The sequence below is a fragment of the Pristis pectinata genome, chromosome 1, assembly GCF_009764475.1.
Source record: "Pristis pectinata isolate sPriPec2 chromosome 1, sPriPec2.1.pri, whole genome shotgun sequence".
Lineage (NCBI taxonomy): Eukaryota > Metazoa > Chordata > Chondrichthyes > Rhinopristiformes > Pristidae > Pristis > Pristis pectinata.
This window is the reverse complement of record NC_067405.1, coordinates 95336258-95459777: the sequence shown is the minus strand read 5'-3', so window position 1 is coordinate 95459777 and position 123520 is coordinate 95336258. Positions and strand designations below refer to the sequence as shown.

Here is a 123520-nt window from a genome sequence, read left to right as displayed (position 1 = left end):
GGTGTATAGTAAAATTTGAAAAGCCAAAGAGTGTTTCCAGAAAGTTAAACTATTGGAGGCAAAAACATCATCTTCATCCACAATTATCTTGTGAACACTGAACTCCAGGACACCTAACTACACATTCACCAATGACGCTGGCATTAAACCTTATTTTCTATCCTTCAGTCTTCAGAGGCAAGATGGCAAGAGCAAATATGGCAGCATGAAACCCAAGTAAAATTTACCAATGGGATTCAGAATTTAAAGTCTCCATTGGCTGGAGTTATATCTTGTACAAAAATTGTTGGAAGCCATCACTACAGCAGCACCTTGGGACAGTGGCTTGGGCCTGAACATCTACAGCTTCTTCATCAATGATCATCGTTCCATCATAAGATCAGAAATCCTTAACCTCTACTACCAAGAAGGAAAGGACAGTAGGTGCATGAGACCACTGCCACCTGCAGGTTCTTCTCCAAGTTGTGTTTCAAGTCAGATGGCAGTTGCATCAGTGAAGTTGCGCAACAATCATCAAACCTCCAACCTTACCAAGCTTATTTTAATGGCACTTACCTTCTGGTCTGCCCTGATGTCTCCTAAAGGATGCTGGATTTTAGTATCACCAAAAGTAAAGTAAAATATTGAAACAATAAATGAAATTATCCTGACTTCTGCCCTTTCCAAGTCCCAGATTGAGCCAGAGACCTGTTCTTTCCCAGGGTCTCACTCACTCTGAGGCCTCTTGAGTGAGTCAAGAGGCCTCAGAGTGGTCGGCATGGAAGAGTTGGGCAGAAGGGCCTGTTTTCGTGCTGTGTAACTCTATGACTCTCACTGCTCAGCGATCTGGGTACGCTGAAAAATCTTGGTGGACCCTAGATCACTGCCTCTGAATGTCGCCCACTGACACAGAGGTTGGAAGCTTCTCCACCACAAGTGGCGCAGCAATGGACCAATGAGCGGTTAGTCAGAAGGTGGCTGGATTGGTGAGCAGTGAGCACCTCCACCAGTCTGGTCACCTTCTGACAAGAAAAGAAAGGCAGTCCTGTGGTATCTGCTAGGTATTGCTTTGGGTTTACCAGATAAACCGACTGAACTCCATTCAGAATTCAGCAAGGACAAAGAGAGCCAAAGGAACCATATGCATTCTGATGTAAGTGTGCTGAAAATATTCTTACTTTTCTAAGGCAGTCCCCAAGATCCAGGATGACTTGTTTCTGTTATGGTTTTGAGGTTCCTGATTAAGCCAATTTGGAACTCACAGACTCTACCACAGATGGAGCACGAAGTGTCTGATAGGGTGGGAGGGTTGATGATTTGTGAGATGTTGCACTTTTTCTTTCTTTTACATTAGGCTTCCATGTGCTGCCGATGCCTGGACTCGAAGCTTTCAGTGTCATTCCTGCTCTTGTCTACATCAAAAGTGCTGAGGTCGAGATGGTTGAGAGCTTCAAGTTCCGAGGAGTAAACATCACTAATAGCCTATCCTGGGCCAACCACATAGATGCCACAGCCAAGAAAGCTTACCAGTACCTCTACTTCCTCAGGAGGCTAAAGAAATTTGGCATGTCCCCCTTGACACTCACCAACTTTTACTGATACACCACAGAAAGCATCCTATCTGGATGCATCATAGCCTGGCATGGCAACTGCTCTGCCCAGGGCCACAAGAAACTGCAGAGAGTTGTGGATATAGCTCAGCACATCACGGAAAACAGCCTTCACTCTATGGACTCTGTCTATACTTCTCACTGCCTCGGTAAAGCAGCCAACATAATCAAAGACCCCATCCACCCTGACATTCTCTCTTCTCCCCTCTCTCATCGGCGAGAAGATACAAAATCCTGATAACATGTACCACCAGCCTCAGGGACAGCTTCTATCTCGCTGTTATAAGACTACTGAACCGACCTCCTGTATGATAAGATGGACTCTTGACCTCACAATCTACCTCATCATGGCCTTGCACATTATTTTCTGCCTGCACTGCACTCCACTCTCTGTAACTGTAACACTACATTCTGCATTGTTAGTTTTCCCTTGTACTATCTCATGTGATGCAATGATCTGTATGGATGACATGCAAAACAAAGTTTTTCATTATACCTCGTAACATATGATATTAATAAACCAATTTACCAATCTGAAGAGATTTGAGCACGGTACCTGAGAGCAGAGTCTGGGAGAATATGCATAAAGTCGAATTTCCATAAATCGGGTCTTTCGTAACCCTGTATTCCAAGTCTCAGAAGCATATGGAGGAAGGCTGCCTGGTATACCTTAAGTTTTGTGCTGGGTTTGATGTCTTGCATTCTTTTCCTCAGAGAGGCAAAAACTGTGCTGTTACACAGGTGAGGTCAATCTCACCATCCATGTCTGCTTTCACTAACTGGTGGCACCCAAGAAATGCAATATAGTCCATCTTTTACAGGGTGTCACTGTGAACACTTATTGTCAGGTAGAGGTGCTGTGCAATGCAGGTAGTTTGGTAGAGGATCTTTGTTCAACAGATATTTAATTTAAGTTATATCTTCTTTCTTCCTTCAGTGAATGAGTTGACAATGATTTAGAGCTCAGCCTCCGAATACACACAAATACAAACACTGTCTTCATCACAGCTTAACTACTGATGTTCTCGTGACCCCGCTTCTGAAGGGGAGGCATCATATGTTAAATATTTTCTGATTAGTCCTGTAGATTACTTCATCTCAAGCGGGAAGCTTGATTGGAGGTGAAGTGCAGCGAGAGTGATTGAAAAAACCATGGGGGTGATAACTGCCTTTCTTGACACTTATTATGTGTTATTATGTAGTTATAATAAACTACAGTTCCCAGCAGGCAATGTAAGGGGTCACATCAGGGAAACAGGAAGTGACGGTAAAAGCAGCCAGCCTGTCTGTTGCAGCCTGTTGTTGTTTTGTTGTTTTAATAAATGTTCAGATGTTAAACCTATGCCAAGTTTGTCTCGTGATGAAGAACAAACATACCAGACACCAGCCTTCATTTAGAGTAGTTCTGTTGTAGGTCCAATGGTTAGGATCACTGCTTGCATGCTATCATAAAGCAAACATGAAATGGAGATAAAGTTCTGCAGACAGCCAAGTTTGAGGAGGGTGCTCCACAGTCCCTCCCTGAAGACAACATCAACGCTTTAACAAGACCAAAGGTGCCACGTATAGTGGTTGGTGCTGCTCCCTTCGCGTCTGCTGTAACTATCACAAGGTGAAGATGGTATCCACTGTATCTCTCAGTGAATGCAATTCAGGGAACATCTCTTCGGCCACTGGTAGTAGGTAGTTAAGCCCCTCGTACTATTCTGATGAAGGAATTTTGACCTGAAACGGAAACTCTGTTTTCTCTTTCCACAGATGCTGCCTGACCTGCTGAGTGTGTCTGGCATTTTGTTTTTATTTCATGACTTTTCCTGTGGTAGACAAGAAATACCCACCCAGTGGGATTTGTCTCTTCTTTCCCGTAGATTTGTGACCTCTCTGGAGGGCTACTGGACCTTCCCTGGACTGGTGGCTGCAGCCAGGGTTTCGACCTTTGCCCCCATTATCTGCCCCGGTTGCCGTGGCCAAGTGCGTCTTGCCTCCGGGTTAGGTGGGCGCTGCGCATGCGCGGGGCGCTGACGGCTCTCTGACAGCAGGCTAGATGTTTGGCGCGGCGGCGGCGCGCTTGCTGCGGGTCTTCAGGGGGAGCCTGGGTCACCGAGCCGGGATGGCTGCGTGTGTGTGGGTGGAGCCCGGCCCCAAGTGCCTGTTCGACGAGCCGGTGCGGGTGCGGGTGGGCGGCCTGTCGCCGCTGCAACAGGTCACCCTGAGGGCCGGCCTCACCGACGAGAAGGGAGAGGCTTTCAGCTCGGTGGCTTTGTACCGGGCGGACGAGCGGGGCGAGCTGGACCTCAGCCGCTCGCCATCCCTGGGCGGCCACTACACCGGCATCGAGCCCATGGGGCTCTTCTGGTCGCTCACCCCCCACACCCCGTTCGGTCGGCTGGTGAAGAGGGACGTGGCCGCTTCGCCGCTGAGGGTCCGCATCGAGGTGTTTGATGGGCACGGGGGTGACCCGCGGGAGCTGCCGGAGAGACCCCTGGCCTCCTGTGTCAATGAGCGGTGGTTCATGAGAGAAGGGGTGACCAGGATCCCCGTGAGAGAGGGTAGGGTCCGCGGGGTGCTCTTCGTCCCACCTGGTAAGGCAGCAACACGGCACTTGTTCACTTGTAATTGAACCATGTTTTTGTTTGCTTTTACCTTGAACTAACTAATAACTAACCTTTGTCACGAACCAGCAACAAAAGAAACACACTGAGCATGATTCAGTGTTAAAAACTATTTTATTAATTACTACTTATGATAATACGTAAAATAAAAGTAAAAATGTTAGTATGTTAGAACCCCAAAACTAAACTCGTCGTGTGTGTGTGTGACAAAGTCCAAAACTCCTAGTTCCGGAATGGTTCTTAAAGTTCAGTTCCGCAAGCCATAAGGTGAAACATGAGCAAGGGCTTCTTCAACAACCACCGTTGTCTGAAGATAAGATGTAGATGTAGAAAAACATAGAGAGAGTACATACGAAATCCAAATGTTCCACGATGGAACTCAAACGACACTTCAGTGTTTACTCGGTAGTGACTTCCTCACCCCGCAAGCATCCGAACCGTGGTCGTCCACACACAAATACCTGTTTCCTTCTACAGGTCAGCAACAAAGTGAACTCCACCGGATTACTTCCAACTTCCATACATGGATTTCAGTGGCAAACACAGTTATTGTTTCTCATCCATCGATAGAGAAAACAAGCAGGCTGGTGTCTCTCTCCCTTCTCTCTCTCTCCTTCTTCTTCTTCTAACCTCTTCAACAACGTCATTACGTCCTTTATGTTCTATTGACGTAAGCACGCCCCACACACACATACACACACACTCTCTATCTTAAAGGGACTTTCACTGAGTCCGTAACACCTTCGAAAAGTTTAAAAATTAATACTGCATCTGGCAATCCGAAACAAAAGGTACTAGATAGATTTGCTGCGGCCGGCAGTTCGGTCTCTGCAGAAAGCTTTGGAAGATTTAATTCGGGTTGGGAAAGGGTGCAATCTCAATAGCAACCCTCTAGGGTTACCAAATGTTGAAATCGCCTTTGTCATGTTAAGGCATTGAATGCTTGTGCAGATAAACAGGTGAGTTTTGTTTTAAAACCTGCCCTCATACAAAGGCCTTGGGGAAAAGGTGGGAAGTTGATCACAAAGTTTTAGGTGTGGAATATTGCTGTTCCACTCTGAAGAGCTCTTTCTAGTCAAAGACCCCACCCACCCTAGGCACTCTCTCTTCTCCCCTCTCCCATCAGGAAAAAGATACAAAAGCCTAAAAGCGCATACCACCAGGCTCCAGGACAGCTTCTATCCTGCAGTTCTAAGATTATTGAATGGTTATCATCTTAGCAAGTATGATAAGATGGACTCTTTGACTTCACAATCTACCTCGTTATGGCCTTGCATCTTATTGTATGCCAGCACTGCACTTTCTCTGTAACTGTAACACTTTGTTTTGCATGCCATCCATACAGATCATTTCATCACATCAGTGCATTCTGTTATTGTTTTTCCTTGTACTACCTGAATGCACATGTGCAAAACAGTTTTTCACTGTACGTCAGTATGTGTGACAATAATAAACTAATTTACCAACTGTACTTAAGAGCCAATTTCCCAGCCTTCAGAAGCCACAAAGCATTCACAGCTTATGGGCTGCCTTGAAGTCCCCCATAATTGGCACCGGTGAAGAGACTCTTGGCTTCCCAATAAAGGTGTTTGGATTGGTTTGATAATGACCAGAGTATCAAGAAGCCAGTCCCAGAAATGTTAGGTGTTAAATGTCCACCTTTTATTCAAGAGGAAAAAAATTACAGCTCTACAATCACCAAAAGCAGATCAGGGCAGCCCTTAAACTGTGTGACACCCTGGAGAATGTGGACCACCTCGCATATCTCGAAAGTTACTGATCTGTGATGGCAAGGCATCAGTAATAAAACTCACCATTATATCAGCACAGCCTTTGGTCAGTTGAGGAAAAGGATATTTAAACATCATACCCAGTGCACGGTCTATGTGGTCCCTGTCTTCCTATATGTTTCTGATATCTGAGCTGCCTTAAGCAGACATCTCAAGGTACTGGGATAATACTCCTGACACTGTCTCTGCAAAATTCTCCAAATTCACTGCAAGGATCAGTGAACCAATGTTCGTGTCCTCTTGTAGGCGAAAGTCACCAGCACTGAGGCCACGGTTATTTGGAGATGGCTACACTGGGCAGGCCTCATAGTTAGCATGTCTAATACCTGACTCCCAAAACAGATATTCTATTCCAAGCTCTGACATGGGAGGAGATTACCAGGTGGGCAGAGAAAAAGATTCTAAGATGTGCTCACGGTTCCTTGAAGAAGATTCCAGGGAACCTCTGGCTCATAACTGTTCAAAGAGGAAAAGGTCCATTTGGAATAGTATTGAGGACCTCAAGACCATGTATTGGGATCCCGCAGAGGCCCTGCAAAAGGATCGTACCACTTAACAAACTACCCACGCACCAGTCCTGTCAGGCACCTGTGGAAGCATTTGTGCTTCCCATGTTGGCCTCTGTTGCTCCTGCTCTTTCTGAGCACTTTGATCAATATCCCTTTAAGTGTGTTTTGCCCCTGTGCTTTATACTATCGAGGCAAACAAAAGGATACAAGTTGGATTCCATTGCAAATGCAGCTTTATTTGCGCACTCACAAACCCAGTTAATCATGTAATACTTAACTTGGGCGCTAACTATCTGTCCCAAGTCCCAACACTATCTGTTACGCTTGGGGCGGTCACTGATGTCTTCTCTGGGCTCCTGGATTGCAGGGTTCCCTGCTCTTCATGAAGGTTGGTCTCTTGCTTCGGGTGGTGCTGACGCTGTCTTCACTCCCTTGGTTGGAGCCTTCAGAATTGGTCCTCACTGGCTGTGTCCTCTTTGGCTTTGCTGGTTGTGTTTTTAAAATGTATAAAAAAGAATAAACATTTTACATTCGTGGTCAATACATTCAGTGGTGTTAACTTTTTTAAAACCATATTACTGTTGCCACTCATGTGGCCCCCTGGGATGATGCACCATTTCAGTGTTTGAGGGGCTTCCCCACCCGACTCAGCCCCTCTGTGTACGGTAGCAGCTAGACTGTGGTCCTTCCCCACAGAGCCTTTGTATTGACTGCACCAAGCTTCAGTCCATCCCACAGTACATACTCCTGCAGCCTGGAATGGCCGCATTCCCTTACAGACATCTTGCTTTGCTGGAAGACCAACAAGTTTCGGGCAGACCAAAAAGTGTCTTTCACCGAGTTGATGATCTTCCAGCAGCACTTGATGTCTGCCTCGGTGCGTGTCCATGGAAACAGCCCATAGATCAGAGAGTCCTCTGTTACGTAGCTGCTTGGGATGAACCAAGACAAGGATCTTTGCGTCGTTCTTTGCTGTCTGCAAAGAGGTGGGTGACTGTCTCTTCTCCACCATAGCCGTCCTAAGGGCAGCATGCGTTGGGGGTGATATTTCATCTGTACAAGAAGGATCTGCCTGTGAGGGCCCTTCTCACTGCCAGCCAAGCGAGGTCTTGGTGGTGCTTATTGGTGAGTTCTGGTGTATGAGGCATTCAGTCAGATGAGGGAACCACCTCACAGTATCCATAGAGTCTCTGTCCCACAGTATCTGCAGGATGTTCTGTGCTGACCACTGGCTGATGGACTTGTGGTCAAAGGTGTTTGCTTGGAAGAACTCTTCCACAAAGGACAGGTAGTGTGTCAACGTCCAGCTAACATCAACGGGGCCAGACCTATCCTGCACAACATCAGGCTCAGGTAGAACCTCAGCACGTAGTGTTCCTTGGTGACCATGTACTTTGGTTCCACATACAAACATGCTGACACATACGAAGGTGGTCATCAGGATGAGGGCAACATTGGATACACTTGTGCTCCCGTCCTCTGGGGACTTGTGCTTCATGACCCATCGGACTCATTCCACCTTGAATCCTCGGATGAACTGGAAGATGGCCCAAGTGATAACCAAGGCAGAGGAGTGGGGGATGGGCCACATCTGCTCTAAGAACAGCAGCCCCAAGAGCGCATTGCACCTAATGACCAAGTTCTTCCCAGTTATTGAGAGAGAGTGCCATTTCCACAATCCCAATTTTTGTTTGACCTTTCCAATCCACTCCAGCCAATAGTTGTTACACACTTCAGCTCCTCTGAACCAGGTTCTGCACTGCTCACCATCAGGCAGAGTTATCGCTGTTTTTGCTTGCTGTCGGGGGTTAGTTATACCCCTGCTGTGGCCTTCCAGAAACTTCTCTTGGCTTGACCGATTGGGTGGCAAGATGGAAGGGCCACTGCTGGTCACTTCAAAGTATAATGAGTTTGAGGAGAGGGCTTTGAATGCAACCCTCCAAATAAGGTAGAGGCAGGAAACTCAGGCTCCGTTCCATCTGTTTCTCTATTGTTTCTCTTTCCCTGGACTGAGACTATCACTATCAATGGACCTGCATGTGCTCACTAACCTGTGAGCTCAGACTGAATGTCTGGCCCAGCTAGTTTTTGTGGATTTGGAACTTTCAAATGTCTAACATCAGCTTGGCCAATCTCCTCATGAGTCCCAGCTCCCTGTTACAGGGAATTGCTTAGCCATAGTTTTTCCTCTTGGTCAGATCTAGTATTTGCAGATTGGACAAAACTCCACATACTGCGTCTTTCCTGGGGATAGAGTTGGTATTTTGCACTTGCATTCTAACTAGCTAGACCTATCATTTTAAACAATAATCTACAGTTTAAATTACAACAAAAATTAACAGCATATTATTGTACACTATGTACAGAGGCAGTGACAAGATAACGCAACCATACATCATCATACACAAGCTGTGTATCGTGTTTGGGGCTGGGCAATGCATTCAGTAATAGAAGTAATCGCAGGTCCCTGTTTTTGTTGTGCTCTGGGAGTTCTGTCTCCTGCCCGTGACCCTAAAGTAAATTACTTTTATCTGTTGGGTCAATTATCTCTTCCATCTGACAATTTTGACTTCCAGAATAGTGAGGTACACCAGCGTTACAACAATGATTACAGTAGCTAAGTGTTAGAGGAGGTGGACTCATGGGTGAATTTGTATGTTCAAGCCCCAGTTCCATAAATCATCCCACTGATTGGTAACTTTGATTTCTTTTCATCTTATCCTTCAGATTTTTGGTGTGCTGGATGACTCAGGTAAAAGTTTTATGGGCGCTCACTAACTGTGTCCAGACCTGATTTAACATCTGGCAGAAATTCTATCTCGGTGTCATATTGTTCAAAGTATTCCCCCAGGGTCTGCTTGAGTTCCTCACTCGCATTGATAAATGTTACCTCCCTCCTGTGGATTCCACCAGTTCGACTATCCTGGCAGGGATGCAAGGCCGAAAACAGAAGGTGGTGTTGATAACTTTGTACACTGACATTCCATATTGGTTGTGCTTAAGTGAGGTTCCTATGCAGTATTCCTCCTCTCTCTTGTATGCAATCCTACTGATATCAGTAATTAGGCATCAGGCCTCTATAATGCAAATTTAAGTCAGTACCCATCTGGAAACCACACAAGGCATGTTCATTCAGGTTAACAGTATGGACATTTGACAGTTCTGTCTGTCTGCTGGCAGTTGTCCCCACAGTCTTCCCCTCTTTCTCAACTGCGTGGTGGAGGGTGCCATCATATCTTATTCGTCCAGATTCACCAAATCAAGCATATTAACCGTGGACGCCCCTGCCCCATACAGTACAGCCAGATCATTAATCAAGTCCCTCCCCTTGTGACTCCTTAGTGTTGGCCTGGCCTTGCCCTCATACCACCCTGTTCCCTGTCCCAGTACCCTACGCGTCAGATGTAGGTGTAACTACTTTAGTCAGGGAGGGTACCACTCCGGTAACTGGATTTCTGTATGTCCACTACCACAGGTACTGGTTCATGATGGATGTTCTCATACAGGATCTTGCCTGTGTGTTTTTCCAGATCCAGTCCATTTCATGGTCCTGGGGTCCTTTTGGGACAGGTTGGGAGGGGTGCGCTCATTGCTGGATTTGGTCCATTTCTGATCTCATAATTTAGGAATTCTCCATGCTTTAGTCTTCCTGGGCACCTTTGCCCTATCTCCAACCCCTTCTCTGGGCCAGTGGCTAGACACCCTACTTCTGAAAACCCATTTGTGGAGAATCCCCACCAATCATCCATGACTCCCATGCTCATGTAACAAGGAGTGGAACTCCCATTGGGATTTTTGTACACAAAGAGTTGGTTGTATAACCAAAAATTACCACTTTCTCTGGATGAACCCAGAGGATTCCATTATTGCACTCCACCACATCAGGCGGGTCAAACCACAGATATCCAAGGCATCCATGCATTTCACACTGGGTAAGGACGGTAAATGTAAGCAACAAAAAAACGAATTTGACACCTTGCCCCTGATCATTCCCATCCACGGATCTTGGAGAAAGATCAAGATAGTTTTTGTTAACCTATTAGCTTAATGGCTGATTTTACCTCTCAATCAGCTTTTTTTTAATAAGTCCCTTTCCTCCCCTTTTTTTTGTTATTATTATCAGATGTGACCCAATTCACCTGACGCTGCTCTTTTTAAAGCAACAAACAATCCGCTTGAGGAACTTAGCGGGTCGAGCAGCATCTGTGGGAGGAAAGAAATTATCGATGTTTTGGGTCGAAACCCTGCTATTTCTTTTCTCCCACTGATGCTGCTCAACACGCTGAGTTCCTCCAGCAGGTTGTTTGTTGATCCAGATTCCAGCATCTGCAGTCTCTTGTGTCTCTCTCCTTTTAAGGTGGGCTCCAACATGGTCAATTTGCAAAGCAGTTCACAGGCTTTCATTTGCTTTTTACCAGGGATGTTGCTGAACTTCAAGCACATTCCACACTTGCATTCCAGCAGACAGAATGACCTGAATCCTGGCTCTCATTTCCATTCACAGGACAAGATTACTCCCCACTTGTTCCGATCTATCTCTCAAACACCAATTTCAAATTTCCAATTTAAGTATACACTTATCACCAATTTGCCAAAGTGCCACTTTCTCTCTACAATGTGGAAATCTCTTATCGGGGATAGAGACACTTATATTTCTAACACCTTGACCTGGATTCCGCGTGGCCACTGTGGAATCCAGGCTTTTCTCTCTCTCATATCAATTTCAAACGAAAGAAATAAAAGAACACAAACTTAAAAACAATGGTGAGACAAAACAAAAGTCCATGCTTGTTTCAATGTCTTCCTCCAAAAGTCTTGCAAGTAACTGGAAAACTTAGAATAAACAATTTCTATGTTGAAAACTCTATTGAATTGGAATTAAATAGGTTTATTATTGTCATTTGTACCGAGGTACGGTGAAAATCTTGTCTTACATACTGTTCACACAGATCAATTCATTACACAGTGCATTGAGGTAGTACGAGGTAAAACAATACCGAATGCAGAATAAAGCGTTACAGCTACAAAGAAAGTGCAGGTAGACAATAAGGTGCAAGGTCATAACAAGGCAGATTGTGAGGTCAAGAATCCATCTTATCGTACTAGGGAACTGTTCAGTTGTCTTATAACAGCAGGATAGAAGCTGTCCTTGAGCTTGGTGGTATGTGCTTTCAGGCTTTTGTATCTTCTGCCTGATGGGAGAGGGGAAAAGAGAGAATGTCCTGGGTGGGTGGGGTCTTTAATTATGCTGGTTGCTTTACCAAGGCAGCAAGAAGTATATTACAGAGTTCATGGAGGGGAGGCTGTTTTCCGTAATGTGCTGAGCTGCGTTCACAACTCTCTGTAGTTTCTTGCGGTCACGGGCAGAGCAGTTGGTATGCCAAGCTGTGATGCATCCGGATAGGATGCTTTCTATGGTGTATCAATAAAAGTTGGTGAGTGTCAAAGGGGACATGCCAGATTTCTTTAGCCTCCTGAGGAAGTAGAGGCACTGATGAGCTTTCTTGGCCATGGCATCAATGTGGTTGAACCAGGGTATTGGCGATGTTCACTCCTAGGAACTTGAAGCTCTCAACCCTCTTGACCTCAGCACCATTGATGTAGACAGGTGCATGTACACTGCCTCCTTTCCTGAAGTTAATGACCAGCTCTTTTGTTTTGCTGTCATTGAAGGAAAAGTTGTTGTCATGTTGCTAAGCTCTATTTCCCCTTCCTGTACTCTGACTCATTGTTATTTGTGATATGACCAACTACGGTGGTATCATCTGCAAACTTGTAGATGGAGTTTGAGCAGAATCTGGCCATGCAGTCATGAATGTACAGGCGGTAGAGTAGGGGGCTGAGGACGCAGCCTTGCGGGGCACCAGTGTTGAGAATAATTGTGCCGGAGGTGTTGCTGCCTATCCTTACTGATTGCGGTCTTTTGGTCAGGAAGTCAAGGATCCAGTTGCAAAGGGAGGTGTTGAGTCCCAGGTCTCAGAGTTTGGTGATGAGTTTGCTTGGAATTATAGTATTGAAGGTGGAGCTGTAGTCAATAAACAATAGTCGAACGTAGGTGTCTTTACTGTCCAGATGCTCCAGAGCTGAGTGTAGGGCCAGGGAGATACATACACTGTAGACCTGTTACGGCGATAGGCGAATTGCAGTGGGTCAAGGTTGTCTGGGAGGCTGGAGTTGATGCGTGCCATGACCAGCCTCTCAAAGCACTTCATGATGGTGGATGTTAGAGCCACTAGTCGGTAGTCATTAAGGCATGTCACCTTGCTTTTCTTCAGTACTGGGATGATAGTGGTCTTCTTAAAACAGGTGGGAACCTGGGATTGAAGCAGGGAGAGGTTAAATATGTCTGCAGATGCCCTGGCCAGCTGATCAGCACAAGATCTGAGCCAGGTGCTTTCCAAATTATACACAATTTTTACAAGAACCCAATTAGAACAAAAAGACAAAGTCCATTTTAGTTCAAAGTGGTCATAGTGTTGTTAAACTGTAGTGATTAGGGTTTTGCTGGTTGGTTCTAGAATCGAATGGTTGAAGGGAAGTTGCTGTTGAACCTGGTAGTGTGGGACTTCAGGCTTCTTTTCTTTCAATCTTTTTATTAATTTTCAAATTAATACAGATTAATACATATAACATTGGTAATTATACACGTAATACAAAGAGATCGGGAAGACAATCATGACATATATAGTCATACAGAATAAAAAATATATTCTAGCCCCCACGGTTTCTTGGTAAACGAATATATTACAAAAATAATCAAAAGGAGAAAGAAAAAGATTATTATATAAAAAAAAACCCAAATCCGAAAAAAAATTGTAAGTAATAAAACGAAACAAACTAAAAAAAAATTTCAAAAGAAAGAAAAACTGGACTGATATTTCTCGATGAACAAAGAGCATTATTATGTCATCAGCTCCGTTGGGATCTATATCGTATGAAAATATTGGATGAATGGACTCCAAACTTCCTCAAATTTAAGTGAAGAATCAACAGTCCCACTCCTAATTTTTTTTAAGTTTAAACATGATATAGTTTGAGAAAACCATTGAAAAGTGGTGGGAGGTATTGGATCCTTCCATTTAAACAAAATGGATCGCTTGGCCATTAATGTAACAAAGACAATCATATGACAAGCAGCAGCAGATAAGTGGCCAAATTCCATCACTGGTAGCCCAAAAATTGCAGTGATTGGGTGAGGTTGTAAATTAATATTCAATACAGTTGAAATAATGTTAAAAATGTCTTTCCAATATTTTTCCAAAAGAGGACAGGACCAAAACATGTGTCAGGGAAGCCACCTCCAAATTATATCTATCACATATAGGATTTATATAGTGATTAAACGGGCTAACTTATCCTTCGACATATGGGTCCTGTGAACCACCTTAAATTGTATCAAAGAGTGTCTGGCACACATTGAAGATGTATTAATTAATTGAAGAATTTTCTTCCATGTCTCTATAGGTAAAAGTATCTGAAGTCCTCTTTCCCATTCATTCTTAATTTTATCAAGTGTCTCTGGATGTATTTTCATAATTAGATCATAAATTATTGCTATCAAGCCCTTCTGATAGGGATTAAAGCCTAAAATTTTTTCCGTAATTTCAATTTTATATGGAGTTGGAAAAAAAGGCATAGTAACTTTTAAAAAAAAGTTCTAATTTGTAAGTATTGAAAAAAGTGTGATCTAGGCAAATTGTATTTATGAGACAACTGTTCAAAAGATAAAACAGTTATCAATGAATAAATCACGGAAACATGTTATTCCCTTCATTTTCCATAGAGGAAAAGCTAAGTCGATTCTGGATGGTTGAAAGAAAAAATTAGATTGAATGGGGCTTGATAAATTAAATTTATTCAATCCAAAGAATTTACGGAATTGAAACCATATTCATATTGTATGTTTAACTATTTGGGTTAGTCATATGTTTACTCAATTTAGTCAGTGCAAAAGGTAGTAAGGCTCCTAAAATAGAAACTAATGAAAATCCTTGCACTGACTCATACTCAAGGTATACCCATTTGGGACATTGAATTACATCTAAATCTTGTGCCCAAAAAATGAAATATCTGATATTAATTGCCCAGTAATATAATCTAAGGTTAGGCAAAGCCACGCCACCATCCTTTTTTTTAATTTTTGTAAATATTTCTTACTTAACCTTGGGTTTTTATTCTGCCATATATATGAAAGAATTTTAGAATCAATAGTGTCAAAAAAAGATTTTGGGATGAAAGTTGGAATCGCCTGAAATAGATATAGAAATTTTGGTAAAATATTCATCTTAACCACATTAATTCGGCCTATCAATGATAGAGATAATGGGGACCATTTCGTAAATAATTGTTTAACGTGATCAGTTAAAGGTAACAGGTTAACTTTAAACAGGTCCTTATGCTTCTTGGTAATGTTAACACCCAAATACATAAAATGGTCTGTTACTAATCTAAATGGTAATTGCCTATAAATTGGGGTTTGCATATTTAATGGAAAGAGTTCACTCTTATTAAGATTTAATCTATAACCAGAAAAAACACTAAACTGAGCAAGCAGTGATAATACTGCAGGGATGGATTCCTCAGGGTTAGAAATATAAAGTAACAAGTCATCTGCGTATAGAGATACCTTATGAATCCCCTCTCCACGAGTGACACCAAATATGTTAAAAGAATCCCGAAGGGCAATTGCCAAGGGTTCCAAAGCAATATCAAATAATAAAGGACTTAGAGGGCAACCCTGTCTAGTACCTCAAAAAAGCCTGAACAGAGGGGATCTCTGATTATTAGTAAGTATTGAAGCCATAGGTGTATGATAAATCAATTTGATCGCAGATATAAAATTGGGACTAAAATTAAATTTCTCAAGTGTATTAAATAAATATTCCCATTCGACTCTGTAAAACGCCTTTTCAGCATCTAATGAAATAACACATTCTGGAATTTTAGATGAGGGGGTATATATAATATTCATAAACCTTCTAATGTTAAAATGCAAATAACGATTCTGGATAAATCCTGTCTGGTCATCAGAGATAATTTGTGGAAGAACCTTTTCCAATCAAGAAGCCAATATTTTGGAAAATATTTTGGAATCCACATTTAATAAAGAAATGGGTCTATAAGATGCACATTCAGTGGGATCTTCATCCTTTTTAAGAATTATAAGCAAACTTGTTAAAAAATTTAAACAAGAGCAAAGGATATTAGCAGTCAACATTTAGAAAATACAGTTTTATAATTATTTCAAAGAAAAAAAAATCAATCACTTTGTCAATTTCTTGATTATTATTAAAACATAGCATTAAAAAAATTGAACTAAAAGAGATAATAGAAAAAGGAAAAGAAGAATCATTAAGTATGGTAGGTGCCCATGTTCCAGAACCAAGCAGGAGAACGACAAAAGAGAAAAAAGTATCTCCAAAGTTAGGAAGAGTCAAATCTGAAAGTTAATTATTATTTAATAGATCAAATAAGTATTAAATCAAGGAAAAACACATTTCTTAATCCTCTAAAATTGAAGGCTAGTCCATGAGAAAATCTTTGGCATCCTTGACGGAGTTAAACCATTTATGAGATTTATCGGGTAATGTAATTCGCAGCCGTGCTGGAAATAATAATGCTGGATGGTAATTGCTTTGATAGAGATGCAACATAACTGGTTTGTAACTCAGTCTCTCTTTCATAACTTCTGGGGTATAATCTTCAACCAAACGAAACTTCCACTGTTTGTATTGAATCGTTCCACCACAACGAGCAATTCGAATCGAATGTTCTTTCATTCTTGCGTAGTGAAATCTCAATATTACTGGCCGTGGTTTTTGCTCTGGCGGAGGCTTTGGTCTTATTGCTCGATGAGCACGATCAAGAATAGTCTGAACAGAAAACACTTCAGAGCCAAACACATCGACCAGAAGTTTAGAAAAGAATTCAATGGGGTTTCCAGTTTTGGCATTTTCTGGAAATCCGATGATTCTTACATTCTGTCTCCGACTGCGACTCTCTAAATCAATAATCCTCTGTTTTTGCTGTTGCAGCTTTTGTATGGTCATACTGAAATCTTTTTCAAGTGAGTTCAGTCTGGAATCTCTCTTTCTACCAGCTTGATCCAGCTCATCAATTAATTGCTGCTGTTTAGCGTTTTCCTGAATTAGTGTATTTTGTCTGTCTTTCATGTCCTTTAAAAGTGCTTCCAAATCGGCAAATCTTCGATCAAGCTTTTTATCCAGTTTAGAAATAGCTTCCAAAGTAGGTTGAAGGTCTCCATTATCCTTGCCATTAGCTCCAGCTTTGGATCTGGTATTCATTTCGACAGTTAAAAATCAAAATTAATCTTATAACAGTATTATAAAAGTCTTATTGAAAAGTTAGATGGAGCAGAGCCAATATATGTCTCACGCCATGCAGCACCACCAATAGACTCCTCAACTTCAGGCTTCTGTACCTCCTGCTCGATGGTAGCTGCGAAAAGATGGCATGGCCCAGATGGTGGGGATCTTTGATGATAGATGTTGCCTTCTTGAGGCAGCGCCTCATGTAGATACTACCAATGGTGAGGAGGGATCACCCAAGCAACTGTGGCCTCACACTATCAGAGATAGTCCGTTTTGTCTTGTCCATCCCTCCGTCACCATCCCTGCAACTTAAAACCAACTTGCTTTCTCTTTTTCCAGTTCTGACGAAGAATCTTCAGCCTGAAGTGTTAACTCTGATTTTCTTTCTGCAAATGCTCTCTGACCATCTGTGTGTTTCTAGCATTTCCTGTTTTTATTTCAGATTTCTACCATCTGCAACTTTTTGATTTTCTTCTGACATTGAATCAAGGTTGGGTGTTGTGAAACTAACATGAGTAAAAATGCAAAGGGACAAATTTTCAGGATCTGATAGTGTCCATCTCAGTGCTTTGAAGTAACATAGAAAGAAAATGCTGGAAATAAATGACAGTTCTGGGCAGCATATGTTAAGAGAGAACAGTTAGAATTTTAGATCAGTGACCTTTCATCAGGACTGGGAAAAGTAGGAAATAAAACAAGTTTTCAGTTGCATAGAAAAAGTGGAGGGGTTGGAGAGAACAAAGGGGAAGGTCTGTGATAGATAGAGACCCAGAGAGATTGAATTTCGCATGTAGTGGTGATGTCATGTGGAAGGGTGACAAAGGGTATTTCTGAAAGAGATATAAACAGGAGATGAATAAAGGAAAGAAGCAAAAATACAAGAAATGTGAAGTTGATTACCTGAAATTACTTCATGCAGTGTTGTCCTGAAACGTGCAATGTACTGAGACTCTCTCAACTTTTTAAAACTCATGAATTGTCCTTTTAAAGGATTTGAGTGATAATATGGCATGTCCTCTGATAATTTTGCAAAATCCTTATTATTCTAACCATGGTCCATCACGAAAACTGCCTACTCTCACCCCAATAATGTAACTATCGCATGCCCTTTGCCTTAGCTGATCTGCTAAAATTCTTATATTAGCATTGCATTATTTGATTTTCTCCTGGCTAGGCACCCATCTTCCACATTCTATAAACTTGATTCATCAAGAATTCTCTGCATTCTAATCCATACCAAATCCCATTCACCCATCATACCTGTCCTTGATTTGTATTCTCTGCTGTTTCCCAATGCCTTCACCTTGAAAATTTAATCCTCATTTGCAAATCTCTCCCATGGCATCAGCTGTATGTCTGTAACTTATTTCAGCCCTATAGCACTTGAGAACTCTATCCTTCCAAATCTTGTCTATTCCCTGCATTGGCTCCCTGAACCTCTTGTCTAAAATCCCCTCCATAAATTTGCATTCCTCTCTGATTTTAAGAGACTTCTTTTAAAACATATAAAAAAGAGCAAGAGCAGGCCATTCGCTCTTAAAGCCGACTGTGTCATTCAGTATAATTATGGCTGATCCTCTATCTCACCACTATATTCTCACTGTCTCTCCTTTTTCATGCCTTTGTGTCTAGAAATCTTCTACCTCCCTTAATATAATCTTACCCTGTATCCTGAGAGTGTGACCCTTGTTCAAATACCCGGCCAGGAGTAACAGTCTCCCTGCATCCAGTCTCTCTCGCCCTGTCAGAAACTTGTATGTTTCAATGAAATCCTCTCATTCTTCTGAATGTGAGTGAATACAAGCTGAGTTAACCCAGTCTTTCCTCGTACAACAATCCTGCCATCGCAGGAAAATGCTTGGTGCAGAAGTGTGCTTATTTTCAGTGACTGATACACATGGGCAAATTATTGCCTTGACCAGTGGTGTGCCGCAGGGATCGGTGCTGGGTCCACTGTTGTTTGACATCAATATTAGTGATTTGGATGACAATGTTGTTAACATGATTAGTAAGTTTGTGGATGACACCAAAATTGGTGGCGTAGTGGACAGTGAAGTAATGCAGTTACAATGTTTGAAAGACATTTGAACAGCTACATGGATAAGAAAGGCTTATAAAGATATGGGCTAGATACGGGCAAATAGCTCAGATAGACTTCTTGGTCAGCATGGATGAGTTGGGCCAAAGGGCCTGTTTCCATGCTGTATGACTCTATGGCCCAGTTATGTGTCCTCATAAAACTTAGAAGTAACCAGGAAGGTTGATGAGGTGGTAGGTGTAGTCCATCTGGACTTGATTCAGTAAGGCCTTTGATAAGATTCCACATGGTTGGCTGCTATGGAAAGTTAGATTGTATGAGATCCATGGAGAGTTAACTAATTGGATACACTATTGGCTTGATGGTAGGAAGCAGAGGGTGATGGGGGAAGGTTGTTTTTCAGACTGGAGTCTTAAGACTAGTGGTTTCCCCAGGGGTCGGTGTCCATTACTATTTGTCATCTATATCAATGATTTGGATGAAAATGTACAAGGCATGATTAGTAAACTTGCAGGTGACACAAAAATAGGTGGTGTTGTTGACAGTGAAGATGGTTATCAGGATTTAGAGGCACCTTGATCAGCTGGGAAAGTGGGCCAAGGAATGGCAAATGGAGTTTAACTTGGATAAGTGCAGAGTGTTGCATTTTGGGAAGGCAAATGAGGGTAGGACTTTCACAGTGAATGATAGGGCTTTGGGCAGTGTTGTAGGACAGAGGGACCTAGGAGTATAAGTATGTGGTTTCCTGGAAGTGGTGTCGCAGGTAGACAGGGTGGTGAAGAAGGCTTTTGGCACATTGCTCTTCATCAGTCAGGGCACTGAGTATAGAAGTTGAGATGCTACGTTGCAGTTGTACAAAACATTGGTGAGGCTGCATTTGGAATATTGTGTTCAGTCTTGGTCACCCTGCTATAGGAAAGATGCCATTAAGCTGGAAAGACTGCAGAGGAGATTTACAAGGATGTTTCCAGGATTTGAGGGACTAAGTTATGGAGAGCGGTTGAGCAGGTTGGGACTTTGTACGTTGGAGTATAGGAGAGTAAGGAGTGATATTTTAGAGGTGTATAAAATCATGGGGCATAGATAGGGTGAATGCACACGGTCTTTTTCCCAGGGTTGGGGAATCCAGAACTAGAGGATAAAGGTTTAAGGTGAGAATGGAGAGATTTAATAGGAACCTGAGAGGCAACTTTTTCACCTAGAGGGTAGTCAGTGTATGGAATGAGCTGCCAGGGGAAGTAGTTGAGGCAGGTACATTAACAACATTTAAAAGGTACTTGGACAGGTACATGGATAGGTTTAGAGGGATATGGGCCAAATGTGAGCAAATGGGACTAGCTTAGATGGGAATCTTGGTCAGCATGAACCAGTTAGGGTGAATAGCCCATTTCCATGCTGTATTACTCTATGACTCTACTACCTTTAGTTTCTGTGCCAAAATTATTGATATATTTTGTGAATAGCAAGGATCTAAATACTGATACTTGTAATTTCCCACTAGTCACTACCAGCATCCCAAGAAAGCCCTATTTATACCTAGTCTCTGTTTCCTGCTTAATACTTAATATGCAGACAGTCTTAATTATATCGTAAATTTCAGTGATGAATCACTTGTAATGTTTGCATTTGACAGGTGATGGACCATTTCCCGGGATTATTGACCTGTATGGGTCAGTTGGTGGGGTGGTTGAGCACAGAGCTAGTCTCTTGGCAAGCCACGGATTTCTGACACTGACTTTAGGATATTTTGGATTCGATGACCTTCCAAAGGATTTTCTCAACCTTGATCTTGAATATTTTGAAGAAGCTGTGAACTTTCTGAGGCACCATTCGAAGGTAAGATGCCTTGTGTTCCATTTAAAAAATAGTTTTGAATATGATTCTTTGAAAAAGTAAAGGGCCAACTTGTTCAATGCAAAAGAGTGCAATTAATTCACACCATTTTCCCTTGCCACCTTGTGATGTCAAGTTACATCCTGTAAGAGAGGAAAAAAAGGCCAATTCTGGAAAATCTCTGGAATATGATTTCAAGACATTGAAAGCAGTGAAGGAAATACGCGTGGACATCAGTGCTTGCTACCACTGGGCAGCAATTAACCCAACTGGCGGGAACTCCTCCACCCCCTTTCCTGAGATGACAATACACATGTCAGCAAATTATTAGAGATTGAAAATTGGAAAGAAGTACTTCTAAGCATGTAATTTCTCTGCTGCTTTTGTCATAAATATTTTTGCCTCTTTTTAAAGAGTTCTATTAGTTGTTCAATCTTAAAGCATGCAAGCCTGAACATTTGACCCATCCCATAAAAACTGTTCACTTTGGGTAATATTTGAGAGGAGATCAGGGAGGGATGAAAGAATGGAGGGAACAATAGAAGTAGATGGAAGGAGTAGAGATGCCAAAATTCCATATTGGATGGGATATTTCCTTTTTAAAAATTAGGAAATTGCCTGTCCTATCCATTTTTCTAGATCATTTTCACAATCTGACATCCATCCCACAAAGATTAAGACCCCAGTTGAATAACCCCAGACTCTTTGTTCCAGAGGCACTTGGCAGACACAACCACCCAGGATATTGTGGTTCATTGCAAGCACTCTAATTGGCCAAGACCATCCTTGGCCTTTGAAACCTGAGGGGGGGGGGGGGGGGGGGGGGATAAAAAACAGGCCATTGATTTAAAATCTCATCTGAAAGGCTAATCTAAAGCATGTTTAATTTGTGTTAAAACCGCAGGCCTAAAAGAGTATAAAGATAAAACCTAAAGATAAAAGAATCAAGCTGGGCTGCTTTTTTTTAGAAAAAGAAATACTACAAATACTGAAGATCTGAAATAAAATCAGAAAATCCAGCAGAATCTGTGGAGAAAGTTCCAGAGTTAACATTTTGGGTTGATGATATTTCATTAGAACTGGGAAATGTTAATTATGCCATTTATACCCAAGGAAAATATTAAATGCCATCCAGAAGTTACTCTGGCTTAATTTACTAGAAGCATATACAATAAATTGATGCTTTTAACATGTGTGTAAATTACTTTTTAAGGTAAAGGGTCCTGGAGTTGGAGCAATAGGAATATCAAAGGGAGGAGACCTAGTTCTTTCAATGACCACATTTATACCGCACGTGACAGCAGCTGTCAGTATTGGTGGATGCAATGCAAACACTTTAGGTAATTTGCATTACAAAAACATGACTCTTCCAGGCCTGGGTGTTTCATTGGACCGAATCAGATTTCTGGAATCAAATCTGGTTGATATCTCTGAGGTGACAGATAACCCAAAGGATGAAGCAAATAAAGATTCCATCATTCCATTAGAAAAAGCTGAAGGTCATTTTTTGTTTGTGGTTGGGGAGGATGACAAGAATTGGAACACTCCACTCTTTGCTCAGCAAGCTGTTGAACGACTGAAAGAAAATGGAAAAGAGAACTATGAAATTCTCACTTATCCAGAGGCTGGACACCTGCTGGAGCCCTGCTATTTCCCATTCTGCTCTGCCTCTTTTCATCGGTTGGTGGGGCTTCCTGTGATCTGGGGAGGGAAAATAAAACCGCATTCATTAGCCCAGATAGACCTTTGGCCAAGGATCCAAATATTTCTGAGAAAGCATCTTGAAAAACAAAGCAAATTGTGAAAATATCTCATGCCTTCTTGTCATATTCATGAAATAGATTGGATTATCTCATGTATAATTGTCAGGTTTTTTTAATACATTATCATGCATTGGATTCCACCCGCATTTACATGTAATTTTGTGCACTGAGAATGATTGTAAAGCTTTACCACATTGAAACTAGAAATTTTATTGCTTACCTTTTCCATATCCATGATTAATGTTTGCCTGTCAATTTCAATAAATGACTTGAAAATTTTCTGCATGAATACTTTTGGTTTACTTCTGTTCAACTGAAATTCATTATCCTGTGACTAGGGGTGTGCAGTAGAGGTCGGTGCTGGGTCCATTGTTTATCATCTATATTAATGATTTAGATAATGTGGTAAACTGGATCGTCAAATTTGTGGATGACACCAAGATTGGGGGTATGGCGGACAGCGAGGAAGTCTATCAAAGCTTGCAAAGTGCTCTGAACCAGCTGGGAAAATGAGCTGAAAAATGACAGATAGAATTTAATGCAGACAAGTGTGAGGTGATGCACTTTGGGAAGACAAACCAGGGTAAGACTTGCACAGTGAATGTCAGGGCACTGAGGTGTGCGGTAGAACAAAGGGACCTGGGAAGAGAGATCCATAATTCCTTGAAAGTGGCTTCACAGGTAGATAGGGTCATAAAGAGAGCTTTTGGCACATTGGTCTCCATAAATCAGGGCATTGAGTACAGGAGTTGGGATGTTATGTTGAAGTTGTATAAGATGTTGGTGAGACCAAATTTAGAGTATTTTGTGCAGTTCTGGTCACCTACCTACAGGAAAGATATCAATAAGCTTGGAAGAGCGCAGAGAAAATTTACACGGATGTTGCTGGGACTTAAGGATCTGAGTTACGGGTAGGTTGAATAGGTTAGGGCTTTTATTCCCTGGAGTGCGAGAGAATGAGGGGAGATCTTAGAGGTATACAAAATTATGAGGGGCATAGATTGGGTAAATGCATGCAGGCTTTATCCCCTCAGGTTGGGTGAGACTAGAACTGGAGGTCATAGGTTTAGGGTGAAAGGTAAAATATTTGAGGGGGAACTACTTCACTCAAAGGGCAGTGCAAGTGTGAAACAAGCTGCCAGCGGAAGTGGTAGATGCGGGTTCAATTGTAACATTTAAGCGAGGTTTGGATAGGTACATGAGTGAGAGAGGTATGGAGGGCTATGGTCTGGGTGCAAGGTAGATGGGACTAGGCAGAAGATCAGGCCACATAGACTAGATGGGCCGAAGGGCCTGTTTTTATGCTGTAGTGCTCTATGACTATTATTGAGAATAAGAGCTAAGGAAGAGGATTGAGATTGACAAAGGCCTGAGGCTATTAGTTTTAAAGCAAACAAGTGAAAAAATCATCAGCTATTATCGGTCAGAACGGATTAGATTGCATCAGTAGGTCTAGAATGCCAGCGTCTAAGTGGTGGTAGGACAAGGATATTTTCACATCTAAGGGTATTTGATCCTCATATGCCATACTATTAACCCATAAGAGAAAACACCAAAAATGTTGTTATTTTGACAACAAATTCTGGCCCCTACCATTGCTTATAACTGGACAGCCCATTCCTTCTAAAATGGAGACTGGTTTTACCAGTGTGCTTTCCTGGGTTTTAACTTGAGTGACTGAGCCACTGTCTTTTACAGTTATTAACAAACGGCTCACTGTTTTTTCAAGAATTAATTTTTTAAAAAGTGTAAAACGCCAGATGAAGTTTTTAATTATCTGTTCTCCAGCTATTATGCAAACATCCCGTGAATTACTATGGGATATGGAATCGCTGGCAAAACAAGCATTTATCGTCCATTCCTAATATCCCCAGAGAAGGTAGTAGTAATATAGCTAGGAGAGTCTTTACGTCCAGCTAAATGCCACTGTTGAATCATATATCACAAAATAGATTTTGAATATATGGTGAACACCAACTTTTAAATTATTTTCTTTTACTATTTTCCTATAAAGGATTTTAACTTCGCATTTCCCCAAGATTCAATCCATAGAGTGTTAAGATATCCTTGAAGAAAAGTTGTTTGTATAACCACAAAATGAAATATTGGTAATGGTTTATAAGTTTGTACATTTATGGCCTTATGTGATCTTTGTACTGTAATTGTATTAATAACTACCAAATATTTTGCACTAGCTTTTCTGGAGTCCACGAATCAAAGAACAGTCTAAATGAGTCAACCACAAGATGAGAGCAGTGTCTCCAGGTTAAGCTCCCTCTTGTGATCATTTTTGATACGTGCAAAACAGTCAATCTTTCGGAGCCGCGATTCACGCTGTTCGTGCATATTAAGTATTTATCCCGAGGTCTTGGGAGCAAGAAATGAGGGAAAATTGAGATATGAAAAAATATTTATCTCAATAATATGAAATAAAAACAGTAAATGTTGAGCAGGTTAGGAAGCATCTGTGGAAAGAGAAATATCAACATCTTCGGGCCTGCGTCCCTTCGTCGGGTTTAGCAAAGGGTCGCAGACCTGAGACGTTGACTGTTGAATTTTTCCAGTTCAGATATTCAATATTTGCAGTTTTGATGTTCACAGAATAGTTCGAATCAGATTGAGAGACTGGATGTGGGTCAATTGGCGGTGTTGAGAAATGTTTAATATGAAACACTCAACTCGGTCCAATGCCAATTAACGTCTGAGCTCAGACTCAATTGAAATTACTGCAAAGGATGCCAGTTTGGACATTGCGGTTGCCCTCTCTTGTAAGCCCAACATCTGATATCGAATCCCTTTTGGATAGTTATCTCCTTCCCTTTAGAATGTCCTAGTATTATATTAAACAGAGACGGTAAAATATTCCGGAGTTTCAAAGCGTTCAGGTCGAGAAATAACCCCGCAGCTGCATTCTCGTTCTCACCCAACCCACTTTTCCAAGCTCCCCGCCCCAAATGTCATTGTGTCTCGAACTTCCCCAACTGGAATCCCTTAATTTTTAAGCAAAAAAAAATGCAAGTTTCTTTCGCCACGGGCATGAGTAGATGTTTACATCATTTTGCAGATGCGTTAACACACCAAAAGTTTGGTCGGTGAAAAACAAATCTAATTGGAGCGCGTCTGTGCTGTAGCCTGCTTCAGCGATTGAGTCTGCGTTTGATTGATTCCCGTCTGGAGTTGCTACTTTATGTTGGTTTGGGGGTGGGTGAACGTGAGGTGTAAAGGTCACCGTCGCTTTATTCGGTTGTGGCCGCAAAGATGTTGGGGCGAGCGGCCTCTTGGCTGCTGCGGGGTGGCTGCGGACCTTGGCGGTGCCCGGGCAGCAAGAGCTGCAGCCCAGGGTGGCGCGGTGCAGCCACGCTCTCGGTCACGCCGCAGCGGAGCCTGGCCGACGAGCCGGTGTGCATCCGTGCGGCGGGGCTGTCCCCGCACCAGGAGGTCACGCTGCGAGCCCAGGTGCTCACCGACAGCGAACAAATGTTCGACTCCAGCGCCCAGTACCGCGCCGACGACCGCGGGCTGCTCGACGTCAGCCGCTCACCCTCGTTGGGCGGCGACTACCTGGGCGTGGTGCCCATGGGGCTCTTCTGGACCCTCTCTCCCGCCAGCATGGAGATGCCCTACCAGAAACTGAGGCCCTGCACCAATCTGACCGGCAGGCCCATGCGAGTCGACCTGTCCTTGCACTCGGGCCACACGCAGGCTGGCATGATCCCTGGACAGATCCTGGCCAAGCAGGTCGTCGAGAGGTGGTACAGCAAACCCGGAGTCCGCTGGATAAGGCTAAGGGAAGGCAAGATAAGGGGCAGCTTGTTTCTGCCTCCAGGTAAGCGAAGGGGCTTCAGCTGCTCCGGGAGTCGTGGTGGTGATGAGGAGGGTGTTACATAGAACAGTACAACGCAGGAACAGGCCCTTCGGCCCACCATGTCTGTGCCAACCATGATGCCAGTCTATTAATCCCATCTACCTGCACGTGGTCGGTATCTCTCTTTTCCTCGCCTGTTCATGTGCCTGTCTAAATGCCCCTTAAATGTTGCTATTGTATCTGCTTCTTGCCCCTCCCCTAGCAGGGCGTTCCAGGCACCTATCACTCTCTGCAAAACAGAACACTTGCCTCCTACATCTCCTTTAATTTAACCCTTTCACCTTAAAGCTATGTCCTTTAGTATTTGACATTTCCACCCTGGGAAAAAGACTATCTAATCTACATATGCCTCTCATAATTTTATATACTGTACTTCTAGCAGTTTGCCCTTCAGCATCTGATGCTCCAGAGAAAACAATACAAGTTTGACCAACCTCTTCTTGTAGCTGATGCTCTCCAGTCCAGGCAACATCCTGATAAACCACTTCTGCACTCTCTCCTAAGTCTCCACATCCCTCCTGTAATGTGGCAAACAGAACTGCACACAAGACTCCAAATGTGGCTTTACTAAAGTTTTGTACAGTATTTGACCTCCCACAATGCAACAGTTCACACTTGTCCAGTCTAATCTCCATCTGCCATTTCTCCACCCAAATTTCCAGCTGATTTATATCCTGCTGTTTCTACTTCCTCCTTAATATTGACATGCCCTAGAATATCAACATATTCTTCCCGTTTCTTTCCCCTCCTCCATCTTCCAATCACCCACACTCTCCTTCCCCTGGGTCCCCTCACCCTACTGTTTCCATCTGCCCACCCCACCTCCCTTATCTGATTCCATGTTCCACCTTCCCTTTCTGTCAGATTCCATCAGCCTTTTGTCACCACCCTCCCCCCCCATCACCTCCCAGCCTCTTGCTGGTTCCACTCTTCCCTCCTCCATCTGCCCATCACCCCACCTATCACTTACTAGCTCTTGCTCCACCCCTTCCCTTCACCTCTTTGTACTGGCTCTCACCCCTCCATCTTTCAGTCCAGATGAAGGGTCTTGACCTGAAATACCAACTGTCCATTTCCCTCTACAGATGTTGCATGACCTGCTGAGTTCCTCCAGTATCTTCTTTGTTGCTCGAGATTCCAGTATCTGCAGTCTCTTGTGCCTCCAGAACTTTTTTTTCTTCTTATCCCAATTACCTATTTTACTAGGAGCCATAGTGCTGAACTCAGTCCAGTCCTGCTTCTGGAATACTGCTTTACCTTGTCAGAAGCAAGGCTATGATGAGATCAGGAACTGGAGTGCCAGCACTGCCCTTACTGAATGTCAACAAGATAGTAGTATGTGTGGCTGTCACTTGAAACCATTATTGATGAATCCTTCTGTTGCTTTGCTGATGATTGGGAGAAGTTTATAAGTGGCTGATTTCTGAGGACAGGTTGTGGATAATACTGAGAAATTTTTGAATGTTGCTCTGAATCCTTATCTGTGGTTTGTCCAGACACTGGTGTATTGTTGGGTTCTGAGGCACCCTAGTACTGAAAAAGACTGATGCACTTAAAGCCTGATCAACAGATCATAATTCGCCATGGACTTAGGAATACTCTGTGACCCGTGGAAGAATAATTTTGAAATTGTGTAGTATGAAATGTGCTTTCACATAAAGAAGTTAAAGTGAAGAGCAGAGACATATTTAAGGGATTTGCTGTATTCCACATGAGGATGAAAGGAAAAGAATGGTATACTGATGGTCCTCGTGAGCCTCCTAATCTTGCACCATAAACACCAATCTAAAACCGTGGGCAGAATTTTTTCTTCCAGTGATGTATTTGAAACAGTTACCAGAATTTAATTTTAATTGGAACTTGGTGTCTGCACAATTCTGTTAAAAGTGCTGCATTTTTTTTTATTCCAGTACTGAACAACTGTGATGATGTTAAAACTCGGGACAAAATTCGTGACTGTATTTCAAAGCAAATGGCTGCAGGTTTCAGAAAAAATATATATAAGTAATCATTTTTTTAATAAGCACTTTTGTTCTTGTTGTTTCTTCAGGAAATGGTCCTTTCCCTGGAGTAATCGACCTGTTTGGAGATGAAGGTGGTTTGACTGAGTTCCGTGCCTGTCTCCTTGCAAATCGAGGCTTTGCTGCCTTTGCTCTTCCCTACTTTGGGTTTGAGGATCTACCAATGATCCTGACAGATTTTCATTTAGAATATTTTGAAGAGGCTGCAAATTACTTATGGAAGCATCCTAAGGTAAGATCTGCCTGTGGTTTCCTCCAGTTATTTGTTGAGACCCAAGTTCCTTTGTTCACGTTTAATCACAACCATATAGTGATTATTATACCCTAAGCATAATTACGTGTGACCTATGTCTTCCAATTCAAAAGTTGCGCATCATGGATGAGCATTTTCATGACCAACCCAAGATGAAACCTCTGCCTTGGTCAGTGAAACATCCCTATGATTCAATCAATCAATGTCACCTTCCTCCAAAGGTTATTTATACTCAACAGGTCTGTTTTTGTGGCCATATTTCCTCTGAGGACCAACTGGGTTTACTCCTCTCCCAGCATTCTCAGAATAAAGGAACATCCCTTTAGAATTGAGATGGGGAGGAATTTCTTCAGCCAGAGGGTGGTGAATCTGTGGAATTCGTTGCTACAGAGGGCTGTGGAGGCTGAGTCATTGGCTGTATTTAAGGCAGAGATTGATAGGTTCTTGATATGTTTGAGAGTTAAGATTTACTAGGAGAAGGCGGGAAATGGATTGAGGGGAATTGAATGGCAGAGTAGACTCAATGGGCTGAGTGGCCTAATTCTCCTCTTATCTTATGGTCTTAATGGCCATTCTTGGGAATAAGCTTGTGGCTTAGGTATTTAGGTATTGTCAACCCCTAAATCTCTATCACTTTGAACCCCCAAACTTTGATTTGTACCAGTGGTATGAGTAGTTAATTGTATCAAAATCAGTTTCTCAGTTGGGTTTATGCCAGTGCTTTGGTTTAAGTGATTATCTTTCTATGAGCTACATTATCTGATTCACGCTTTGCTGTTAAGTATCTGTGTGTGTCCTGAGATCTCCCCAAAGCCAGTTCTTGGATCTCAAAAACTTACTGATTATGTTAATGATCCAGAGGAGAAAGCAGAGTGTAAGGTATCCAACATTGCCAGTAACACCAGAGGTAGATGGGAGGACATGTTGTGATGAAGATTTTTGGATTGTGCAACAAAATGACACGTGGGTGAACACTTGGCAAATGGAGTTTCATGTGGGGAAAGGTCTGAGGTCATGCACTTTGGGAAGAGGAATCAAAAGGTAGATTACCATCCAAATGGAGAGAAATTGCAAATGAGTGAAGTGCAAAGATATACTAGTATCTTTAAAAGATATACTAGTACTGAAGGCAGTCTAAAAGAGATTCATTAAACTAATTTGGGATGAAAGGATTTTGCTATCATGAGCTGCTGAAGAAGTTGGATCTGCTTTTAAGGGTTTAGAAGAATTAAGATTGATCTTATTGAAACCTAAGATCCTAAGGGGGCAGGAGAGGGTAGATGTTGAGATGTTTCCATTATTAGGAGAGCTTGAACAAGGGGACACGATTACAAGATGAGGGGGTGGTCATTTAAAACAGGTGTGTCATAATTTCTTACCACAGAGGGTGTTGAATCTCTGGAATTTGCTATTATAGAAGGTTGTGGAGACTTGATAATTGTAGACTAGAAGAGGAGATTGATAAATTTTAGAAAAGTCAGGGAATTTAGGGCTATGCGGAACTGGCATCGAGGTTACGGCTCAGCTATGGCCCTACTGAATGATGGGGCAAGCTTAAGAGGCTTGGTGGCCGCCTCCTGCTGCTATTTTTTTGTGTTCTTCCGTGCAAAGTCACCGAACATTTCCAGAGTAAGTTGCCTCAGTTGCACTTGCACAAACACACTGTGGTAGCCCAGCACCATGCCAGTGTCATCAAGTGTGAGTCAATCTTTAGCTTTCAGGTAATGTTAAAAGAACACCGGCTCTGGAAATTTAGGCTTATCTGTCCATGTCTCGGGCAGACGTCAAGTTATCAGACACATTTCTTTTTAAGTGTTCATATACGAGGTCACAAACTTTTCCAAGAAGGTAATAATTATATCCATTGCATCTTCCATGACTTCAACTTCAAAATCAAACTAATATGTCTTTTTGATTTGTACCCAGGTCATTTAATTCACTCAAAAACCATTGGCTCTTCCCAGTCGGTGGAGTAACTTCTCATTTGTGATCTAGAATGTGTGATTGAAAGTACCATTTCATCCTATTCAGGAGCTCTGGAAGACCTTCAATACAATGTCACACAGTCCAATAAGTTAACATTCCATGACCCTTCATCAGTTCTGAGCTTTTCCAGTATTTTCTACCATTATTAGTGTCACACATCACAGAACCAGGCCCTTCAGCCCCCCATGTCTATGTAAGCTATCATGTACTCATGTCATTTACTAACACTTGGTCTTAGCCTACTTTGCCAAGTGCTCATCCAGATACTGTGACATGGGGAAAAGTGTCTGAGTATTTACCTATGCCTCTCAATTTTGTAAGCTCCATCAGGTACCCTCTCGACCTCCTCTGCTCCAAGGAAAACAAACCCAGCCTTTTCCAGTGTCTGGATTGAAAAGACCATACCAGCCTTAGTTTATCCACTATCTTATCTTGAGGGCTGGGTAAGTTTGGTGGCCTTATATTCAATTCCCCCGGGATAGCATTTATTTCTTTTTGGGTCTGCTCCTTATCACTTCCTCACATACAGGATCTAATTTTCACTGTTACTTGTTTGGTATTCACTCTCAACTTACGACTAGTCTGTGGCACAATGCACAAATATGTTACAATACCACTTTACTACATTATATCAGTGTGAATGATCTTCCTTCAGGTATATAATCTCTTGGGACTGCCTCAAATAATAAATAAAATTTATGTCACATTCTGAGAATGAATGTTATGTTTTGTGATGCGTGTCTTTGACATGTCATCTTTGAAAATTACTTTCTGCCTTTCATGTATGTGTGGGAAAGGTTGAAATGGAATTAAAATGTCAATCATTTATTGAACAATATAGATTGCACTGTTGTGAATGCTTATTATATTTTTGAACTAGTTATGTATGAATGCTAAGATTTATGTTACTTAGAGTGAGTGTCTATAATGGATTTTGAATTTTTGTAGGTGAAAGGGCCTGGTATTGGAGTGATAGGTTCTTCAAAAGGTGCGGATTTGGCTCTATCAATGATCACGTTTATACCAAAAGTGAAGGCATCTGTTTGTATCTCTGGCTGTAATGCAAACACTCTAACGGATTTGTATTACAAGGATATGCATCTCTCCAGTGTGACTTGCAATATAGATAAAATCATTCGTTTGGACTCGGGGGTTCTAGATATGTCTGGATCACTTAGCAACCCCAACGAAAATCAAAAAAGCATCATCCCTTTAGAAAAAGCTGAAGGACACATCTTGTTTGTGGTAGGAGAAGATGACAAGATCTGGAACAGTAAATTGTTTGCTGAGGAAGCAATAAAAAGACTGAATGCACATGGGAAAGATAACTATGAACTCCTCAGTTACCCAGGAGCTGGGCATCATATTGAACCTCCATGTTCTCCATATTGTTTTGCTCTGATTGACCGGTTCCTTGGTCATCCAGTACTGTCAGGAGGAGAACCAATAAAACACTGCTACGCCCAAGAAGATTCCTGGCAAAAGATTCAAGAGTTCTTGCATTTACATTTACATTGAAATGCGTTACAGATTTAAGAAGATTCCTCTTTAACAAAAGTGTTACTTGGTCTAAGAAATTCTTCTGTACTTCATGCGGAAAAACTGTACAAAGAGCACAGTCCAAGAACATCTGAAATTCATAACTGCCAATAACATTACGGTTGGAATGCTTTTTGTTCAAAAATACTCCATTAATCAAGAGTTCTGCTAAAGTAGCAATATCCAGTACTGTAGTGGTTTATTTCACCTTTGCACTAAGACTTGAAAGCTGTTGATTGTAATTGTTAGTTGTATTTTGTTGTCTTGGTGACAATTTAATTTCCTTCAACCATAATTAAATTGATCTTTTCCCCCTCTGCTTCTAAGATTGTAACACAGGTTAGGTTTAAAGTCATGGCTTCAAAATTAAGAATTTCATATGTAACCCTCAACGTCTTGATTTTTTTGATCCATCATTTTATTTTCTCCATCTCTCTTTCGCTGTTAACTTGATGGTGTTTTGGGACAAATTGCACTGTGAGTTCACCGTTGGAATCTGGTTTTGGACCTTCTATACATCCACGCAATGGGGGTTTTAGCTTGGGTAGCTGACAGATAAACAGGTATAACAACCATGGTTATTTTTGTTTACTCTTCTTTCTTGAGCCATGCACTATCAAGGTCCCTTGTATGTTTCATTTCTCTTTGGGCAGCTTTGAATATGAAAATTCCAGGTACCTAATGTAACAATTCCTTCCCCTCCCACCCCCACCCCCACCCCACAAGTAAACTAAACCTAACAACAAATCAAAACTTTTGTTCATCTGGAGTTCTCCACCATAGTTATTGTGGCCTTTGAACATGCACTTCTACAGTGTATTAATCGATAAGCAGTATTAGTGGAGTGGCCGACTTTCAAAGTACCTCGTGTTAGTCACTTGGTGCTTGCGAGTGGGACAAAGTAATGGTGCATACGAAGGCAGTGATGACATTGAATTAGTACATTCAAATACATATGAGATAACCAGAATTGTACCAGGGATGAATTCGGTTCCAGATTTATTCTAACACGAAAATTAGACTTAATTGTAGTGTTTTTCTATGGAATGTGTGTAATTAAAACATATGCTTATTTTGATTGGATGATTCAGTTGTCAGTAGTTTTTTATTGGAAGCTCTTCCTTGTTGGGGGGGAGGAGAAGTGTGAAGAGGCAGTATTTTGTTGTACTATTTAATTATTAGTGGGCAATATTGCAAAGAATGAAAACTGGAAATTTGTAACCAACTTCCAACCAATTGGAAAGACGCCCTTACTGAATCAGAAGAAACAATCACTTGATTGTAGTTGGGAGTCTATAAATTTAAAAACAAACTACAAGCATTTAATAAGCCTATTTAATGATCAGTTGTGAGGGAGATTCACTTCTTTCAAATAAATGCTCAAACATTTTGCTATGAAAAGAAATTCTGCATGCATGTTGATAATGGGAGTACTTCATGTTTTAAAATTGTGTGCTTCTTTGTTGCAAAACATGCTACAGTTGTGACACATTTCTCAGTTGTCACCATAATATTCATCACATTTAAAATGGACATTGCATAAATAAGGATTGACAATGGTGCTTGAGGATATCACATTTATTATTAGACAGGAGACCATTCAGCTTGAGAAACAAAGGACTGCAGATGCTGGAATCCAGATGAAAAACACAATGGTGCTGGAGGAACTCAGCAGGCCAGGCAGCATCTGTGGAGAAAAGCAGGTGGTCAACATTTTGGGTCAGGACCTTCTTCAGGACTGAAGATAGAAAAGGGGGAAGCCCAATATTTAGGAGGTAAAAGCAGAGCAGTGATAAGTGTACAAAAGAGGGGAGGCAGGGTGGGCACAGGGAGGTGATAGGTAGATGTAGGTAAGAGATAGCGATAGGCAGGTGCAGGAGAACCTGCCTATCACTCACCTAAAGTGGGAGAATTCAATATTCATGCCATTAGGCTGCAAGGTTCCAAGACAGAAAATGAGGTGGTGGAGGGGCAGTGGAAATTTCCTGGGGTGGGAGCAGGATGGGTGGGGTGGGGGGGGAGGAGGAGTGAACTAGGGAGTCGTGGAGAGAGCAGTCCCTGCGAAAGACAAAGGAGTGGGGAGTGAAAGATGTGCTTGGTGGTGGGGTCCCGTTGGAGATGGCGGAAGTGACAGAGAATGATGTGTTGGATACGTAGGCTGGTCGGATGAAATGTGAGGACAAGGAGGACCCTATCCCTGTTGGGTCTGGGAGGGGTGGGGGTGAGATCAGAGGTGTGGGAAATGGCAGAGATACGGGTGCAGCTTCTCGACCACAGTAGGGGGGAAGCCACGGTTAGTAAAGAAGTTGGACATCTTGGATGTCCTGGAGTGGAAAGCCTCATCATGGGGGCAGAGGCGGAGAAATTGAGAAAAAGGGATAGCGTCCTTGCAAGGGACAGGATGGGAGGCACCTGCTCCCATGATGAGGCTTTCCTCATCAGACTCATCAACACACACTAGGTGACCGTTTCGCAGAACACCTGCACTCTGTCCGTAACCGTGACCTGCATCTCCCCGTTGCCAGCCACTTCAACTCCCCCTCCCACACTATCACAGATAAGTCAGTTCTCGGCCTCCTCCACTGCCAAGAGAATTCCAAGTGCAAACTTGAAGAACAGCGCCTCATTTTCTGTCTTGGAACCTTGCAGCCTAACAGCATGAATGTTGAATTCTCCCACCTTAGGTAATCCCCACCCCCTAGCCCACAACCTCCCTCCTCCCCACCCACCCACCACCATGCTGCTGCTTCCCTTTCCTAGGCCTTTTTTCCCTCTTTCTCCTCACCTTTGACCCATCCCCGGTGGATCAGCTCTCCCCTCCCCCCGCACCTGCCTATCGCTATCTCTTAACTGCCTCTACCTATCACCTCCCTATGCCCACTCTGCCTCCCCTCTTTTGCCCACCTATCACTGCTCTGCTTTTCCCTTCTATAAATTGAGCTTCCCCCTTATCTATCTTTAGTCCTGAAGAAGGGTCCTGACCTGAAACGTTGACCGCCTGCTTTTCTCCACGGATGCTGTCTGGCCTGCTGAGTTCCTCCAGCATCATCATGCTTTTCATTAAGACCAGTCAGCTCACTGGGTCCGTGTTGGCTTCCAGTAGATCAGTCCCATCAGTCCCATTCTCCCCTTCATTTACCACTTAAAGCTAATTACAGAGACTGATTAACCTTCCAGTACAACATCTGAGAGACGGGAGGAAACTTGGGCACGGTGGTGGTGAGGGGAACACACCTAGCCACATGAAGAACATGTAAACTCTATACAAATGGTAACTGAGGTCAGGTTCGAATCCAGGTTCCTGGAGCTGTGAAGCAGCACATTAAATGTTGTGCCGCTTCTGAGATTCTCAATGTATATGGTCGCAAAACACTGATATGCCACTTTTTAGAAAAGTAGAGCTCAGGAAGAGATGTTTCAAGATTACACCGGTTTTATCCAGTTTCCTATTAAAGGCTATCTAGGCAGTACAGAAATCCTAAATACAATACTTAGAGTCACAGAGCAATACAGCACAGATACAGGCCCTTCAGCCCAATGGGTTCACGCCGACCACGGTGCTAGTCCCAATTTCCTGTGTTTGGCCCATATCCCTCTAAGCCACACCCCTCCATGTAATTATCCAAGTGTTTCTTAAGTAATACTATTGTACCTGCCTCAAATACTTCCTCTGGCAGCTCGTTCCATATACTCACTGCCGTCTGCATGAAAAAGTTGCCTCTTGGGTCCCTTTTAAATCTTTCTCCTCTCGCCCTAAATCTATGCCCACTAGTTATGGACTCCCCTACCCTAGGGAAAAGACTGTTACCATCCACCCTAGCTATGCCTCTCATAATTTTAAACATTTCTATAAGGTCACCCCTTATTCTCCTACGTTCCAAGGAATAAAGGCCTAGCCTGGCCAACCTTTCCCTATAACTCAGGCCCTCTAGTCCTGGCAACACCCTCGTAAATCTTTTCTGCATACTTTCCAGTTTAACCACATCTTTCCTATAACGGGTGACCAAAACTGTACACAGTACTCCAAGTGCGGCCTCACCAACCACTTATACAACGGCAACATAAAGTCCCAACTCCTGTACTCAATGCCCTGACTGATGAAGGCCAGCATTGCTAAATGCCTTTTTCACCACCCTGTCTATGTGTGACAGCACTTTCACCAAACTATGCACTTGTACTCCTAGGTCCCTTTGTTCACTCCCTAGTGCCCTACCATTCATAGTACAAGTCCTATGCTGGTTTGACTTTCCAAAATGCATCACCTCACACTTATCTGCATTGAAATTCATTTGCCACCCCTTAGCTCACTTCCCTAATTGATCAAGATCGCCCTATAATCTGTATTAACCACCTTCACTATCAACAATAACGCCTAATTTTGTGTCATCCACAAACTTGCTGATCAAGCCTTGTGCAGTCGCATCTAAATCATTTATAAAAATAATGAATAACGAGGATCCCAACATAGCCCCCTGCGGCACACCACTAGTCACTGGCCCCCATTCCAAGAAACAACCTTCAACCACCACCCTCTGCTTCCTACCTTTTGATTTTGAATCCAACTAACCAGCTCTCCCTGGATTCCATGGAACCTAACCTTCCAGACCAGCCTACCATGCAGGACCTTGTCAAAGGCCTTGCTGAGTCCAAATAGATAACATCCACTGCCCTACCCTCATCTACCTTTTTGGTTACCTCCTCGAAAAGGTTCATCAAACATGACTTTCCATGCACATAACCATGCTGACTCCTCCCAATCAGACTCTGTCTATCCAAATGCTGGTAGATTCTGTCCCTTGGAATTCCCTCCAGTAACTTCCAAACCACTGATGTCAGGCTGACCAACCTTATCTCTTGAGCAACCATGATTTTCTGCTCAGTAAACACCGAAGAGCAATATTCGTTAAAAATCCCACCCATCTTCTGTGGCTCAAGATATAAGCAACCCTGATGATCTCTACAGGGACCTACTCTCTCCCTAGCCACTCTTATACTCTTAATATAGCTACAGAACCTCTTGGGGCTTTCGTTAACCCTACCTGCCAGATCCATCCAATACCCTCTCTTTGCCCTTCTGATTACCCTCTTAAGAGTATTCTTAACCTTTTCATAGTCATCAATGGATTCATTCGTCCTCAACCTCCTAAACCCAATGTATGCTTCCTCCATTTTCTTGACCAGAGCCTCAATACCTCTCGTCAGCCAAGGTTCCCTAAACTTGCCAGGTTTACCCTTCACCCTAACAGGAACATGCTGCCCCGGACTCTTGATATCTCACTCTTAAAAGCCTCCCACCTGCCATTTGTTCCTTTCTCTTCAAACCGACTCACCCAATTGACCTCTGCTAGATCCTGCCTAATTTCCCCAAAATTAGTCCTGTTCCAGTTCAGGACCCTAACCTGTGGACCTGTCCTATCCTTTTCCATAACTATCTTAAAACTAGTAGAATTATGGTCTCTAGAGCCAAAGTGCTCCCTGACTGCCACTTCAGTTACCTGCCCTGCCTCATTCCCTCAGAGAAGGTCCAGTATTGCACCCTCCTGAGTAGGGCCCTCTATATATTGACTCAGGAAACTTTCCTGGACACATTTCATAAATTCCACCCCGTCCAGGCCCTTAACACTCTGGGTAGTCCAGTCAATACCGAGGAAATTAAAATCTCCCACAAATACTGTACAACCCCATTATTCTTACAACTATGAGCAATTTCTCTACACACCTGCTCCTCAAGATCCTGCTGACTATTTGGGGTCTATAATACAGCCCCACTAGAGTGACCCTCCCCTTCTTGTTTCCAAGTTCCACCCACATGGCCTCACTGGACAATTCCCCCAAGAATGTCATCGCTAAGTACTGCTGTTACATCCTCCCTTATCAAAAAGGCAACACCCCCTCCTCGTTTACCTGTACCTCTGTCATGCCTGAAGTATCTGTATTCTGGAATATTGACCTACCAGTCCTGCCCTTCTCTCAGCCATGTTTCTGTTATGGCTATAACATCCCAGTCCACAGAGCCAATCCATGCTCCGAGTTCGTCTGCGTTACCTGTTAAACCTCATGCATTGTAATAAATGCAGTTTAACTGAGTATTCCTTTCCCTGCCTTTACTGTGCCCCTGGCTATCCTGATTACTAAACTTGCTCTCGCTGGCTACTGCTTTATCCCATGACTTGCGCCTGCTCAGAGTCCCACTCCACTGCCAGTCTGGTTTAAAGCCTCCCGTGTAGCACCAGCAAATTTCCCTGCAAAGGATATTGGTCCCTCTCTGGTTCAAATGCAACCCATCCCTCTTGTACAGGTCACCTCTACCCCAGAAGTGATCCCAATGGTTAAAGAACCTGAATCCCTGCCCCCTGCACCAGCTCCTCACCCACAAGTTCATCTGGGGTATCCTTCCATCCTATCGATCAGTCATTCTTATTTAATCTTAACCTTCAAGATTTCTAGTACCTCTGTTGAATCTTAGACTAATGTGAGCCAGGGCGAAGTACACTGGCTTTGTCCCAAATCCGTTTTTGTTATAGATGTAAAGAAAAAAAGTCACTTCAACTAAAGGTTTTCCCATATTCTCGAATTGAAATGAAATGCAGTCAACCTGCAAACAAGTCTTTCCTTGAGAATTCAGTTCCTTTTTCCTTCATTCCAAGAGCACTTGGGTATCGTGTGAGGGCAACAACACAGTGAGATGAGTGTTAAATGAACGCCCCAATGTGCAATGTTATTTTCACGAAGATGGATATTGTCTGAATATAACTTGGATTCAGGGCTATCCAGTCCTGGACAACTCTACATCATTGTACCACGAAGCTATTTAGTTGGCCATGGGCGGATGAATCATCTGATGTGTATTTTTTGTACTTCTCAATTGAGGATTTAGCTGTTTGAATGTTCCCTGTTGTTTAAATACTCGTTATTATTACTTGAACTCCCTCCAACTTGCAACCCTGTGACCAGTCGGGGAGGTGGCGCCCAACCAGATGAACGGGAACGTCAGCTCACTGCGCGACACAGACAGAGCACAGAGCCCAGGGCTGTGACTGGGACACACCGTGTACCAGGTAGCCAGAGTTTGTCGGGGTTAGGGGGGGTGGGGCCAGTGTTACCAAGCCTGAATGACCGTGTGTGCATGGACGGAGCTCAGCGGCCACTACACCGGCACCAAGCCCATGGGGCTCTTCTGGTTGCTCACCCCCGCCACCCCATTCAGACGGCTGGTGAAGAGGGACGTGGCCGCTTCGCCGCTGTGGGTCCGCATCAAGGTGTTTGACGGGCACGGGGGTGACCCTCAGGAGCTGCCAGAGTGGCCTCTGGCCTCCTGTGTCAATGAGCGATGGTTCATGAGAGAAGGGGTCGCCAGGATCCCCGTGGGAGAGGGCAGGGTCCGCGGGGTGCTCTTCGTCCCACCTGGTAAGACAGAGTTATGAAGTAGACAATAAAATAATCATAGAGTCATACAACACGGAAACAGGTCCTGAGACCCAACTGGTCCATGACTACCATGATACCCATCTAAGTTGGACCCATTTGCCTGCATTTGGCCCATATCCCTCTAAACCTTTTCTATCCATGTGCTTGTCCAAATGTCTCTTAAATGTTGTTATTGTATCTGCCTCAACCACTTTCTCTGGCAGCTCATTCCTTTACGCACCACCCTCTGCTTGAAGAGGTTGCCCCTCAGATCCCTTTTAAATTTTTCCCCTCTCACCTCAAACCTATGCTGTCTAGTTTCTGATTCCCTTTCCCTGGGAAAAAGACTGTATGCATTCACACTGCACCCTTAATGATTTTATACACCTCTGTAAGATCACCGTTCAGTCTCCTACATTCCAAGGGATAAAATCCTAGCCTGCCCAACCTTTTGCTATAACTCCTCGTGTCATGGCAACATTTGTACATTATTACTATTATGTATATTATAAGTAACCAATATACCATCAATAGAATGCTTAAGATCTTTTATTTTGCTTTTCTGCTTCAAGAAGTTTTACTAATTGTTTTCATTCCCATACCCTTGCCACCACATGCACATGACATTTGATGCATGGAGCCATCTACTATGATTTTTTTTCAACAGCTCAATGTGATTGATTTCTTGAAAAGCTTTCCAATAAAAAACAAGCTATTTTTCGTTTTGAGAATGAAAAAGCAGCAATAATTCTGAGTTTGTGGCTTTTAGGAGTTAACACGATTTAATACGATTGCATTTCATAAAATCTGATCAGTTTGTCCAATATGTTTTGCATTCTGTATTCATGCACCTTTATTTGTGTCGCCAAGTTCAAGTCAGTAGCATAATTGGAATTCGGAATCGGCATAGATGGGCAATTGAGGAAAACTGGTTTGTTTGCAGTGGTGATTGGTGCCCTGACACCTTTTGAATGCAGACTCAATTTGATTGAATCCAAGTTGTGATTGGACTTTGTTTTTGGTTTTATATAGAAACAATTTTAGTTGAATTGCACTTGTTTAATGATTGTGATATTGAATTTCATTTTGGGGTCTAGGATTGCAACTAGCTAACTTGGATTGCAAAAGGGAGAAATTACTAATATTGTTTTACTAATTTTGTATAATAGTGCACAGCACCCCTTTCCAGTGTTAAAACAAAGGAGCATGCTGCCAATCAAGTTGCACCTCCTGAAAGAGAAAATTATTGTTCTAGATCCTTGTCTTGCCCCTTTTAAAATTTCCATTGCACCATCACCTAGCACTTTCCTTTTTTAAGGCTTGGTTAATTTTCTTTTTACCAATATTTCTAATTGCATTGTTTGTACAACATACTGTGCAAACAATATCACCTTCAAAGTCTTAGTAACAATCATTAATTTATATAAATGAGTTACCAACCAAGGAAATACCACTTTGAATTGTGATGCAATTTTTTTCAACATCTGACCCTTGGGATCTTGAATATTTCAACAAAATCACCCCTCATTCTTCTAAACTCCAAAGAGTACAGATCCAACTTCTTTAGCTGCTCATCTAGGACAACACCCCCATCCCAGGAATTTGTCTACTGAATCTCTTTGGACTGATTCCAATGCTAGTAAATCCCTTCTTAAAAAGGGAAACTATGCACAATACTCCAGGTGTTATCTTATCAATTGTACAATTGCATCAATACTTCCCCATTTCTAAATTCTGGCCCTCATGGAACGAAGGCTAATATGCCATTGGCAGTCCAAACTACTTGCTGCACCTGCCTGCTATCTTTTTGTGGTTCATGCACACGATTCCTCCATACTTCACTCATCTGCAATTTCTTTCCATGTAATTTGTCTTTTGATCCCTCTTACTGAAGTGTGTTACCTCACACTTTCCCACATTAAACTCCATTTCCCAAGTTTTTGCTCACTCACTCAATCTATGTATATCCCATGGAAGAGTCCAAGTATCCACTGCAGCATTGCCTCCCACCTATTTTCGGGTCATCGGCAATCTGCTCTCTCCTCCATGTCATTAATATTATATAAATGAGGGCCAACAAATGATCCTCAGGACACCATACCAGTTATACTTCCAGCCTGAAAAAGACCCATTTATTCGGACTCTGCCTTCTGTGTGATAATCAATCTTCAACACACTTTACCAATACCATGAGCTCTTACCTTGTGCACCAGCCTTTTAGATGGCTGTTAAGGATTTAGGAATGATAGAATTATGTGAATATAGCAGGCATTAATTCAGACAAAAATCAGTCTTCAGTTCTAATATAAAATTGCAAGCAGTAATAGGTAAAAGGACAACTTTGTAAACAAACAGTGCTGTCTACGGAGCACAGGCTACTCAGAGATATGGTTTGCAAACTGATATGACTGTGAGATGTTCTCATATGCATAAGCCAAATGTAATACAATGGGGTATGTTAATTGATCAATTAATCAAACTAGGCAACAGACAACTTCAGCTAAATTATTTTCCATCATCGTGATAGCGGTCAAGGAAACATCAAACATTGTCAGAGGCATATTTGCTCTGTTTATCAATAATTGGAATATTTGTGTACTTGGCTCTCACAACACTAATTTTGAGTGTCTGGGTTCTTTGTCCTTGGAGGCTTTTAGACTATCCATGTGAATTACATTGCCCAAGCAAAGGTGTTTGAACATTGAGAGGTGTCTTGTCAGTTACAGTGTGCTCCCATTGGTAAATGTGTAATTCATTGGAACCATTCGTTAAACACAAAATATTGAAGTAAACAACGTCATTGTCGTTATTGAAATTGTATTGAATTACCTGCTGTTATCCTAAGAGTGTAAAAAGTTGACGTACTTTAAGTTCAGGAGACTCTACAGAGAGGGTCTCCAAGAGAATGCCTGCTTGTCGTGATGAATGAAGAGCTTTTCTATCAACTGGCTTCCATCTACGAGTGACTCAGTTCACAGTCACAACAGTGGCACCTTGTCAAATGCCTTCTGGAAATCCAAATACATGACACCTACAGGTTCCCTTCTATTGACCCTGCTTGTTACATTCACAAAGAACCCCACCAAATTTGTCAAACATGAGTTACCTTTCACAAAACCATGTATGTTAAGCTTTTCTACATGACTATCTATTTCTTTCTTGATTATAGACTCCAGTATTTTGCCAACAACAGACATTAGGCTAACAGGCCCATGGTTTCCAACTTGTTATCTCCCTCCCTTCTTGAACAAGGGAGTCACATTTGTGGTTTTACAATTGTTGGTATCCTACCGGAACATGATTAGTTTTGAAAAGCTTCAACCAACGGTTCCACTAGTTCTGCAGCCACTTCCTTTAAAACCTTGACAGCAGGCCATCAGGTCCGGGAGACTTGTCTGCCTTTAGTACTATTAGCTTTTCCACCATTTTGTTCCTCTGATAGAGATTGTTGCAAGCTATTTTGATGCTAATAAGGAGAGAGAAAACTGATTATGGAATAAAACTGGCTAGCAATATCAAAACAAATAGCAGTAGTTTCTATGGGTATATAAAAAGGAAGTGGGTGGCTAAGGTAAATGTGGGATTCCTGGAGGGTGAGACAAAGGAATTAATAACAAGAAACAAGAAAATGATAGACAAGAAAATGATAGACAGGTTAAACTAATCCTTTGCATCCGTGTTCACAGTGGAGAAGTCTGCCAATATCCCAGAGATAACAGTTGGACCAGCTACAGGCGCCATCTATTGGTTGAGCAGAGATCCTCAGCAACGGCTTGGCACCAGTGGGTTTGCTGAAGGTTTGGAAGAAGTACAAGCACGTTTTCACTGACTTGTACAGAGGCATTGTTGGGTACATGATCCACATTCACAAGTCTGGGGCCCAAGCCCATTTTTTTGTCATCCATGACCAGCTCCCTATACCTTTATGCCACAAGTGGAGGAAGAGTTACACAAGAGAAAAGAATGGGGTGCAGTGCACATTCAACGTGGTTACTGGGCAACACTTTTAGTGGTGGTTCTCAAAGCACACAAGATGGTGAGAATATGTTGGGACTATAAAGCCAATCAGAACAGGACTGTTGAGGATGAACAGTATCCATTATCTACGTAACAAGCTTTGTTCATGGAGTTAGCAGGCTCTTGATATTTTTCAAGGCTGCACCTCTCTCATGGCTAAATGTGGATCTGGGAGTCAAATCTACCTAACCATTAATACACACAAGGAGTTGTATGCTTACACCGTTGCCATATAAGGTTGAGCTGACCCTGAAGATCTTTCTGTCTGTAATGGGCAAAATGCTGCAGAGGATTCTGAAGGGCTTGTGTGATGCAGATGATATTCTCATTGTTACAGAGGCCGAACAGTAGCATTGAAAGTGTTTGGCAGATTGCACAATAACAATGTATGATTGTAGTGGAAAAAATATGCATTAATGATGAATAAAGGTTGATCTTGTGGATTAGGCATTCCTATCTAGTTCAGCACACCTGGATACATTACTGTTTCCACCCAGCACCCACCAGTCTCTGTCCCTAAACTCCCCCCTCCCCCACTGGGCTCCACCAGCCCATTATCCTCCACTTAACCTGTTTCCACCTATCACCTACCAGTCCCAGTCTCAACCCTCCCTCTCGCCTCTTTATACTGGCTATTTCCCCTCCAATTCTCAGTCCTGAAGCAGTGTCTCGACTGGAAATGTTGACCATTCCTTTGTCTCCACAGATTCTGCTTGACCCACTGATTTCCTCCAGCAGATTTTTTTTGCTGGATGCACTACTCTCCTTTCATCTGTGATTAACAGAGATTCTAAATAGCTGAAGCCACCTTCCTGATCCTTGTCACTCCTCAATAGTAAGTGCCAACATGAAAAGGAAATTCATTCTCATAGCCCTTCTAACCAATCCTCGATCCAGCTAAAATAAAACCACAACCCAATAAGCCCTTACTTTACATAATAGCTCTTGTGTGTCACCTTATCAAACATCTAGATATACTATATGTATCCACTAGGTCCCATCATTCACCTGCAGAAATGTTTCAGGACAAGGGGCATCTGTGCTGCCAACTACATCCTCAGAAAACTTTACTTGTCAAATTAAAGGTTGATTCCACAAAAGCATTTTTTAAAAATTCATTGTATGTGGGCTTTGCTGGCCAGGACAGCATTTATTGCTCAAATTAACTCAGCCATATTATATTTATCTTTTTCACTGCCCAGTACCACATCATTAACCAACAAATTCTGACAACTGATGTCACAAGCATAGTTACCCATCTCCTTCCTCCTCCCCCCACCCCCACCCCCATGGTGTTACAGCCTAGAAAATGAGATTCGCCTTTTTTTTGATGCACTAAACCATTGTTTGATTTGGGACCTTGCAAAACATTGTGAAACAGGTCAGAAAGACATCGGACACGTCATCCATGCAGTCTGCACCCACAAAAATGCACTAAAATAGTTTCCTGCCAAAATACATAATATGGATTGCTGCTTCTGAAAATTTGCTGTGCAGCAAACTGAGAAGGGCTCCAGCCCTTAAAGACACAGTTATTATCACAGCCACATACTGCATGACTGTGGGATACAGAGGAGAAAAAAATGACCAAGTCACATTCTCTCATTCTCTGCAGTAAGATAAATGCCAGAAGGGATGTTTGTTGTGGCACAACTGCTAGGGCAATATAAAAACCAAGCAGGTGGTGGCTACAAGTATCTCCTCCAAATGTAAAAGACCATTTAATTGTGCAGTGCACAAATAAATTTCATGTTATTTTATAGGCTAGTTGTGAAAAACGGCTATTAAAAAGAATAGCTGGCACTGGACATTGCCTGCCTCCTTTACTAAGCTGGGAAACAAGGCCATGCACAGGGGAGGATGTTATGCCTCAGCTGTCTAAAGCCTTGGTGAGACCCCAGCTGGAGCACTACATATCCTTCCGCTTGTTCCTCCCATTTCTCTTGCTCCTACTGCCGTTCAGGCACTGTCTCATGGCCCTCAGGCACCATGTCTCCTCACTGCTCTTGTTCTGACAGTGGCTGCTGTCTTCTATTTGCCAGCAGCCAATCAATCTGCCAACCAGCACATCTTTGGGATGTCAGAGGAAACCAGGGCACCTGGAGGAAACCCACACGATCACAGGGAGAACATGCAAACCCCACAGAGGCAGGACCTGAGGTCAAGATTGAACCCATGTCTCTGGCACTATCAGGCAGCAGCTGCATCACTGTGTCTTGCAAGATGGGCACTGCTGTACAGGCATCAGTGGTTAATTAGATTCAGGAGCAGCTTTCAATTAATCAGTAATCTAGGCATTGTCAGGAACTTATTACTTCATCTGGTTACAGTTCAATAGAGCAAAGTTTTTTTTAATGGTTTAGCAAGAGATTGCAGAGTACAAATGGAATGAACAGGCTGCTGATAAAGGTCTTGTAACAACTGAAAAATCCAACTGATTTTAGTCTTTCAACCCTGCAGTTCCTAAATTGTAGGCAGCAGTTTTCCCAGGGATGTAGGTACCAGCTTTTATTGGGATGCAGGTTTCATCTTTCTCTGGGATTAATTTGTCCTCAGTACAATAGTTAGTAATCATTCTTAATATGCCGAGAGGATGCTCAATAAGAAATTCCCACACAATGTCTTTGTCTTATCCATAGATGTGAACTCATGCCATTGACATAATTGGTTAGCAATGGGGAGCTGAAATAGATCAGCCATGATCTAGCTGAATGGCTTGACAGATTTCCACTTGACCTCTCCCATGGGATTTCTTCACTGAGATATAGTCCTTTACAATGAAATGTTAAATCAGAGCTCCTATTGGCATATAAGATAGAAATTACTGCACCCGGCCAGCACATTATCATTCAGATTTGGGCTGGTGGTTCCAATTGGTACATCTGGTCCAAAAGGTTTGCCTGTGAGCAGTGGAAAAACTCGAGGGAAGGCAAAGAGGGTATTGAAAATTTCAAATGCACTTTCCCATCACTTTGGAGCCACTAAAAGTCAATCGTTATGGCAACATGTGCAGTCCAAATTGACACAGCAGGAGTCCAAGTTGTTGTTCAAAAAAGTTTGTTTCTGGAAATAAAAAGTATCAGCACAACTTGTTGCTGTCACTGTAGCATTGGCGAAGGGTTGATGTAAAAAACAGATACAATATCCTCTTAGCGTTCTAGATAGTTGTACCTATTTCATTGTACATTTCACAATGAAGTTTTTAATTTCACTTTGGGACTTGGGGCTGTAGCTTGTCCCATTACTGTATGTGACACTTCATGGGTAACAAACAATCTGCTGGAGGCGCTCAGCAGGTCGAGCAGCAGCTGTGGGGGTGGGTTTGGATGTTTCGGGTCAAAACCCTGCAACACAGGACTTCATGGGTTTAAAGATGAAACGTGACATTGATGCGTTGTTGGCACAATGAATGTAAAGAGAGACATGCACCCATTGCATTGTATTTCTGGTTATATTTTTATGGAAAAAGAGTTTGTTTTTGGAAATAAAAAGTATCAGCGCTACTTGTGCTTCAGATTTTTCCGTCGCGCCAGGTGCTGCAGGAAACAGAGGCTGTAGTGGATCTGCAGCAGGTCGCAGAGCTTGGACAAGAAGTGCCCGGACAGCGGCCCGGACAGGAGGCCGAGCCCGGGGTCCAGGCGGCCCAGCGGCAGGTCCAGCAGCTTCAGAACTACGAAGCCGACGCAGGAGGCCACTGCCTGCAGCAGGTGCCGCCGAGACACCGCATCGCCCAGGCGGCGCTGAGCCGCCAGCCCGGCCAACACGGCGGCGGCGATGTGGCAGCCCAGGGCCAGCTCGAAGCCGCGGCGGTGGGCCAGCGCCAGGCCGTAGCTGGCGATCGAGGCCGCCTCGACTGCCAGCGCCCTGGGGAGGCGGCGGATCCTCCCGTCCTCCTCTCCCGCCAGCAGGTAGGCGGCCCACACCGGCACCCAGGCGAAGATGGGCAGCGTGAGCCACTGGTCGAGCACGGCCGGGCGCTGGGCCTGCCAGGCGATCCGGGCCCATTGCACCGGCCCGTAGGCCAGCACCATCCAGGCGAACGCGTCCTTGTAGTAGCCGTCGCCGGCCGCCTCCTGCCGCAGCCAGCGCGCCCCCAGCGCCGAGTAGCCCAGGTTGACCAGCGAGTTGGCCGGCATGGCCAGGGAGCGCGGAAGCCAGGCCACCGGCCGCTCGGCGTAGTGCTCGTAGCCCAGCTCGGTCCACACGCCGTCCAGGACGCCGCTGCAGGTGACGGCGATGCACAGGCCGAAGAGCAGCAGGACGTGCAGGAAGGCGCTCCTCTCCGGCGCCCACATCTCTGGCTCTCCTCCCGGCCCTGGGCCCGCTTCCTTCCAGCGGGGGGGGGGGGAGCTGCGATCGGTGCTCCGGGTCAGTTCCCTCCTCCTTCCCGCACCCGGAGCGGCGGCTTCCTGCTCTCTCTCACACACACACACACAAAGTGCTGGAGGAACTCAGCAGGTCAGGCAGTATCTATGGAGGGAAATAAACAGTCAACGTTTCCAGTCCGACACCCTTCATCAGTCCAATAATCGTTGACTGTTTCCCTCCATAGATGCTGCCTGACCTGCTGAGTTCCTCCAGCATTTTAAGATGATATTTATTTATTAGTCACATGTACATCGAAACACACAGTGAAAAGCATCTTTTCGTGTTACTGAGAATGTGCTGGGGGCAGCCCGCAAGTGTCGCCACTCTTCCGGCGCCAACCTAGCATGCCCACAGCTCCTAACCTGTACGTCTTTGGAATGTGGGAGGAAACCAGAGCACCCGGAGGAAACCCACACAGACATGGAGAGAACGTACAAACTCCTTACAGACAGCATGGGAATTGAACCCAGGTCGCTGGCACTGTAATAGTGTTATGCTGACCCCACTACACTACCGTACCGTGTGTGTGTGTTGCTCCAGATTCCAGCATCTGCGGAATCTCTTGTGTCTCCTTCCTGCTGCCAACTGTGTCAGAGTCTTGCTAAGGTGGCCAAGTTTAGCAAGACACAGTTCTGACACTGTCCTGTGGTGCAAGCAGCTTTTAGATTGATGGAGTTATACAGCACGGAAACAGGCCCTTCTGCTCAACTCCTCCATGCTGACCAAGATGCCTGTGGGGACACATGAGACTGCAGATGCTGGAACCTGGAGCAAAAAACAAGGTGCTGGAGGAACTCAGTGGGTCAGGCAGCATCCGTAGAGGGAAATGGACAGTCAACGTTTCAGGTTGAGACCCTATGTTTGGACTTCCAAATGAAGGGTCTTGACCCACAATGTCAGCTGTCCATTTCCCTCTACAGATGCTGCTTGGCCCACTGAGTTCCTCCAACATCTCGTCTTTTTTTGCTTCAGATGCCTATCTACACTAATCCAATTTGTCTGCATTTGACCCACATCCTTCTGGTCTGATGATTCCTTTCCCTCTACAGATGCTGCTTGACCCGCTGAGTTCCTCCAGCATATTGTTTGTTGCTCCAGCTTCCAGCATCTGCAGTCTCGTGTATCTCCCTTGAAACCTTTCCCATCCATGCACCTGTCCAAATATCTTCCAATGTCTCTTTTGCCACAGTCATAGAGCACAGAAGCAAGCCCTTCAGCCCAGCATGTCCATGGCAACTCACAATTGCCCATCATACTAATTCCATTTTCCTGCATTTGGCCTGCAGCCTTCTATGCCTTGATGAAGATGTGCTCATGAAGTTGTTGTGAGAGTCTCTCCCTCCACCATCCCTCATGCAATGTGTTCCAGATTCCATCTCCCAATGTCCAATTCCAGAGAATTGAGCACAGAATTCAAGGCTGGCACTTCCCTGCAACACCAAATGAGTGCTGAAGAGTTGGAAGTGGTGTCTCATGAATGAGCTGTTAAACTGAGTCCCTGTCTACTTTTGTAGATGAAGTACTAAAAAATCCTCCCTACCAGCACACTTGGGTTTTCCACTGATGCCCCAGAGGAGCAAACACTAGTATTTTGAAAAAAGAAAACTAAATTAAATCAAATACAATATTTTTTATTACAAATTGCAGACTATTGGTTTAAAACAAACCATGCTTTATTTTAAAGAAGAACAAGGAAGTTGGTTTCTCATTGAGTGTTCTCTCTCAATCAACATTGCAAATAATCAAATATCAGATCACCATCAATTATTATTTGTGCAAATTTCAGAGCACAATTGGCATGTTTCCTACATTGCAAATGACAATGCTTCAAAAGATACCTTATAGCCACAGGGTGTTTTGGGATGGAATGTGTTGTAGCAGAGCAGGTCATCTGTCTTTCTCTCTTATTTTCCTCTCTCTCACTGACGTAACTTCTCTATCGTTAAAAAGGAGGCATTGAAGAAAGTACAGCAATCTCCTCCCTTGCCTCCCACAACAGCGTGGGAGGCAAGAGAGGAGACTGCTAAGGCTTTGATAGGAATCTTCTCTGGCCACTGAAGAGTTGCCAGATGACTGGAGGAACAACAAATGAGATACCTTTATCTAGGAATGGCAGTAGGGATAAGCTAGATAATTGCAGCCAGGGAATTTTTAGAAAAGAATTTGAGCGATAAGATTAGCCTCTAGATGGAGAGGGAGGGCTTGATCAGGGTGAGTGAATTAAGGTGAGATCCCGTCTGACTAACTTGACTGAATTTTTTGAAGAGGTGACTAAGCATGCTAATGAGGGGAAGTGTAGTTGATGTATTCATGCATGAACTATGTTGGCAAGGTCCCACATGGGATACTGGTCCAAAAGGTAAAAACCCATGGGGATTGAGGGCAATTAAACAAATGGGATCCAACATTGGTTTGGTGATAGTGGAGGGTTGATTTTGCAACACCTGCTTCAAAAGGGCATCTATAGTACCAATGCCCAAGAAGAGTATGGTGACCTGCCACAATGATTACCATCCAGTAGCACTTAGATCCAACAGAATGAAGTGCTTCGAGAGATTGGTTATGGTGCGAATCAACTTCAGCCTCAGAAATGACCTGGATCCCCTTCAATTTGCCTATCGCCACAACAGGTCAGCAGCAGATGCTATCCCACTGGTGCTGAACTCTGTTATGGACAATCTGGACAAGAGTAATGCATATGTCAGGCTGCTGTTCATTGACTAAAGTTTGGCATTCAACACAGACATCCCCTCCAAACTTATCACCAGGCTGCAAGACCTGGGTCTCTGTAATTCCCTTTGCAACCGGATCCGTGAGTTCCTCATCAGCAGACCTCAATCAGTACGGATCGGTAACAACATCTCTGTTGACCGTCAACGCAAGTGCACCTCAAGGATGAATGCAACCAAAGAGCTAGTCGTTGACTTCAGAAAGGGGAAGTTGGGAGACCACGTGCCAGTTCTCATTGGCAGGTCGGAGGTGGAGAGAGTAAGCAGCTTCAAATTCCTGGGCGTTAACATCTTGGATGACCTGTCCTGGGCCCAGCACATAGATGCAATCACAAAGAAGGTGCACCAGCACCTTCACTTTCTTCGAAGCCAAAGGAGATTTGGCATGTCACCAAATACTCCAACAAGCTTCTACAGATGTACTGTTGAAAGTATCCTGACTCGTTGCGTCACAGCCTGGTACGGTAGCGTAGTAGTTAGCATGACGCTATTATAGCGCCAGCGATCGGGGGTCAATTCCTGTCACTGTCTTTAAGGAGTTTGTACATTCTCCTGGTGTCTGTGTGGGTTTCCTCCGGGTGTATCGGTTTCCTCCCACATTCCAAAGACATATGGGTAGTATAACATGGGTTTAAATGGGTGGCGCGGACTTGTTGGGCCGGAAGAGCCTATTACCATGCTGGATAAATAAAGTTTTTATACAGGAATGCAAGAGGCCGCAGAGAGCAGTGGACACAGCCCTCCCCACCATTGACAGCATCTATAGGACGCGCTGCCTCAAGAAGGCAGCATCTATCATCAATCTATGCCCAGATTCCACGTCATGCCCTCTTCTCGCTGCTACCATCAGGCAGGAGGTACAGAAGCCTGAAATCCCACAATGCCAGGTTCAAAAACAGCTACTTTCCTATAACCATCAGGTTCTTGAATCAAACTGCACAACCCTAATCCTACCTCAGCAACGGACCACTACAGACCACCTATTGCAATTCCACCTATTGACTTGTCTCTGATTGTTTTCTTTGCACTAATGTCTTGGTTTGCACAATCTTTATTTTCTTTTCACTGTCTTGTATAACTTATGTTTAATTTATGTATAATTTATGTTTTGTTTGTTGTCTGAATCTACATGCTTGTTATTGCTGCTGCGAGTTTTTCAATGTACCTGTACCTCACCATGCTTGTGCACATGACAATAAACTTGATTTGACTTGACTTGAACAGCAAAGAGAGTCTGTGAAAGATTAAGAAAGAAGGAAGAATTAGAATGTGAGATAAAGATGGCTACAAATGTAAAAACAGATGAAAAGAATTTCTACAGGTATTTTTAAAAGAAAATAATTAACAAAGTGAGTTTTGGTCCATGGAAAGTGTGTCGGGGATTTAATTACACAAAATAACGAAATGGCAGATGAATTAAATAGGTATTTTATATTGGTCTACCCTATAGAGGATACAGCATCCCAGAAATAATGATAAATTGGGAATTCAGAGGAAGAAGCTCAGGAAACTTCTAATCATCAGAGAAGCAATACTGAGCAAATTGTTGGAGCTGCAGGCCATCAAGTTCCTGAGTTCTGATGAACTTTATCCTTGGATCTCAAAAATGTAGCTGGTGAAACACTTGATTTATAGTCTTCCAAAATTTCCCAGGTTTGGTGAAGATACCAATAGTTTGGAAAATTGCAAATGCAACTCCTATTTTCAAAAAGGAAGCCAGAAAGTAGAAAAATACAGCCATTTTTCTTAACATCTGTCAAAGGGAAAATGTTAGAAGTTATCATCACAGGCATTAGAATGGCACAGGGCATTTAGAAAAATTCAAGGTAATCAGGCAAAGTCAAGATGGTTTTGTGGAAGAGAAATCATGTTTAACTGATTTATTGAAGTTCTTTGGAGAAGTAATATGTGCTCTGGATAAAGTGGATCTACATTATTTAGAAGGTATTGATAAGGTGCCACATCAAAGCAACTGCAGAAAAGAAAAGTTCAAAATGCAGTAGGTAACATAAACAGAAGATTGGCTGGTTAACAAGAAATGAAGAGTAGACATAAATGTGTCTTTTTCTGGAAGACAAGTATGATACAGAATTTTGACTCGATAATTGTGCCATGGAGTCATAGAGACATACAGCCCAACAAGTCCACACTGACCATCAACTGTTTACGTAACCCTACATTAATCCCATTTTTACTTTCCCCACATTGTCATCAACTCCCCCCCTCCCCCCCACCCCAACAAAAGTCTATCATTCACCACATGGAGGTCACCTACACGGTCACAGGGAGAATGTGCAAACTACATACAGATAGCATGAGAGGTCAGGATTGTACCCGGGTATCTAGTGCTATGAGGCAGTGGCTCCACTAGCGGTGCCACAGTGCTGTTTTTTAATTTTTAAAAAATTAACCATAACCATTTTATTCTCCCCACATTCCCATCACCTCTCTCTCAGATATTACAATCACCTACACACAAGGGACAATTTTAACCTACCAACCACCACATTTTTGGGATGGGAGGAAACCAGAGCAACCCGGGGAAACCTAAAGGAAAGGTTCCATACAGACAGCACCAGAGGTCACGATTGAACCAAGGTCACTGGAAATGTATGCCATTTGTGCTCTGTCACACTGGCCAATCAAGTACTATCACAGGAAATCCTGGAGTAACGTTAATCATTAATAAGAAAGTAGTGAATACAGATCCTGCCCAGACCCAAGAGTGATAGTAAAGGACATTCAATCAAACAGATGATTGACATTCCCAATATCTGCCATTTGGCAATCTGATCTAACAGACCAATTCATGCATGTGGTGTACATCTCCTCACTTTGGTTTAAATTGTTATCTGTGTCTCCCTGATAATATTTTTCAAAGGCAAAGTTGAATTTATTGTCATATGCACAAGTACATATATGCACAGGTGCAATGAAAAACTTACCTGCAGCAGCATCACAGGCACATAGCATCATATAAGCAGCATTCACAAAGAAAACATAAATTAAATATAAATTATACACAATTTTTACAAGAAAACACAATTAGAATGAAAAAATGCCCATTTTAGTGCAGAATGGTCATAGTGTTGTTACAACTCTAGTGATTAGGGTTTTGCTGGTTGGTTCAAGAACCAAATGTTTGAAGGGAAGTAGCTGTTCTTGAACCTGGCAGTGTGTGATTTCAGGCTTCTGTGCCTCTTGCCCAATGGTTGCTGTGAAAAGTTGGCATGGGCCGGATGGTGAGAATCTTTGATGATAGATGTTGCCTTCTTGAGGCAGCGCCTCCCGTAGATACTACTGTTTGTGGGGAGGGATGTGCCCGTGATGTATTGGGAAGAGTCCACTACTCTCTTCTTACTTGCCTGTGCATTCAAATTGCCGTACCAGACCATGATGCAACCAGTCAGGATACTTTCAACAGTACATCTATAGAAGTTTGTTTGAGTGTTTGATGACAAGCCGAACTTCCTTAACCTAAGAAAGTAAAGACGCTAGCGTGCTTTCCTTATGATTGCATCTATATGCTGGTCCCAGGACAGGTCATCCGATATGTTTACGCCCAGGAACTTAATGCTGCTGACTCTATCCACCGTTGATCCCCCAATGTAGACTGGTGCATGTTCGTCCTCCTTCCCCTTCCTGAAGTCACAATCAGCCTTTAGTTTTGCTGCTGTTGAGCGAGAGGTTGTTTTTGTCGCACCACTCAACCAGGTGACCAATCTCGTTCCAGTGAGCTGACTCATCGCCACATGTGATTCGTCCAACCACAGTAGTGTCGGCAAATTTGAAGATGGCATTGGAGATGTGCTTGGCCACACAGTCACATGTGTATAGAGAGTAGAGCGGGGGCTAAGCAGGCAGCCCCCTGCTCTACTCTATACTGTGAGCACAAAGTGACTGCTAAGTTACAAACACTGCAAACAGTTACTACACTTCAAGGATGTTTCATTGGGATTAAAGCAGATAAGAATGGAAACATTCAGCAGATCAGACAGCATCTGTGAAGATTTAGATTTTCAGATCAATGACCATTCATCAGAATTCAAAGAAGCGAGATATCTTTAGCCATGCTTATAGGCAGTCTGACAAACAAAAAGAAATGGAGACACATGACACTGCAGATGCTGGAATCTGGAGCAACATTGAAGATGCTGGAGAAACTCAGTAGGTCAGGCAGTATCTATGGAGGGAAGTAGACAGCTGACATTTCAGGTGGAGACCCTTCATCTAGACCGAAAGATAAATGGGAGATAGCCATACAAAAAGGTGGAGGGAAGGGGTGGAACAAGACCTAGCAAGTGGTAGGTGGATCCAGGTGAGGAGGGGATAGTGGAAGTGTCTGTAAAGGAGTGGAAAGCAGAAGTGATTAAATGACTGAAAAGGAAAATAAAAATTACCGTGTCCAAAAATAAAACATAAAATGATGGAAATATGCAGCAAATCAACTAGTATCTGCAGAGAGAGAAAAGTTAATGTTTTTTTGTTGTTGACTTCCATCAGGAAATGTTAACTATTTTTCTCTCTCCGTAAATACTTCCTGTGATTAAATGATAGCAGGGATGGTGGTGTATGAGAGGTTGATTGTGGGCAAAAAAAAAGCAAATGATGATTCAGAGGAGATGTAAGTGACAACAGCAAAAGTGTTTGGGCAACAGCAAAAAGCAACATAGCTTCGTCACTTCTTTAAAAAAGTGTTTAATAATTTTTAGAAGATATTATAGTAAAACCCTAGCTATTTCCAAGAGGCATGTGATCTGCCTCACACTTTCTTATGGGTTGGATCCCACCCCCCACCCCCTCCAAAAGTTGACATCTTCTGGCTGCACAGGAGCAGGCGGCGTTATTTATCGGAGTAGTGATCAGTTTGCTCAGGAAAGGGTTTTGTTTCGGTAAGGGGTAGGGGTGTTAAATGCGAGCCGCTGACAACAGTTTTGGTTGTGGCTGTGATTTTATGTAAGTGTTGAAGCAAGGGGCATCTTCCACTTCCAGTTCAGAGGGGTGAGGAGCGGCTGGTCAGCAAGGAGGAGGCTGCACTGCAGCGTGTGGTGTTGATGTCGGGCCGGGGCTGCCGTTAATCCACTGGAGGGAGCCGAGCCGATGAGAGGGAGAGGGAGCGGCGGCGGCGGCAGCAGCAGCGAGTGAGCGGAGCTGGAGGCGGCGCGATGCGGGAGCTCGGCCGCTGTCAGCCAGGCCCTGGGCCGGGACCACTGCTGCGGTTCCTGGGCCGCCGGGCGCTGAGCGGCGACCGCTTCCTCAAGGAGGGCTTCCAGCGCCAGCGGCTGTCGGGCTGCAGGAATCTCTTCAAGAAGGACCTGCTCGGCCACTTCGGCTGCGTCAACGCCATCGAGTTCAGCGGCGGCGCTGGCGAGCTGCTGGTGTCCGGTAAGAAGTGGGGGGCCGTGGGCCGGGCGAGGCCGGGTTGGGGAATGGAGCCGGACAGCCGCCTGTTTACATAGACGACGCGCCCTGTTGTTATGGATACGTACTCCCCCTCCACCCTTCTTCCCCTCCACCCTTCTGGAGGGGTCCTGCCTGCCATCTTCCCCCCTCCCCCCCCCCCCCCCCGCCTTGGGCTACCAGAAATCGAGGCCGTGGTCTGATGAAGCGCTGCAGGCCGCAGCCCAGCCTCCCACACTTTCCTGTCACCCTTGCCCCTGCCTCTGATCCAGGAGTGGCTGCACTTGTGTTTTCGTTAAAATCCCAGATGTTAACCTCCCACTTCATGTTCATGTCCTTGCAGAGACTGTTTAGGCAGAATTGGTCAACAGGTTGGGGGCATCCAGTGTTTTAAATTCCTTGCTGATATCTATCTTCTCACAGGGTAGCAAGGGAAGGGAAAAGGATTCAGTTTATAGTATTACGCTGTCTGCCTGTAGCCCCGGGCTGTCGATGCAAAACTCAACTTACGTTTGAACATCCTAGGACTAGATAGGAGCACAATTAGACAATATTTGATGTTGAACAACATGAGGGTGGATGGTCAACAACTTGGTCAAAGAGGTGCTTGTTCAGGAGGGTTCAAAACGGGAGAGGGGTAGAGCAGCACAGAGGTTGAAGGAGGTAAATCCAGCATCAAAATAAAGACACAGCTGCAATGATGGAGCATTAAAACTGAGGATGTTCAATGGGTCTGAACCCAGTAACGGATCTTGAGTGGTGGCGGGGATGAAGAATGAAAGGCTGTTGTTGCAAACAGTCTGCTGGAGGAACTCAGCGGGCCACGCAGCATCTCTGGGAGGAAAAGAATTGTCGACATTTCAAGTTGAAATCCTGCATTAGGATTCCTTTCCTCCCATAGATGCTACTCGACCCGCTGATGTCCTCCAGCAGATTGTTGCTCCAGATTCCAGCATCTGCAGTCTCTCCAAAGTCTCCAAAGGCTGGAGTTGTTGGACTAGATGAGGTTAGAAACACAGAGACTATGAAAGAATTTTATTAAAAATTTGACCATTTTAATATACAGCCAGTTTAGATCAGCAAACACAAAACACTGATAGATAATGGGGAGGGTGTGAGTAATGATAGGGGGATCAGAGTTTTGCGAAAAAGCTCATGGTTCACTTAACAATAAATTGCTAATGTAATCTGATCCTTCAAAGGGGATTTTAATTTAGCATTTCATAACTATGTTATTTCTACAACATAGATTCTAATGTTAACAGGTACATGGATAGCAAAGGTTCAGAAAGATGTGGGCCAAACACTGGCTAATGGGACTAGCTTAGATGGGCATCTTGGTCGGCATAGACAAGTTGGGCCAAAGGGCCTATTTCCATGCTGTATGACTCAATGTTTTTAAATATTGGCAAGTTGTAGCAGTGTTTTTTTTTTTGGTGGTAAATCTTCAGCCACAATATACCAGTGGTGAAAGGAATGAATGTTTACAGTAATGGATAGGGTGCAGTTCAAGCAGGTTGGTTTACATTGGATGATGTAGTTTTGGAGCTCTAAGTGGAAATAGTATATCAACTCCCTTTACAATATTGAAAAGACTTTAGAATTCAAAGTGAGCCAATTGCCTTAAAATACAGTATCTGACTTATAGTCACAGTATTTATGTGGCTGATCTATTAAGTACATTGTGATTCTCAATATGAATCATGAAGATTTAGTGATTGGTAATGCTTTTGGAAGTCAGGGCAAGTCTGATGTAGGTGAAGGCTTCCTAACACTTGTATTACACAGTTGTCCCGTACCACTTATCGGCCAAGGCAGAATTGTTGTCTAGGTCCTGTTACATGAGGGAAGGTACTGAATCATTATTTGTGAATAGAATTAAAAATACATTCATTAGCAGATATCTGCACTGCTGACATTGGGACTGATAGAAGGTCATTAATGTGGTAGAAGATGGCTGGGTCAATGACATAGCCCTGAGGAACTCTGACTGTGATTGCAGAGATGGCCTGCTGTCAAAATGATTGATCTCCAAATACCACAACCATCTTCTTTACTTCTACATATGACCGCAATTAATGTAGAGTTCCCTGCACTCCTCCCCCACATTCCCCCCACCTCCCACTCCCAAACACCAAAATTCCAACTGACTTTAGTTTTACAAAGGCTCTTTGATCCCATTCTCAGTGGAATGTTGCCGTTGTGTTCTGTCAGTCTTGTCTATCCTCTGGAATCCAGCTCTTTTATCAATACTTGGTCCAAATCTGTTATGATGGTTGGAACTGAGTGGTCTTGGCAGAACCCAAACTGATCACCTCTCACTAGGAGTGTGTTGCAAATCTCCATCACATTGAATAATGTTCATAATTTCAATCCTATATATCCCAGCTCAAATTTTGAGTTCTGGCCATGAGAAAATAGTTTTCTTCATGTACTTTTTTTTTTCCCCCCACTTACTTCCTTGTCTCCTTCTACCTTTCACCCAACTGCCCCTGTCTCCCAACTCCACTCTTGCCCCCCTACCCCCAGCCCCCATCCTGGCTCCTTCTGCCCATCATCCTTCTGTCCACCTATCACCTACTGGCCTCTGTCTCACCCCATCACTCTCCTCTTTATCCTGGCTATCCTCTCTCTCTGCTCTCAGTCCTGATACAGGGCTTCAACCTGAAACATTGACAATTCCTTTCCGCCCACAGATGCTGCTCAGTTTGCTGAGTTCCTCCAGCAGATTTTTTTTTTTGCTCCAGATTCCAGCATCTGCCATCTCTTGTCTCTATGTGAAAAAGTTTCTTTGTATCGACAGTATTGATCCCCTTAATAACTTTAGTACTTAAAATGTTGAGGGGTGAACAAGTCAAAACTGAGAGGAATGCAAACCAGCTTTTGAGTCTTTTCTTATAATTTAACCATTTAAACCCTGTCATTATTTTGGTGAAGTGAATTAGTACTTTATCCCTTTACAAAGCCATTGTATCTTTCCTGAAGTTTATTTTCCAAAATGGTATGCAGTACTCTACGGTAAAACATTTATATCATATGCTCGTTCCAGTGTTCAAACCTTCTTGAGGTAAAACCCAAGATTTTTTTTTGTATTTATATAGCTTTCAGTTATTTCTGCATTTATATCTAAAACAATCAAATGTACCCAAAATTCTTGATTGTTAGCTCCTTTTTTTTTGAGGGGAAGTGATATTCCTGCTGGAAAGAAAATGAAAGAGCTTTCGTGGCCTGTTGGGGCAGGCAATGCAGTTGGGCTCCGAAAGACAAAACTGATGGCAAGAGCACAATTCTAAGAGAAAGTTGTCTGCAGAACTTGCTCTCTCTGCCACTTTTGAGCCAGAGAATCATACAGCATGGAAACAGGCCCTTCAGCCCACTGAGTCCCCACTAACCATCAAGCCCCATTTGCACTCGTCCCATTTTGTTTTCTCCACATTTCTGTCAACTCCTCACATATTCTACCACTTAGCTGCACGCTGGTGGAAATTTACAGTGGTCAATTAATCTATAAACTTGCACACCTTTGGAATGTAGGAGGAAACTGGAGTACCCACACAGTTACGGGGGAACACACAAACTCCACATAGACAGCACCAGAGGTCGAGATTGAACCTGGTCACTGGAACTGTGAGACAGCAGCAGCTCTGCTGACTGTTCTGCTCTGCTGACTGTTCTACTCTGCTGCCCTCAACACTGAAACAGGACAGCTTGAATACAATAAAATTGAAGTTGATCAACTTTCATCAGTTGAGTTTATGATGGCTACCTTTGGATATCTTGTTAAAATTTATTTTTAGTAAACAAGTGTACAAATTGAAATCTGTATTGTTTATATGTTTATTCTCAAAAATGTTGGTCTTTATGTCTAATAATACTTCAGAATATGGTATGTTATTAAATTTGAAAGTTATTTCCCAGGATGGTTTCCAGCAGCAACTTCCATTCATGCAGCACCCTTAAAGTAGCAAAACCTCGAGTCACATCAGGAAAGCGTTATCAAACAAAGCTTGGTGCTGAGCAATACAAGGATGTAATATAGGCTACATGATACATGTCTAAAATCTTGAGTGAATTCTAGAGTTTATGGGCCTAGATCTTGAATCCACAATTCCCACTGGTGGCGTAATTAAATTTGGGGATAATCAAGTGACCAGCAAGAGTGGGCATTTTTAAAATTGGTGTTTGGTTAAGCAATACCTTGATGTAGATCCACAAATGTGAGATAATGTTTGAATGTGACCTGTCGTGAGTTATAATCTGGACCAGAGTTTTGGGTGACAGAAAATAAAATGAGTGAGGCTGGCCTGGGGCTGACTGGAATAATCAAATCTATTGGTAATGTATGATTGATGGTTTCAGCAGATAAGATGAGGCAGAGTTGAACAAAGTTTTATGAAGGTGGAAATAAGTGATTTCACTGATGGCATTAATATGTGTTCCAAAACTTATTTTGGTTCTAATGTGCACTTCTCTCTTCAATGTATGGTATTTAGTGGAGGATTTATTTTCTGTCTCCCCATTGCAAGATATTCTGTGCTTTTGTGGTGGTGATGTATTCTTTGAATAATTAGTTGAAATTGAAAATGATTAGAAAGCAATGGGTCAGAAAGCTATTTGTTACCTCATGGTTAAATCCTTAAAAAAAAATTCGCAGACTGCTTCAATTTCCAGGTGTAATCTGATCCTCAATTCCAGCCCACTGACACATTGCTTAATCTTTCCACTGCTCCAATGTTTCTAGATTGTTGATTTGAGGTTTTGTATTGAATGAGCAGAACTTTCCTCCAACTAAATATTTAGAAGACCAAACCAATTATCTTCAATCCAATTATGAACTCCGTTCCCTGGCTACTGACTGATTCCTCTTGTTGGCAACTGTCCAAAACTGAACTGGACCATTCCAATTCCCTTCTTGCAACTCTTTGGCTTCCCTCCTTTTAAAATGCTCCTTAAAAATTTGACCAAAATTTTATTTATCTGTTATAATATTTCCTATTTGGCTTGGTGTTAAACTATGCTGGAAAATGTTCCTGTATATCATCTTAGCAGTATACTGTTTTGAAAAGCAAAGTACTGTATGTGCTGGAAATCTGAAATAGAACAGAAAATGCTGGAAACATTGAACAGCGATATGGAGAAAGTATCTGAGTTAATATTTCAGTTCATCCACTCAAAATTGTGCTGAGACCTCCATCTCTGAATGTGGCAGTTGAATGTAGATTGTTGTTGAGAGTCTTAGACTAGACAGAGAACTATCAAATACTTCAGCTTATGGGTGTGTCTGGGTCCATGCAATTAGAATTAATCAGGGCCAGCATGAAGGGGGTGGGAGACATGGCTTCAGGAGATCTAAATTAGATACTGTTTTGAAATAATCTGTACTGTGTGTCTGACACTCAAAAGTAGGGCAAGGACAAGAAAGTAGCTGAAGCTCTTCCAAGACTTGCTTTTATTCCCTCTTACATTCTTGGGATACTTTCTCTTTTCTGGTACAATTATTACATGATGATGGACCTTGAAGAGTGAGTTAGCAATTGCATCTAAAGAGGCAGATTAGTGCGCCACTTTTGATAACCACAGCCTGACAAGGAGGGGTGAACGGGAAGAGGTCTAATTTGATGAGGCTTTGGGGATGTGGTAAGAATGGCATGCACTAACATAGTGATAGATCTATTAATGATACTGAAAGGCCATCCTGCAACTAGTTTTATATAACTTTCTCTCTGTACCTTTTAACCATGGGAGGTTTACTTTTTTTTTGGAAATGTACAATTTACAGCTGGAATTATGCTGGCTGGAAAAATGCATGGGATTAAAACAGCATGCCGAAAGTTTTCTTAATGTGGCAGATTAGACGTTTTTGTTACATACTTTTTAAGTGTTTAGGATGTTTTTGCACGTGAATTTAATTCTGTCCTTCTGTTTCATAATTATCATCTTGCTTAGAAGAGTGATGTGATTATTGAGGCAATGGATCTGAAGATAGTTGTTCTTCTTAAAAAAAAAAGTTACCTGTCAGCCACAGGTGAAGTTGTATTTTCCCCATTTATAAATATAGAATAACTGACAAACTTGAAGAATTTATTATTCCATGCGATCTTTTGCATATTCTGTATGATGGTACAAATGTTGATGTATTTTGTTTTCTTGTTTCCTGATATATGTGTGCCCTGTCATTTTAAAACTATCTTTAGAATTGTTTGACTTTGTGGAATATCTACAGTGAAACTCCATTAATCTGACATGCTGGGGATTTTGGTGCTGGAATGGCAGATTTTCCGGTCTATTGGATACTATTCCAGTTAATACTCCAACAGACTTTTGATTCACCTTTTTAGATGCTACACAGTGGTAAAATAAATTTTCCAGTAGACTGGTAAATTTAAAGGGAGCCCGGAAACCAGAGGCTCTAATATGTTAATAGGAGTGCAGGAAGCATCAAAATTTCCAAACAATCGGATAGTGACTTATCGGAGATTTACTGTGTACTGTATATTAATGTTCGTATGCCTAATTCATTACAAGATAATTACTGGTGTCTAATGACTGCACTTTAATAATTGTGTATCAGAATGCTTTCTCATTTTCTGTTTCCAACTCTCTTAATATTGGAAATGCATTCTGCCTATGTAACCTACCTAAGCATCTCAATTTTAATCGTCTCTATTAAACTTAAGATTATCAGGATCATCCTTGCAGCTCTGGCCTCGAACACTTAAGTCCCTTGCATCTGATACTGTTCTTGTCAGTTTATTCTGCAGCCTTTCATTTTATTCCGTGCACCAGACAAGGCCTAACCAGTGACATGTAAAAGCTTATTTGTTTTTCATATTTGTGCACGATACCTTGTATCTCAATAATTTACTAATATCTTCTTGAGAGTGACTGCATTTCTAGGTTTTGTGCCATCTGTGAGCTTTGAGACTTCAAACTCTTTAAAACTTAATGATCCGTATATTTTTTTTATAAAATGAAGTCCTAGCACTAACCTCTGGTACGCCTTCCTCTGATCTGAAAAAATTACCTTTTACCATTGCTGTCTGCTTTATAATCTTTCTGCCAAATTGTGCTGCAATTGTGTGAAGTTATCAATTATGCTATTACACACCTTGAAAGTTCATATAACAACAAACGCCGCCACCTTCCATGTTATTTCATGATAGAACTTCGTGATTTTTGTCAGGCAATGTTTGCTTTTAACAAATTTCCTCAGTGACAATATTTTTCATGAATGTTTCCCTTCTGCTCATTGGACTGATTGCTCTGTAGATACAGGCCATCCCCAGATAATGAATAGGTTTGGTTTTTACAGACATCCTTAAGTAGATTTTGTCTATGCCGGAAAATACACAAAAATCACTCTGTGGAAACCATACCTCCATAGTATTGTAATGAATGGCATCAAAAACACATATAATTGATAAGAAAGAACAATTACTCAAAGTGGAGAGAAAAAGAGGAATCTAGTTTTGCCATTCATAGGAATGAATGTATGTACGTACATCGGACTTTTGAATTTAATTATATTATGGGAGCTCGTTCGTACCTACAGGTGTCCATGGGTTGGGCGTTCATAACCTGGGGATGGCCTGTATTGGGATTAACCCTCTACTCTTTTTAATGACTATTTAACATTTGTAATTTTATGGTTCTATGGCAAAACTCCCACATCTGGACAGAATTAAGAACTTCTGCTATCTCCATCTTTTGGTTTCAGTGCAATATAATAGAAAGATTTTTTGGTATAGGAGCAATTTCTTTGATTCAGTGGTGTTAGTTGCTGCAATAGTTGTTTTCCAAGCTAAGTACATTCTGGACTGGGCTTGCATTGCCTAGTATCTGCTTATACGGCGTCATGACAAAAGATTGTAGCTAAAGTACCTCACAGTGATATGAATTGAGTATTCATGTATTTGTTTCCATGTGCCTCTCCAAATATTTTGTTCTGAAGTATTTCACAGTAATACCTCATTAGATAGGTTTGATGTGGAAGGCAGTGTTGATTTATATTTCATGCAAGGAGAGGAGGAAATGTGATCAAGCTCTGCAAATTCATCCACTAAAACTTTGATTACATAATATTACAAATAGATGAGCAACTCATACTACATTTGTAAGCTAACTTGCTTGGCTAAAGAAAATTACCAATAACCAAATCCAGTACTTGCCACTAACACCAGCTAAAGTTTAAGAAAATCTTCAACTAGGCCAAATTTTCAGTGCTTACATTTTCAGTAGCATTGGAATCAGTCTATAGAATAGTTCTTTGAAAGAACAGGCACAGATGTAATGGACAGAATTGCTGCTTCCTGTATTGCATGATTCCATAATTTACTTTTATCACCTTATTGATGACCAGAAAGGAAGGCCAGCTCAAGTATGGAGTGTTGCTCATTCCCTAACACTGTGTGGGATTTACTGATGACAAAATATTATTATTCTGTGTATACAAATAATATATTAATTATTCTTTATCGTCTTTGGTTTCTTGTGTGTGTTTTTTTTGTGGGGGCAGGTGGGGTAGTGGTTGGGATTGGTGATAAAGAACACCAATGGCCAACTCATTAACTTATTGGCAGTTTTTTGTGATCGTAGGCACTGATATCCAGAATAAGCCCAGACTTGCCTCATCGACATGCCAATTGCAAGAACTTGTTAAACAAAGGCAGTCAGATTCCCAGCAGCTGGGCCCAGTGGCATTTCTTCACACAAATCCCATCACAGCGAGAACTCACCTCACTTATGGAATAGCTTAAAAAGAGTCTCTGACAGGAGGAGAAACCATATCCCCAACCTTAAATAGTTCCCAAGCATTACATTTATTTTAAATGGTTTCTGTATTTATGAATAATTCAAAGATGTTAATTAAAGAAGATAGATATAAGTGAAAATACAATTGCTTTGAAAATCAGTTTAAAACAATTGAATAAATTCAGAAATTTTAAAAGAAGATTCTTCATCCCTTGCAAACGATCTTCCCCACTGTAATTGATGGAGAGAACTCCTTGTCCATACTAGTACAGGTATTTTGAGTGTGTTCCTTGCAACAATATGCTCTGCTGAATCCATGAGGAGTCGATTGAAGTGTTATTGCCGGAGTGCTGATTTATCTTTGATTTGGATATTTTTAATATGTAAAATACTTTTTAAAAAAAAGCCTTTTTATGTTCATTCACTATATGGCCACTCAGTGCTGAGAGGTGAGGCTTAATCTCCATGCTGACTAGCACCGTGAATGCAGACTATTGCTGGGGACTGGAAATAGCTGCTCCATATGACTAGAAGCTGTGGTCTCTTCACCTCCTGTTTGATCTGATGGAAGCTGCTGTCTGCGCTTCTCTTCATTTTGCTGCACAGCTCTCCCCAGGCTGTAGGTGTCTCTTTGTAATAAACACAACATTGGTCACTGGTATTTGAGCTTGCTAACATGGCAAAACCTCTGGGCTGAGAAGAAATGTACAGCCAAAGATAGGAGATGCAGCAATTTCCATCACATCCGACATGTGGTGATGAGAGGGACCATAGGACCCGTGTGGTCTGTCAGCACATGGAGCAAGCGCTGCCATTCCCTAGCAAAGGCCAGCACCCACTGGGTAAATGCAAGAATGCCAATGTCGAGTTCTGATATTTATGCAGAGAGCAAACATTACATAGTGACTGTGCTTCAAAATTATTTTTGAAGTCCCTTGAGGTCATGAAAAGTATATTTCATTCCAACCTTCCTTTCTACTGACTTGTATAAGTAACCTTAACTATTTAAAGTGATCAAAGGTGAACTGTACAGTTGTATGACTGAAGAGTAATTTGTAAAATTGTTTATGACAGGTGGAGATGATCGCCGCGTATTGTTGTGGCATGTTGATAAAGCTATTCATTCAAAAGCTAAGCCTACCCAATTGAAAGGTGAACATCTATCCAACATTTTCTGCTTGGCATTTGACAGCACAAATACCCATCTGTTTTCTGGAGGTAAGAAACTATGTGTGCAACATAATGATCCATCACTTAAACAATGATTTCTTTGAACATCAAGCAAAATCACATGGCTTGCTAAAATATTACAGTCAACATTCACTTTATATTTAAACTTGTATTACAAATTAAGAACTTAAATTTGTGGATATTTAGTGTTCATTTCTTGGTTACCTCTAAATGCTGTGCTTAAACTGGTTTGAAATCATTCAGGAGGCTATTTAACAAAGATGAGCATGCCTGCATTTTCCTGCTCTATCTAGGTACAGGTTAATGAAACAATTCTTTTAATTTTTATCAAAGAAGGGAAGGGAACTTGTTTAACAAAACATCCAATGGCCTTGTGTTGAGCAAGATACTGAATGTTGGGCTAACCAGGCAGCAACATAAGCAAACTGCAGTTTTGATTAAATTTTAAGCAAGTACTTGTCCCAGGTAGAAATATTGGAACTGATCCTTAACTCACTAGGATTCTTTTGCAGAAGTAGCACTTGATCAAATATATTTAATTAATATTTCAGATAAACTAATTAATTCCAAGCATAAACAGCATATATTCAATAAATGGATTCCTCTGCCTTATTTCCAGATTGGTATGCAATGAGTCAATAGTTGAGGCTATACAGTGATGGAAGTATATCGTACATAAATTAGCATAGGCAGTGTATAATACAGCATAGTTTCTTTACATTAAAAATATTCATTAATGTATTTTGTTTTGTTATGTTAACTTTGTTCAGATTTGGCAATGGAGCTGAAAATGCTTGTCATGCATATTATTTTTGTGTCCTCCATCTGGTTTTATTGGATCACTGTACACTAGTCCCTTAGTAAATTAAGTATTTTTAATACTTTAACATTTTTAAGATGTGCCAACAAGTGCCTGCACACCTAACAAACTCAATTTGAATACCTTTCTTAAATGGTGGAATTGGCAGAAACTCTGTGTATATGTTCAATCTGGGGATGTGGCCTGATTTGGGCTCCACCTATCTTGGACAATTGGGAGAGTATTATGTTTATATTGCTTTTCAGCTGAAGCTTAATGGAAAACAACTGTGTAAATAATGATTTTTGGCGATCATCTTATCATTTTACTGAACTTTTAAAGTCAGGTACATTCATTGACATTTGGTTAAAGACTGCAGTCCCAGGCAGTGAATTGGCCCATAGCTGCTTCCTACAAAACTGACAAAGAGGCAATTTCACGTTGCTTTCTTGAAGACTGGAGGAGCCAGCAGCTTTTTTTAAAAGCTGTTTCTCAGTTGGGACTTTTTTTTCGCAGTTCAGCCAGAGCAGTGGAAGGGAGGAGCCAGCAGCTTTTTTTAAAAAAACTTGTTTCTGATTGGCTAAGTGAGTGGCAACTCAGCCAATAAAAAGCAGGTAGGGTAAAGCGGAGCAGCCATTGTGTGAGTGAGCCAGTGTAAGAGTGGGGAGCTGAGGCTTTGACTCAAGAGGCTTAGGTGTGAAGAGGTGGAGGCTAAGTTGAGGTTCTGTTAAGTTCTCTTTCTTTCTTTATTATTGCACAGGTAGAGCAGTGGGAATGACATCTGGTGCAGTGGTGTGCTCCTCTTGCATGAAGTGGGAAGTCAGGGAAACCTCCAGTGTCCCTGATGACTACACCTGCGAGAACTGCATCCGGCTGCGGCTCCTTACAGACCATGTTAGGGAACTGGAGCCGGATGACATTTGTATCATTCAGGAGACTGAGGGGTTGTTACAGGAGTTACAGGGAAGTAGTCACACCTAACTTGCAGGAGGCAGATTGCTGTGTGACTGTCAGGAGAGAGAAAGGGAATAGGCAGTCAGTGCAGGGTACCCCTGTGGCCATTCCCCTCAATAACAAGTATATCATTTTAGATGCTGTTAGGGGGTGACAGCCTGCCAGCGGAAAGCCACAGCGGTCAGGTCTCGGGAAGGAGATGAGGCAAGCGGTAGTGATGGGGATTCATTGGTTAGGGGAGTAGACACGAGGTTCTGTGGACGATTGGTTTCAAAATAATTATGAAAAAGAATGTGACTGGTCATGGGGTTAAGATTCTAAACTAGAGGAAGGCCAATTTTGATGGCATCAGAAGGGATCTGGTAGATGTGGATTGGGATAGGTTGTTTTCTGGCAAAGAGATGCTTGGTAAGAAGAAGACCTTCAAGAGTGAAATATTAGGGAACCTTGGTTATCAAGGGATATTGAGGCCCTGGTAAAGAAAAAGGAGGTGCATATCAGGTATAGGCAGTTAGGTTCAAATGAGGCGCTTGAGGAGTATAAGAAATGCAAGAGAACACTTAAGAGAGAAATCAGGAGGGCTAAAAGAGGACATGAGGTTGCTCTGGCAGACAAGGTGAAAGAAAATCCAGAGGGTTTCTATAGCTATATTAAGAGCAAAAGGATAGCAAGGGGCAAAATTGGTCCTCTTGAAGATCAGCGTTGTCATTTATACGTGGAGCTGAAAGATTTTAAATTAATTTTTTGCATCTATGTTTACTCAGGAGACAGATACAGACTCTATAGAACTGAGGAAAAAGAGTAATGAGGTCATGGACTGTATCCAGATCACAGAAGAGGTGCTTGCTGTCTTGAGGTGAATTAGGGTGGATAAATCCCCAGGGCCTGACGAGGTGTCCCCCTCTGACCTTGTGGGAGGTTATTGCAGAAATTGCAGGGGCCCTGGCAGAGATATTTTAAATGTTCTTAGCCACAGATGGGGTACTGGAGGATAGCTGATGTTGTTCTGTTGCTTAAGAAAGGCTCTAAGAATGTTGGGAAATTATAGGCCGGTGAGCCTGACGTCTTTCGTGGGTAAATTATTGGAAGGTACTATGAGGGACAGGTTATGTAAGTATTTGGATAGACAGGGACTGATTAGGGATGGTCAACATGGCTTTGTGTGTGGCAGGTCAGGTCTAACCAATCTAATAGAGTTTTTTGAGGAGGTTACCAGGAAGGTTGATGAAGGGAAGGTGGTGGATATTGTCTACGTGGACTTTAGCAAGGCCTTTGACAAAGTCCAGCGTGGGAGGCTGGTCCAGAAGGTTAAGTCACTTGGCATTCGGGATGAAGTAGTCAAATGGATTCAATGTTGGCTTTGTGGGAGAAGCCAGAGAGTGGTAGTAGATGGTTGTTTCTCTGATTGGAGGCCTGTGACTAGTGGTGTGCAGTAGAGATCGGTGCTGGGTCCATTGTTTATCATCTATATTAATGATTTAGATAATGTGGTAAACTGGATCATCAAATTTGTGGATGAGACCAAGATTGGGGGCATAGTGGACAGCGAGGAAGGCTATCAAGCTTGCAAAGTGATCTGAACCAGCTGCGAAAATGAGCTGAAAAATGGCAAATGGAATTTAATGCAGACAAGTGTGAGGTGATGCACTTTGGGAAGACAAACCAGGGTAAGACTTGCACAGTGAATGTCAGGGCACTGAGGTGTGCGGTAGAACAAAGGGACCTGGGAATACAGGTCCATAATTCCTTGAAAGTGGCGTCACAGGTAGATAGGGTCGTAAAGAGAGCTTTTGGCACATTGGCCTTCATAAATCAGGGCACTGAGTACAGGAGTTGGAATGTTATGTTGAAGTTGTATACGATGTTGGTGAGGCCAAATTAAGAGTATTTTGTGCAGTCTTGTCACCTACCTACAGGAAAGATATCAATAAGCTTGAAAGAGTGCAGAAAAAATTTACACGGATGTTGCTGGGACTTGAGGACCTGAGTTACAGGGGTAGGTTGAATAGGGTAGGTTGAATAGGTTAGGACTTTTATTCCCTGGAGTGCAGGAGAATGAGGGGAGATCTTATAGAGGTATACAAAATTATGAGGGGCATAGATTGGGTAAATGCATGTAGGCTTTTTCCCTTCAGGTTGGGTGAGACTAGAACTAGAGGTCATAGGTTCAGGGTGAAAGGTAAAATATTTATGGGGAATATGAGGGGGAACTACTTCACTCAAAGGGTGGTGCGAGTGTGGAACAAGCTGCCTGCGGAAGTGATAGATGCGGGTTCAATTGTAACATTTAAGCGAGGTTTGGATAGGTACATGAGTGAGAGAGCTATGGAGGGCTATGGTCTGGGTGCAGGTAGATGGGACTAGGCAGGAGATCAGGCAGGCATCGACTAGATGGGCCGAAGGGCCTGCTTGTATGCTGTAGTGCTCCGACTATTTCTATTTGGGTTTTGTGCTATGGATTTGGATATTCAGGTAGAAGGGAGTTTATTTAACATTGTTTATGAAAGATCTAGTTTTTAATTGTATCACCATGCACAGTTTTATCTGTGGTATCAAAGATCTGCTTAATTTCTGCCAGTGTTCTTATTGGATTTTATGTCAAGTAATTATTACGCAGTGTCATGTATTCACGTAAGTTACTACACATATCTTCTTAAACAAAAAATTGAAGGGCTCAGTCTACGTCTTCGTTTCCAGGAAAGATTTGGGCACTTGATCCTTGTTATTTGAAATTTTTTGAAGGAAAACCACTGGGTTTTAAAAAAAAAGGGAGAGAAATTCTGGAGAAAATTCCCACAATGATATCCTTGGGGGAAAAAAATAGCTAATTGTTGTGTAGTTGAATGTCTGGGATGTAGTTAAAACCACAAACCAGAAAGTGCATTTGCAGCTTATTGTTACATACATAGAATCTCTATACTACCACTTAACTTCTTTATAAAGCAATACGATTATTTCAGTTACTTTAGATAATGAATGCGCAGTATTCCATTTGTGTTGCAACAGCTACTATATTTTGCTATGAAGGTAAATATCATTTTGGTGTTGTGTATGTTAGCATCTCCAGAGCTGATCCTGAGATTTGGGTAATTCTATTGACAAAGCAGATGTGCAATATTGTTAACAGCAATTTTTAGAGGTTGTTTTGAAGGCTAATTTTTTCCAATTTTCCTTCATAGGAAATGATGAGCAAGTGATTGTTCATGATGTTGAAAGGTAAGTTGAAGAGAAATGCCATCTAATGGCATAATATGTATAACATGGCAGAGGGTTTTGGGGGGGGGAAAAATACAAGGAGAAATCATGCAATTCACAAAAGTTATTACAGTACCAGTTATTAGAACGGTGCTCAGTTTTGAGTGTACTAAAAGTGTGGTTCACTGTTTGGATTATACAGTTTAAAGAAAAGTCTTCCAGGTTGGCTTCGTAATGGAGTGTTTAAGGCATTCTTGAATGTCTTATTCGGAATGTTATCTGAACCTGAAAATATTCTATCAATTTTTGTATATACTGGTTTGAAACTTATTTAATCCAGGCCCTTGTTTTGGCAATTTTCCTATCATTCTGAATTTTGGCCATAGTTTGATGAATGAAGACCTTGCCATCACACCATTCTCAGTGAAAGGGGGCTAATACAAGTCGTATATTTTCAAACTTGCAAATGTAGGAACTGGGACGTTATGCTGGATGAGGCTATAAATGTGTTTGTTGGTGGGGGGTGGTGGCAGAAGCAATGTCACTGAATGGATTTGTAATTGAGGGCAAGAGTTTTGAACTTTGATGTGGAATAGGGAATCAGTGGAGGAAAACAAGTGCAGAATAATGGGGGATAAAACCTCCACAAATCTCTAGTTAAAATGCAGCTGTCCAAGGTGAGAACTGGTATAAAACATAAATAGAACTTGCTATAGTTTAATTATGAAGGTCTTGTAAGTTATAACATAGATCCTGGGAGGCTGTTGGTGCCTAACAATGATAATAATTTAGGCTTCAGTGGTATCAAGAGTGAGCTGAATGATGGTCTGGAATTTAAAATAGACACTGCTAATGATGATGACAAAGTGAGATTTTATTTTGAACTGGGAATCTGACAAGAGCTAGCATCTTTCGGTTTGGTCTGAACAATTCACCCCAGTGACTGGTAGAATAAGGGCAAGTGTGCTTACTTTTGTATGAAAGTACAAAAGTATAGCTTGAGTAGTGCAAGTTTTTTGCTAGAGAAAGCAATGGTGGAAATGTGGGTTTGAAATACGAAACTTAGATCACAGCAATTTGTGTACTTGTTATCTGTGGTTCAGACAACTTTAAATGAATGTATTATCCAACCAGATCTGTCCAGTAACACTGAATGTTCTTTTGAAAATTCAGACTGTACTTGGTGGTTAATGTTACAGCAGTTGTACATAACCTGTACAACAGACGTATGTTTTTGTTCAGTCTGTTATGAATGTCATGATCACTTCAACATTCAAGTGAGCACTTCCTCAGCATAAATAGGGAAGGTTGTGCTAAGTGTTTGGTAAAGGTCTTTATGTGCATTGGGAGGTGTGGGAGAAGTAAAGATTATTTGTGCTACAACAATATTAATGTGTTTGATGTGGCAATGTATCTTGATGTACTTGGAGCATTGTCAAGCAAAATTTGAAGCTGAGATGCAAGAAGATAGTAAGGCTGATGATGGAAAGCTAGGTCAAAAAGGTAGGTTATGGTGCATCTCAAAGGAGGATAGGGATGCAGGGAAGGAATACCACAAAGTTTAGTAATGGGGTGGTTTAAATTTGAGGATATCAGGCCATTATTAAAGAAGCATGGATATTTCAAGGCATACAAGGTTTGAGGAAATTAAAAGGAAAGGCCATGGATGGATTTGAAAACTGATAATTTTAAATGTCAAGGCATCGATTAGTCTTGATCAACAAGCACATTTATGTGAAATTGGGACTTGGTGTGAGTCAACACTGGGGCAGCAGAGTTTTGAATGACAAGTTTAAGATGAGTGAAATGAGGAAAAACAAGTGAACAGTGTCCATGTGCCTAATTCATTGCAAGATAATTACCGGTCATATCTGGAGGTTACATGGGCATGGATGAAAGATTTAGCAGCCGATAGTCAGGGGCAGGCACTGGGTCAAGCAATATTACGGGTAGAAATAAGCAATCTTACTGATGAAACAACTGTTTCTGAAGCTCCTTTTGATGTCAGATATGATACCAAGGTTGTGATCAGTCTGATTTTTCTCCTGTTACCAGGGAGAGGAATGGTGGGAAATCAAGAACAGATGGCAATAGATTTGATCTTCCCAAGTTTTAGTTGGAGGAAATTTCTGGTCAACTAGCACTGGATATTGGACAAGTAACCTGAAAGTCCAGATACTGTGGAGGGATCAAAAGAGGTGGAAAAGTAGACGTGAATCTTGTTACTCTGCAGTAGCTGTGTTTTGAATGTTGTTGTGATGCAGCATGAAGATGCAAAATAGAAGAGGGGTTCGGTTAGATCCTTGGAACACCAACATTAAAGATGAAGGCACAGGAAGAGAAGCCATTGATAATGATTCTCTCACCAGGACTAGTGATTGATGTTTTCACATGAGCAGTTTTAGGAAAGCTTAGCATGAATTTGGAAGGCAATAACACATTCAAAGGATTTGGACAGAAAAGGAATGTTGGAGAAGGGATGGCAATTAACAATATGACCTCCATCCATGCTGTGACAAATGGATTGCACACTTTCCCAAAAGTGTGCAATCCATTTGAGACACTTTCCCAAAATCTCTTTCACTCCCTCCTTGAGGTTGTCAGGTGAGTTTAGTTTTATTCTGCTTTTTCTCATTGCTCCACAGTTAACAGCTTTTCTCCAGTTGTTAATCATGCAAATTTAAGTACATTCTCATTATTTGGATTTGTCTTTCAGCACTGAAATTGTGAATGTTTTCCCACATGATGATGCTGTATATGGCCTTTCTGTGAGTCCTGTGAATGACAATGTGTTTGCCAGTTCCTCAGATGATGGAAGAGTTCTTATCTGGGATATACGGGACTCTCATGGAGGTACGTGTTAAGTGTTATAAAGCTCAAATAACATGTAATGGTCCGTATTGAGATCTTCCTAGGCTCCCTATGGATCGAGGATGACTTGCTTCAATTCCAGTTCTGAGGTGACTGATGAGGTTCATTTTGGATCTGCAGACTTTACTGCAGATGGGGCAGGAGGTGCCTGACAGGTGTGCAGGTAGGTAGTGAGGTGGTACATCCCTTCTGTTGGTTTGCTGGGTTTCTGTGTGCTTCTGACCTGTGAACTTGAGGTTCTCAATCCCATCCCCAGTGCTTCTTCTCTTTTGAGCAGGGTTGTGCTTGGGATTCACGAGAGTCAGTGGGGATGTTGCCTCTTTTCAAGGAGGATTTGAGAACATCCTTGAATCTTGTCCTCTGCCTACCTGGTGGTCTCTTCCCATAATGGAGAGTGTATGGAGTGTCTGTTTCAAGAGCTTCATGTCAGGCTTAAATGATATGTTCTGCCCAGCAGAGACAACTGAGCGTGATGAGAGCCTCAGAGTTGCAAATGTTGCTCTGAAAGAGAGTGCTGTCATCGCTGATCCCTAGAATGGTTTTGGAGGATTTTGCGGAAACAACATCAGTGGTAGCTCTCCAGCATCTTGAAGTGCCTGCTATATATTGTCAAATTCTCAGAAATGTTTAATAGATCTGGTAGACGCTGGGTTTTGTGCCACGCTTGAGGACTTGAGATTTTTTTTCTTCAGGCAGCCAAAGAGTGTAATATCTGCCTTTTGCTGGGAGGTGGCTCTTGAGGAATGGGAAATGTTTCATGAGGCTTTATTGTCAGGGAGCAACATTGGTAGACTGTTTTGAGGATGCTGAGTGCAAGGCCAATCCTCTCGCGTGCTTCCATGAACAAGTCCATGATAACTTATTTACCCTTTAAGTGTGCATATTGCTGGTGTTATCTGTATCCTGTAGTTCAGCTATGGGGAGCAGAGGCAACATAGGTTGAACAGTTTACTGTTAGTCCTTTGCTCTGCTTCAGCACACATTTTGGTGAAGGCGAGGTGCAGTATTCAGGCACAGATCTGGATTCAATCCTGACCTCTGGTACTGTTTGTGTGGAGTTTGCAAATTCTCCCTATGACTGTGTGAGTCATAGGTGGATGTGGAGATGTGGAGTTTTGTGGGTTATTTGGCCACTGTAAATTGTAAAGTGGTAGAATCTGGGGAAAATTGATGGGAATGTGGGGAGTAAACAGGCAATTGATGGTCAGCACAGACTTGGTGGGCCTGTTTCTGTGCTGGATATTTATATTTTCAATGAAAGATTGAAAAAAAAGTGTTGGTTCAGTGATGCAGCCTTGCTTGACGATCAGCTACACTGACGTTGGTTCTGTGGACCCATTGGTTAGTATCATTGCTTGCATGCTCTCAAGCCTTCCTAATAAGGCAAACATTTATTCACGACTTTTGATTTGCTTCAATAAAATCGTAGCTTGAATGTGAGTGAAAGCTAGGAACATTTTAAAGATGTGCAGCAGTGATAAATGAATATCCACTCCTTCCTTAAGAACATCTTTATGGTTTAGAGTTAATAAATTTTTAACTTGGCCTGGAAGCAGCTGTCATTGAATATAAAGCCCTTTCTGCTATGTGGCCTTGACTTAATTCACTACGTGCATGAGGAGGTCAGTGATTATGATCTTCCAAAAATAAATTTTTAAACTAGAAAAGTCTGATCTAAAGTGTATTGTGATGTTTCCCTAAGTTGATTATAGTCTACTTTTTTTAATGCATCAAAGTGTTTCTGATAAACTCCTTAAAGAGCTTATAAATACACTTTTGTTTCTTCCTGCCACCACTTATGCCAGCCCCTCACCAAAAAAAAACAAATTCTGCATTTGGATTGCAAATCTGCAATTGATTAGCTTTGATAGGTAGGACTTGTTGCTTCATTTCACAAGTACTACAAATATCATAGCTTGCAGTGTGGTGCAATTTCTAATCAATGGTTCATTGTACTCTCAATTGCTGTTCAAGTTGTCTCAGTGGTGGAATATGTGAAGGAAGAAAACTGGCCTGAACACTGTTTCCCATTTAGTGGATAGGTCTAAGAATGTACAACATATCCTCGTGAAAGAATTTGAACCAGAAGCGGAAGAATGCTTCCGCTGTAAAATTTTGCCCTATCAAAATCCACATCAGTTTATAGTTAATATTTCCTTCAATACTTTTTTTTGCGTCCTGGAGGATTTTCTCATTAAACCAGTAAGTAATCCTTCTCCTTTAAAACTCTTCTTAAATATTGATCACCTCTCCTAGTATCTCCTTTATGGGTCAGAATTATTTTCTGGTTTTTCCAGTAAAGTGTCCTAGGACATTTTCCTACATAGAAAGTGCATTTATATAACCCTTGACCTTCACCCACTCTGTGAATCTATTCCATTGACTGAGGAAAGCTGACCCAAGGTCGGTTGTTTCAGTCAATTCAATTGGTATGCTCATCTTGGTGACGAAGTTACGGAAAAATTCTTTCTCGGATTAAGGCTGGATAGATGATCTTTTCACACTTGTATTACATTCCAGGCCAATTAGATTACTAATTCCTATAATTTGAATTAATAATTTATTTCAAATTAGGCTTTGCTTCCTGTTTGTAGTTACTGCATCATGTAGCAGCAAGAGAAATAAAAAAAAATAAAGATACATCCACTTTACAGGTGATTGTGCTGAAGAGCTATAGTTTGAAGGTGAAATATAACATGACTCTTGTTTTTGAATTGGGAAGGCAACCAACATAATCAAAGACTCCTCCCATCCCAGTCATTCTCTCTTATCCCACCCTTCCATCGGGCAGAAGATATAAAAGCTTAAAAACACACACCACCAGGTTCGAGGACAGTTTCTACCACGATGTTATGAGACTCTTGAACAGACCTCTTACACAATAAAGATGATCTCTTGATCTCTCATTCTACTTCATCATGGCCTTTGCACCTTATTTGTCTACTTGCACTACACTTTGCACTTTCTTTGTAACCAACACTATCTTCTGCATTCTGTTATTGCTTTTCCCTTTGTAATACCTTGACGTGCTTATGTTTTGGAATGTTCTGTATGGATGGCATGCAAAACAAAGCTTTTCACTGTATCTTGGTATATGTGATAATAATAAATCAATTATTAATTAATTTAATTGCATGAATAATAGATCTGAAATACCTGAATTCTTGATCCCTATGAAACCTGAAGTGTTGAGTGTAAATAATCTGCATTTGAGCATGATACACACAACAATTCTTTTAATAATCTTTGCCTTTAGATGTTTTTGTTTGGCCACATTAGTGTGCCTGACATTAAGTTATCCAATATATAATAATGTAGAGAAAGATCAACTGGCATTTAAATTGCATATACAGATAATAGTTTTGGTATCATTCAGCCAGAATTTGTAGGCAAAAAGTAATAGCAAATTAAAGCACTATTATTAATGTGTAATGATCTACCAATTTATGATGGGGAGGTGTGTTATGGATCGGTACAAGTTGTTTTTAATCAGTACAATTTACTTTTAACTCAGTTTTATAATTAACACGTACTTTAAATTTCTACACAATATATAGCATTCATATGAATGCACCCATGATCGGTTCTGGAATTTCATGAGTTTAAAGCATAGAATTAATCTGAAACCTAGTCAATAGGCTGCCTTATTTGTACATTTGTAAGATGCATGTCCTCTGCAGGGTATGACGGGTTCCATTCCTGTGAACTGTACACTGAACAGTTTGCAAGTTGGAAATGTAGCCATGAACCAAGTTCCCACATGGCAGAAAATGCCTGCAGCAGCTGACAAATCCATCCCACCCGTCTCCCAAACATTCATCCGTATATACAGGCTGTACACAAGTTGGGTATTCATATGCTGGAGGGGACCTGTATTGCAAAGTACACTTTTTTTTCTGTATGTGATTACAGTTGTAAGCTCTGTTTAACTAATATCCAAGCTGCCACTTCATAGCTTTATTAACAAATTAAATCCTTCAGTTGAATTGAATATAGATGAGAGTATTGATTTTTTTTTTCACGGACGACCCCCAGTGTTGCATTATCGGCTGGCATTTTTCAAAACTGCAACTTGTGGCACTTGGCTTTCATGAATTCTAAGCCAATATGTAACAAATAAAAAGAAATTAATATTACAAGTAAAACCACAGTTGTAACTTGAGACTGTCCTCAGCTAAAAATTTTAACCTTCATCTGCATCTTATTTGTTTCAGAACCTTTTTGTTTGGCAAATTACCCATCAGCCTTTCACAGTGTGATGTTTAACCCTGTGGAACCCAGACTTCTGGCCACTGCAAATTCCAAAGAAGGAGTAGGTCTCTGGGACATCCGCAAGCCACGAAGGTGAGCTGATTCTCAGATTTGTCTTGTATTTTTTTTAAGGTTTTGCTTTGGCATTTAAGGACCACATAAATAACTCTGATTTTTTGAGAGAGGTGGATGTCATGACTATCATTGCGGAACTAATTCATTTTAGTCAAAGTATTGAATAAAGATCCTTAGCAGTTAATCAGGTTGCATGACATTCATTTCATCAAATAATTTATCAAATAAGTCGTAGATCGTGCTGTGTGATGCTTATTATCAAGCCGCCAAGTAGTATTCATTGGTTCAAGCAAATGAACTTGATCACGTTCTTAAACATCAGTTAGGGCAGAAACGAACTCCTTTGCCATGTCATCTTCGATAATGTTGACAGTGTTGTAATTATTTTTTGTTTTAAATTGCAAATATAATGAGATTGGTTGCTCATAGTTTGTATTTAATTTAGTTCTTGGATATCTTTATAGACTATATAAATGTAATAAATTGTGAATATTCAGCAGCTGCATGAGATTATTTTAAGCTTTAAGCCATAGTCACAGTTGCTTAATTTATCTTTGTCTTTAAGAATTAAGTTCCCACTTTTTGGTTAAATTGCTTAATTCAGATTTATTACACATTTCAATTATATTAGTACAATTTTGTGTTATTAAGAATAGGCTGTAGATTAATCCTGAATATTTGCTAAAATAAGTCTGAATAATTGCTGTGAATAATAACTGCCATGAAATTATTTCTGATTCCCTTTGGGAGTGGAAAAAAAACATTGCCTATAATATAATTAATTGCTTTGGATGTTGAAACTATGTGGGAGGTACTGTAATAATTAAAATGTCTCATTAGTAGGTGTATAGACATGGGCAGTATGTAACTATAGGATTGTCTTAAGACTCAAATTCATCTGCTGTGCTTCAGCTCTCTGTAGATAATATAATCAAATTGAATTTAGGAAACCAGTATTTATAATTTTGATTACTTTTTTAAACATATTATAAGCAGAAAAGTACAGAGCAGCCTGATTAGTGACACCAAATATAAAATAATGCAGTATATTGTTATGGATTCACGGGTTCATTTAAATAAACTTAAATAAAACATGATTGATTTTCCTAAGTTTTAATTTTTCTCTATTTAATATGAAAAACAAAATACAAAAAAAAATTTGAATTTATTTTTGTAGTACCTACGGATTTTCCTTTCATGATTTAATAATGCCAAGATACTACAGGGTGTTAGTCTAACTCAAGCTAGCTGATCGATGCCTTTAGAAAATTAAAGACTGGTTGTTTCTTGAATAATAAGTTATTCTGGAGGATAACAGGCTGAACAATTAATAAACTAAACTGTCTAGGTTTGAAATATCAGTGCATCTAGTGTAGCAAGAAAACTTGCAAAATTACGGAGCACAATGCGTAGAGATTTGGATGAAGTTTTTGAATCTTCTGGATCGTAACTGCGTCAGAGTGCAGTGGAAAACTTTGTCAACAGAAGGCAGGGAAATCAGGTATACTGGTTAAGTAATTAAAAATTTAAAAACAACTGCAGATGCTGAAAATCTGATGAGATTCTTTCAAGTACAGGAACACTAAAACAGAAGGGCTCATTCTTTAAGCTACTTCCCTTGCACTTCCCTCCTCCACTCTTTACAATGGAAAGGAAACAACAGCAATCATGCTGTTTACTGCATTCCTTGTTGAGTTATTACATGGATGCAACAAATCCAGCTTTCTTTCAATCTTAGCCATACCATTTGGGTGGACTGTAGGTTGCAGCTTGCCGCAGCTGTATTTATGAATTCCCATGGGGCAAAACAGCACATGGAATGATAATGGGGAAAGACTGAAGGATGGTAAACTGCTTGACAAATTTTACAAATTAGAAGTGAAAGTGGAAGGAAATTATTAAATCCTTTCCAAACTTTCTTTTTATGAAATGGGGATTAGGTTCCCAAGGCACAATCACAAATTGCAGGACCTGAAGAATATATGAGATTCAACTTGTGCTATGAATTTTTATGCTAGCAAATTGACTTTTCATTTTGACTTTTGGGTGACAAATAATTATTTTAATGTATTTTGCATGATTTTTCAATATTGAAACTAAAACCCATTCCAGGTTACTTGCTTACTCATTGCATAATTTTTGATGGGAATTTTTGTAATTTTCTGTAATTGGCTCATCTGCCTTAATATTCCGGGTACCTGGTCTGGAAAGGAAGAAAGAATATAATAATTTTCTCTTAACATTTTAATGAATTGCTGGCAATCAGATGCACAACAATTTAAATCACTCCACTTCACTGTAAGCATTGTCTTTCTGGCAAATTTGTATGACAAATTCAAATAAGCACAGGATCAGGTCATTTGGTTAAATCATAACTAATATATAACTCAGTCCCATTTGCCACATTCTACAGTACCCTTATGTAATGTAAATCAACCTCCGCTTTGACTTTTTTCATTTGCCTCAAAGGTTTTTTGAAAATAATTCTAAATTTCTTTTGCTCTGTGTTTAAGAACCAGTACCCGATGTCACCTTTGAACAGCCTATTTCAAAAGGGATAAAGATACTATTATAATTTTAAGGCAATGCCCTTTTGCTCCTCCAGAGGAAATTGGTCTCTTTTCTGACCTGATCAATACTTAAATTAATTTCAATACCTTTCTTACTGGAGGAAATAGAAGGCTAAACAGATTATAATCTGTTAACATAATATGACCCATTGGCCTAAATATCATTCTGTTGAATCTGTGCTGCTTCTAACTCCAAGGGTTAAATAGGTACACAACACTAACAAAGCTTCTACCCCCATATATTTTATTGTCTTTTTAAACTATCTGAGCTTTTAAACTAAACTAGATGAGCTTTTAGTCAACTGGATATATGGGCCTCTAATTTTCTCTGCTGCTCTAAAGTTCATAGAGTATGTGGAAAATACTCTATCTTTCGTGGGTTCAGAGAGATGATTTATCACCCCTGCATTGAGCTCCACCAGTCACGGTTTTGTTGACTCACTTAGTGCATTGGTATCCCTTTTCCATAATTTTCTTCAAAGAAACAGTAGTAGGCCATTTAGCCCTTCAAGCCTGTTCTACTATTCAATATGATTGTGGTTGATATTCAAATTCAGTACTCTTTTCCTCCTATTTTCCCATAACTGTTGATCCCCTTAGCCTCATATCTAAATCCTTCTTGAATCTACTTAATGATTTGGCTTCAGTTGCTTGTTGTAGTAGTGAATTCCAGAAGTTTGCCACACTCTGGCTGAAGAAATTTCTTCACTTCTCGGTCCTATTTGACTGACTCTTTATCCTTGTACTGTGACCACTAGTTCTGGACTTCACTGCCATCAGGAACATCCTTCCTGCATCTATTCTGTTTAACAGTGTAGAAACTTTGCAGGTATCTATGAGATCCCTGCTCATTCTTCTCACCTCTTAATGGATGTAAGCCTTATCAAACCAATCCCCTCTCATACATTAGTTCTGTCATCTCAGGAATTAATCCAGTGAATCTTTGCCACACGTGCATCATAACAAGAACACCCTTGTATTCTCACCTTTACTTCAAACTGTGCCGCCAGATAGGAATGGTAACCGTGAAGCTTTTGGATTGTCATAAGCCAATCCAAGGCTGTAAGGAAAAGAAACCTGCATTACCTCCATCACAGACTTCAACACATACTATCTATCAGGAGTACTGCAACATCGCACTAAAGCTCGTTTGATAGTAGCTCCCAGTTTTGTGACCTCCATCCAGAAAGACAAAAGCAGAAAGCGCATTTAGAACACCACCTGAATGACTGATCAAGTTTCCCTCCAAGGTGCACGTCATTCTAACTTGAAAATATCTTCATTGTCACTTGGACAAAACTTTGAAGTTCCCTATCCAACAGCAGAACATCTGTGAGCCCTGTGAGAGTACCTTCACCATTACCACTTGTCCTTCATGTTCAATATCTTTACCCTAGCTGAGTCCCCCACAAGTCAGGATTATGATAGAATACTTTTAACTTGTCTGGAAGAGTGTCACTTCAACAACTGTCAAGAAGTCCAGTGCCATTCAGAACAAAGCAGTCTGCTTGATTGGCTGCCTATCAGCCATCCTAAATATTCATTCCCTCTTCCACCTGCGTATAGTAACTGATGTGTGTACCATCTGCAAAATTGACTACAGGTATTTATTTGGGCTACCCCAACAGCACCTCCCAAGCGTGTCAACTGTTCGAACAACGGCAGTAGCCACAAGGGGACATCACCACCTGCAGGTTCCCCTTCAACTTGCACACCATCCTGATTTGGATATATGTTGCTGGTCCTTCATCTTCAGTAGGTCCAAATTCTAGCACGTCCCCTTCGCAGCATTGTCAGAGTACTCTCACCAGAAAGAGAGCAGCCATTCAAGAAGGTCATCTCATCACAACTTTTTTTTTGAGGGCAATTGGAAATGGGCAATAAATGCTGGTCAGCACCCAGGTTCTGAAAAATGAATAAACAAGAAAAATATAGTTCATGAAGTTAGCTCACTGCCACCTTCAGAAAGACAGTTGACATGGATGACAAATTAAAGCATTTTCTATTCCCATAATGTGATGATAAATTCAGAACTGGAAAAAAAAGTGTTAGTAGTAAGGCTCAGATGCCCTAGTCTTTTAAATGGAATCTCAATAATTTCACTTTTTTATTTTGTTTTACTGATGCATTAAATTCCTTACTCTATTTTAATAATTGCAGCTCGAAGAGGTGCATATATGCTGAATGTATATGTTGTCATAAATTCTTTCTTGTCAGGGTTTAACGATTGAGCATAAGAACTTTGGAGTTCTAGCACTGCAGACCAAGTCTTCTGTCTGTGGCTGGAATTTCTTTTGGAGCATTACTGAATTAATGCATTAGAGATTTCTTGAAGACTAATTGAGAAGAGGAGATAATGGGCGACTGCTCAATTTGTTGGCTGAATTGCCTTAAGATATATGTTTGGTGATTGGTATTGGTTTATTATTGTCACTTGTACCGAGGTACAATGAAAAACTTGTCTTGCATACTGATCGTACAGGTCAATTCATTACACAGTGCAGTTACATTGGGTTAGTACAGAGTGCATTGATGTAGTACATGTAAAAACAATAACAGTGCAGAGTAAAGTGTCGCAGCTACAGAGTGCAGTGCAATAAGGTGCAAGGTCGCAACAAGGTAGATCGTGAGGTCATGGTCCATCTCATCGTATAAGGGAACTGTTCAAGGCTTAAGGGCGGGTAAGAGAGAGTTGTACTCTTTGGATATAATTTTATGGCTTTGGATATTATTTTGTATTGTCTTCTGAATGCATAAAATTGAGACTGGACTTCTCTCTCACTAAAAATGATAATGGATCATTTTCTATGCATTAACAATTCAAAAGACTAAACAGTTTGAGCTCTTAAACAGAAAATGATATAAAAAGCACTTATTATTATTTGTGATGTTTCAGTATTCGTATTAGGATGTAGCTTGAATCATAGTTTAGGAAATAATGATTTAACCAAAAGTTTAGGTCCACTTTAAACATTTTGCTCTTGGGAGAGTGAAAGAGTGTTTGCATTTTGACTGGAAGCACTGAAAATGAATGTGCAATTTGTACTCCAAATAGTCTTTCCGGTATTTTATATTCTGGAGACTGCACTCGTTTACAACAGCTGTCATGGCACTCATGACCAATTATGTTAGGTGTTTTGAAATAGTCTGATGACATAATAAAGTATTGTATAAACTTAAGCTTCACTACATTTGAAATATTTTGCAACAAAATAGTTGAATATTTTTGGCTGTTGTCAAGCATTAAGAAATCCATAAGTAATTATGTGGTTGCATAAGAGATGAGGTAAAAGAGAACTGTAGCTGATGATTCTTAATAGAGTTAATTATTTAACTTGCATTATTACTGAGAGCTCAGATATTTAATCACCATGTTCAACACTGAACTGAAATATGGTTATTATTTGCTCATCTCTGTCTTCCTTGGGCAACTACCCAGGGCTCTGTTGGAAAATAGGACACCAATGCCCCTACCATCAATCACCACTTTTTATCACTTCTGCCTTTTCTTTCCCTCCACTCCACCTTGTCTCCCTGAAATTATTTCCAAAATAGTATTCATCAGTAAAACATAAAAATAAGGCTCCAAATGTGGTCAAACCTCAATTGAAAAATGTATTTATTAAAAAATGCCTGATTAAACTGGGCACATGTCCATTCTTTTAAAGGGAACAATAAAATCAGAGAAAATCTCCCACCAACAAATCCATGTTGACTATCCCAGATTAATCCCTGGATCTCAAGTGTGGGTTAATCTATCCCTCAGGACTTTTTCTAAGAAGTTCCCTAGCACTGACATTGGGCTGATGGGCCTAAAATTATCTGACTAATCCCTGCTGCCCTTCTTGAATAAGGGTACCACATTTGCTGTTTTCCAGTCATCTGGCATCTCGCCTGTGGCAAGCAAAGATTTAAATATCTCAATCAGCGCCCCATCAATCTCCTCCCTTGCCTCTCATAGGAGCCTGGGATGTATCTCGTCAGGCCCTGGGGATTTATCCACTTCTTTGCTCACTAAGAGAACAAATATTTTAATGTACTTTAGAATGTCACTGTCCCCATTGAAACCTCCAACTACAGTGTCTTTCCACTTGGTGAATACAGATGAAGAGTATTAATACCTAGCCCATGTCTACACAGGTTGCCCGTTTGGTCCCTCATGGGCCCCACTCTTTCCCTGGATACCCTCTTGCTCTTAATGTGCTTGTAAATTGCCTCGAGATTTTTCTTAATCTTATTTGCCAGTGGTATTTTGTGTCTTCCTTTGACCTCCTAATTTCTTTTTAAAGTGGCCCTGCACCTTTTCAACTCCTGAAGGATTTCTGACATTTTCAATGCTCTACATCTACCATGTGCTTTTTTTAAATCAAACCCTTGATGTATTTGGACTTGTTGCCCTTGTCCTTCACCCTTGTGAGAATACATTGGTGCTGAACTCTCACTATTTCACTTCTAAAAGATTCCCACTTGTCGGATGTAGAGTTACCTGCAAGTTGCTGTCCCCAGTCTATTTTCTAGGTCCTAGCTAATGATGTTGAAATCAACCTTCCCAATTTGCATTCTTAAACATATTTTTGGTTTAGTCGCACAAAATATCACCAATTTTAAAATAGTTATTTGGGCAACTGGAAACTTGGTGGAGCATTAACATTCAGGAAAACCTTAATGGGCCCATATAAATGAGATCCTTATCATAGCCTGGTGTGTGGGGAAAGCAGATATGTAACTCTGAGCTACTAACTCAAAGGGTCAAAGATGGTTTGATTTCTTTTACCTGCATTTCTGAATTGTATTAGAGCAAGCTTTCTTGTTTCTAAATTACTCATTTTCTTCACGGTCCTATGTTTATTCTTGAGCAAAATTTATAATTGTTGAAAATCTAAATGCACAAACATGTAATTGCATGAATGAACCAAATACACAAGTTTCTGTAGAACATCCCGTCAAGGAAGAGAAGTTGACTAGGCAATGAAAATATGACCACTGTTCAGCTGGAATTTTTCTTGTAGATTTTCCTCAAAAATTTCAGGCCATCTAAGAAATCGGGGATTTGGCTTTCTTTTTGCTGGTTGGAAAGGTTCTTCTTGTAGGTCGATCGTCATCATTGTATCATGTCTTTAATATATCTAGATTTCTATTCTTCCTTTTTCCTTCATTGTCAATCACATTTGATGAAAATCAACTGATGCTGGAAGTCGACAGTTCTTTTGGAGGTCATGTCTGTGATATATATGCTTTTTAATATGCTTCACAATCTTTGGCATTCACCAACAGATAACCTTGCATCAAGATAATTTTCAGATGTTAAGTTTCCTGCAGAGAATAGTAGGTGTATTGTAAAAATTAGGAGATTGAATGCAACTTGAGAAATGTACTAATTAAGAAAAAGTGTTGTCCAGCAATCTTTAATTTGTATGTAACTTTTTATATTTTTAGCTTTATAAATTATCATCAAATTTCTGTTCCTAATTCTATTTTGAAAGCGAATTCTTGTCCTGTAAATAATTTTAGGGTCATGCCCAAGTTAATAATGGGATGGTAGTGGACTGCAAAGGTAAAACATATATGGTTTTGACACAGGCAATGATACAATCTGGCATCTAAGGTTCTCCTACATGAAATTCTGGACTCCTTTGATTTGAATCCAAGTGTGAAGTATGGACTTGTTTGGTATTTAAAGTTCATTCTAATTAAGTTTCAGTAGTTACAGCTAGCATGCTATATTCTTGAATCTGAGGCAATATTACTACATGCCCTATCAGATGGGAACTTTGATTTAGACTTCTGTGTAAATTATTTGTGGACTGTAAAATAGTACTGCCCAACAGATGGGATTGATTTTTCTATGGAGGTGCTGGTTGCTTGTGGAAAGCAGATGGATTTATATTGTGTCTCTGCATAATTTCACTGAAATAACAGATACACGCTCAAGTAGTCAGTTTCATGTGGGTAGCTTGTTATGTTTTTGTAACCTTCTATTTTCTTCTTGTAGCTCATTGCTTCGTTATGGTGGGAAACTTCCCATGCAGAGTGCCATGAGTGTCCGCTTCAATAGCAGTGGGACCCAGCTACTCGCACTGCGGCGTCGTCTGCCTCCAGTATTATATGATATTCACTCACCGCAATCTGTGTTTGAGTTTGATAACCAAGGCTATTTTAATTCCTGCACCATGAAGAGCTGTTGCTTTGCAGGAGACCGAGATCAAGTAAGTGAAAGCTATCTAAAAGAAATGATAGGAATTTAGTGAATGATATTCACATCTGTTGGGGAACTAGAGTAAGTCGCGGTTAGTTCAACATTGCATGAAGTTATTTGTTAAATTGCTCAAATAAACTACATTGGCTGTTGTACTCCTGCATAAATGTACGACATTATGAAACAAATTTTGCTTTCCTCAGAATCTGTTGAACAGTTTTAGAGGTGCATACAAAATTATCATATGTCTGTGTTTGTGATTTTCTTTTCAATATTGCCCTTAAGTGGAATGAAAGCAATATATCTCGGAGTTCAGATGCTCTCAAAGGAGATGAGATAACTGTTTCCTTTATATACATGTCAGACATACTACTTGAGTATTTCAACAATAAACTATTCTGTTGACATTCAGTGAAGCAGTATGTTTGGTATGTCTGGTTAACTTGTTACATTTTTATCTCCCTCTCTAGTGAGAGTTTTGTATTTGTAGGTAAGCTTATAAACTTGATTGATTTAATTATATTTAATAGTGTAATTTTTAATGAGTTCGGTCATAGTCATGAAGTTATACGGCATAGTAACAGGCACTTTGGCCCAACTTGTCCATGCTGACCAGGGTGCCTTTCTAAGCTAGTATTTGCCTATGTTTGGCCCATATCCCCCTCCACCTTTCCTATCCATGTACCTGTCCAATTGTCTTTTAAGCATTGTAATTATACCTACCTCTATCACTCCCTCTGGCAGCTCGGTCCATATACCCACTATCCTCTGTGTGGAAAAACTTACCCCTCAGGTCTCTTTTAAATCCATTTCTCTCTCACCTCAAATCTATGCCCTCTAGTTTTAGACTCCCCTACCTTGGGATAAAGACAGTGACCATTCACCTTATCTACGCCCCTCATGATTTCTTTAACAAAATTGAGCAATGAGTTAGCCTTTTGCAAAAGGTGATTAAAATATGCGAATAGAACAATGTGCATGTTACGAGCTGGCAGCGGAGTTTGGCATTGGACCACTGCTGCTCACAGCATGCAAACCTCAGTGTACATATGGAGCTCTGTTCACTGGTTATGCAATGTGCTGGTGATGATTCCCATTTCTTTGTGTACCATCTCCCATTTTGCCAACGTTACTTGTGGAAAATGATCTGTTGTCAAAAAAAAAGTAGACTGCTCTGAGATTGTTCATGACTACGCTGTGCACTGATGCATTACGGAACCATTTTTGTTTCGATGCAGAGTTTGCACATGATGTTGGGAAATGATAATTAAGACCTGGAAATTGGATTTCTTCCTTCACTTGTGCACAAAACAGGTGCTGCCCTAATAATTCACCAGAAACCCCATAAAAATGGTGAAATTCAGAAATTTTGCTGTTTTCTTAAAAAAAGAGAGATTGTAAGGCTGTTTTTCCCCTGGCTGCTGCATTAATTCATGACTTGCATGGTTCCCAATGGTAGCTGACTGCAGAAATGTCGGCTGCCACTAGGGTCCCTGGGAATCATGTCACAGCTGTAAGGAAGCAGTTTCCATGGGAGGCAGAACCAAGTAGAAAGGCAGCTGTGAAGATGAGGGACAATGTTGGGGAAAGGGTGGGATGAGCATGTTTCTGCATTGACCATGTATCAACTACCCCCCAGCCCAAACACATCTGCGAAGATCGAGTCCCGTGTTGCAAGTGGCTTAAGCAAGGCAGGGGTCTGTTGTTCCAGCAGAGATTGCAGCATCTCTGTGATGTGGATGATTTCTGAAGTCTTCACTAAGCATTGAAAATTCCACCAATTACGTAACCTATGCACAATATTGGAAACTTATGCAGGTAGCAACACCTTGGTGTCCCAGTCAGGTCCTTTTATTCATGTCCCTTGTTGTGGGGTTTGCTCTTCAGTTTATTGGGAACAAAAAATGAAGATCAAAGTTAACACGCTGCAATTTCTGTTTGAGGCAAAGATGAGTGTCAGGCATATTTATGTCACTTATCACCTGCGCAAATGATGCCAGACAACATTAACTATGCTATGATGAATCGTCCCTGGTCTAATTTCATAATGGGCAGGTGTGCCATTGAAAATGGATGTATTACTTAAAATTGCTATCCCTTTACAGTATCAGTGAAATTACAAATATTGAAACTATGCACAAGTTTCCATTTCTGCTCTACTTGCTCTAAATGTTATGAAATTTTAAATTGTGCTCTCAAGACAGTCCCTTGGGGGTCAGGAATGGCTTATTTCCACTTTAATTCTCTGGATTCTGAGGTAGCTGATAAGGATGATGTGGAGTCCATAAACTTTGGCACAGGGGGGCGGCACGGTAGTGTAGCGGTTAGCGCGACGCTATTACAGCACCAGCGATCGGGGTTCGATTCTGTAAGGAGTTTGTACGTTCTCCTGTGTCTGCGTGGGTTTCCTCCGGGTGCTCCAGTTTCCTCCCACATTGCAAAGACGTACGGGTAGGTTAATTTGGGTTTAAAATGGGCGGCGCGGACTCGTTGGGCCGGAGGGGCCTGTTACCACGCTGTAAATAAAATTTAAATGTAACTGCTGAATTGTGTGTGTGGGTGCATTGTGAGCTGGTGTGCTCCTTCCACTGTTCACGTTGGGTTTCTATCTGTGGTCAGTGAATGGACTGGCGGTTTTCAATGTCATCTGGAACGCTTCTTTTCCATTTTGAGTGACGGTGAGCCAAAGATTCCAACGAGTGGGGAGCTATTATGGTTTTCTAAAGAGGCATTGAGAATATCTTTGTATCATTTTCTCTGTCCGCCTGATAATTTCTTGCCATTGCATGACACAGAATAGAACGTCTGCTTCAGGCTTCTGTTGTCAGTCATACAAATAGCATAGCCTACCCATTGTTGTCATTGAATGTAATGATGATCCTTGGAGTGTGGGCACAGTGACATGGATATTTTGTACTGCCAATGGACTTGAAAGATTTTGCAGAGGCAACTTTGGTATCTTCCTAGTTTTGTGAGGTGCTTACTACAGATAGTCCAGGTCTCAGAAGCATATAGCAGGGCAGGAATCACTATTGAAGCTAGAGATGCTTGGTTCTGGAGTGGAGGCAACATAGGTGGAGTAATTTCCTATTTGTCCTGTGGATTAGCTCCACTCCTGTAGGAATATCATTGCAGGTGAGGTCCAGGTTGTGATGAGTGACTGACTATGCAGCCTTGCTTGACACCCTTCTCAACTTCATCTGTGTTTGGGGATGTTATGGACCTGTTAGATCAGATGATGGCTTACATTGCCTTTATGTAACAGATGTAAGATGCTGACGAATTTCTGCCGCAGCCAAATATGAGAAGAGGATTTGTTCCACGTTCTGCTTTATTGACAGAATCAAAGATTTTATTGTGAAATTAAAGAAGGCCATGTGTCTGTGTATTTTCCCTGAGTTGATGTGAGGTGAAGACAGTGTCCATTGTGCCTATTGATGGAAGGAATCCTGTGATTTAGGGAACAATTCTTCCCATCCTCGGGGTGGTTATGAAGAACCCAGGTGATAACTTTCCCTGTGGAGATCCCTCTATGGATGTTACAATGGTATATGCCTTTTTTTTTCTTAAAGTAGGGCAAAGTAGTACAACTACAAATCCTATGCCTGGAGAGACTTCATTCACATGGTCGTATTTGGAAAAAAGCTGCCCATTTCTTTAAGGTATCTACAAGATTGTGTGTACTGAAACTGTATTATAATTTACAATTCTATAAGACATAGGAGCAAAATTAGACCATTCGGCCCTTCAAGTCTGCTCTGCCATTCGATCGTGGCTGATTTTATTTTTCCCTCTCAACCCTATTCTCCTGCCTTCTCCCCATAATCTCTGACACCCTTGCTAATCAAGAACCTATCAACTTCTGCTTTAGATATACCCAATGACTTGGCCTCCACAGCCGTCTATGGCAATGAATTCCACAGATTCACCACCCTCTGGCTAAAGAAGTTCCTCCTCATCTCTGTTCTAAAGGGACATCCTTCTATTCTGAGGCTGGGTCTGCTGGTTTGGACTCTCCCACGACTGGAAACATGCTCTCCACATCCACTCTATCCAGGCCTTTCAATATTTGGTAGGTTTCAATGAGATTCCCCCCTCATCCTTCTAAACTCCAGTGAGTACAGGCCCAGAGCCATCAAACACTCCTTGTACGTTAACCCTTTCACACCTGGGATCATTCTTGTAAACCTCCTCTGGACCCCCTCCAATGCCAGCACATCCTTCCTTAGATATGGGGCCCAAAACTGCTCAGAATTCTCCAAATGTGGTCTGACCAACGCCTTATAAAGCCTCAGCGTTATATCTTTGCTTTTATATTCTAGTCCTCTCGAAATGAATGCTAACATGGCATTTACCTTCCTTACTACCAACTCAATCTGCAAGTTAACCTTTAGGGAACCCTGCACCCTTTGCACCTCTGATTTCTGAATTTGCTCCCAGTTTAGAAAATAGCTTATGCCTTTATTCCTTCTACTAAAGTGCATAACCATACACTTCCCTATGGTGTATTCCACCTGCCACTTCTTTGCCCATTCTCCCAACCTGTCCAAGTCCTTCTGCAGACTCCCTGCTTCCTCAACACCACCTGCCCCTCCACCTATCATTGTATCATCCGCAAACTTGGCCACAAAGCCATCGATTCCGTCATCCAGATCATTAACTATAACGTGAAAAGTAGTGGACCCAACACCACTTGTCACCAGCAGGCAACCAGAAAAGTGCCCCTTTATTCCCACACTTTGCCTTCTGCCAGTCAGCCAATCTTCTATCCATGCTGGTACCTTTCCTGTAGTACCACGGGCTCCTATCTTGTTTAGCAGCCTCATCTGCGGCACCTTGTCAAAGGCCTTCTGAAAATCCAAGTAAACGATATCCACTGACTCTCCTTTGTCTATCCTGCCTGTTACTTAAAGAATTCCAACAGATTTGTCAGGCAAGATCTCCCCTTAAGGAAACCATGCTGACTTCAGCCTATTTTATCATGAGGTTCCAAGTACCCCAAAACTTCATCCTTAATAATGGACTCTAACATCATACCAACCACTGAAGTCAAGCTAACTGGCCTATAATTTCCTGCCTTTGCCTCCGTTCCTTCTTAAAGAGTGGAGTGACATTTGAGATTTTCCAGTCCTCAGGAACCATTCCTGAATCTAGTGATTCTTGAAAGATTAGTAGTAATGTCTCCACAATCTCGTCAGCTACCTCCTTTAAGAACCCTGGGGTGTAGTCCATCTGGTCCAGGTGACTTATCTGCCTTCAGACTTCACAGTTTCCCAAGCAGCTTCTCCTTAGTAATAGTAATTTGACTGCTGCCCCCGACTCTCAAATTTCTGGCATGTTGCTGGTGTCTTCCACAGTGAAGACTGATGCAAAATACTTATTCAGTTTGTCCGCCATTTCTTTGTTCCCCTTTACTACCTCCCAAGCATCATTTTCCGGCAGTCCGATGTCTACTCTTGCCTCTCTTTTTATATATCTGAAAGTCCTTTTGGTACCCTCTTTTATATTATTGGCTAGCTTACCTTCATATTTCATCTTTTCTCCCCTTAGTGCTTTTTTAGTTGCCTTCTGTTGGTTTTTAAAAGCTTTCTAATCCTCTAGCTTCCCACTAATTTTTGCAATATTGTATGCCCTCTCTTTTGCTTTTATGCTGTCTTTGACTTCCCTTGTCAGCCACGGTTGCCTCATTCTCCCTTTTAGAATGCTGCTGCTTCTTTGGGATGAACTGATCCTGTGTCTTCCAAATTACTTCCAGAAAATCCTGCCATTGCTGCTCTACCGTCTTCCCTGCTCAGGTCCCCTTCCAATCAACTTCAGCCAGGTCCTCTCTCATGGCTTTGTAGTTACCTTTACTCAACTGTAATACAGATACATCCGATTTTAGCTTTTCCCTCTCAAACTGCCGGGTGAATTCTATTGTATTATGATCACTGACTCCTAAGGGTTCCTTTACCTTGAGCTCCCTAATCAAATCTGGTTCATTGCACAACGTCAAATCGAGAACTGCCTTTTCCCTAGTGGGCTCGACCACAAGCTGCTCTAAAAAGCCATCTTGTCGGCATTCTACAAATTCCTTCTCTTGGGATCCTGTACTAACCTGATTTTCCTAATCTACCTGTATATAGAAATCCCTCATGACTGCTATAACATTGCCCTTTTTTTTTACAAGCTTTTTCTATCTCCTGTTGTAATTTGTGCCCTACGTCCTGGCTACTATTCGGGGGCCTCTATGTAATTCCCATTAGAGTCTCTTTATTCTGTTCCAATTGCTCAGATTGTAATAAAAATGTAAGTACAGCTGTCCTCTGGTTACAAACGCTTGACTTATGGAGACCCCTACGTACGATCGAGCTCCCATAATATCGTTAAATTCAAAAGTCTAGCGTACGGCAGAACTAGTTTCCTCTCCCTCTCCACTTTTCGTAATTACTCTTTCGTATCAATCTCATGTGCTTTTTATGCCATGACTTACAATAATGCGGAGATATGGTTACTATATGAAGTCATTTTTATATATTTTCCATCTTGTGGACAAAATTGACTCGTGTATGTCTGTAAAAACGCAACCCGTTTGTTGAGATGGCCTGTATGAGTGATCTACTAGTATATGCAATATTGTGATCCAGGCACTAGAGGGTGCTGCAATTCAGCATGCAGCAATGATCTGTGTGCACTGTTTCATTTTTCTTTGTTGCGTTTTTTGACCGAATTGTCTCAGTATAATTACCATCTGATGTTGTCTTTTAGAGCTATACAAGTAGTTATAATTTTTAATTCTTTTTGTGTTTACTTTGGTCATAAGCATTCTCATCTTTCATATGATTTCAATATATATTGATGGAGGCAGTTGAGGCAAAAGAAAAGTCAAAGAATATAATCCTTGGAAAAACATTCTTTTTACAAAGAATTCTAATTGGATTGGCTTAAACTGATTTTAATATTTTCACTTGGCTTAAAAAAAAATTACTTTGTCTCTGAAAAATGAAGTAAATGTTTCTGCTAAATTGAAGTTATAGCATGATGAAATCAAATAGTGGATTTCTAGTGACAGAAAAATGTAATTTCCAAATAGTTTAAAGGATTTTTCAAGGAAGAAGAGCTATGTGTCAGAAATTATGAAGTAGATCTTTGTGAAATACAGCGGTGAAAACTTCATAATGTGCTGATGGAGGCCGGTGGATTTGGAGAAAACTGCAAGTTAGCAGTGTGGTGCATTTCAGACTTCTAATCCTGCACACTGCAGTGCTGAAGTCAGGAATACTGGAGGTCAGATCTCCACACACCTGGCATCTGGCCTTCCCTGTGTGCCTGGCATTTTCTCTAAGTGTCTGAGCCGCAGGGCCAGATACATTGTTTCTGGTGGTTCATCTTTTTGTCAGCCAACAGCAGATGCATCTAGCATGTCGTATCCATTTGAATGGAGGTAACCAACCTTCATTTAAAAGGCATCTAAATGGAGCAAAGTTGCAAATGAGTGAGTACAGAGGGATCCAGGTGTTCTTGTTAGCGGTTAGCTAGCAAGGCAAATGGCATATGGACGTTTATTGCAAAGGGGTTGGAGTTTGGAAATAGGGAAGTTTTATTGCAATTGTACAGGGTGTTGGAGTATTGTGCACAGTTTTGGTACCCTTATTTAAGATAGGATACACTAGCTCGGAGGAAGTCCTGGAGAGATTCACAAGGCTAACTCCTGGGATGAGATAATTTCCTATCATGGGTGCAGCTAAAGAAGCTGGATCCATATTCTTCAGAGTTTAGAAGAATGAGGGATGATCTTATTTGAAGCATGAGACCCTAAGGGGGCATGACAGGGTAGCTGTCAAGATGTTTCCACTCGTGGGAGAATCTTGAACGAGGGGACATTAGAAGGGGGCAGTCATTTAAAACTGAGGCGTGTAGGAATTTCTTCTCTCGGGGTGGTGAATCTCTGGAATTCTCCACCCCAGAACGTTATGGAGACTAGATCATTGGAGCTATTTAAAGAGGAGGTAGAACATTTTCTTTTAAAGATTAGCAATTTGGGGCTATGGGAAACTGGCACAAGAGAGGAGCTGAGGTCTGGGGCAGATCAGCCATGATCATACTGAATGATGGAGTAGGCTTGAGGGGCAGAGTGGCCTACTGTTCCTATTTTGTTTAGTTCTTGTCTAAGTTTAGATATCTTTGCTTTAAATTTTAATCGTTATGTTTTTTTATTAATAGCAGTTTTGTGCATGTTTTAAATATTTTTAATTATTCATTCTACAATGCATTAAAAATGTTTCAACTAATTCCAACTTTCTCTGATCATCAGTGATTTGCCAGGGGCCATCAGGGTGGTCTGCTTGGTTCCCACCCCCTGTAACCCAATTGGTATTTGTGACCTCCTGCACCTTGCAGTTGGGTTCCAGTACCAAGGCCGGCAGTGCATTGGGAGCTGTGGGGTTGACATTGGCAGTGACTGCAAAGTGTGGTCCGGGATCAGCATGACCTGGCTCAAATGATGTCCATGATGCCAACTGCTGTTTCTTGTGCAGAATCTTAACAATGGCAAAGTAAGCATTATATGCAGGTACGCAGTGGTCATTTCCATGTTGCTCTGCTCTGACAATCAGGAAACAATATTACCCTTTGCCATGAAATGCAAGTTTTAAACCCATTGTACTCGTGTCCTGATTGCAGGGTTTCCACCCGAAACATCGACTGTTCCTTTCCACCCACAGATGCTGCTTGACTCACTGAGTTCTTCCAGCAGGTTACTTGTTGCTCGAGTTTACCAGTGTATCACTCAACCACTTAGACCTGAGGGTTCCAAGTTCCGTTCTCAGTCTGTACTGAGGTAGCACAGCTGCATTCAGTGCTGTTGAGATTGTTGGGAGGTAAGAAAGACCCAATATTCTGTTCACTCTCTAACAATCCTCACTGAAATTGTAAGCTTACTTGGAAACCTGTTGACAAATTCCTTCTGCTCCCCACCCCTGCAGAAGGATCACTACTTTGTAGCATACAATACAGTGTTAAATTAAAAATGACCACTGGGCTATTGTACTGGAGAATGACAGTACTTGTTGGTAAGTACCTGGGTTAGAAGTTGATGCCTTTTAGCTGAGAAGTGAATTTTTTAAAAAAACTACATTTCTCAAGGGTGAAATCAAACTGGCTCCGTTCAAACCTATTATATAATTTTCATGTTTTTAGCTATAATTGGGGTAGACCTTACATTGTGTATTTACTATTGGTTTATTATTGTCATTTGTACTGAGGTACGGTGAAAAGCTTGTCTTACAAACCGATCGTACAGGTCAATTCATTACACAGTGCAGTTATGTTGAGTCAGTACAGAGTGCATTGATGTAGTACATGTAGAAAAAAAACAATAACAGTACAGAGTAAAGTGTCACAGCTACAGAAAAAATGCAGTGCAATAAGGTGCGAGGTCACAACAAGGTAGATCATGAGGTCAGAGTCCATCTCATTGTATAAGGGAACTGTTCAATAGTCTTATCACAGTGGGGTAGAAGCTGTCCTTAAGTCTGGTGGGTGGTCTTCCATCGTGAAGAGTATGGAATCTTTTGATTGTGTTGGGATTTGCACACTGAACACCCTGTGGTAAGCCAGCATTAGATTGTACCTTTTCGATTGTGGTATTGTTGATTCATCAACAGAATGTTGAGGCAGCATCGATCCTTTCAGTTAACAATGGGATAAGGGGAATAAGGCAATGTGTACAGATTGCTTGATGACAGCGGGAGAGCAAATGACTGTCATTTTGCTCTAATTAATGTTACAGGACTAATAAAATTAGGTTTTGCCTTGTCATGCTACATGTTGTTGAACATGAGGTGCAGTACAGAAGGGGGATTCTATCATTTCAGTGGAGCAGTGGTGAACTTCATATTGATTGTGTGTGTTCCTGTTGGTACCCGACAGTTGATTGAAGTAGTCACTTTCACTTTCATCAAGAATACTACTCGTATAACCTGGAGGATGTTTAATTAATGCCACGGTATTTTATGTCCAACTTAATGTCTGGCCTGCACCAAATAATCATTGATTCAATATTAGATAGGATTTACAGTCTGAATTTTGTGCTTCCATTTGTAGTAGAGCTCAACCTCGCAACCTTCTCACTGGGGAATGAGGATGCTATCAGTTGAACTAAACTTGCACAAGGGTAGATTTGCTGAGGAGAATTTCAAAGGTCTGAAGAGTTGTTACCATGTGGTTTGATTTTGGAAAGGAATGACAAAGTGCAGTTACATGATGGCTAGTGATGGCAACCATCGTGGAGGGAGCAGGTAACCACACATGGATAAAGTATGAGGCTGTTGCATCTTGAAGAGTTTAATGCCTGGAGATATTAAGGAGAGGATTTAAGAATCCATGTGCTGGGAATGGAGAGCCAGTGAGGTTGATCACTAAAGAGATGATAGGATTAATGGGACTCTGAAAACTATATTTGTTGAATATGGGGTGAGTTGCAGTTGGTGAATGCCAACTCAAGAATATTGGAGAAATTGTGCCTCGAGGTGCTCAGTATTGTGTTGTTAAAGAATTCCATTGGAATTCATTTATTATTGTCACTTATACCGAGGTATAGTGAAAATCTTGTCTTGCATAACCTTCATACAGATCAGTTCATTACACGGTGCATTGAGGTAGTACAAGGTAAAACAATACAGAATGCAGATAAAGTGTCACAGCGACAGAGGAAGTGCAGTGCAGGTAGACAATAAGGTGCAAGGTCATAAAGAGATAGATTGTAAGGTCAAGAGTCCATCTTATCATACTAGGGAACCATTCAATAGTTTTATAACAGTGGGATAGAAGCTGTCCTTGAGCCTGGTGGTACTTGCTTTCAGGCTTTTGTATCTTCTTCCTGATGGGAGAGGGGAGAAGAGAGAATGTCCAGGGTGGGTGGGGTCTCTATATAGATGACATAATTTGAAAATACTGCAAAACTGCATTTGCGTGCTTTGAATTCCATTGTGGAATTTGTGAACCAAAAATGAAATTTAATTAAAATAATTCTGTACCTTTTGATTAAGAAGAAATAAATATACTTTGTGGGGAATTTGCATTGAACTCTGAAAGTTCAGGTTACAATAACTGACTACTGAATATTAAATGTTTGCCCCACAACTTCATCTGTGTTTGGAGGCTAAATTGACTCTTTTAAGAAAAGCCTTTTTCTCATACAAGTTTTCAAATCCTTCTGGGACTTCACTTCTCCTCATCTTTGTAATCTGCTTTAGGCCTTTAACCCTTTACACTATCAACACTTCTCTATTTCTGGTTGTCTGATCATTTGTCAATTTAATTGCCTCATCCCTGGCAGTCGTGCTTTATGTTCTCAAATTCCTTCTCTACATCTCTTGCTCGGCTACCTTCTTTCCCAGACACAACTTAAAACTATTTCTTTGATCAAGTTTTTGATCATCTGCCCGATTATCATCTGTTCTAGCTCTGTGCCAAATTTTGTTTGATAACCTTCCTCCCAAAAGGAGCCATGACATGATTAAAGTTGGAAAAGGGTTACTTAAAGTATATTAGACCATAGAAAGAATTTAGTGATTTCTGAACCTCATTTTAATAAGTTTATTTTTAATTTTTAAAAAAAATTCTCATCTCTGAAGTTTTTTTCTCATTCTCCCATTAAAAGGCAAAGATTATTTACTATATTTTAACTCGCTATAGTTTGACTTGAAAGAGAATTGCAGTGGTGGGGGGAAGGAATGTTTAGGCCGGTGGATGTTTAGGGCATCTTTCTGCTGGAAAAGGGTCAAGCTTCCAACGTGTTCCATTTATCCAGACCCGTGGACGGTAAACCATCATGTTTCTGATTTATGTCAAGGTGATGATGGAATAGCTTTAGTGTGTCAGGTAGCCACTCTCAGTGCCATTGGGAAAACTACCTCTTTCCGTCTCTAACGTTGCAGGACTTCAGCTCATCTACAGGTAAACCTTCATCCATGTCTGTGATGCCTTTATTTCTATTCCAACACATTCAAAGACAGTTTCATGCCTTATACTCGTAATCATGAGGTTACCCAAAATTCACCCATTGTCCTTGTGCTTTCTGCTCGTAAAATAATGCATAGATTTTAAAGTTCTTACCAATGGTCCATAGTATTCCCTCTCTTGGTAATCTCCTGCAGTCCTTTAGATATCTCTGCTCCTCCATTTCTGGCCTCTGTCATTCATCAGTGTTGTTACATCTCCATCTGCAGCCTTGTCTTCAGCTATTCCTTCCCTTAACCTCTCCACCTCTCTACCTCTTAACTCATAAGATTTGCTTCTTATAACTTCATCTGAAGGATAGGTCTTTGGGCACTTACCGTCCTGTGAAGTGGCTTGGGACATTTTGTTGTATTAAAACTACTTTATAAATACAACTTGGTTTGTACATGCACAGATTATGAAATTGCAGTTTCAAGTTCAGAGTCCATATCGTTTATCCTAGAACAATTGCGCTGATGCCTCTCATCTCTTGCCAATTTGGATAGCAATCTTTAGTCTTGTTTCCTTTTCTGTTTTGTAGCCAATTCTGCACCCATTTGACTACTCCACTTGTTTTGATCTTAATGAATATATACTGCCATATCTTATCGCAAACTTCTTGGCACTCTAAATAATTATACTCTCAATGTTACCCTTTTCCACCTGCTGTATTACTTTTGAATGTGTTTAGAAGGTTAGAGAGGGTCTTGATAACATGATTAGGAAATAAATTTTCCATGAGGAAATCAGCCAGCAGCGAGGCAGAAATTTAATTTGACCATTTTTTTAATGTGAAAGAAGCTGTTGGGATAAGAGTTTGAAGAAAGTAATGCAAGACGGAAGCAGATGGAAATAAACAGGTTACTCTTTCAGAGAACCAATACGGATATTATGTGTAACGTGTGACTAATGATGTTGGGGGCCACAACAATTTTTGATACTAATAGAAGATTTGGATGAGAGATAGAAGGTTCCACTTCTAAGTTTGTGGTTGAAACGAGATGGGTGTTGTAAGCAATGTAAATGGAAGTATAAAATACCAAGTGATATTAATAGATTAAATAAATGAGAAAATTGATGGCATTATTAATTTGAATACTAAGTGTTCCATTACATTCTTTCCAATTCCTAATTTTAGTCCATTTAGTTACTGAACCCGAATTGTTAATGATTAAACTGTTGAGCCAAAAGCAACCAGTGTTTTGTGCATGGTGTTAAACTTATCAAGTATTAGTGAAGTTGTAATTTTTTTTTACTTTAGTTTTCAGAAATATTTGTTGATATGTTTTGAGTATATCACAAAATCACAATTGCATTTTAGGTCTTTAAAACAAATTGTTCAAATAATAAAGTAACAAGTAGCTGCCTCTTGAAAGCATCCTCAGCAGTACTTAACTCCCATTCACTGCAGAATCTACTTAGACCACTTAGAATCATAGAGCAATACAGTATGGATACAGGCCCTTCAGCCCAATGGGTCCATGCCTACCACAGTGCCCAACCAGCTAGTCCCAATTTCCTCTGTTCAGCCCAAATCCCTCTAAGCCCTGCCCCTGCATGTACCTATCCAAGTGCTTCTTAAATGATACTATTGTACCTGCCTCAACCACTTCCTCTGGTAGCTCATTCCATATACTCACCACCCTCTGCATGAAAAAGTTGTTCCTCAGGTCCCTTTTAAATCTTCCCCCTCTCACCCCAAATCTATATCCGCTAGTTTTGGACTCCCCTACCCTGGGGGAAAAACTGTTACCATCCACCTTATCTATTACTCTCATAATTCTAAATATTTCTTTAAGGTTGTGCCTCATTCTCCTAAGTTCCAGGGAATAAAGACCTAGCCTGGCCAATCTCTCCCAAAAACTCAGGCCCTCTAGTCCTGGTGACGTCCTCGTAAATCTTTTCTGTACTCTTTCCAGTTTAACTAAGTCTTTCCTATCATTAGGTGACCAAAACTGTACACAGTACTCCAAGTGTGGCCTCACCAACAACTTGTATAACTGCAATATAATGTCCCAACTCCTATATTCATTGCCCTGACTGATGAAGACCAGTGTGCTAACTGCCTTTATCAGAATCAGGTTTTTATTATCACTGACTTATGTTGCGAAATGTGTTGTTTGGCGGCAGCAGTACAGTGCAAGAGGTAAAAATCACTATAAGTTATAAAAACAAATAGTGCAAAAGAGGAATAACGAGGCAGTGTTCCTGGGTTCCTGGACCATTCAGAAATCTGATGGCAGAGGGGAAGAAGCTGTTCTTAAATTATTGAGTGTGGGTCTTCAGGCTCCTGTACCACCTCCCCGATGGTAGTAACGTGAAGAGGGTATGTCCCGGATGCTGAGGGTCCTTAATGATGGATGCTGCCGCCTTGAGGCACTGCCTCTTGATGTCCTCGATGGCGGAGAGGGTTGTGCCCATGATGGAGCTGGCTGAGTCTACAACCCTCTTGCAGACTCTTTCAATCCTGCACATTGGAGCCTCCATACCAGGCGGTGATTAGCCAGTCAGAATGCTCTCCACCGTACATCTGTAGAAATTTGCAAGAGTCTTTGAGGAGATTTGGTATGTCACCACAAAATCCCAATGAAGCAGAGCTGCTGGCATGCCGCCTTTGTGATTGCATCAATGTGTTGGGCCCATGATCAATGCCCAGGATCTTGAAGCTGTTCACCCTTTCCACTGCTGACCCCTCAATGAAGACTGGTGTGTGTTCTCCCAGCTTCCCCTTCCTGAAGTCCACAATCAACTCCTTTGTCTTGCTGATGTTGAGTACGAGGTTGTTGTTATGACACCTTCTGTATGCCTCCTCGCTGCCATCTGAGGTTCTGCTGACATCGGTGAATTTATGGATGGCACTCCTAGATGGATTCACCATCCTGTCTACCTATGACGCCACTTTCAACGAACAATTCGCTTGTACTCCTAGGTCCCTCTTCCATGGCACTCCCTAGTGCCCTACCATTCATATTACAAGTTCTACGCTAGTTTGACTTTCCAAAATGCATCACCTCACACTTATCTGCATTGAAATCCATTCGCCACTCCTTGACTCCGTTCCTTAACTGATCAAGATCCCTTTGTAATCTACGATAACCTTCTTCACTATCAACTACACTTCCTAATTTTGTGTCATCCTCAAACTTACTGATCAAGCCTTATGCATTCGCATCCAAATCATTTATATAAATTATGAATAACAAGGGTCCCAACACCGACCTCTGCGGCACACCACTAGTCACTTGGACGTAATATCTGTGCAAAAAGCTTAAAATTAGTCCATAATTGCAATCATGTCATGTCCTACACTACCTGAAAGCAAAACAGAGTATTTGTGGTTTAACAGACAACCTTGCATAACTGCAAGTGTTATGTTTGACATGGTCCAGATTTTGAGTTTAAGTTCCTGGAATTTAATGAAATTCCTGAGTACCGCAGAATAGTAAAAGTAACAAATGTATGCTTATCAAAATTTAAAGAAATGCCTTGTTTCAAAATTACCTTCCATAACTTTCATCTGTGCAACCCACCTCATGCTTGTGGCCTGCCAATTATAGTACCTGACAACTTCCTGGATTGATTTTGAACAAGGATGTCTTTTGTAAGTTAGTATTGTGTTGCACCACGAACTCCCTTGATAATATTTTCCATATCAGACTGATGGGAATGTAGACTGCTTTACATGCTCTGTAATCCGCAGATCAAATCTGTTTATTCAGCAAAGTCAGATTCATAGAAATATAGAAAATAGGAGCAGGAATAGGCCATTCAGCCCTATGAAGCTTCTGTGCCATTCAGTACGATTAATGTTGATCATCTATTCCCATGCTCTCGTCATACCCCTTGATGCAATTTACATCTACCTCAAAAATATTTGGTGACCTTGCCTCTATAGTCCACTGTGGTAGCAAACTCTACTCACTTGCTCTCTGAATGAATACATTTCTCTTCAGCTCAAGTCTTAAATCTTTTGCCGTGTAATCTATGGTGGTGACCATTTCTTCTAGATACTCCAGCCCAGGGAAGCATCCTCACTACATTCAGTCTCTCTAGCCCTGAGAATCCTTTCTTCTACCCAGTTGCCTTAATCTCTCTTGAATGGCACTCCTACCATCCCCAGAATCAGTCTGGTGAATCTTTGTTGCATTCCCTCTCCGGCAATATATCCTTTTTTCGATAAGGAAACCAAAGCTGCACCACTTTTTGTTCAAGGAAACAATTTGATGCGTGGGATTTCAGATTTGCCATGATCCGGAGTTATCCGGACTACATTGGGTTCGATTTGCAGAGTGCTGTTGCCGAACTGCTCTGTCTTTCAACAGGTGAGTGTATCTGACCTCTTGCTTTGCCCTTGAGTTCAGGGGCATTTAAAAATGTGTTGAGACAAGGGTCAGATTCACTTCTTAACTGACTCCTCAGCTTTACACCATCCTTAGCTGGTACATTCACTGCACTCCTATTTATTTGAATTAAGTCAACAGCCATCATTAAAAATTTAAATGATGATAAGTAGGGTTTATAACATTCTAATTAATATTTGTAATGCTTTTAATTTTAACTTCAATGTGTTCTTTGCTAAATTTATTATTTTTTAAATAATTATTTTTTAAATGTTTTCCACTGTTGCTAAACCTATCTGATTAACAAGAGCTTTCAGAAGGCTATCAGGGTAGTCCTGGGGCGAAGTAGTGGTCTTAGTTTCTGCCACCTGTAGCATAATTGGAGCTCATAGCCTGTTTCACATTTTTTTATTCATTCATGGGCTGTAGGCGTTGCAGGAAAGGCTGGCATTTATTGCTACCCCTAACTGCCTGAGGTAAAGATGGCAAATGTTACTGAAAGTAATTAACTTTAATTTTGCTTTGTATTTAAGTCTTCCAGCTACCATGGTGGGATTTGAACTTGAATCCTGGCACATGCACTATTTACAGGCCTCCTATGCAGGGTAGAATTTTGCACAAATGGCATCAGAACAAGCATACACAGCATGTGAATTTGTTTCACCTGTCCAGTACCCTCTCTGTTTATGCATGCCACACACACTGATGACCCAGAGTGAAAATCCTAATGTGTGCCAGGAATGCATTGTTTAGGTTTTAACGCTTTTTAAAAAAAAGTAATTCTGTGCAGCATGTTCAAAAAAAAATTGTGGTATTAAAAAGAATTTCTAGTATATGATAGTTTTGTTTATGTTTTTTCATGTTTTGACTACTTCATAGTACTAACCAGGATCAAAAATTAAAGATTTATCATTTATATTGCAGTTAAACAGTAGACTGAAATTGAAGTATTATTCTGCGAAAAGATGTAAATTTGAAATTTTTTAAAAAAGCGGTGGAAATGCTCAGTAGGTCTATTTTTGCTATATTACAATACTTTGCAGCTTATAAATTATTAATGATCCTGCCTAAATAACATTCCTCTTTATTTTTGATTTAGGCAGAAGGTTGCCTCTCATTTGGCGAGTTGTCAAAACTTCAGCCTAAATGCACTTTAATGTGGAAGGTATATTGATGAGAACTAAGCATATAGAACCTCTGTCTTTGTGTATATCCTCCATCAAATACATGTTTAAAATGCTCTCTGGTTCCCTGCTCTTCAATTCCAAGTAAATGCCATAGTAAAGTTAAAAGCATGCTTCCTCATTCTGAATTACTTGCATTTTAAGTCAATATTGAGAGCAAAGGAATAAAGCATCTGCACTGCAAACTGATTTATTAGAAATAAGGAAGGAGAAAATTCACGCAAAGTTCTTTGCATCTTTTGGGATTGTATTGAGGTTTTTATTTAAAAGGAAGATACTAAACAAAGATGAAGGTTTGCAGAACATAGAACATAGAAAACCGACAGCACAATTCAGGCCCTTCGGCCCACAAAGCTGTGCCTAACATGTCTTCCATTTTATATTGCTTTTCATATTGTGATGATGCAGCTGCTGATGGGGTGCATGTGAATGGATATTTTGACTTGGGTTTGTCGCTTTGGAGAATTGATGAAACCATGAAGGAATTTAAAATTGAAAATATTGAGGACTTGTTTGCCAATGTATGTTGGGAAGGAAAAGGATAAAGTCGAGGTCAGAAATTTAGCTCAGGACACCAACACTTCAGATAGCTTGATTCATCCAGAGATGAATCTAGAGTGGCAAGACTTAAAAGCCTGATTTGGGCCAAGGCCAATGATAGAACTTTGGAAAGAAGCCAGTCGGAACATTGTGGTTGTGGTTATTCTTAGAAGGAATTGCCTCACCCAGCTTTCTTATAATCCTGCAAATTAGTGCTGTTCAAATAAAGGTCTGACTGGAAGACTTTTTGTTCCATGCTCAGAACAAAGTGTGTGATAAGGTGACAATCAAGATGAAAAGAGCTTGTGTCTTGTATCTAATTTTTGTGTTTTATCATCATTTGCCTGTTGTAATTTTGTACAAGGAAAGAGTAGCAATTTATTCAACATTTGGTGATGGGATGCAGTTCGAACTTAAATTCACAAATTAGTTTTTTTCAATGTTCAGGAAAACTGATGATTCTGCTTTTCATGTCTCATGCAAAAAGGATTTGAATGCAGAATTGTTCAGTTTAAAAATTTTAACATTTAAACAGAGGAATGTGGAATCAAATATTTTTAAGGTTTAAGGGCTTCAGTGGACAAATATCAGTTGAATTACTTTGTGTTTAATGCAAAAATATCTTTAATGCCTGCTTATACTAGAGAATGCTGATTTTTAAGAATGCTCCTCTATCTTCCTGTATTTGCCTCTCGCCCCACAAACACTTAGGCTGGAATGGAATTCTGGAGGGGAAGAAATATGTTCTTGCATTTAAGCTCTACGAACACAATTTTAAATCTGTTCGTCAAACGTGATCAAGCTTTTCTCATGCTGCGTTTACTTCTTAATCTTTGCCTTGTATTTCTCCTTCATCTCACAAATTAGTTTATCTAATCTAATGGAATATGCAGAAAATGCTGGAAATGCTGAGCGAGTTAGGCAGTATCTGCAAAAGAAAAGCAGTTAACGTTTCAGGTCAAAGATCCTTCATCAGAACTGGGAAAGAGAAAAAGATTGCAGAGAGGTGAGGGAGGGTAAAGGAACCATCAGTGATGGGTCAAGGCCAGGATTGCTGCAGGCATCAGTTCATTAAGTGACTGAGGGTTCTGATCCTGAAGCCATCGAAATCTACCAATGTGTCCAAGTTGTGTTTGATAAGGCCATAATTGTTTTGAGAAAATTGTCTGTTCTTCCCTGACATGTATCTGTGACCAGGGTAAGATCATCTTCCTTAAAGTTGGCTGTTCCTTCCCTAACATTTTTGCCATGTAGCCTAGTTCTGGGCTACTGTCTCCCATTGTGTGATGTCTTGAAGGTGCCCTTTAAGCAACTGCTTTGCACCTACTATCTCTTTCTCCATTGGTGAGTTGGTTGTAGTGCAAGTGGTTTGGTAGGTATGAACTAGGTGCAGTTCCTGCACCACCACAATTGATGCTGGATGATCAGAGCCTTGACTACAATGCGCATGAATTGCTTTGGCAAAGACGTGAAAGGTATTATGCTAAATTTGCAGATGACACAAAGATAGGATAAAAATAAGCGGGCAAAGATCTGACAAATGGAGTATAACATTGTAAAAGTGTATATTGTGCAGAAAAAGTAAAAAGAAGCACGAAATTGCAGAGCTCTGAAATACAGGGAGATTTGGGTGTCCTGGTCCACAATGTTATTGTTTACTGCTAAGGGAGTCGAATGCAAAAGTAGGGTAATATGCTCCAGTTATATAGGGCATTATTGAGACTGCTTCTGGGGTACTGTGTACAGTATTGGTTTCTGTAAAACTGCATTAAAGCAGTTCAGAGAAAGTTTCCTTGACCAACATCTGGAATGGTTAGGTTGTCTTATGAGGAAAAGTCTTGGCTTGTTTCCACTGGAGATTAAAAGAATGGGAGGAGACTGGTTTGAAACACTGAGAGATCATAACAGGGTGGATGTGGTGATTTCTTCTTGTGGGAGAATCTAGAACTAGGGGTCAACCATTTAAGAGAGAGAACACTATTTTGTTTTCTCTCAAACTCTACCAGTCTTTGGAGCTCTCTTCCTCAAAGAGTAATGGAAGCAGAGATTTTAAATGTTTTTAAGGCAGAGGTAGATAATGCAAGGGGGTGAAAAGTTACCACGGATAGATGGGAATGCTGAGTTGAGGTTAGTCATATTGGCCACAATCTTATTAAATAGCAGAATAGGCTTGATGGGTTAAGTGCCCTCCTACTGCTCCTAATTCATATCATCAATACCAACCATGTTGACTTCCCTAGTTCTAAACTCCTCAGCAAGAGAAAGACCCTTTCTTAAGAATGTTGTATGTTTTAAAGAGGTCGCCTCTCATTCTTCTAAACTCTGGAGAATAGAGGCCCAGACTACTTAATCTCTCCCTTTTATTGCAGACTTGCCAGGAACACGAATAGTGAATCTTCATTGTATTTCCTCTATAACAAGTATATCCTTTTTTAGATAAGGAGACCAATGTTATACACAGTACTCCAGGTACAACCCTATATAATTGTAGTTTGATTAGTCTTTCTCAGTGGCTGCTTTCTATAACATTTTAAATTTACAACATCTCATTGCACAATGCTACATCTAAAATTGTCTCTTCCATCTTGGCTCTATGCCGTAACTGAATACCATAAACTCGTCCTCCACACAGTTATTGCAGATATGTTTTTCCCCATTCTGTATGATTAAAGACCTGTGCTTACTGTATTACCTTTGTAATGTACTCCTGTAATTTCCTGATTTGTGCTCTTACCAAAACTCTTGTCAACTGTCAGGGCTTGTAGATTATTCCTACCAGTGATCTCTGCCCCTTGTTTGTTTGCTCCACCACCTGAACTGATTTGAGTTTAACACACTGGAACACATCTTGAATTATGTATGACTGGAAATTATAGTAAATGCTTTGCTTGTGGAAAAAATAACCCCTGCAAAATGCTGTGTTTGATGTCACCATCAAATGTAACATTGGACCTGTGACCCCACTGACCTGTTTCTCTGAGACCAGTTTAGTACTTGGAAGAGGAAATTTCAATTTTTTTTTCTCTCCTGTTTTTGAGCATACTGAGGACAGTCCATGATGTGAATGATACAAACCCTTGCACTTCATGGGACCTGAATCAGTTTCATCCATTACCTAGCATTGTTATTCCACTATAAGGCACTCATTATGGTATTAAACTATAGTCCTGATCTGTCTTAATATCAATCAAACTGAAGGTTCAATAGGCAAACTAATTCAATGTTTATATTTTTCAACTGAAAATAAACCCAGGTCTATTTTCCAATATTATGCAAGTCTTTTCCTATTAGGATTGCTGAGAGTGGTTAAAATATTTATGTGCATTCATTTCAATGCTGATAAACACAAAGACATTGTTGGTAAAGAGTGTGAAATTTATTTGCAAGTTTCACGCTAATTTTGCTTTTGAAAGGAGGCTTCCACGACTTGTTCTCCAAGAACTGAGAGCTTGTTCATTAACGTTTGACTTAATTGGAGCTGCTATACAGTGATTTCATGTAATGCTCCTTTCTCTGTCTGGTTAATCATTTAAAAACAATGGTTATGTACACCAAGCATTGTAAAACTTCAAAGTTCCTTCGATTTATTTGAGCTTATTTCTGCTTGGGGAGCCATTAATGGCTTTTTTCTTTTTGAGCCTCAAGAAGGATTTAGGAGACCGACATTATGTGAGCTGTTAATTTTACATTTCCTCTTAAATGGTGGCAATCTGAATGTAGACTGGTTGTGAATTAAATCTGGGTATTCTGCAGGTACAGAATGGCTAGTGTAGGCCAGTATGTTTGGATTAAATGCTGGTTTTGTAACGTAGTTTAAAAGAATACATGCATTGAATTTTGAACTACTTGTGCCAGACCATGCAAGACTAGCAGGCTGTGAAGTCCAATTATTATGCTATGAGCTTAACAATATTTCATCTCATGCTCTCTTTGATTGAAAATTGCAATTATTTTCATTTGCATTAAGTAATTACTTTACAGTTTTGAGACTTTGGGTTTACAGTATTGGTTTAATGTATATTTGAAAAGCTGAATTTATTTCTGAATATTCCTTGAGCAAATAGACCCTAGAGTGGAGTACAAAAATAAGTTTATTCTCCACTAAGCTTTGTAAAAGAAGAGTTTTCTGTTGGTTTGATTGACTCTGCTGGGACATTCTAGTCCCATCACAAAGAAAATTTGTGGCTAATTAATTAGTAGTTGAATGATGTATCTTCACAATCATTAGCTTTACGTTTTAGTCAAGTGGAAAATGTAATATGGCAATCTACGGTACTATTATAATTGTGTGTTTGATGCCTGATTTTTTTAATATGTATATGCATTACTGATTAATTAAATAGCAGATTAAATCTTTAGTAGTTTTAGAATTTCAGCAACACTGAATCTGTTTTATATCAGCTTGAGCCATGCAATTTACAGCGACTCCAAATTTAAGCACCCAACCTGACATCCTATCCATCTTAACACACATCCATATCTTTGTCAATTCCAAAAGCAATTATTTTGGTGATTTTTCTCACTGACCTTCTGATCTTCATTCTCTATAAATGTCAGTTTTTCCAATACTTTGCTGTCCTGTCATGTCTAGCTCATCGTGTCCTCATTTATCTCCTTGGGGTCCCAGTGCCCCCACATGACCAAATAAAAATTTTTCATCTTTGTTCTCGGCTATCATGGTGAAATCTTTCCATTGCTTCACTTCTTTTGAACCCCCAACCTTTCCCAAATCCTTGCCCCTCTGCAAAACTGGCTTCCTGTGTATTTTCTCTTTCACCCAGCTTTAAGTTGCTTGCTCTTCTGCTTAGGCACTCTGCTCTGGATTACCTCCGTAAACCTCTGTGCTTCCTCTGTTGCTTTAAGACCCTCCTCAAAATGGACCTATTGGACTAAGGTTTTGTTTAACCATTTACTTGTTCAGGGTACATTTTTTGATTATGCTTTTGTGCAGCAATTTATGTTGAAGTTTTAATATAAGTGCAAATTATTGCAGACATAATTTTATGGTGAAACTTTCCACATACAGTTCATTTACTTGGTGACAACTTGTCACTGTTTATTAGCAAATGAAGTCTATTTATTATTCCGGGAGCCTTTTTTAAATGGATTTTGAGAACTAATGGTACGGCCTCTTAACAACCCATAGTATTAGAATAATGTTATTCTTTTGTGCTCCATTGTTAGGTTGACTGGTGTTGAATATTAGATATTTTAAAACTTGGTTTCCTTCATTTCTGCATGTTAGATGTGACTTCCATTCAATATACAGGAAAATATGACATTTGCTGTGCTTGGGTGAGGAAACAAGCTCTGGTGAAATGCTAGTACTAATATTTCTTTGTCATGGTGCCATTACGATCTATTTTACAAACTTAGTTTAGCTATGCAACAGTTATCACAGTTAGTACTGGTACTTTTTATTCTTAAGTCATCTTGGAATGGGAACCATAGGTTCAGTTGTCCCTTGCTTTTTAGGTACTCTAATACCAATAATCCCCTATGTGCCTTCACTCCTCCACTCCTATCTTCCCTGAGTGAATGAAACCAAATATCCCTTAGGCATTTCACAATTCCAATTTTATCTTGGTGTCCTAAACTAGTGTCTTTCCCAGTTCTCTCCTTTCACTTTTTTTTATTTGATGCTTAGAAAGCAAAGACAAACTGAAAAAGGAGAGGACAGTAATGGTGACAATACTGATGAAAGGGCAGTATTGAAATATGATCTTTGATCTGAAGAACAAGAAGTAACATCATCATTGCTGGAAGTGAGAGATAACTAGGGCCAAACAAAAACCAGCTTAAAGCCCCCTAACAAAAGAAACTGAGAGTGAATCAAGAAATATGAGGTGGTAAAGATAGTTTAATAATCGTGGGGGATTTTAATTTTCAGATAGATTGGACTAATCAAATTGGCAAAAATTAGTTCAGTAGATGAGTTCAAAAAAAAGTGCTTTCAGGCAAGTTTCCAAGAGTAATACATCAGGAGGCCACATTAGAAAAATGGGCTATATTGAACCTTATTTTGTGATATGTTAATTAGCAGTTTCTTGTGAGGGAAACTCTAGGATATCAATTTGACGAAGTGGCTCAGGCAGAAAGCCAAGTCTTGGGTTAGGCATAAGCAGTATATTCACTAAAGTGGATTGGGAAATTAGATTCAAAGGTTTGTTAATGGAGGAATGATGGCAAAATTAAGAAATATTTTGTGTCTCAACAGATGTACATTCCAATGAGAAATAAATATCATGAGAAAGTGATCCATTCATGACTAATTTAAGGAGATTAAGAATGGTATTAAATTAAAAGAAGATTTGTAAAGATACCAAGAAAAGTGGCAAGCCTGATTGGGAGAGTTGTAAGAAACTGCGCTGTAAAATGTGATGACAATGACAGTAAATTAACAAAAAGATTAGAAAAAAATTCTAAGAACTTGTTAAAAACATTGTTCAAAGGGAAAATATAGCAAAAGTAAATACGTGTCCCTTGAGAGGCGAAGGCAGGTGAAATTATAATCTGAAGTTATAAAAGAATAAACATGCTTGAGACGTTAAAAACTTTTTTAAAATTGCCTTCTCTATAGAAGAAATGGTAAATTTAACAGGAATAATGAAGAAACTAAAGGTCAAGTAACGGGGATCATAAATTCATGTCACTAGCGAAGAAACTAAAGAGATTAATGGGGGCAAAAGGCTGCAAATCATCTTACTGTCTAGCCAGAATGTCAGCGTTCCAAACATGATTGCAGAGATGATGGATGGCTTAAATGAAGATCTTCCAAAATACCTTGGATTCTGCAGATTGTAAGGTAGCAAATATAACGTCAAAGATTGCATTGTTGCATCACTACACAGTATTTCCACATTGAAGCAGGGATTTGTCCTAAGATTACTGAACAACTTCCCCCTTTAATTCAATTCTCTTGTGTGCACTTGTATGCATTATAGTAGGTTGTTTTTGGTGAGATTTGTGTCCTTACTTGCACACTGTATTGCCAAATAAAAAATCAGAATTGCACCCATACTGTATAAAGTCACTTCTGATTTGCAGGCTTGTTCTATATATAAAAAAAATTGCACTTAATAATTTCATAATTTTCTGAATGAGATGAAAAATAGTTTTATAAAATTCATGATTTGTGGTGCAGTGCAGTATTTCAATAAATTTAGTGGTTATGAGGGAAAATAGCTTCTAAGCAAACTGCTGGTATTTATGACGAGAGCTTTATTCTTTGTGATGGGATACTGCAGGGCTGACTGAGCCAGTACAAATTGTTGATCTGTGACATATGAAACTAGTTTATTGTTTCAATCACTTATTGTACAAGCTTTCCTGGTAAAGAAACATTAATAGCCAACAGAATTTGGAAAGAGACAAATACAGAGGAGGAAAATCTCCACGAATGCTAAATTTATTGGGAAGTACATAGCATAAAAGCTGGACATTTGTTCCAACCTGTGCATCACCTCTCATTAATCTGTGTTAAAGTGATGTTCAGCATCAGGTTTATTATCACCTATTTGTATGATGTGAAAATTTGTTCTGTAGCAGCAGTACAGTGCAAAGACACAAAAATTACTACAGATTGCAAAACAAATAGTGCAAAACATAAAGGAACAATGAAATAGTGTTCATGGGGTCATGGATCGTTCAGAAATCTGATGGTGGAGGGGAAGAAGCTGTTCCTAAATCAATGAGTGTGGGTCTTCAGGCTCCTGTAGCTCCTTCCCGATGGTAGTTATGAGAAGAGGGCATGTCCCGGATGGTGAGGATCCTTCGTGATGGATGCCGCTGCCTTGAGGCATTGCCTCTTGAAGATGTCCTCGATGGTGGGGAGGGTTGTGCCAATGATGGAACTGGCTGAGTCTACAGCTCTCTGCAGCCTCTTGTGATCCTGTGCATTGGAGCCTCCATATCAGGCTGTGATGCAACCAGTCAGAATGCTCTCCGCTGTACAACTATAAAAACTTGCAAGTCTTTGGTGACATGCCAAATCTCCTCAAACTCCTAACAAAGTAGAACCGCTGGTGTGCCGCCTTTGTGATTGCATCAACATGTTGGGCCCAGGATAGATCCTCCAAGATGTTGACCCCCAGGAACTTGAAGCTGCTTGCCCTTTCCACCTCTGACACCTCAAAGAAGACTGGTGTGTGTTCTCCCAACTTCCCCTACCTGAAGTCCACAATTAGTTCCTTAGTCTTGCTGACGTTCAGTGCGAGGTTGTCGTTGCGACACCACTCAGGCAGCTGACCTATCTCGCTCCTGTATGTCTCCTCATCACCATCTGAGATTTTACCAAAGACATCTTTATAAAATAAGCAACCTGGTTGAAACTTGTGTGAATAATGGATGCTTTTCATTTTGTTTCAGTTTGTTCTTTCTGGCTCAGATGACTTTAATCTCTACATGTGGCGTATTCCTTCCAGTTTAGAGACGGGTGAGTTACCAAGCAGCCTGAACTGAATTTTATTGATGGTTTTCTCTCCCAAGAAAACAATATGCAAATACACTGGCCATTCTTCTTTATGCTCCAAATAACTTATATAATCAGTATCTCACACTTGAGTCTTAGTCAACCCTCATAACAGACAGGACAACTGGCGGCATAATCGAGCAGCCAGCCTTCATTCCTGCAGTGATGTTGAGGGAAAGTTGGGGGTTTGGGTGTTGGGGGGGGAGGGTGAAGGATATCCATCCCATTGTATCATAGAATTCCTTTGGCCATTACTTGTTTAGGCATGCAGATTTGTTTAATACTTGTTGAAGATACAGCAAGGAATTTGGCGCACCACTCTTTGCAGAGGATAAATGGATAAACATTATTGGAGGAACTGGTCAAGAAGAAGAACAAAGAAGGCTTAATTGTGAATTTGATGGAGCTAAGTAACTGAGCAATCCTAATTTCCTTTAAAAGTTGTGTTGCTGAATAGTATGTTGGGCTTCATTAATGTTGACAAAATAATCACGAGGTGATTGGTAGATTCAGTTAATGTGCTTAATGTACAATAGACTTAAAATGTAGCGCCAATTGTATCAGATGCATTTGTTAAGAAAAATGAGAGTGGTTATTTTTAAGATGAATTTAAAAGCAAGATGTGTGGTCATAACCTTGATTATAAACTGTTTGCAGGTGGCCCTGCCAGGATTGTGAATGGTGCATTCATGGTGCTTAAAGGTCATCGCTCCATTGTAAATCAAGTACGCTTCAACCCTCATTCATACATGATCTGCTCATCGGGAGTGGAAAAGATTATCAAGGTACATTATATCATCAGCAAGAATTTATCACTGATTCCAATGTCCATTTTCCTGTTAACAATAGACTTGTTGTAAAAGGCTCAATGTATCTCCATCACGAAATTTACTCTGAGAAACTAAAAAAGGAAAAATCCTCAATATCCTGCATATTTCCAGTTCAAAATAAATGTATTTGTTGTCTACTTTCCATAAAGTTGCTCTTAATTCCAGATTTATTGGTATGTATGTCATCATTAGTAGCTTATTCAGCAATGTTTTAAAAAATGTAATTCCAGCATGTATTTGCTGAACTTACCATCTAGTGAAATAACACTTGCGTGAGTAAAATCTGGGTTTAACATTTTTCACTTGTGTTTTCATAATATCTGTGAAATTGACTGTTTCCTATATAGGAGAACAGTTAACAGGAAAGGACAAAAATCACAGAAGACATACCCACTTAATATAATCTTAATTCAACAGTTCTGTACGTAAGCTGCTTCTTTGGAGTACTTCATTAGTTTATTCTCCGGTCCAGTTTCAGTTGCTCTACACCAAGAAAGCAGTGAAACTTTGCATTTGGACTTCGGTGCATTGGGATGCACTGCCCAAAAGCTTGGTGGATAGCAGCCTTCGAAGGGGAATTAAGTAAATATTCAGGGAAAATATATTGCAAAGATTTGGGGGAAGTGAAGGGAAGTGGGACTAAATATAATTCATTCTGAAAGAGAAGATTCAGATTTGATGAACTAAATGACCTCCTTCCATGTTGTGCTACTCTGTGATTCTCTAAGTGTCTGTTGTTACTTTCAGGGATAGTTAATTGTACAAAAGATTTTTTTTGGCAGCATTGATAAATGCTGTTTGAAATGCCAAGCTTGATGCTTGAACTGGTATTTGTATCTCCTGCTAGATGATGCAGTTTTTTCAATAGGTCACTGAGCTTTCTTGGAGTCAAGGTGGCAGTGGTTGTTCCTTTGTGTCAATACTTTCTATCCTTTAAGCAGAGTTTACTTTGTAGCTTCGTGAAGATTTTTAGTGAACTCACCTGTACAACAGGGAAATGAGATTTAAAGAATTCAATATAATGTTATATTTGCCATCAAAGCTAGGAAAGGACATGAATCCTTAGCTTGTCAACTTTCTTTTGAGGAAAAGCATTCCTCGCAGATGTTGACATTCAGGGGATACGGGCCAGATGGGAGTTGACAGCAAGCCATTTTAGGAAGACCACAAAATCAGATTGGGACTAGAATTTGTGAAGTTTCAATTTTTGGGGGGGGGGGGGGGGAACAAAAATCTACATAAGTAGAACAGTATAATTGTATACTTGAAGTACCACTTGCATACTACTGGTCTCATTTAAAGAAGGCTATATGCTTGCAGTGTAGTAGGAGAATGTTGGTTTGATTCATGGAATGAGGGAGCTGTCCATTAAGGAAAGAAGAAGCAGATTGGGTCTATACTCTCTGGAGTTTAAAAGAATGAGACATGATCTCAATTGACGTACAAGATTATGTGGGGCCTGACAGGCTAGATGCTTTCAGCATATCTCCCTAGGCAAGGGTGTCTGGAACTAGTGCATAGCTGAACTTCTTCCTGTTGTCTACATCGAGTTATTTGGTATATTCAAGGCTTGAGATTTTTTTGGACTTTTTGGGGAAATAAGGACTAGTGAGATCAGACAGAAGAATGACTGTAATTTCTTCTGCTCAAAAAAACATTATTATTATACCTAAAGCAGGGAAATGGGACGATTGTAGATGGGCAAAAAATATTGGCATGGACATGATGGACTGAAAGGCCAGTTTTTGTTCTGTACTACTCTATGTATATTAGTTTTACATTGTGCATGCCAACATCGCAACTCAACATCATGTAACCAGCTCAGAACCCAAAAAACTGGCATGAAAGCAAGTCATCCTCAATCCTGAGGGACTGCCTATATAACCAACAACATAACACACTGGAAAAGTTAAAGGATCAATAAAATCTATCAAAGGAATTAGTTGGCATACAATAACCATTAAAAGACTTGTGAAATTTTGCTTTTCGAGCCGTCTCAGCTCTGTTTGGGAGTAAATCAGCTTTTGGAAGATGGAGGTCTACCTTCTTGGCAAATAACTATGTTAAAAGCACATTAGAACTGATTTTAGTTATAGAGTTCTTTTCCAGATGCAGAAGGTAATTAGAAAGATCGAGTTTTCAAGCAATAAATTAACTTCTAGGTCATCTTAGCCTACCTCCTGATCACACAGCCAGTCCAGCAATGACTTTTCAGCCAGCCATAGTACTTGCTGCAGCTGCTCCCAGATAGATCCTTTCTCAAGGATGCAAACTTGCACCTTTTTTGTCAATTATCTGTCCACAGTCATCACCTCTTCTCAACCCCGACCATTTCTGAGTTGTTATATCGCCTGCCAGTTATTGAGGCATGGAGGATTCAGTGCAATTCCAACTGATCAACAAAAGATCAGAGCGATAATTTTTCATCATCAATTTGACAGTTCCAGTTTTCTTCTCCTCCCCCGCTCCCCCCCACCCCCAATAAGGTTTAACCTCTACAAAGCTCATCTGACTATTTTCCATCACTAAATCTTTAGGAAGATTATTTAATTTTTCCACTCAGGGATAAAGGGAGAAATGTGCCTGGAGGCGGAGGAGGTAAGGGAGGTCCTTAATGAACACCTTGCTTCATTGCTCACTAGACAGAGGGCCTTGGACAAATGTGAGGTCAGCATAGAACAGGCTAATGTGTTGGAGCATGTCGAGGTTAAGAAAGAGGCAGTTTTGGAGCTTGTGAAAAATATTTAAGATAGATAAGTCCCCAGGACTGGAAGGGATATACCCCAGTTACTACAGGAACTGAGGGAAAAGATAGCTGGGATGTTGACAATGATCTTTGCATCCTCCCTGGCCACAGGAGTGGTACCAGAGGATTGGAAGATGGCAAATGTTGTTCAAGAAAGGTAATAAGGATAGTCCTGGCAATTACAGACCAGTGGGTCTTATGTCAGTGGTGGGCAAACTATTGGAGAGGGTTCTTAGGGACAGGATTTACAAACATTTGGAGAAGCACAGTCTTATTAGGGACAGTGAGCATGACTTTGTGAGGGGCAAGTCGTGCCTCATGAGCCTAATTGAGTTTTTCGAGGAGGTGTCAAAATAAATTGATGAAGGTAGAGTGGTGGATGTGGTGCATATGGATCTTAGTGAGGCATTTGACAAGGTTCCCCATGGTAGGAACATCCAGAAAGTCATGAGGCATAGGATCCATGGAAGCTTGGCTGCGTGGATTCGGATTTGGCTTGCCCACAGAAAGCAGAGGGTGGTAGTAGACGGAACGTATTCTGCCTGAAGGTCGTTGACTAGTGGTGTTCCACAGGGATCTGTTCTGGGAGCCCTGCTCTTCGTGATTTTTATAAATGACTTGGATGAGGAAGTGGAAGGGTAGGTTAGTAAGTTTGCAGATGACACAAAGGTTGGTAGTATTGTGGATAGTGTAGAAGGTTGTCGTAGGGTACAACAGGAAATAGACAAGATGCAGAGCTGGACTGAGAAGTGGCAGATGAAGTTCAATCCAGAGAAGTGTGAAGTGATACACTCTGGAAGATTGAATTTGAAGGCAGAGTACAAGGTTAATGGGAGGATTCTTAGCAGTGTGGAGGAACAGGGATCTTGGAGTCTAAGTCCATAGGTCCCTCAAAGATACTATGTAAATTGATAGGGTGGTTAAGAAGGCATATGGTGTGCTGGCCTTCATTAGTTGGGGGATTGAGTTCAAGAGCTTCAAGGTAATGTTGCAGCTCTATGAAACTCTGGTTTGATTACACTTAAGAGTATTGTGTTCAGTTCTGGTTGCCTCATTATAGGAGGGATCTGGAAACTTTAGAGAGGGTGCAGAGGAGATTTACCAGGATGCTGCCTGGATCAGAGAACATGTCTTATGAGGAAAGGTTGAGCAAGCTAGGGGTTTTCTCTTTGGAGTATAGGACGATGAGAGGAGACTTGATAGAGGTGTATAAGATTGAGAGGCATAGATAGAGTGGACACCCGGCACCTTTTTCCCAGGGCGGCGATGGCCAATACTGGAGGACATTCATTTAAGGTGAATGGAGGAAAGTTTAGAGGAGATGTCTGAGGTAGGTTTTTTTTACACACACAGCGGTGGGTGCCTGGAATGCACTGCTGCGGGTGGTGGTATAGGCAGGTACAATTGGAACATTTAATAGACTCTTAGATAGGCACATGGATGCAAGAAAAATGGACAGTTATGGGCTTTGTAGGAGGGAAGGGTTAGATTGATCGTGGAGTAGGTTTATATAGGTTGGTACAATATTGTGAGCCAAAGGGCCCATACTGTGCTGTACTGTTTTACGTTCTAAATCCTACTCGTGCATTCCCATAATCTTACAGGCATACATTAGCTCCCTGTCATTAGCAAGGTCTTTTGCCTTCGTCTTCAAATATCTCCCGTTCCACTCCACCAGTTCATAGTAATTTGTAATAGTTGTATGTTAAGTAGAAGAAATTTAGTTATTGCATTCAAAATGCACCAGCAAACTTGTAATTGGTTTATAAAGATCGTTTTAGTTTTCATTATTTTTTTTTTAATACCCAGGCAGATTCTTGTATATTGCTCACAAAAAGGTTTCAATATAAATGCAGTCATTCCACAATTAATCATTTGTTTTCACAAAGCTCTTGAAATGTAACAGATTTTGCCTTCAAATCATTAAATGACAAAACCTGAATAATCATGTCTGATTTATGTTTGTCATATTAATGCTGACAAAATATATTTTCAGGAAAATTGTCAATGTTGTAAATATTAAATGTTTTTGTGGTTTTGTAATGCAGGTGTGGAGTCCATATCTCCAACCAGATTGTGCTGGAGACCTAGAAGGAGAGGTGGAAGATGATACCCGTAATCTTTATACTCATGAAGAGTACATCAGCTTGGTCTTAAACAGTGGGAGTGGTCTATCTCACGATTATGCTAACCAGTCGGTTCAGGAAGATCCAAGGATGATGGCTTTTTTTGATTCCCTTGTACGCCGAGAGATTGAGGGTTGGAGTTCTGATTCTGACAGTGACCTCAGTGAGAGTACAATTCTTCAGCTACATGCAGGGGCTAGTGAACGATCAGGATACAGTGATTCTGAATCTTCTGCCTCCTTACCATTATCGCCCCAGCAAGGTGACGATTCTGATGAGGTGACGTATACACTGGACCGACAGAAGCCCTCCAACGCTTCTGCAACCAGGGAAGACTTGCGGTCTCGTCAACAAAGGTTGTCTGCACTCCGACGCTACCAAGACGAGCGACTTCTAACTCTTTCTAATGACTCGGATTCCTCAGAAAATAACTTTCACCAAGTAACTACAGGTTCAGATACAGATCCTGTGACAAGGCCTCGGTCCCCAAGTCCAGAGGCAAATGATTCCAGTAGCTCCAGTAGCAATGGTAGGCGGCGTGCATCTACACGCCAAAGAAATGCTTCAAGAGCTAAGCAAAAACTCCGCAGAGAAAAGAGGAATATTCCACAAATCAAAGTAAAACAAGATAATAGTGAAGATAATGCCAATTATTCTCGAGTGCAAAGGGGTGACCATTCTTCGTCAGCTTCATCTTCACCAGAAAGGAGCAGTGCTGAGTTTGAAAATAATAGAGGAAGGGTATCTCCCTGCTCAGATAGTGAGTCCGAGGTTAGAAAGGTTTATAAGGCCTACAGCAAGATCCAAAGTACCTTCAAGTCGCAATTGAAATCAAAAGGAGGTTCCATGACATTTTTGTCTGTGAATGATGTTCCAGACACGAGCGAGAAGGGCAGCTCATTAAGTATGTTAACCCAAGAAAGTGATGCTGCAAGGAAAAGTACAACAGGATCTCATCAAAGATTTCGAGTAGAAAGATGTTTAGATGAACATAATGGGGAAAGCAGCACATCTCTACAAGCAAAGGGCAAGCATTCAGCCCTGCTTATTCATGAAAGCAGTACATTACCACCCGCAAAGGAAATGATGCCTGGAGAGCAGGAACATGTTGTAGATGATGTCCCAAGTAGCTGTGCTGACCACTACTACGAGGCCAAGAAGGTTAATGGGAAATCAGTCCTTGTGGGCAATAACAGTAACCTAACTAACCAATGTCAAGCATTTGGCAACCAAACACAGGAACTGTGTGATCACACAGAGGTATTAGAATGTGCAAATGCCCAACATATACAGCAGGTAGCCAGAGATGAATCTGGTCAGGAATTCATTAAATCTGCATCATCTCAAACAACTCCTTTTGCTGAAATTCATTTAGCTGGAACACAAAGTAATTCTGATGAATGGTGCAGAGACCATGTTGATAAATCCAAAACCAGGACTTGTGACATGGAAGAATCCTGTTCAGAGGCTCCCTGCAACATTCACAACAATGGGCTATTTGATAAGCAATATACAAACCAGCAGGAAGATTCAGTGATAGCATCCAAGTCTGAACCTGGTGACTGTGTACAGGTGGCCTCATTGCACCACAAGGAAGACTGTTCCCAGCCTGGGATAAATGAACATTCAGAATGTACTAAGAATGGCATGGCAGCCAAAAGAAACATTTTTGATTGTCCCCAAGGGACTCTGTCATCAGCTGAGACTGGCCAGCCTTCTGGAGGGTTAAAAAGGCTGCGAAAAGAACTAGATCCAGACTATTCACCAGCTGAGAAGAAACAGAAGACATGATATGATTTGCACTTGTCCCATACCAGTGCTTCGCAATGTTACTGAAAGCATTTATCTCGAACTCGACAAACCGTTGGTCTGTAAAAGAGTGAGAATTTTTGTTAACAATTATGTAAATAATTCAATTTCTTGAAGAAATGCTAATACAGAAATTTTTAGAATGTGTATGATAATGGTATATAAAATACAAATTATTTGGAGTGATTCTAACTTTGGATTCAAATATCCATTTTGGCCCAAAGGGTTTGTAATTCTTCTGTTTAAGTATTCATTATGCCAAGCAAGGGTTAATGGTGCATTTGGTGTCTCAAATAGATTGTATTGTTACAAAGCTTTCCCTCATATCCACTAGGAAAATATAAGCAAATTTATACATGTGGGCAGTCATTGAATTTAAAAATATTGAAGCCCATAAAATAACAATTGAACAAATGAAGAGTTTTTGAAGTCTAACACTTTATAGTTCGAGGATTTTTTTGTTTTTATTTTAAATTGCCACCTTTGTATGGTAGCCTTTTATTCATGCGAGGGGTAAACAGTTTGACTCTTAAGGAAAAATGTTTAGAAGTTGGTTGTGTACATGGAACGCATTGATCTGTTGATGAAGAAAAGTTAGACAAACTGTGGTCAGGAATAAAGTTTTGTGTTTAATTTCTTAAGGAGAATTATTTGAAGCACAACATTTCTGCACAGTAGGCACCTGATCAGTTATCACTTTCTTTAACTGATGACAAAAATAAACATTGCCATTCACGATCTCTTTGTGTCTTCCTGTGTTCCTGCCTCCCTGCTGTTCTCTTCCAGCTGAGAAGGCAAAGAGCTGTTTCACAGTCCAAGGGAGATAGTGGGTTGTTAATTTGAACCACATTCCTTGTAGGTGTGACAAGTTGTCTCTTGTGCATTTCTATTTCAATAGAGGGGAAAGGGACTAGCTTAACGTGTGATCTGATGTAGGAGCGCCCTATCTTTTGGGCTCGGAGGATGATTTCAGTTCGGAGCAGAAGACAGTGGACCAAAATTATTGCTGGTGTGTCTATTTGCATGACACAGTAGCACACTGAGGCTGCTGGGCATGCGTAATAACATTAAATAACATACAATGCTTGTTTGGCTTTTCTTAGGCACCGTCCTTCTATGAATACAAGGCTGTGAGGACATTAAATTGGGTCTACACAAATACGTGGACGCACATCAATCACCTGTCCATTATGACTTGCTTGCTACTACCCGTTTCTCACTGCCCTTCTCCTGCCTCTGTTCAATTGTCCTCCACTGCTGTCCCTCCACCATCATGTGCTCCTCTCTCTGACCCCTCCCTCCTTGCAACCACACAACTCCTCTCTGACCACGGCCCAAAACCTCATCACATGAAACCTGAAACCAACTGAGAACCTGACCACCACCTCCCACACAATCAACAATCCTCCAACTCGTTTATTCTGTGCTCTCTGCTTTGCCTGGAAGTTATGAAGGAAATTCTACCACACAGCACACCTTGGACTAACACAGCAAAGAATATCAAATTCTGTAGTTATTTGGTGAAAGTTTGGTCACACTGCTTTAGTCTGTAAGGTCTTTCAGTAAAGGCCCGTATGGACTGAGCAATAAACATCTCCATCGCTGTTCAGTGTTGGCAGTCCTACTGCATGTTACTTAACTAACAACTTGGAGGTAGTGATCTTTCATCCAGGAGTGTGCATTTGCTGTAAACAAATTTCTATGATCAGGTGAGCAAACTTAGACAAAAATGTATAAAACCGAGTATCTCTGCTTTAGTTTCTGATTTCTACTGGTTTACTTAATTTTGTCTGAGGTGTTGTAGTTGTGCTTAAATTGGGGTCTGCACTGACCAAAAGGAAAAATTAATATAAAGTTCCCAAAAATTAAAGATCTCAATGTATGGCTCTTATTGGAAAGTGTGTGCATCCTTCAGGTGAGAAGAGCACCAGATATCGTTGGGTTGCTTTTGTATTTGACTAGCCTCTCAAGTTTTTTTTTGTTAAAAGACTAAATTTGCAAGATGTTGGGGGTGCTGAGGCCAATGTGTATAATCCGTCTCTATTTTCCATTGAGAGGACGGTGGTGACTCCCTGCAGTGTATTTGCTGAATGCTGTTGTATAGCGAGTTCCAGCATTCAGACCCAGCAACTTTCCAAGTCAGAATAGTACATGACATGGAGGGGAACGTACAGTTTATGATGTTCCCAAGTGTCCGTGCTCCTGTAAAGAACCACACTGCTTGAAGGGAGACTAGAATAAAGTGCTAAATAGCTTTGTACTAGTGGAGCAATGACCCCCTTCAGCTTTTGGAACAAGAGTAAACTTGGCACAGGAAAATGTAAAATGGTAATATTTTTACAGTCCAGAAAATATTCATGCAACATTCCTTACTGAGCAGTGAAATGAGTTTTGTCTTGCTTAACCATACAAGAGCTGGTTTCTATTAAAATTTACTGCTATAATTAAGTAATTTAACTTTAATAGATCATCTCAGAATGGGAGATCTCGTGCTGTGCCCCATTTGTACAAATTTTCTGCTCACCCTTTAGCTTAAAATTTTTGTACTTTCAGGATCTATGGAGCAAATTGATAACAGAAACAAGTCAACCGG

The 123520-nt window shown here is 41.1% G+C and overlaps 4 protein-coding genes across 4 annotated transcripts; 3 read left to right on the top strand and 1 right to left on the bottom strand.

Moving 5' to 3' along the window:
- Window positions 1-3593: 3593 nt before the first annotated feature.
- Window positions 3594-22750, top strand: LOC127577470 (acyl-coenzyme A thioesterase 1-like). Its single transcript, XM_052028698.1, has 3 exons — window positions 3594-4171; window positions 20503-20705; window positions 21916-22750. The coding sequence occupies exons 1-3, from the start codon at window positions 3634-3636 to the stop codon at window positions 22504-22506; spliced, it is 1332 nt and encodes a 443-aa protein (XP_051884658.1). The 5' UTR covers window positions 3594-3633; the 3' UTR covers window positions 22507-22750.
- Window positions 22751-25183: 2433 nt separating this feature from the next.
- Window positions 25184-33212, top strand: LOC127571566 (acyl-coenzyme A thioesterase 5-like). Its single transcript, XM_052018067.1, has 3 exons — window positions 25184-26291; window positions 28381-28583; window positions 31539-33212. Exons 1-3 carry the CDS (start codon window positions 25724-25726, stop codon window positions 32106-32108), a joined length of 1341 nt encoding a protein of 446 aa, XP_051874027.1. The 5' UTR covers window positions 25184-25723; the 3' UTR covers window positions 32109-33212.
- A 12676-nt stretch (window positions 33213-45888) lies between these two features.
- Window positions 45889-47997, bottom strand: tmem187 (transmembrane protein 187). Its single transcript, XM_052021109.1, has one exon. The coding sequence runs from the start codon at window positions 47846-47848 to the stop codon at window positions 47054-47056; it is 795 nt and encodes a 264-aa protein (XP_051877069.1). The 5' UTR covers window positions 47849-47997; the 3' UTR covers window positions 45889-47053.
- Window positions 47998-55192: 7195 nt separating this feature from the next.
- On the top strand, window positions 55193-121665 carry dcaf5 (ddb1 and cul4 associated factor 5). The gene is made up of 9 exons (XM_052019895.1): window positions 55193-56035; window positions 65876-66019; window positions 70925-70961; window positions 73657-73793; window positions 78026-78155; window positions 86700-86913; window positions 113314-113380; window positions 114074-114201; window positions 119041-121665. The coding sequence occupies exons 1-9, from the start codon at window positions 55816-55818 to the stop codon at window positions 120907-120909; spliced, it is 2946 nt and encodes a 981-aa protein (XP_051875855.1). The 5' UTR covers window positions 55193-55815; the 3' UTR covers window positions 120910-121665.
- The last annotated feature ends 1855 nt before the right edge of the window (window positions 121666-123520 follow it).

Bases quoted from the DNA above. Each gene is read 5' to 3' on its own strand.
- dcaf5 (XM_052019895.1), top strand. From the start codon at position 55,816: ATGCGGGAGCTCGGCCGCTGTCAGCCAGGCCCTGGGCCGGGACCACTG. The intron at 66,020-70,924 runs GTAAGAAACTAT...TTTCCTTCATAG, and splicing joins TACCCATCTGTTTTCTGGAG to GAAATGATGAGCAAGTGATT. The intron at 73,794-78,025 runs GTACGTGTTAAG...TATTTGTTTCAG, and splicing joins TATACGGGACTCTCATGGAG to AACCTTTTTGTTTGGCAAAT.
- tmem187 (XM_052021109.1), bottom strand. From the start codon at position 47,848: ATGTGGGCGCCGGAGAGGAGCGCCTTCCTGCACGTCCTGCTGCTCTTC.
- LOC127571566 (XM_052018067.1), top strand. From the start codon at position 25,724: ATGTTGGGGCGAGCGGCCTCTTGGCTGCTGCGGGGTGGCTGCGGACCT. The intron at 26,292-28,380 runs GTAAGCGAAGGG...TTGTTTCTTCAG, and splicing joins CAGCTTGTTTCTGCCTCCAG to GAAATGGTCCTTTCCCTGGA. The intron at 28,584-31,538 runs GTAAGATCTGCC...GAATTTTTGTAG, and splicing joins ACTTATGGAAGCATCCTAAG to GTGAAAGGGCCTGGTATTGG.
- LOC127577470 (XM_052028698.1), top strand. From the start codon at position 3,634: ATGTTTGGCGCGGCGGCGGCGCGCTTGCTGCGGGTCTTCAGGGGGAGC. The intron at 4,172-20,502 runs GTAAGGCAGCAA...TGCATTTGACAG, and splicing joins GGTGCTCTTCGTCCCACCTG to GTGATGGACCATTTCCCGGG. The intron at 20,706-21,915 runs GTAAGATGCCTT...TTACTTTTTAAG, and splicing joins TTCTGAGGCACCATTCGAAG to GTAAAGGGTCCTGGAGTTGG.